Source organism: Protomyctophum bolini, assembly GCF_963924005.1.
Source record: "Protomyctophum bolini genome assembly, chromosome: 11".
Taxonomy (NCBI): domain Eukaryota; kingdom Metazoa; phylum Chordata; class Actinopteri; order Myctophiformes; family Myctophidae; genus Protomyctophum; species Protomyctophum bolini.
The window spans coordinates 25,561,270-25,705,448 of NC_137872.1; the positions used below are offsets into that span (position 1 = coordinate 25,561,270).

At 42.2% G+C, this 144,179-nt stretch overlaps 11 protein-coding genes across 15 annotated transcripts; 6 read left to right on the forward strand and 5 right to left on the reverse strand.

Moving 5' to 3' along the window:
* Positions 1–1,632: 1,632 nt before the first annotated feature.
* Positions 1,633–16,428, forward strand: LOC308323235 (dual specificity mitogen-activated protein kinase kinase 6). 2 transcript variants are annotated; one of them, XM_080774927.1, is made up of 12 exons: positions 1,633–1,988; positions 5,035–5,104; positions 6,215–6,263; positions 6,564–6,677; positions 9,747–9,866; positions 10,340–10,456; positions 10,689–10,740; positions 10,867–10,994; positions 11,110–11,187; positions 11,830–11,969; positions 12,314–12,359; positions 12,826–16,428. In XM_080774927.1, the coding sequence occupies exons 1-12, from the start codon at positions 1,970–1,972 to the stop codon at positions 12,901–12,903; spliced, it is 1,011 nt and encodes a 336-aa protein (XP_080631053.1). In that variant the 5' UTR covers positions 1,633–1,969; the 3' UTR covers positions 12,904–16,428. The 2 variants fall into 2 exon arrangements, with proteins under 2 accessions (XP_080631053.1, XP_080631052.1); XM_080774926.1 differs by having other exon boundaries at positions 10,689–10,994.
* Positions 16,429–40,084: 23,656 nt separating this feature from the next.
* On the reverse strand, positions 40,085–46,998 carry LOC308323653 (inward rectifier potassium channel 2-like). Its single transcript, XM_080775412.1, has 2 exons — positions 46,802–46,998; positions 40,085–44,130 (listed from the first exon to the last, which is right to left on the reverse strand). Exon 2 carries the CDS (start codon positions 43,882–43,884, stop codon positions 42,550–42,552), a length of 1,335 nt encoding a protein of 444 aa, XP_080631538.1. The 5' UTR covers positions 43,885–44,130; positions 46,802–46,998; the 3' UTR covers positions 40,085–42,549.
* A 5,888-nt stretch (positions 46,999–52,886) lies between these two features.
* On the reverse strand, positions 52,887–54,041 carry LOC308323379 (inward rectifier potassium channel 16-like; the record flags this gene model as incomplete). Its single annotated transcript, XM_080775107.1, has 1 exon — positions 52,887–54,041. The coding sequence occupies one exon, from the start codon at positions 54,039–54,041 to the stop codon at positions 52,887–52,889; it is 1,155 nt and encodes a 384-aa protein (XP_080631233.1).
* An 11,757-nt stretch (positions 54,042–65,798) lies between these two features.
* LOC308323847 (5-hydroxytryptamine receptor 3A) lies at positions 65,799–69,834 on the forward strand. The gene is made up of 9 exons (XM_080775703.1): positions 65,799–65,823; positions 66,001–66,152; positions 66,297–66,341; positions 66,427–66,533; positions 66,714–66,883; positions 67,148–67,275; positions 68,090–68,300; positions 68,822–68,980; positions 69,239–69,834. Exons 2-9 carry the CDS (start codon positions 66,063–66,065, stop codon positions 69,547–69,549), a joined length of 1,221 nt encoding a protein of 406 aa, XP_080631829.1. The 5' UTR covers positions 65,799–65,823; positions 66,001–66,062; the 3' UTR covers positions 69,550–69,834.
* Positions 69,835–70,922: 1,088 nt separating this feature from the next.
* Positions 70,923–74,879, reverse strand: otop2 (otopetrin 2). Its single transcript, XM_080775711.1, has 7 exons — positions 74,806–74,879; positions 73,753–74,120; positions 73,483–73,619; positions 73,311–73,369; positions 72,860–72,999; positions 71,892–72,754; positions 70,923–71,781 (listed from the first exon to the last, which is right to left on the reverse strand). Exons 2-7 carry the CDS (start codon positions 74,114–74,116, stop codon positions 71,611–71,613), a joined length of 1,734 nt encoding a protein of 577 aa, XP_080631837.1. The 5' UTR covers positions 74,117–74,120; positions 74,806–74,879; the 3' UTR covers positions 70,923–71,610.
* Positions 74,880–78,182: 3,303 nt separating this feature from the next.
* Positions 78,183–86,815, forward strand: ush1ga (Usher syndrome 1Ga (autosomal recessive)). The gene is made up of 4 exons (XM_080775753.1): positions 78,183–78,463; positions 83,095–83,539; positions 84,362–85,173; positions 86,052–86,815. The coding sequence occupies exons 1-4, from the start codon at positions 78,300–78,302 to the stop codon at positions 86,053–86,055; spliced, it is 1,425 nt and encodes a 474-aa protein (XP_080631879.1). The 5' UTR covers positions 78,183–78,299; the 3' UTR covers positions 86,056–86,815.
* Positions 86,816–87,887: 1,072 nt separating this feature from the next.
* LOC308324005 (tripartite motif-containing protein 16-like protein) lies at positions 87,888–92,488 on the forward strand. Of its 3 annotated transcripts, none has more exons than XM_080775901.1 (6): positions 87,888–88,489; positions 88,902–88,997; positions 89,166–89,399; positions 90,238–90,406; positions 91,075–91,161; positions 91,422–92,488. In XM_080775901.1, exons 1-6 carry the CDS (start codon positions 88,043–88,045, stop codon positions 91,976–91,978), a joined length of 1,590 nt encoding a protein of 529 aa, XP_080632027.1. In that variant the 5' UTR covers positions 87,888–88,042; the 3' UTR covers positions 91,979–92,488. The 3 variants fall into 3 exon arrangements, with proteins under 3 accessions (XP_080632027.1, XP_080632028.1, XP_080632029.1); XM_080775902.1 differs by having other exon boundaries at positions 91,440–92,488; XM_080775903.1 differs by having other exon boundaries at positions 91,467–92,488.
* A 266-nt stretch (positions 92,489–92,754) lies between these two features.
* Positions 92,755–94,206, reverse strand: amn (amnion associated transmembrane protein; the record flags this gene model as incomplete). Its single annotated transcript, XM_080775311.1, has 1 exon — positions 92,755–94,206. The coding sequence occupies one exon, from the start codon at positions 94,204–94,206 to the stop codon at positions 92,755–92,757; it is 1,452 nt and encodes a 483-aa protein (XP_080631437.1).
* Positions 94,207–96,968: 2,762 nt separating this feature from the next.
* LOC308323380 (proton channel OTOP2-like) lies at positions 96,969–101,740 on the forward strand (the record flags this gene model as incomplete). The annotated part of the gene is made up of 6 exons (XM_080775108.1): positions 96,969–97,278; positions 98,930–99,066; positions 99,185–99,243; positions 100,404–100,525; positions 100,637–101,439; positions 101,570–101,740. 6 exons carry the CDS (start codon positions 96,969–96,971, stop codon positions 101,738–101,740), a joined length of 1,602 nt encoding a protein of 533 aa, XP_080631234.1.
* Positions 101,741–103,053: 1,313 nt separating this feature from the next.
* Positions 103,054–115,322, reverse strand: hid1a (HID1 domain containing a). Of its 2 annotated transcripts, XM_080774852.1 has the most exons (19): positions 115,200–115,322; positions 112,432–112,581; positions 111,658–111,828; positions 110,298–110,414; positions 109,596–109,702; positions 109,384–109,500; positions 109,087–109,297; positions 108,903–108,959; positions 108,258–108,398; positions 108,033–108,123; positions 107,754–107,905; positions 107,565–107,643; positions 107,276–107,440; positions 105,717–105,944; positions 105,348–105,499; positions 104,997–105,083; positions 104,814–104,905; positions 104,312–104,470; positions 103,054–104,036 (listed from the first exon to the last, which is right to left on the reverse strand). In XM_080774852.1, exons 1-19 carry the CDS (start codon positions 115,263–115,265, stop codon positions 103,973–103,975), a joined length of 2,406 nt encoding a protein of 801 aa, XP_080630978.1. In that variant the 5' UTR covers positions 115,266–115,322; the 3' UTR covers positions 103,054–103,972. The 2 variants fall into 2 exon arrangements, with proteins under 2 accessions (XP_080630978.1, XP_080630979.1); XM_080774853.1 differs by lacking the exons at positions 111,658–111,828; positions 112,432–112,581; positions 115,200–115,322 and adding an exon at positions 110,546–110,598.
* A 904-nt stretch (positions 115,323–116,226) lies between these two features.
* On the forward strand, positions 116,227–119,163 carry LOC308324229 (uncharacterized protein). Its single transcript, XM_080776225.1, has 3 exons — positions 116,227–116,803; positions 117,060–117,174; positions 117,833–119,163. The coding sequence occupies exons 1-3, from the start codon at positions 116,787–116,789 to the stop codon at positions 118,073–118,075; spliced, it is 375 nt and encodes a 124-aa protein (XP_080632351.1). The 5' UTR covers positions 116,227–116,786; the 3' UTR covers positions 118,076–119,163.
* Positions 119,164–144,179: the final 25,016 nt, after the last annotated feature.

The window sequence follows — 144,179 nt, forward strand, 5'->3', positions numbered from 1 at the left end:
ATGCTACTTTTTTCAGCTGAGTATGTTCATTTTGGTGGAATAATATTTGTGTTCTATATAGACCTGTATTATTTAATGGGGTTAAAGTTCAAAACATTGAACATTGAACAAATACTAAACTTTAATGGCATTTAATGTTTATGTTAGTGACTAAACAAACATTAAATTCTCTTTATTGTCAATGGCGTTTTTAAAACAAACATTGACCTAAAAACAAACTAATTAAACCTGTATAGGCCTATAGGCCTAAAAAATGCCCAAGGGATATCACAGGGCACCTTCTTGAATTCTTAAGAGGTGAGCGGTGACCCCAAGCTACAAGAATCAGTTGAGAAAAAACCTTTTATTTATATACTCTGTTAGGTCTACTTTAGTACTTCTTCAACTGATGTTTTGTTCAGGCATAGGTAAGCTGGGCGGAAATACCACTACCCGTCATGCACTGGTAGGTGCGCGAAAAGTGGGCGGGTATATCGTATCGACTTGACGACTTCGACTTAACCTAACTTCGACTACTATCGAGTCTCCGTGACACGTGTGTTGTTTATATGTTGTTGTTGGTGATAAAAAAAGATAAATATTTAGCTCAGTTTGCTACTCTGCTTGCTGCTTTTCGTGGCTCGGGAACTTAGAGGGGGTACATGAGACGGTAGTTATTGCAGCAGGCCCCTGTACTAAAATACTTAACCGTAGTTGTGTGTATAGGAGAGAGAAGGACATAGATATTTAATTTAATTCCAACGCAACAGCCATGGCGGATTTTGCGTCCAGTGTGTGCGTCTCAAAGAACATCACCGTAAAAAGTAAGTTTTGTTCTAGTTTTTAAACTACAATATTTGAATAATCTATTTTAACAACGTAAACCTACCTATTATGCTTTGCTGTAGGGCTATGTCAAACAGTTAAAATAGCCGATCTACAGTGCAAACTTCTTGATGTATGTTTTGCAGAATGTTTAGTGACGAATTATATGTGGAACTGCATGGTTATACGTGCAGCATCATGCACTAAATATCTTGCCAGATTGCAATTGCAACTGTAGATTTGCTATTTTCGACGTGGGTTCCAGGGGGTCCCCAGCTCAGTTCAAACACTTTTCCTTTTAACCTTCAGCTAAGATATTCGAAACAATTGTTAACACAATTCTTGTAACTTAAGGGCAGTAGCATATACTTTACTATTTAAGGTACGCCTCTTTATACTTTACTGGAGTATTTCCAATACTTTTGTATCTCACTCAGAGGCTAAAATTGTACTTTTACTCTTTTAGTTAGGCTACTAGGCTGTTTGGAAAGGTAACCACGGTTGTTGTGCTATTTTCAAACATTTTGGTACTTTTGGTAGTTTAAGTATATACTCAAGTAACATTTAGAACACATGTGTTTTACTTGTCACTGAGTATTTTTATATTGTGCTACATTTACTTAAGTACTAAAATACCTGAGTTACTACTTCCACCACTGATTATAACGCTGGCGCAAAAAAAAAGAAAGGGAAAAAAGCTGTGTTCTCACTCAGCACACAATACTATGGAAAAACTACAAAGCCCACAACTGTTCCATGTGGGGCAGGAAACACGTCATTGCGTACCACTCCGTCGTTGTAGGATCCTCCTTCAGCTGTCAGACTTTGGCCACCCTAAAGTGCAGCTTTTTTTGTTAGCAAACTACCTTTAGAGCTGCATAATATCCAAGCGCTCGCCTTTTATTCAAAGTCGTGCATCGATCAGGTAATCGATCCGTAGCCCTGGTGGATTCGTGGGAAAAAGTGCGACGATTGCACGGGAGATAAAAAAGACAATCTTTTTTTGATCGTTGCTAGCTTCTTCTTTTTCTCTCTCTCTTTTTTGCACGAAAGCAAGCAAGCGCAGATCCTGAGCGGGGTGTAGAGGGTAGATGCAGGGAGGGAGGGAGTGAAAAAGGCAAAAGTCTTTGTGCTTCCCTTCCCCCTTCATCAAAGCAAAGGGGAAATGTCTCTCTCTAAAGGAGGTAAGGATTTGCTACGTTCGCCTGCTTTTATTGTATTTTAATTCTTTCCCCGTCTTATCATTATATGCATTTGGAACGCGATTGTGTGTGTGAGGTGGGAGTTAGCTATCTGTCGCTGTAACCTTATACTACCAGGTGGAAATAAACTGCACGTTGTCGCTGCTGCCTGTGGAGAGAGCGAATAGAAACCAGAAGGTCTTTTAGTTTTGTTGTATTCCTGCTTCTGTCATCACCACGACACGAAACATCCCGGCAGTGAAACATCCACCTCGGAGCATGAGGATTATTATTGTAACACTGTTAAATGTACTACAGCCATTCACGCTGAGAGTGTGCAAAATGTTACATGTATTAACTCAGGGTGTTGTTGCTGTGTTTTACGTGTAATTCAACACGTGTGTGGATCGTATTTTTCCGTATTCAAGTCATTTTCTTTTCTTGTATGGATATAAATAAGTGTATTGTTCAGCCGATAGCGCTGTACCTGGCTGCACAGCTCATTTAGGTCTGTACTAATGGTTATAATGGAGTAGGCTGCACAGTGTTACCACAGGTGTTTTTCGGCCTTATGGTTGTCATGACTCATTGACTGGGTGTTGGGTCCTTGTGATTGGTCAAGTTAGTCAACAATTTATTTTTAGAGTCGCATCATCTTGAAAAATTGTCCACACCTGTTAATTGAAATATCTCAAAATATGTCTGCTGGCATTGGCAGCAATTCAATCTATAACACACCTATATCACACACTGTTGTGCTGGTTTAAATGTGGAGAGAGAGGAAAAAATTGCATTGTTTTAGAAAATCCACACCTTGGAAAATCAAGGTCCTTCCCCTGCGTCAGACATAGAGGGCATGATGATGATGTCAATTTACATTTCAAGTTCACCGCGTGCTATTACACAATCATACTAGCGTTACCATGGTCGGGAGTACACACTGTTTTGAGAGGGCTGTGCAGATTGGCTGTGTGCTGTGCTCAGGCAATCATAGCCTTTGGCCTACCATGGCATGTTTTGACTTGCATTCCCAATGACTGCTGCAGACGTTCACTGTTGACACTTAACTGGCTGCAAGCAGTCTGGCATAGCTGCTACGCAGCTTCTATACTGCTATTGTTGTGTAGATGAGACCAACGCAAACCACATTTTTGACCACTTACAGTTAAGTTGGGGCTTTGGTTCATAATGGGCGGAGAACGCCTAAGTGCAACGCAATGCAATTTGCAGCATTGCTTTGGCATGTTCAGAGTTTTGATTCCCCTAACGCTGGTGATAGAGTTGTGTGGAAGATTATCTGTGCGTGACTCATCATTGTCCATATACGGACTTGCTCCGGGGCCCCAAAGCTTCCTGATGGTGACTCGCCACACAGCTATTGACACTTTGATCCCATGCACAATCCAGAAATACTTTGTATAGTTCTCTGCATTCACAAGTGTCTTCTGAACACCAGCGTAGGCCCCAAGTCAATCGGCACGTGCCCGCTCTAACTAAGGCCGTTTAGTTTCATAGTTGCTCCGGTTCAGAAACTAGGCAGGTCTTGCCACAGAATGCTTACAGGAAAGCCTCAGCCCATTGAGGACAGCAAGCAGCCTGTCCAAGTGAAGTGACATCATATTTCCCAAAGGGTCCTGACAGCTGTTGTGTTCTGAGAGGATGTGTCCAGTGTGACAGACTGAGTCATCTCCCACTTTGCAGCCCCAGACCACAAACGGACTCAACACACGTGCCCCCGTCTGACCACGTATGACTGGCACCCTGACCCCACCTGCTGCCTGCTACCTGAGAGAGCAACATGCTGTGGGGTGTCCAAGTCAATTGTGGCTGTAAACATGCACAGCTTGCCTGTGTCCTGTAATCGTTACTTGGATGCATGCCGGTGTCTCTTTCAAAGCGAGATTGAGTTGAAAATGTGTTAATTACAGACAAATTATGGATGTAACTGAACGTTACATTGCTCTCCTGCGGTGCCAGAACATAGCTTGAGCTCTTGAAGAGCTTTGACATGCCATGCTGTGCTAGATTAGATGTCTGTCTTGTATTTAAAGTATGCAAACTTTTTTTCTTCATTGCACCCCTTGACCGAATACATAGCCTAGCAGTATCGGATTCAGCTTGTTATCTGATATAGTGGATTGAACAAAAGGCTGCTGTATTCGTCACATCATACTAGGGATGTTATTATGAATGCTCCATATTTAGCTATTACAGGGGAAATGCTAATCTATTTTTAGTGACCATGTGTGATAAGTGATTAAAGCACACGTGAATCTTTGTTGCGCAGAGAGATGCAATGGAAGTGCTCTGTGTTGCCTATTAACCCAATGAAGGGAACAAACACCAATATCCTTGTCAAAAATAATTTGTTGAGCTGTTGGGTTTTCTTTGTCTTCCTGGTAGTTTTAGTTTCCCGCTAGCTGGGTCATTCTGGCACGGACCCATGGCCCCTTGTGGGAAGTCCCAAGGCTAGGCCCTGCTGGTAAAACATGTTTATGAATGGCCTGCCACTACTTTCACTGAGCAAGGTCCCAGAGCTCCAGGGCTTACATTTACAGCAACATGTGTAGTCTTCCAGAGATTGAGATTTGTAATATTGAAAGGTTGAGATTCTGAAAACATTAGGTAGACTTGTTTGCAGTGATGGCAAATAAAATGTAAGACAGGAAGCGATTCAAGGAAGCTTCTTTATTTCCTTGGGGTCCCCCCTCCTCCATTTCTCTCCCTCTGAGTCATCATACCAATGAAGATTAGTCATTTTTACTTTACAGTACGTTGGCTTCGCTGTCGGCTGTCTCTATTGTGTTGGGACTTAACTTTGAGTACACCTAATCTGAATAGATAGCAAAGCAATGTAAATAGTGTTTAGCCTAAATTCAACACATCAAAACCTCCTAATTCTTTGAATGAAACAAAACAATTATCCACATGCCCATAATCCCATTTGGTTATTTTGAGGTCAACCACAATCGTTATAAAGCCAATTTGCAGATGATCTTAACTTTAGATCTTAAACTTAAGATTCACAAGCCTTTCACCTCTCTTGCAGGGAAGAAGAAGAGCCCTGGACTGAAGTTGTCCAAAGAAGTGTTTGAACAGCCCCCACCAGCAGTAGCAGCGTAAGACCCTTCTCTGTTATCAGGGTGGAAGCAGAACTATACCATCTGCACACTTCATACCATAAGTGTTGTAATCGCAAAATAAAACGTATCGCTTTTCTTGTGGAACACCTCTATAGGAGAATTTGTGATTTATAATTGTACACTGGAAGAAAGAGAGGAAATGTGCCTTAAGCACTTAATCCCCAGCATCGATATCATGGGGATCCTTTGCAGAAAATTGCAGATCTACAAGCTCACAATGCGATGCATTGTGCCCTTGTACACTGAGCTCAACAACGTATGGGACTTTGTTAATTTTGTTGACGAAGACTAGTAAGGTAGTTTACATATCTCGATCTGGATGGCATAAATATTAACTGGTGTAGACTGGTGTATATATAAATAAATATCGAGGTAGCGTGGCATATGACAGTGACACAACAGTCTGTTGTTGTTTCATTTTGGTCAAGATGCTGCGTTTGTTTCCGGCTGGGCACCGAACCGCAGACTTGGTATGGCCATCTCCTGGTATGGAGAGTTATTGCACGGGATTTCCTCTGAGCATGCGCACAACATTTCCGTGTGTCATCGGCCGGCTGATTAAGTGCCCAGTCTGTTGCAATCTGTGACAGTTTTAACAAGTCTTTGACTAGTCTGAACAAGACTGTTTGGTGGAGAGGGACCTTAAGACTTAAAGACTAAGGTTTTTGATATTTAGTCGATTAAAACTAGACTAAGACTAAACAATTTTAGAAGACTAAATGGACTAAAATTAAATGGTGTTATTTAAAGACTAAAACGAAATATTTTCTGTCAAAATTAACATTGCATTAACTCTAAAAGACTAAGATTTTGATATTTAGTCGACTATGACTAAACAATTTCAGAAGACTAAATATGATTAAGACTAAATGGTGTTATTCATAAGACTAAATCAAAATCTGCTGAAAAAAATTAACACTGGTCTGGTATGGGGGTTAAATGACTATTGACCTCATATGTATTGTCTTGTGGCAATATTTACTTATAGTTAATATAAATTATTACAATAAGCTTACAGAATGTATTTGACAAATCACCATATGCAAATATCCTGTTTGTGCTCAATTTAAACTTCCTCTCCTACAGGCCCCCTCGAGATCTTGACTCTAAAGCCTGCGTCACTATTGGAGACAAGGTAACGAATGGCCTGAAAAAAGTGAAAATGTATTCTTTCCTTAGCTTAAAACTTGCATCATGGAGATGACGTCACTCCGAATGGTAATTTGTTTAATTGAACAAATGAATTAAACTCTGAAGGTGTCCTATGCCTAAAATAGCCCATCTTACAATGCGTTGCATCACGACTCGTTGTGAGCTTTTAGATCAGCTATTTCTTGCACAGGACACTGTCTTACGATAGTAAGTATAAATCAGGCTTACACTCACAATTGCACTGTTCTCTCTCTTTCTCTCTCTCTCTCTCTCTCGTATGCAGAATTTTGTTGTGAAGGCAGATGACTTGGAGCAGATTTCCGAGCTGGGGCGAGGGGCATATGGGGTGGTGGACAAGATGAGACATGTGCCCAGTGGCGTTATCATGGCTGTCAAGGTAGGCACACTGCTCAGGTTACCTTGACTTGGCTGCACAGTAGATTTGTTTTTAAAATAGTGCTGTGAGTCATCGATGTACTCAACATATGCTCTCAACTTGGAACACTTCCGGATCGATTCTGTGACAGAACGGCTTGGAGTATCTTTAGAAAAGTGTATATGAAAAAATGACTTTCAAGGCTCTTCCCACGGTCCTGTCTGTTGTTTAGCATCAGGCTCATTTTAATAGTGCCTGAGTCTCTTGAGAATGCATCAGTGATATTGAAATGTAAGCACGAAAACAAAGTTGGTTGTTAAATGCTTGTGTTTCTTTTGCTCACTGAACGCCGGAAACTACTAGCAGTATTTGCAAGATCCCACATGCGAAATTGCAACCTCAATCAATTTTATCTATGCCTGACAAAGCGGAAGAGAACTGGCAAAATGGGGGAGTCTCTAATAAAACATGTTGCCTACAATATGTTGAAGGCCAGGAATACAAACTGTTTTACCCTGCACAGTGTACGGTTTTCATGTCTCTAAAGTCTTGCTTTTAAACCAGAAATTCTTCCATTCCAGTAGCATCAATGCAGCTTCAGTTCAAATTGGACTTCCTATAGATTGTAGTCTGGCTTCAAAATATGACTTGTGGTGATAATACAATGTGAAACTTATGATTTGTCAACACAGATTATTTTGAAGTATGCATATTCTAAGAAGTTCACAAACTCTTACTTAATGGCGATTAGGTGCATGGGCATTGTTGTGTCTGTGCCTGTTAATATTAACATAGTACCATTAACATATTACATTAACATTTAGCACTTTAAGACACCTTGAGGCATAGGGCTCAATGGGTTTCAAAGGGTTGTTTATCTTTTGTTTTGTTAAGTAGGGCGGGTAGCCAATGAGAGATGACAGTGTCAGATCGGACTTGGGGTGTTACCTCTTCTACATATAGAGGTAAACAATCAATGTATGTAAAAAAAATCCTTAACGAAATCAATCGTTGGTATACATTTTACTTGTCATAAATGTAATCAAACCAGTCTGAATTATCTGAATGGCATCTTGCCAGTAGCAGCAAGTTGCTGGGCAGGCATGGGTGCTCGCACTTGCACGATCAGTTTTCTATTGCTCATACTATGAGCATATTATGCACAGCACGTCAATGATATCATGTCACCATGTGGGTCAATTAACCATGGCTGAGTGGGCACTTTGATTCTAGTTTGTGAGCTAGTCAGGCCTCGAAAGGTCTCCCACACAGAAGTACGTGATGGGGGTTGGGTGGGTTTGACCCACTGGAAGCCAGAGTTAGGGGGAGGGGGGGGGGGGGTATGACTGACTTGTGTAACGGGTTGTGTCTGTCTGTGTATTTGGTGGAGATGTCTATGGTGTAGAAGTGATGACAGGGCCACACAGAGGACTTGCTCTCAATCAGGTTGTCTTTACTTTGGAGCTCCTGGTATGACACTGGTTATCAACATTAACAGTGCAGCAGCAGCATACAGTACACAAATCTGCAGCACGAAAATCATTTCTTCTGCTGAGGCCAAGTACACTCATGATGTGATCGTATAGTGGTAATTAATTCATTTCTTTCTTTCTATTTTCATAGACCACCTAACCCAGTGAGAGCTATTTTTCTATTTAAGGCTTGCAGAACCTTTCAAAATTCCACAGATGGAGCATAAACGACAGACAATAAAAACCCTCATCCCTTACAAAACACCCAAATTCAGCTGGAATTACAATGTGACATTCAACAAGGCAGTCAGACAGATATTTTGTGAAGCCACTAAGGAAATGAAAGTTCATATAATGGCCTGTTGTGGCGCTATCACTGGACCCAGAAAAACCCATAGCCCCATAGAAGTCCATGTATTTGGGCCCAACTTCACCTAGACTGTATTACCTTAATAAACATGGTCATGAATACTTTTTGCTTCCAGTCACTAGTTTAAAGTCTCATTTCTAATGTCATAATATTCTTTTTGGAAAATTATGGTCCCATGTATAAAAAAAATGACCATAAAGTCGCGCATGTTCTGAGGGGCGTGGCTACCGTTACAGTCTATGAACGGGATCCCCCACCCACTCGAGTCAAAATAAAAACCAACGAAGAAGAAGGGGGGAAGTCCCGCCTCGTTGTCTGGGCCAGCCAATGGGCCAGCTGGGCCTGGGCCCGGATCTAGAAAGATGGCTGCCTCCATGGCAAGGACTGACGCATAGAGACAGGCTTCATTTTACGTTCATGTTAGACCCGCGGAACGCTTTGTCCATATTTTTTACAGTCTATGGTTTGAACACATTTAAGTATGACACTGGTCATCAACAGCACAGCTGCAGCATACAGTACACAAATCTGTGTAACAAAGTGATAATTGCAGCAGGGAAATAATTTCCTCTGCCGAGGCAAAACTATGGCGTGCAAAAAGGGACACTACACACGCAGCTGCACTGGTCATCCACCAGGTGGCTTTAGTACTCTATGCAATATATTGAAAGGCAGGCGCATTGAATTTGTAGAAATTAATACAAGGATATTTCTAACTGTTGGACTTATTTTTGTATATAAATGACTATGAAAGGGGAGTTTGCCCAGGGCACCATGCAAGCTAGAACTGCTACTATAGGGATGCTGCGATCAAAAGTTTTGAGGGGCACCAGCCCCTCCTAGCCACAGCTTTCTGGGTTTGTGGTAAACGCAAACATTGAAGACAAATGTGAGGGCAGAAAAGTGAAGACGGAAAAGTGAGAACGCAAATTGTGATTGTTTTTCACATCCGATACTGATATGGCAGAATCTATACCGATCCGATGCAGATAACCGATCCAATACAGCACATATTTAAGTCTCTCTGTCTGTCTATTCCTGCTGCGTGCTGACTAGCTGCCTGTGACTAGCAAACACTTTTTTGATCGCGTGGCCTCTGCATGGACTTGGAGCGTTTGATCGGTCATCTTTGCTGCAATCCAATAAAAACATTTTTTGGCTGATATCGGGCCGATATCCGATCGCAGAATCCCTAACCGCCACTGGAACCTGGCAGCCCAGATCAATGACATAACTTTGTCTCTGCAGAGGATCCGGGCCACAGTCAACACCCTGGAGCAGAAGAGGCTACTAATGGACCTGGATATTTCCATGAGGACAGTCGACTGCTTCTTCACTGTCACGTTCTACGGTGCCCTCTTCAGAGAGGTCAGTAATACCCTATATACTTTGTTAACTCGAATCCTGCATGGTTCTATCCATGGCCCCCTGCGAAATATTAGACAGAAATATAAACAGCACGAGGTACAGTCAGACATTTAAGCTAAGGTTACCACAAAAAGCTCACAACACGCCATGCGCTTGTAGATCTGCTATTTTCACCAAATGTTTGTTCGCCAATTATTTTGACATGCCTTGCCCAGAATAGTGGTTTAATAAATAATAATAATATATATATATTTCGAATCCTGCACCGGTTGAAATATTTGTATGTGCGTGCACCTCTTGACCATTAAAAAAAATGACATATATATATATATAACAATATATAACAATGTGCAGGATAGGGGGCACGGTGGCACAGTCAGTAGTGCTGAAGGTCCTGGGTCCCCTAGGGTCTTGTGGCGGTCATGCCGATTATCACCATCATACTTAACACTTGTTCAACGCTGTGTTCTCAGGGGGATGTGTGGATCTGTATGGAGCTAATGGACACCTCTCTGGATAAGTTCTATAAGAAGGTCATTGAGAAAGGCATGACCATCCCAGAAGACATCTTGGGAAAGATCACTGTAGCAGTACGTCTATGACTTCTATATCAAACTGTTTATTTTCTCCCACATTTATTATTTAATAAAGTTTGATCGTGCTGGATATAATCGAGCACACAGAGATATTTAATAACTTAAACCCTGTATGCTTCGTTGACTTAAACAACCCTATATAAAACCCTATATACTTTGCTTAGTCCACTTTTCATGCCAATCCCTGGTTCATGATCTACTATTCTTCATCCTTGTGACTTTGCAGATAGTTAAGGCATTAGAGCACCTGCACAGCAACCTGTCTGTAATACACAGAGGTAAGGAGAGTGCTGTTTTTATTTATTCTTTTAGGGACAATTTATCCTCACTTACAAAACATTGCATTGTCATACATTGCCTGTTTCTGATCTTATCCGTTCTCTCATATCAATATCCCTTTCCAGATGTGAAGCCCTCCAATGTTCTCATCAACACTCAGGGACAAGTGAAGATGTGTGATTTTGGCATTAGTGGCCACCTGGTGGACTCGGTAGCCAAAACAATGGATGCTGGCTGTAAGCCCTACATGGCGGTAAGCAGGGCGAGGGAGAATAGTTGGGAATCTATTGTCCATAGCAGCGTCAATTATTACTTATTGTCAAAAGGAATATTGCTGTCACTTATTGTTTATTACTGTCCTGTTGTAGCCTGAACGGATCAACCCTGACCTCAACCAGAAAGGCTACAGTGTCAAGTCAGACATATGGAGTCTAGGAATTACTATGGTGAGTAGAACTGTAATTCAACACTCTACCAGCTTTCAATGTTTTTGTTTTCAAAGAATTTGCCACAAGTCCTATATACTTCTCTTACGTCAGATATTGAAGATAGCCGATCTACAAGCTCACAATGTGTTAATAATGTGATAATATGGATGCTACTTAAAAAGTACGAAGAATTAAACACTGGATAGGTACAGGAAAGAGCAAAAATAAAATTTGATTTGTAGTGCTTTGTAGTACGAATTTCATATTCATTTGCAAAATGAATATCCTATTTTATTCATTGTTTAATTTTCATTCCTTCCAGTCCCTGATATATGTATTCCACTCATGCATACATCAGGGTTTCTGCCAGGGGGTCCACAGCAAAATGATTGATAGTTAGGAACCAAATGGACCCTTACAGGTGTGTACAAATCGAACCCATTGGACAGTTACGGCTCCAATGGGTTCCATTTGTACACTCACCACTCCAGAGTTACTGCATACCAAACTGGGGGTCCTTGTAATGAAAAGGTTTGAGAACCTCTGGCATACATCATGGAGCCATGAACGAAACCTTCAAATCCAGCTCAGAAATGAAGATGTGGTACAGTTTACTAAATGGAATCCTTTTGTATCTGATTCCCCATTTCTTCTTCCTAGATTGAGCTGGCCATTCTGAAGTTCCCCTATGACTCGTGGGGCACGCCATTCCAGCAGCTCAAGCAGGTGGTCGATGAGCCATCTCCACAGCTGCCTGCCGACCGCTTCTCCCCAGAGTTCGTAGATTTCAGCTCCCAATGGTGAGTGAGCAAGCCTCTGACTCACTCAACTGTACATAACATTGTTTTGCTTCCCGCTGTGGTGTAAAGGCAGTGGTATCCAGTGTCCACCAGGGGACAGTGTTCTGCTCTCTCTTTGCTTAAACATGAGGCATGTCGGGAACATTTTTATATAATAGCTGTTAGTGTTACTACCTTTTTATATGCAAACATTGATGATTGATTATTATTTGGTGAAAAAAACCCGCAATATAACATACCCAGGATAGACACATTGTAATGAAACACTTATTTCAGTTGTGGTCCTGTAACAAATGCTGGTGAATAATTATTATTATTTTTAAATTCCCTCCCCATCTTAACAGCTTAAGAAAGAAGCCAATCGAGAGACCAGCCTACACAGAATTAATGGTACGTTTGAATCTGAATTATTATAGGATTGGGTTTGAACTTTTTAGCCTTTTTATGGCTCTCGCTTTTGTCCACAAGAGGCCAGTCTTACACAATTAACGCATTTGGTGTAAAGCCATTACATTTAGTGTTCTAAACATTACTCCCTTGTGCCGTGGACATTGGTGGAAAGTAACTTTGATTTAATCAAGTTATATATTTGACTACAATTTTGAGGAATTCTTGTCCATGTCCATCTTTCAATACATCTTGGAGGCAAATATTGTACTTTTGACTTCACTACAATTATTTGAAAACCTTTGTTACTAGTTTCTTTGTAGATTTAGACTACTGTTAACCACCCATAAAGCTATGTTTTATGATTTGTTCAATTCGAAAAGTGAAATACTGAATTCAGAACATTTACTTGTAACATATTTGTGGTATTGTTCAGTAAAAGTGTTTTTCCTCACGTTTTCTTTCACAGCAACATCCCTTTCTCATCCTGCACGACTCCAAAGACACAGACGTGGCCAGTTTTGTCAAGGTGGTGCTGTCCGACTGACCGGGGCTTCCCTCTCAACTGCACCAGTTCACCGTTCAGGGTAGGCGGACGGGGAGGCCTCTCCATCAGCGGCCCCTACTGCCTTACCTTTTCAACTCACTGGAATGACATTACGCAGACTTTCAATTCGCCCCCCCGCACGCACGCGCGCAAGCACACACACACACACACACACACAACCACACACGGATGGGGGGTGGGGTGAACCCAAAGACTGAAGCCAGCTCTTGCAGCACTGGAGCGGGAGTGTGGTGGGTAATATGAACTCAAGTGGTCCAACCGACTGGAGAGGTTTAAATTTGCACCCCCCACACTTCCCTGTGTGTGTGTGTGTGTGTGTGTGTGTGTGTGTGTGTGTGTGTGCGCGTGCTCAATTATCCAATTTGACAGATATTTACTGAATTCTGACTCTCTCTCTCTCTCTCTCTCTCTCTCTCTCTCACCTGAACAGACAGAGCCAGCCATTATTTCTTTGTCACATATTATGCTACATATGAATTTCATCTGGAGAAAAAAAAGTTTTGTTTCTGTGTAATGAAAATATTTACATTATGCATTGGTATGTTTTCTCATTATACAGTTTTTTTATTTTTAAATACTGTATTGCAACATTGAGCATGAATTGCAATGACCCTTATTCTATGTAGCGGGTGAAGAGTCTGACCTCACTCTGCAGAATGGATGGCTCAGTGCAAGGCAGCAGTTGTCATATATCGGTGGTTCTCGACAAAATGGTTTTTCCTTTTTCTTTTCCCTCAAGGAACCCCTGTGTTGAGATTTCACGCTGGGTCAAACGAAAGCATTTCTTTCAGAATGCAGTTTTTACCCCGATCCGTGGTTCTCTGTTTTTAAGGGCCCCCCAGTTTGATGTATAATTAGTTTTCACCTCTGGGACCCCCCAATCTCGGTGTTAATTTAACTCTGAGGGGGTACCAAATGGATCCAAATGACCTTAAGGCTCCTTTTGGTATGAGTTACAGACCTGTAAGTGTCCGTTTGGATGGGATGTTGAGAACCACTGTCTTATCTTAGATGTCTTGGACAGCTCTTAACCACATGAACCCTATTCTGGGCAGATCATTCTGCGAAAATAGCAGCTCTGCAAGCTTGCCACGCATTGTGAGCTTACAGAATGGGAGGGGTCCCCATATACAGCCCTGGGGCACGCCGGTCAACTACGTCTATAGGGTTTAAGACGGTGGTTAATGCAAGGCGGCAATGCAAGGAATCCATGTCATCCGACCTGATTTCGCTCCAGGAAGAGACACCTGTGGAAGCTGCATGCCTCTCCTCTACCCCCTGGCTGCAGTATCTAGTTAGTAGCGTTAGCCAGTGTTGTTACCTGCAGTTGTTAAGGGGTTGTCTATTCACGCTCATGGCTTCATCTTCTTCACTGTGAAATACCTAGCGTTAATTTAACTCTTGAGAGTGTACAAATGTAACCAAATCCATTTGGAACTTAATATCTACCATTAGTATACATATAATGTACTTATATTATTAATACGTAATAGACTAGGCAACAAGGAAGGCGTCCAGACAAAAGTTAGCTTTAGCCCAGCGAGACGTCCTCTACAACTTGCATAGTGCAACTTGTTCAGAATGTACAATATGTACATCATACAAGGACGTTGATATTGCACATACTTGCAAATACTTGCTAAAACGTAATGTACATTATGTGGTCAATTTGTATTGTATTTAGGTGAGAATGTGAAGACAAGAACTTAATACTATTTGGAGTGCCAAAACTAGTATGAACTGGAAAGACGAGGCTACTCCATTCAACATTTATGTGGGGCAATATTGGTATGCAGAGTATACATTTAGGGCTGCAACTATCCGATTATTTTATCGATTACCCTTTTTGATTAATCAAATAATCAAGTGTGTTTTGTTTTTAAATATTTTGTATTTTTTTATATTTCCACCAAGATGAACCACTTAAGCATTATTGTATGCTTTATTGCACAATGGTGTTGTGCCAGAATAGTGAAAATGGCAGATCTACAAGCTCACAATGCGTCACAATGTGTTGTGAGCTTGCACATTGTCTATTTGAACTATTCTTGAATTTTTTTTGTAATGAATAGTGATAAATTGTTTTATTATTTCTTTTATAATTGATTATTTGATTAATTGTTAAGCATTACCTGGGGTGGGGTGATAGGATTGGCTTGGGGAGGGAAACATTGTCATTGTCACAACCCAAATATGGTTACATTTGAACACTCAGTTACTTACCCAAGGTTCTGTTTGGTCCTATTGATACACTCTCATAGTTGAATTAACACAGGTGATTTTACTGTGTTACTGTGCCATTTTGAAGATTGTTCTCATGAATTTATTGCATTAGTTGTTTAGTTTTTTTCCTTCTTTTGGACTTGGTTTGGGCTACGTTTTGACTCGACTGGCAGCATTTCAATGTGTTTTGCTTACCTTTTCTGAATGAATGCTGGAGTCTTTTCTTTCTTTTTCATCAGAGGCACCTATTATACATTTGTTTTATTTCAGAGACATTTATTATTGCCTTACACATACAGTATATTATTAGGGAAATAATTTATGTGTTGAAGATGTAAATACTATCTCTTTGTTTTTCTCCACGTAACTTGGCACTGTTGTCACCTGGCAGTGAAGAAGCTCCTAGAGTGAGTATTGGTTAGTTAGTTTTAAACTTTTAATACTGTGTGACACACACACACACACAGGGCCAGCTGACTCTTATACTCCTATTTTGGATTGATGTGCTGTCAAGTTCCACCGCTCAGGTGTCTGTGCCCTGCTTTATATGGACAGTGACGGCCCCATTTTCCCTCGGGCTGTTCTCCTGAGTGCTGGACTGAGAGCCTCTATCTGGGCCATAGAGGGCAGCCATTATCTCTTCTGTCTGACTGTACTATGCAGTGACCCTTATTGCCTGATTCATGCTTTGGCGGCAAAGTGTCTCGCGACGCAGAGCTCTGTAAAACCTTTTCCCTTCTTTTTTGGAACATGTTGCATGGTACTTCATCGCCGGAGCATAAAACTGGGCTTCAAACTGGGGTCCACATCAAGAGACCCTTTGCTAGGGGGCACTTTCCCCACTTCAAGTGTTCAAAGACTGTGACGGTGATGGTGACGATAGTGACGATGGCGACTGCAGCGTGTCCCTTTTTTACGCGGCAATCGTTCACTCCCTCTCCAGTTTACACTGTAGTGTGATCTTTATCAAAAGTCAATCAGAGCGAGGAGTATTTATAATTGTGAATAATATAAGGGAAAGCTAGCAACGCCACAGAGAAGCTGCTGTAATGATATTGTTTTCCCAGTAGGTAGGCCTTTGAATGGCCATTCCCATAGTGTGTTTAGGGTTGTTTTCTTTCTTTTTTGTTTAGTTTTTTGCTCATCACAATGAGAATGGAACACTTGCTCTACCTCTTAACTCCTTCACTCTATTTTCCACCTTGTCATTGGGTGGGACTGACAAACTTGAACTATGGGAAGATAAGAAAAAATAAATAAAAATAAAGGCTTTATTCTTCAGTTAGGTTGTATTGCGTTTTCTTTTCTTTTTTTTAACACCATACTACCAAGAACTACTGTATTCCACACTGCAGGCTGTCCGCTTGTTGCATGAATGGTTGCCCTCTTTGTTAAACATTTATTTGGGGAAAAGTGGAGGGAACCTTACTTCCGTAATTGCCTCCCCTTAAAAACTCTAACCGGGTGCCCACTTCGACTAAACTCTTTTTACAGCCGTCTGGGTGTAATTTCCTTAACCGTGTCTTATCCTTAACTCCATTGTGTGCCACTGTGGGTAGGGGAAAGATGAGTTTGTTTGTTCAAAAGCATTTGGAATGTTCTGCACTGATCTCAGATCCTCATGAGAATGTATTCAAGTCTATAAGAGCAAGTTTAAATAATCGAATTTAATAAGTTAATGATTAAATCAATAGTTTGATCAAAAAAGAAAATTCATCATTATACAAAGACGTTTCTGAGGCTCATCAACCACCCCAATTTCTTCCCCTCGGTCCAAGTGACTATTTTGTCAGAACGTTTTCATGTGCGACTTTTCCACAAATAGTCTTTGGATGTCACCCCAGTCCCACCGGATCAAAAATCATCAATCAAGATAATTTATTTTTTTACAAATTGATATATTAACACACAGGATTAGATTTACTTTCAAGGCTTTCAATGCAGCCCATGAAATTAGTTACTGAGACTCTTGTCTTACAACCTAACCTAAATTTTGAGTTAGGTGTTCACCTAACTAAAAAATGTTTTGATTAAAAAAAGAAAAGAAAAAAACCTGTAGCCATTCAACAGGTCCTAAATCAAGCTGTAGTAGCCTATTCCACTTAAAGGGGAATACCACTCATATTCAACATTTTACTATGTCATTAATATACCTTTGAGATGTGATGCACATGGTGAATCACGTCTTGATGTCATCAAGATGTACTTCACCATGTTAATGATTTTTTTCAATGAGTGGTATTCCCCTTTAAGATGTTCCAATTGAGACGGAGAGACACTGGATCTTGTTGATCGAGGCAATAGCCAATCTACAAGCTCACAACACGTTGTAAAGTGTGTACTTCGTAATTTGAACTTTTGATCACTTCAGGATTTACTTGAATAGATATGCTTTGTCCTTTTTTCTACCAGCAGTAATCGTCTCTGCAGACATCTGCACAGTCCTGTTTCCTATGTCCACTGGTGTGATGCCACACCATAATGAAAGTGTAACTGAAACAAGAGAAAGATCTGCTGCACCTGGCCCAGCACGTGCAAACACACGCATGTATTATAACGTTCTGTACACGTGGATACCGTGGCATGTATATCAGTGCTCTCAAACTCGCCGCTTACAAGCTGTCAGACAATGAATATCTTTCTTTCTTTCTTCTTTCTTTTTTTCATAATTACAAATTCCAAGCAGTGGTGTGTGTGGGGGGCGGGGGGGGGGGGGGGGGGTGCGGGTGCGTGCATAGAGGACAAAGAAAACAAGGCACTTCAAAGCTTACAGTTTGTACATAGTAAAGGCTTAATTGGAAGTTCTTTGATTTGGAAGATTTCAAAGAGGGCATCAAGTATGAATGAGGTTTTAATTGTGTGGAAAAGGAAGAGAATAAGCTATTAACAAGTGTATATTGCAGAATTGTGTGTATGTGTGAGAGAGAGATTATGTTCATTCACAGTTATGCATGTGAATGTATCTGCACTGGATTTGAAGAGTCTGCATCAAAACAGATTGAAATATCACACACTCCGTGTTCTTAAAAAATCTTAAAAATCTTAAAAGCTTACCACATTTTCTTAACAGAAAAAAGTTTGTACGTTTCGTTATACTTTTTATAGTCTGAGCATAAACCATATCTGAATGGTTCTCTCATCTAACCTGTCATAATAATAATACATTAATAATTCAACCTGTCATAATTCAACACTAGCTAAATAAAGATTGGAATTTCAGAAGCCTGATATTTAGTAACATTTAAGTAACAAATGATAAATGTGATGTTGATGAAATTTGCCTCCCTCCACCCACCAGTTTTTAAAATTTTAAACTGGAAGAATGCATGACCAATATTTTGAACCACAGAGTGTAATGGTTGTCCCTTCACTGTACGCAGTACATTTCTCACTGTTAATTTATCCATTTGTAACTCAAATATAAGCAAATTAACACATCGATTTGCTATTTTGTCCAAAATGTAAAATAATGAATTGTCAAACAATCTTATATGTAAAGTATACATTTAGAGCCTACAGGGTTTGTAGCAATTGTAGAACTAAATAGTGAAATGTTCTAATCATGTATACTTTACATTACTTAAGACCGTTTTCCAAATATTGTATTTTTTTACATTTTGGACCAAATAGACAATTTTACATTGAGGTGCCCACTCTTTTAGTGCCCACTCTTCCTGTTACCCTGTATCCCTCAGGATTCTGCTGTGTAGCGTTGTCATCTTTAACACCTGCTTCTTTGCGGAAATGCTGCGGCGACGTGTCTATTTGAGTAAACATCTTTATGTAAGGTGAGACAGAAGTGAATGTGCTCTTGGCAAACCACTGATTCTAAAGGCTCTGTATTGAATAGCAACACTAGTCCATCTCCGTGGCTCTTTCCGAGTGCTTTTTAACGTTAACATAGAAGGTTAACAAAAGCTGCGCATGGACCACTCTGTCTGTCAAAGCCTTTATGCTAGGATGAGGAAACTCAATGACTTGTATGGAAGAGTTGACCATTCGCCAAACCAAAGATAGACTTTTGAAGGAAAAAAAGGCCTCTCATGAGAACTTACATAACACCTCTAAAAAGGATTGCTATAGGCTACATGAGGAAAATGGCCATCAAAGTCAATATGAATTGATGTCCCTCCCAACACAACACAACTTTGAGGGAAACAAGAATCCACAACCCATTTGTGCTACAAAGAGAGATTTGCCCTTACATGCTGCAAATGTTGTTCCCGGTCATACACTGATGGCTTCTCTGTAACATCCTACACAGTAGTAATTCTCAAGTTACAGAGGAAGGAATAGTAATCGTGACCTTTGCTCAAATAATCAATGATCTTAATTAAGAATTGAAAGTGATCACTAGTTGAGAAGCCTGGAATGTCATCATTGATTGAACATTATTACTATTTTGATGTAACTTGTGTGCAACGGGGGGAAAAGCCTAATGGTGGCCCTAGGGCAAAGGTCATTACATCGCTAAAATCAGCAGGGGTCATTCTAGGTCTAGGAGCATTTATACAATCCGTTTCATGGCAATCCTGCTTTTGATCTGGTGTGCAAGTGGAATTTTTGGCCTAATGGTGGCGCTAGAGGAAAGGTCACTCATAATCTAACTAATCATTTTAGAGACCTCAAAATATGAGGAGGAAATTTAGATGGACTAGTAGTTATCATAGTCTATGTGCAATTTGTCTGAAATGAATCCCATTGTAAACATCAGTGGTTGTTTTTGTCGTGGTTACAGTCTGAAACAGGTGTCAGAGAGGTCATACCATATCTTAGCAGCCCAATGATTTATGCATTACTAGGCTTCTCCCGTACATTCTAGTGGTCAGTCTGCTTAGGAACCTGCTTACAGAACAGATTTGAATAACAGTAGTACTCACTATTCAGTCATCCCATGACTGATCACTTGAGCAAGCGTAGCAGAATTCTTGCACTCTTGTATATGACTGTGTGAATTCAAAACATCAGGATAATATTTCTATTGACCTTTTTCACAAATGCGGGTGACATACTTATACTTTATAGCATATATTTTTAGCCCCGCTGGCGGAAGATGGCGATATTGGTCAGTCAGTCGGTCCATCCATTCACCACTTTGAACCCAAACAAGTGCAACAACATCTCCTGGCTGTAACACTGTGGAATTTGTTGTTCACCTTCATGATCCTGTGACGATGACCCCTTATTCTGTCAGCAATGTTAAGTAGCCCACTTTCTGTCACCTGGAGTATTGTCTGTAATAACATATTTTGTGTTGCAATAAGTGTATAATATGATTCAGGTGTTATCATTGACACAATATCCCAAAGGAATTACTGTTACCATGAGACACAGACCTTTAGATGGACAAAGCCGTGTCAGACAAACTATAGTGCTATAACTCCCTAAACTTATTTGCCATTTTTACTAGTTTGAAAAACATTTTAAAATACCCGGTAGTTAGCCGATAGCCGATCTACAAGCTCACAACGTGTCGATGTAGATCAGCTAGTTGATCTATTTAAAAATGTTTCTCAAGATAGAAATATGGCAAAGAAGTTTATGGATAAAGGGTAAGGCGTGCCTAATATAAGGCCAATATAGACTACAGAGGAGTGTACACGAAGCCTGTGACCACTGCCTAGTGACTGTTTAGTGACCACAGTCACCATTCCCCATTTAGGAACACAGCAACTCATTAGCGAGACAACCAAGAGAGGATTCGATTCCACTGTTGGTGATAATTATTCAATGTAGATTTTGTATGGACAATATGAGGTTTGTGAGAGAAGGGAGGCCAACTAATTGGAGAAAAGTATTACCGGTAACTGTAAACAGGGAGGGTCATCCCAGCCAGACGGCTGAGCCACCCCCACTAGTAGCCAAGCCCTCTGTCGTTTGCCAAGGAATGCTGAGCCATCCTAGTCACAGTGTCCTTGCAGGCCCCTCTCGGATAACTTGGCGTAGCCCCATCTCTTCTACCTAGCACCTCGATGGGATAAACAGCCAAACAAAACAGGATGTCCCCTGGTGGGGGATGTCAGCACTTCTGTGTTTGTTTGTTGAAGGTAAAAAAAAGAAAAAGAAAAACTCAGATGATGGAACCAGATCTGAGGCTTGGTTGTCGGTGTGCAAGCTTACGCAACTCTTTGATGGCTCCCATTGCATGTTAACCACTTAAACCCTATATAGTGAACTTGATCTAGGTCCCCCTAGGGCTCTGTATCAGGCTGCTATAGGTCCACTAGTATTTCCCTCTCCTATACCGAATATCGTCCCCAAAAATAGCCGCTCTACAGGATCACAGCGTGTCGTGTTGAAACGCGCTGTGAGCTTGTAGATCTGCAATTTTGCCAAATGTTAGCCCCAGAGTAGGGCTTCAACTGGTTTTCATACTGGTGGTCTGGCAGGCTTAGCCCATTAATTACAACTTGACAATAATAATGAACTTTTGTTTAGTTTGATTTGTGAAGAATTCAGGCATGGATTGTGTTAATTTCAGTACAGATGAAGGTCAACTTGCTTCAGATACTGTAGGTAGTCCAACATGCTAAATATCACTGTGCAGTTATATTTGATCAAAGTTGCATTATTTTAGTTCCTTTTTAAGTGTGAATTGATTTCAAAAGTCAAGCTGAAAATAGCCCCTTGGAGATTATTTATTAAATGCAATGCAAAGGTCCTTGATTTATTAGCCGTGCAATGATGTTTAGACAACATTGACTTAATTATTCAGGCAGGTTCAAGTACCATGTTAAAGACTGGTGAAAACACATGCAAAGTCTAAATATAAAGCCATTAACGAAAATGGTCCATGATTATGTATGACATAATGGGCAAAGCTGTGAATAGATAATGACATGTATTGACAGCATGGTCCATTTAGGTTGGTTAAGGTTTCAGAGGGGATGTGATGGAAGGGGTAATGTGTGTTGTCACAGACATCAGCCACACCAGAGTATAGTGTTATTAGGAGGAAGAGATGAGGTCACAACGCACATCATCCAGCGCTGCACATACTGTACAATTTGCTATTTAAAATAGTGTTATTTAAAATACATGAATATACATTAAACGTATATTGCATGTTTTTTCATCAGTACAATTAAGTGAAGCTGAAGAACTATATGGAACGTATTCTGATGAGTAGCTCATAAGCACGTGAGAAATGGTCCTTGTAGTTGTTTGCCTGTCTTGTCTCACCCTTTTTAATTGCAATTGGAGTTCACCTGTGTCCTATTCAGTTCCAGCCAATCCCTGTGTTGATTGTTCTTTAGTTCACCTGTGTCTAGTTAGATTGTCTGTTTTCTGTAGCCTGGTCTTTGGATGCGCCTGTTGCTTGTTTGTTCAATCTCCCATGTCAAGTGTTGGCTTTCTTTGCCTTTGGGTCCTACTTTGAAAATCCCTGACAAACTGTAGAATACAGCACTAGTATAGACTATAGAGTGTTGCAGTCCCGCCCCCTTTCAGAACGACAAGGGGACCAGGAAATAATTCCCCATTCATTTTTCCCATAGACGTTTCTCAAAGTATTTATTTCAAGGCATTTAAGCCTCGGACAAAGCCAACAGCCAAATCATGAGAATAAACTAAAAAAATTGGGCCGAACAAATAATTAGAAAGAAGAAAAACACTAACAAAAAGTGTTTTACCCTGCCCTTCAACCTCCCTAAATGTTCATGCCTTTCCCCATCAGGGGTCGGGACTCGGTAGAGAGCCGGATGGCTGGGAACTGCGAGGTTGCCGGTTCGATCCCAGGCTCCCCCAGAGTTAGTGTCGAAGTGTCCTTGAGCAAGACTATGAATCCCTAATTGCTCCCGATGTGCCTTGCAAGGTCTCCTCCGCCATCAGTGTAGGAATGGGTGAATCTAATGCGCAATCTACGTAAAGCACTTTGTAAAATACAACTAACAACTGCAGCTAAAACTAGCTCAAGTAAAAGTACATAAGTATTGGCATCAAATATTCTTAAGTACCAAAAAAGCTTTAAAGAATTTGTGAAACGTATAAAAAAAATGCTATATAAAACTGTCTGCTAAATGCGTAAATTGTAAGTGCATTTTTATGATCCTCATCATCTTCTTCCTTTATATGAAAAGCATAGGAAGGAAAGTTCCTCTCAGGAATGTTTCATTCACAAAACCATGAGGTAATTACTAGATGATTTGATGAAACTCCGAAGACCTTAGAACTGTACCACAGTTTTTCAAGTCTGTTACATTTAACCCACTTGGCAACTGAAATTACACATCTTACACAGGGCATTAAACAAAAACAAGGAACTAGTGTTTATCAAATGAAAGGCCCAGGCTGTGTTAAATAGAGCAGAATGAATGAATTATTCATTCATTCATTCTTTATTTCTTCCTTTAGCCAATAATTATAGCCAATAATTATTTCCACCCCTTTTCTCCACAATTTAGTTGTTAAGCCAATTGATTCCTCCCCACACACATTTCTTTGTTGTCACTGCTGTTGTATCCTACTGGCTATAGACATATAAAGGTAGACCGTTGGAGACAGGTCGCTGCAAGGAACTGCAGCGGCCAATGAGACATCTATATTTTTTAATATCTATGGGCTCACCGGACAGTTAGGTGACCCCACCAGGAGGACGTAGAGCCTTCGTCCTAATCCTCCCGCCCAACACTCCCCGCTGAGGTGTTGCCCCAGCCCGTAGGAGTAGTTGCAATGACAATTATCACCCTCCCCACACAGCTTCCCTCCTCCCAACACGGGCCAATAGGGCATAGCAGTGGGCGTGGTTTTCTGGCACCACTGAAAAATCTGCCATTCATTTTTCCCATAGAGATTTACAAAAAATCGATTATTTTACGCCTACAATCAAGCCATCCAGGATCCTGGTGAATCATGACCATAAAAACTTTGATATTGTGAGGAAAAATAAAATCTAAACAAAGCATAATTGTTAAATGTACTATGTAGTATATCATATAATTAAATATTCAAAATCATTAAATTAAATAAATCACAGAATCAAAGGTTTTATGATCATGAATCACCAGGATCCTGGGAGAAATGAATGGCAGATTTTTCAGTGGTGCCCTTTTTGTCAGTTTTCAGTTGCACTTTTCAACCACTCATGAGTTGTTGTTTTTTTGTCTTTTTTGTTCTGCTTTCAGACGAAATAGGCCAGGTGAAAACATGACGCACCCAGTTAGGGCAACTTTTTTAGTTTTTAATATAGACCCACAGGGGTCTATGCTATGCCCCCTACCTTTTCCCTATACATATCTTTTCAGAAAATAGCCAATCTACAAGCACACAATGCATTGCATTGCATTGTGAGCTTGTAGAACAAGCTTGTAGAACACCCCATAGTAGGGACGCAATAGGGTTCATGTGGTTAACGGATTTCTTTTTTCTTCTGTTCTAGGAAAGTATCCCTGAGTATCCATAACAGTAGTAGGCTACTTTACCTCAAAATACCCATAACAAGTTGAGAAACACTGGCAGAGAATAGAAGCCAAAATGGGAATCGTGAGTAGCCTGCTTCAGGCACATTCCACACGTGAACCTTTGTCGTTTTGGAGGACTTGGGTGTTTCAAATTGATTATCCAGCTTATGAGTCTCTTTTCAAATGAAGTTGGAAGGTGGTACTCTGCTCAAACCATTGGAAATAGGCCTACTCCTATAGCATTCTAGGCTCATAATCCAGTACAGCATAGCTCAGCTTCTCTCGGTGGCGTTGAAACAATCGCTGCCTTGAACATCGTGGATGTTGAAGGTGATAGCCTGGGTAGATTAGTGGATTTGATAGCCGAGCCTGGACCAAAGTACATCGTAATTACACCCCGAGACGCCAGTGTCAAACACCATCCATCACAAATCACCATGCCAAGGCAAATCTGCCCCTATGGTGTTTCACGGAAATCCACTGTGTGTGTGTGTGTGTGTGTGTGTGTGTGTGTGTGTGTGTGCGTGTGTGTGTGTGTGTGCGTGTGTGTGTGTGTGTGTGTGTGTGTGTGTGTGTGTGTGTGTGTGTGTGTGTGTGTGTGTGTGTGTGTGTGTGTGTGTGTGTGTGTGTGTGTGTGTGTGTGTGTGTGTGTGTGTGTGTGTGTGTGTGTGTGTGTGTGTCCGCGTGCGCGCATGTCTGTTTCCGTAGGTGTCTTTGACCATGATGAACCGTGTGTGTGTGTGTGTGTGTGTGTGTGTGCGCGCGCCACCAGAAAGCAAATATTTGTGATTGAAACAACAGATCGTCGTAAAAACCCAATGATGACAGTGTGTTTCATCACATCACTGAGGGTCATGTTGCTTCCTGACACTGTATAGCAGCGCTGTTGGAAACACAGCACGACAATGTAAATACAGGCTCTCCTTTTGAACATGGCCTCATAAACATTATAGGATATCTTGTGGGGGGTTTCCCCCCACTGGTTTTGATGCTCTTTATCGTGCCCTGGTTTAAATAAACAGGTCACTTTGAGATCCGGGGCCACGCAGAGGGGAATGGGTGACACCGTTCTGCACTGGTTGGCATTTGTAACTCAGCACTTCAATGGAAGAACTTGAAACCCTGCAGAAAAGTTAGGTGTGTCTCGGTCATGCGATGGCTGTTTGTGGATATACTGTACCACGGACGGAGGATGGCGTGAGCCAAGAGCAAAATGTAATAGCTCCCATTAAGCCTTGCAGACTTTGTCGTTTGCACATCACCGTTATCAGTTGGAAATCTGTTATTTTTCTGAAACCGACACTGCTGTAAGTATGCTATTATAGGCTTCATAGGGCTCAGTCATGGCCTATAATGGTCATAAACATTTGACTGGAAAGGCAATATTATGTGACACCAGCAAGAGTGAATAAGTGCACATGTTCTTTTTTTTAACTGAATGTTTTGGGACATTCAGGCTATTTTAAAACCCAGGACAGCCGAAGAAAGTGAAATGTAATCTCTCTATTCATTGCCTGAGGAGAACTCATGGCATGGCAGAACAGCTGCAAATTCATATTGGCATTAGGGCCTATATTTAAACCCACCACAGCTTTGAATTTCTGCCAGATGTCCAGTGCGATATGCATAAAGGGCATAAAGAGGTAGAAAATGATTTTTGGAGACCACGCATCTTCCATTCGCCTGATTACATAAATGTGTTTCCATCGATGACCTCCAGCATGACTGACCCGTGTCTATTGATCTGCCAGCGATGTTGTGGTGGGCAAAGTGTAAATAGACCACTCACACAGAAGCCACAGGAATGTTCTGGAAACGTATGAATGAATGAACGAGGGTTTGGGTTGATGGTTGACGCATGACCTGCCATGCCTCAATCACACCTCACCCCCCCCCCCCCCCCCTGCACTGTCCATATATGGAGCGTGTCTTGAGTGTACAGGGTTTGATGAGGTCAGATCAACATATGGAAACAGGTCAGTTCCATATATGGAGATCTAGGGGTGGCAGCGGGGGCAGTGTCTTGAGTCTACAGGGTTTGATGAGGGCCCAGGTAGGGCCGGGCCTTCATTTTCGGGCCTGTTGAGAATTCTAGTTTTCGCCGGCAAGAAATAACTTTGGGGCAGGCCCGTCTAGAGTTTAAATGGACAGCCTGGACAGGTATCAGTCAATACCTGTTCTGACATTCCATATGTTGATATGACTTCATCAAACCATGTACACACAAGACACGCTCCATATATAGCCACTACAGAATTCATTCCATATGTTGATCTGCCCTCCCATGTCAAAGCGCCAGCGCTCACCCAGCAGCCTGCCGTCACCCAGGTGGATGCGTGCACGCGACCTCAGGGCGTCTTACTGGTTATAGGCTGAAATGTATATATATATATATATATATTGTTTTTAGGGGCCCTACTATGTCCAGCTTTTAGCCCAAATTTGTCACACAAACATTCATTGACAATGAATGGACAATTTTGAGTGTTTGTGTACACAAACAATGCGTAATACAAACATTGATGACGAAGGTGAGGACGCAAATTGTGATTGGCCGGAATGAGATTATGTAATGATGATGTACGATGATAAGATTGCCCCTCACTTTACACGGGTGTGATCTTTAAGGGGAGCTAGCCCTTTCTATAAACAGCTTTTGTCCCCACACGTCTCAATATTTGCCATTGACAATGAACGGAGAAATTACGTCAGAATTCCGCTAAATATGATCAAAACATTAAACGCTATTGACATTGAAGGGAAAATGTACGTCATATGTAAACGAGAAAATCAGCTAACAGGCATTCTGATTGACCAGTATGAAATGATGCATGATGTACGATGATAAGAGCGCCCCTCACTTCACACAGGCGTGATGTTTTAAACCGCAGATTGACAAGCACACAATGCATTGAGGTGTGTGACTGTGTGTGACTTAATACGTCGGAAGTCGGACTTATGGGCAGTCCCCGATATTGCAGTGAGGTCAGAAGGTGAACTACAGTGTTATCCTCAGTGGGGCGCAAAAGCAACAAATAGTGCCTCGATCTTTAGGCTATAGTTGTGTAGCAGAGTGGCTCAGCGCCTCAGCCTCAAAAGTCTAATATCTCCCCCGGTCCATAGGGATATCCCTTTGGTCTAGTGGTTAAGATGTTGGACTTTCAGACGGGAGACCCGAGTTCGAAAAAAAAGTTCAGTACAGTAGTGGAGTATAAATTAGCCTTTAACTCAAGCTGGTATTTCCTGCAGGCAGTACATTTAGAGCCCAGCTGTTCCATTATGGAAACATCCGCTGGTCCCCAGCGATGGAGAGTGTAGAGAGACACTAAACTCTCATCAAGGCCACTCTGCAAGTCTGTGCCTGCTGATGCCAAACAACAAGGGCTAAAATTGTACTGGCTCCACAGAGACAAAATGTTGGGATATGAACCTCTGCTAGTCTTCTGAATCAGTGAATCCACTAAACTGTCACATAGGCAGTCACAGGCCATTGAGTACTTTCTTGCAACAAAATGCAGAATAAGAACATTTGTTTAAATTGATAGTAGTAGTTTCCTCTATAAATGCTCAGTGCCAAGTGAAGCCATGTAGTGACATTGATTAAAGAGAGAGAGAGAGAGAGAGAGAGAGAGAGAGAGAGAGAGAAACAAAAAGGACAGATAAAGCGTGACAGCCTGACAAATTGACAGGCCGTGAATGATGAAGACAAGGACACCGATGGAAACAGAGGAGACAGATTGAGTGAATGAAAGCGACGTGTAAATGTTTCACGGCAGGGCTATAAAGTGTCATTGAAGGAGGCAGGATACATGTACAGTATGTTTAGGGATTAGGTTCCCCGCTGGAACAGAAGAATGTCTTTCTTTATTAACCTGAAGGACTAGAGCCATTCAACCGTCTAGTCTCACACCTTGGATGGTGAACCAGGAAGCTATTAGTGTCCCCAGTCCCCAATGCGTTCAACTCATCCATGGTTTATTAGGAATGGAAAGTCAATTGCCCCTGTTGAATGAGATAATGTATATTGTCCCTGAAATAGACCAGGAAAAAGGTTGGATCTTTGACCAGATTATTTCCAAATCTGCTACAATTTGAATGATGAAATAATCCAGGCTTCTGGGAAATGCGATGTTTCCTTATGTGCAGTGCTTCCCCCTTTCAAATGAATTGTGCAGGACAGGTTGGCACATCACAGTGTGTGCATTACACACACGTGTCCTGCTCATATTCAGAGTCTTAAATGACAGGATCCTGAAAAAAACAAAAAAACAAACAAACATTAAACCGCCAACCAAAAAAAAAAAGATGACTTATAGCTGTCATATAACTATCTGTGTAATCTATCGCCCCACTCTAGTCTCGGAATCAACAGCTTGACTTTTGGCTGACTGCACCGTCTACTGCAAGAGTAGGGAAGCCAACGCAACGGTCCGCAACAGAACGTTGATTACCTGAGCCCTGGTGTAATACTAAGACCTCTCACTGCTGTGAGGGCTTCCTGTTACGTGCATGCTCTACTCACTGCACATGGACATGGAAATCTTGCCCTGTTTTCTTGCTACTAGAGAGACATTGGGCTCCATTACACTTAGTCTGCATGCACAGCTTTCATTAGATGTTAATGAAATTCCCTCCAGTGTCCCTGAGATGTTTGAGAATGTACAACAGACTTGAGGTCACAGTGACCAAAATCTTCACTTGCACCATCATATCCTGTTAGATATTTGTGTTAAAGGTTGTCATTAGCACATGAATTCTTCAGAAACATGTTTTTAGAGGTCTCAGAGGAACTTTCACATTTGACTACCAAAATCGAATCAATTCATTGAGTTCACATGAAATTATTTGTACCAAATCTGAAGAAAGTCAGGCGAAAGTCAGGCGTTTACGGTTTCCTTATATATCCCGGACAGACATACGACAGCAGCACCTGGTGATTCCCTATATATACCCCCTGCAGTTTGCAGAGGCTACCTGGTATAACCTTGGTGTGGATGATGCCATCACCTTACCTGCCCTACAAAGACTGGAGAGGTTCTTTGATTTCTCCAGCGCCCTCAACACCATCTAGCCGGCCAGCTAAACTCTTAGTGATGCAGGTGAACCACAGCCTGGTTGCTTGGATTACAAACTTTCCAGACCACAGCACGCCAGCCTGTCAAACGTGCTGGTGACTGGTGAGCAACACCAGTGGTCCCAACTAAGGAACAATGTTTCCTGTTCACCCTCTTCAATTTCAACATCCAATCCAACTCTTGTAAGGTCCACTTACAGAAGTGTGTGCAGGCATGTGTGAATCTGTGAATCTGTGTGTGTGTGTGTGTGTGTGTGTGTGTGTGTGTGTGTGTGTGTGTGTGTGTGTGTGTGTGTGTGTGTGTGTGTGTGTGTGTGTGTGTGTGTGTGTGTGTGTGTGTGTGTGTGTGTGTGTGTGTGTGTGCGTGTGATCATGTGCGTGTGATCATGTGCATGTGTGTGTGTGTGTGTGTGTGTACCGCACGTGTTCAGCAGGTGTGTATACTGCAAAGTCATCAAATTGTTTGATTTGGGAGGGGAATTACCCATTATATCATTATGTCTTTGAGTCTCTCTGAGTCTCTGACCTACCCTGCTTAATCCCAGCATAAATCACCTCTGTAATCTCATGCAGAACAATGGAGAAAATTGCACGGTGACGTCAGGATGTAATCTTCTTGTTGAGAGGAACACAATTCTGAGTGGAAGGATATGGGGTCACTCCATCCAGGTAGGATTGACAAGCTGCTGCACACCTACACACTTATAACAAGCTCACGACAATCACATCTTCGCTCAATCGTCACAGGAAATTGCCCAATGGTTAAGGATGCATTATACTGTACCACATGCAATGCTCTGATGGCCAGTTCTAGAGGGGGGCAGGGTTGGGCAGAGCATGTGGTATCAACAAAGGTAAAAAAAAGAAATTGTCCCAAAATGTGTATTTTGCACACAGCAACTTATGTCTCTGTGATTTTGGCACTTTGTCTGTCAGGTATATTAATTTGCTTAGACAGCAGCGATGGTTACATCAAATATGAATAAACCCTTATGGGTCTCAGATTTAAACGGACACTCCAGACTTTACTGCGTGAAGGTAAACCCTATTCCAGCAGCCAGCTAGGCCTCGTCGTGTCGCCTGGCCCTGTGGGACATCTAGCATCATCAGCAGCACCCTGCAGGCCTGCTGGGGGAAAGGCCACTGGCACAGTATAATCAGTCACTGGGGAGGTCTGAAGTCAGGGAGATAATCCCATCTAGAAAATGGAGAAGGTGGGTGTCAACCATCTGCTTCGGCTGACGGGGACTCTGCTCTGATGCTGGCATGCCACGGCTGAGCAGAGGTGACGATTAGGCAGTCCGGTGTCCCGTTCCGCCGCTGGCGAGGCTCAATGTCACCAACTGATTGGATCTCTTAATCTTGTTCCATATCTAAAGTGGAGCGGGTGATCACCTTCACTATGGCTAATATCCCCCCATCTCTGTTTCTGTGTGCGTTCGCGTGTGCCCACGCAAGTGTGTGTGTGTGAGTTTGTGCATGCACGTTGCTCCTTGCGTCATCTTTGTTGGAACCAAGAGCAACAACAAGGATAAGGCCATGCAGAAGAAGACTGACCTCATGATGGGGACATTGTTCTGGTCCCCATGAGGAAACGGGTCGTTTTTGGGTGAAGAGGTAGTAGAATTATGAAACGATTCAGGTTGGAGTTAGATTGGGTTATGGTTAGTTAGGGTGAAATGTTTTGAGCTAGGGGTTACGGTTAGGTTGGGTTATTACTAGGATCAGGTTATGCATAGAAAAATGTGGTTGCTGTGTGTGTGTGTGTGTGTGTGTGTGTGTGTGTGTGTGTGTGTGTGTGTGTGTGTGTGTGTGTGTGTGTGTGTGTGTGTGTGTGTGTGCGCGTGTGCTGCTGTCACTGCTCTTCGCACTCAATGCGGTGTGAGGGTACGACCTTAGCCCCAGACAGGGATCTGTAACTTGCATCACATTCCAGAGTAGCTTTGGAAGTGAGCTCTCCACATCTCTCTCCATGTCAAGATCCAGACTGATTGGAGAGTGCTTTGTATGCAGGCCTGTTCTTTTGGTGTTATTTAAGTGTCCTCAGTTGAGATCTTTACACAAACTGGACTACTGGATCCTTATATGAACTGGACACTTCCAAAACATATCCTGTACAATTGTCTTACTAATCCTAGAGTAGACCACACTAGGCCTCATAATACCCATGCAAAATCTGACCAGCTCAAATCCAGGAGAGAACCGATCGGCATGATATTCTACCAGAGACAGCTCAAAGTCAAAAAGTATGCACAGCATCGCTCTCTCGATATTTCTCTTTCTCTCCATTGCTCTGTCATCCACTTCCCATCTTCTCTCCATTTATGCCCCAGAGAATTCTAAACTGGAGCTGACATTGCTGGTTGCCATGTATGCAGATATCACTGTGGTAACCGTGGCTGGCCCAGCAGCCCAGTGGGCCTGTCTTAGCACTCCTTCCAGGTGTAAAGACTACTTTGTCCCAAGGGGAAGGGAGGGGGGGGGGGGGCGTGACGTGACACACATTCAGTGGAAAGATGTCGGTCGTCTTCATCACAGCGGAAAGGTGCAAAACAGAGAGGGAGGGACATTTCCATGAACAATGAGAATGGGTCGAGTGGCATTGATTGTCTGCCTTGTTAATTCATAGACTTTACGTTGGCATTTTGCCTTTTTTTTTTGGCTATAATGCAATTCACTGAATAATGATTTTGTTGATGTAGGCTGCTGGTCAAATAGTTTGAAAACCCCATTTTTATTCGGCCTCATGTGTGCAGAAGAATTAATGTCTAGTGGACCCTGTGGGATGAAATAGGTCTATTTTTGAGTGGTGCAACCACTCCAAGGAACAGCAATGTCCCAGTATGTCCCTATGTCCATCCCTATGTTTAGAGTACCCACAGGGGGCGCTGTTGCACCACTCACTTCAGACTTGTCTGATTTTTTTTATTGAACACTAGTGTCCCTATTTTGGACTCATAACAGCCACACATATGGTAAAAACAAATACTGGGGAGCTTGTAGATTTGATATTTTTGCAGAATGTTTGCCCAAGAATCGGGCGCTAGGGATAAAAAATAAATAAACCTGAATATCTGCGTTGGATTACCTATCTCAAGCAAGTTTCTAATCTCTGCAAATTAACTTCAACACGTTAATGGCTTCCTTGAACACATCATGATTGCCTTAAAGTGCTAAATATGCCAGTGATGCCAAGTATACCAGGAATTGTAGTCACAGGAATAAACAGGCAGACATAATTGTGAAAATAGCCGATCTACAAGCTCACAACGCCAATTGCATTTGTAGATCTGCTATTTTCACAATATTTATCTGTAGAACAAATGTAAGAAACATTAATACCTCAACTCATGATAGGGGGGTCCCCAGTTTGAAATATTATTATTTTGAGGGGGGTCACTCACAGCCTTAAAAGGTTGAGGACCACTGCACTAGCAGACACGCCTCCAAGACCATTATAGGCAATGGAGTCTCTCACCCACGGCGCCAAGGGCTGTCAGTACAAGGTGCCACTGGTCAAGAGCCAACCACATGCATAACGTTTCCTTTCCTGGCTCTGTGTCCATCCATGTGTCGTCATTCAAGGTCAGACAGAGAGCATAACGGGGAGGAGCTTGGATAGGTCACACATGACTGATGGCGATATATCAACGTGATAGAAATATTGTATTGTGTGAAAGGTCCGCACGCACGCACACACATACACTCACTCACACACGCACTCACTCACTCACTCACTCACTCACGCACGCACGCACACACACACACACACACACACACACACACACACACACACACACACACACACACACACACACACACACACACACACACACACACACACACGTATTGTGTATTACCAGAATCCCCTGTATACGTCCATATTTTGTTCCCTTCTTTTTTATGACGTTCTAACTCATTTTTTATTGTATTCGTATTTTGTATTGAACTTTCTACGTGGCAAAACAGCCGTGGCAAAACAGACGGTATGAACAATACCGTCTGTACCGTTTATAATGACAAATTACAGCAATATAGCACAATGGCATAAGTAAGCCAACGCTGCATAAAATCAACAGCTGGAGGGGACATTAACCCATTAAAACCGTGAGGCATCTGTGTCATTTTAACCGCTTTAACCCTTATTATACCTTGTTTATTCAAACATAGCAGATACAAGCACGTATGCATTGTTGTGAGCTTGTAGATCTGCTATTTTAAAAATGAGTTTTATTCATTTGAAAACTTGGTGTGTACATTCCTTTTACTTTTGGTACTTTAAGTACATTTTGATGCCAATACTTTTGTACTATTACTAAAGTACATTTTGAACTTACTTATAACAGAGTGTTTCTATATTGCAATATTGATAGTAAAACATTTGAGTAGGCTACTTTTTCCATCTCTGGTCCTGGACACACCCACACTGTGAGGAAATAATACATATTGCCTTTCATCCCGGTTCCGGGGATGGAAAGAGATTTGTACCGTGTCCAAGATAGTGTAGATTTGTACCGTGTCCAAGATAGTGTACCTGTTGTTCAATTCCCCCATTCCTCCTCTGGCCTCCATGGCTCTGAGTATCATGAGACACTCAGCTGTCAAAGATGGAGCCAAAATTTGTGTTGGCGGGCCATGCGTGTGCGTGCGTGTGTGCGTACGTGTGTGTTTCTGACTTTCTGTGTGTGTATGTGTTTTTTAGTGCTTGACTGTATGTGTGTGTGTTGGGAGAGAAACAGAGATCACAGTATGCATGGGGATCTTTTTTTGGCACACACACACACACACACACACACACACACACACACACACACACACACACACACACACACACACACACACACACACACACACACACACACACACAAATAAGGAATCAGTGGTCCCAAACCTTGATGTCTGCCCAGAGACTGCCCTTGATTATAATCCTCACCGAGTGCATTCTACTTACTGAGACTCGAATTAGGCAACATCTCAACATCTTATGCAACAAGTCTTTAGAAATAGTTGTTCAGACTCAGAGTTTAGAATGACAGATTGTTGCATGAAAGAAAGAATTGGAGCATTTGAAAAGTTTCAATTTCTGACTTTGGTTGGATAAAAATATATAATAATGGGGGGGGCACGGTGGCACAGTCGGCAGTGCTGTCGCCTCACAGCTAGAAGGTCCTGCAGTTCGATTCCCGCTGGGGACGCCGTGGGCGCGCTCCCTCCTCCACATCAGGTCGATCCAAGATGGCACCACGTACAGCAGCCTCGTCTTGTGCTTTAATTTGGCATGTTGAAAACACATATTCTTACTGACTACAGCATTGAATTACAAAACAAAGCTCAATAATGTGAGTGTGCTTGTGCACATACTGCACACAGTGCACAGTATACTATATGTGAGGTATGCACTGCATACCTCACATGTGTGTGTGCTTCTGCACCGCTTGCAACATGGTAGCAAACAGCTGCTGAATGAAGAGCATCTCTTAAATATACTACGTGGTTTAGCGTTTCTGCGGTGGCACGTTGTCTCTAAGGAAAAACAGCAACCTGATCGGCCATGAATATGTGCCTTCTGACGATGACAGCTGAGAGGTCTGTCGACGCCGGGGTGGGCCCTCATCAGTCAAACCAGTGGAGGTTTGATGTTGGCTGGCCAGGCCTGCAGCATGACACATAGTGCTAGTCTATCATGCCGCTTCGTTTCAATTCAAATTCGGTTCATAAGGTCATTGTGCCAGTATAACCACTTGCAAATATGTTGGGCATGTCAATTTTTGTCACAAATCCTTGAAAATAGCAAACATAAAAATATATAAATTTTGTTTATTTTAACCATAAGCCATTTCGCAAGAGGCTATAGCTATTAGCTATTTGGGGGTCTTTTCATGGAAAGGTTTGGGGTTAGGGTTACGGGGTGAACCAGAGTCAGACTGACCAGGCACCAGCTGTGCAACTGCCAGGTCAGCAGAATTACATAAGAACTAGTAGTAGTACAGTAAGTACTAGTAGTAGTCTGCACGACTGCACTCGTGTTAACTTAGAGAGTATGCTATTGTATAAATCCCTGATTCTCAACCTGTGGGCCCCCAGTCCCCACATGATTTAAGAACTTTTAATACCTAATACCTCTATTAAAAAAAAGAAGAAAAAATAAAACTAATGAACAAACTACTACTATAAGTACTGGTCAAAGAACTGGTCAAACTACGGCCAAATTGTCAAACAACGCCCGGCATTTTGAGCTTGTAGATTTTCCCATTTGTTCTCCATGGAACCGAGTCAAACAAAATGTAATGCCGTAACTCCTGTTTGTCGGGGTGGGGGGTTCCCCAGTTCAAATATGATTATTATGTGGTCTGAAAAGGTTGAGAAGCACTCTATATGACCAACCAACCTCAAACACTTTCACTTTACTTTCACTGTGCATCCAACTACATGATTTACTACAGTATAAGTTTGTTGTCAGAAGAAAGGTCAGAGTTGTACTGGCAAATTGGCATAAGGAAATAGCTGTCCCAGATACAGACCTGTTGTTGTCGTAATTCATTTTGAGAGAACTGTTACATTTCATGTAGGCCTACCTCAGTCAGCACTACTGCTATAAATGGTTGACATTGGTTGATATTCCAACAATGACCTTCTATTTATTCCACTGAACTGTTATTGTTTTCTGTTTGATAGTTTGTTAGTTGATTTATCCATTAGTACCTATTGTCTTTCACCATTGTGTATTATTTTTTATTTATTTGTAGAGTTGAGCAGAATAGTACGGAGCATTAGATGTCAAACGTTTTAATATCAAGGACACCCAAATTAATATTAAGATTTTGTGCCCCATACAAGATTTGTGTTGTTAAAATGTTCCAAACATATTCCAAGCTCATAATGCATTGCGGTAAATTTTGAGCTTGTAGATCAGCCAGTTTCAATTTGCCAAATAGGGTTAAAGGTATATTCAGTGATTTCACTCAAATATCACTTCTTTTTTTATTTTGTTGTGATAATCCTCCCTACTATAGAGTGTGCTGACCATATAAGGAGTTCCTCCCTGTCCCCAGTTAACCCCTGGGGGTAAAAAAAACCTTAGGTTTCATTTTTGGCTAGGTGGCCCAACCTTCAACCAATCATGATCGAGCGGGGTAGGGCCTTGGTGTGTGTGCTGTTGGCCTGTTGCGTGTCCCCCCACTGTAGTGCATGCATGTGCACATTTTTGTATTTTTCCAGTTTTTCATGTGTCTATGAGGTGACAGTACTTCATTAGTCACCCTGGAGTAGTTTTTTAGAGTTTCTTCCTGGAGGCTGAACCCTTGACAGTAAAACGGGCCAATGAAATAATAGTGACATCACATTATCAGCCCCTCCCCTAACCCCTCCCCCTTTAGCATACAGCTGTGAGTGCGGCTTCAGTTCAGGTGGATCACCACCCATCACCACCCACCAGGCAAACCAGGCATACTTAATGAACTGGTGGGTGTGCCCACATAAAAACAACATTTTAACAAATACTGTACACTTTTTTGAAAAAATTATACCTCCTTATATAACAATAACACCTGATGATCCTGTTTTAGGGGGGAGGGGAAATCACGGCACTCCATCTTTAAAGTGGTTAATAAGCTTCAATTCAAACACACTATCTTCATGAAATGTTGGCCACGCATGGCAGCGTGGCCAACATTTCTTACATTTCTAAACACCTTAATTAACTGCAGGTTCTAATTATGTCACAGATACTGTAATGATGCTATTACAGCCTCATTTACATATTAATGTATATCATTAGAAGAGGGATCTCTAAGACGGGCCAATTATTTGTCAACCACAACTACTCGCACACACAGAACACAGGCCAAAGTCAAAGCTGTTTATAAGACAGCAAACTGTGACTATGGCCTAAATCATTTTTAGGTCAGATTCTGGGAATTGTCCCACACTGTATCCAAATTATGTCAAAGAATGACTTTGTCCAGACTACATATGGCACTTTCTGAGCTGTAAAAGTGGCTATGATTTTAACACTAGCGAGATAAATCAAGTGTATCTGAGCTTGAATAAGTGGTATACAGTCAAATCCGGTGAGTATAATACCTGTCTCAACAGAATATATTCTTTTAGTCTTTGTTGAGTCATGCTGAGGTCTTGCCTGAGGTCTGTCGATTTAGACACAAATTGAGCATTAGAGATGGACTTTGTCTACCGGTCTACATGTTTCCTGGGCTCACATGTGAAAACATGCACTCCACCTAAAACCGAGTCAAAATCTGACACATTTACCACTTTGGTAATGCACTGATGGGACATCATGGTTATGTGCAGCCATATTGATTACATTCCCTCTTCCGCTGTGTTTGGGGTGAGAAGGACAAGCTGTGTGACACTGATGTCTGTTAATGATCGGTATGCATTGGATTGCCCGGAGTTACAAGCTCTTTGCATGTACATACTTTACCATACTTTTCCAGTCTGATTTCATCGTCATATGATGGCATCCCATGCCGGAAATAGCACATCTACAAGCACACCACGCTTGCTTGCTATGTGTTGTGAGCTTGTAGATCGTCTGTTTTTGTGTTGCGACACCATCATACAACAGGTCAAATTAAGTATTCCATCTGTCAGCCATGGATCATAGCCATTACGCAGCTCAATATGAGATTTATTATCCCTCAGAAAAGTGATAGGTGAGATCAGTTCCCTTGAGAGAACTAAACATGTCCCCACATTCCTACAGTACGTTGGTGAACAAGCCAACATCTCACAAAAATCATATGCACTATGCTTATGCTTACATTAAACCACACTGCAAAGTCTTCGCTGGTGTACAAATGGACCTGATTTTGCAGTGCAAGTTAGACTTTAAAGGGAATTCACCAGAGAGACATCACATCAATCATCATTATCGATGCAGGATTTGCTGGCCTGTGCTATCAGACTCAACATGAGCTGTCAATATATGTATCATAATGAGTCCAGTGTACAGAGAATACACACCAGCTATTCAGTTAATGGACTTGGATTTTGGCAGTGACATTGCATAATGCAAGATCTGGTTATCTGGTATTGAATGATACTTAGCTTGTATAATAACATTCACTGAAGTATGTGAAATCAAAGACATTCCAAACATCAGAAAGGAATGTGAACTAATTTAATCGATACTTGTCTTGATGGCAATTAAAGGAAATGTTTATGAATAATTTAGAATGTGAAAGGGGGAAGTAATCTATTTAATTCCAGACAGAGCTTTAATTGTGGTGTTTTCATAGGCAAATGTGGAAAAAGCCCTCAGGCTGTACCCTCTCCGTATGCATACAACCAAATGGCATCGGCTCACTGCCTCCCTACTGGCTGGTCTGATCAATAGAGCACCCCAGTTCCTATCTCCCACTGGCAGATCCCAGCCAGTGATGGAAACTGTCTTCATTCACTGACAGTGTGTCATAGTGCAAAGACACTTGCTTTCTGAGCGTAGGCCTGCCTGCTGATATGACTTTGCACTGAATCTAGTCTACCCACGCTCACATTACTGGTGGTCGATTCTTTCCTCTGTAGGCTATGCATTTTTATCTCTGATGCTGCGCACATATCACTGGCTACATATGCCCATTTGGTCGTATTACAGTTTGTGCTTCCCTGTTGTTCAGCAGACGATCAACCGTCAACCCATGTGAGGATTGACCCAAATGTAACCACCTGGATACGAATTCGGGTCTGCTGCATGGAAAACCATGCAATCTAGTGCTTAGCCAAAAGCGAATCCCCCATCAACACGGGAGATATTAGGCTTGGACTTCAGGCACAGCTTCTCTACAACACAAACACGTTGTGTGGATTGCATGGCACTTCACACAACTAATTAAAACGTATTTACCTGGTGTAACTATACGTTGTTATACCTTTCATGCTGGGCGGTACCTCTGTGTCTCATATATCAGCATCCTTTTGTATCACTTTTTCTAATTTGAAGGTTTTAGAAGACGTTTTTAGAATCAACCTCAGGTCTAAATGGGTTAGAACAAAATGCTAACTATAGATTATTCTGATTTCCCAATTATTTGGCAATGCTAATGCATTATAGGCAAACATTTTCAGAAATAACGACAATAGCCCTGCTATAAAGCTCATATGTTCCATGGCAGTGTGTTATGAGCTTGTAAATTGGCCATTTTGCCATGCGACACCATCATATGATATAGTATAAAATATCTTCAAAATGCCGGGGTTACTGTGGTTAACGGTCACTGACAATAACAGATTTGCCCTGATTTTACTTTCGGGCCACAGACCCAAAAGTCCTGCACATATTATGACTGTAGCAAAAACACTAATTTGGGTATATGCATCCAACGCAAATGTAATTTAGGCCAAAACACAACATCCAAAAACATGAAGGGGGGGGGGGGGGGGGGGTTTGGATGCATATAAATGTGGTGTTCATAGCGACTCATTCAACTTTGTGAAGTTTCTGAGATTTTGTTTTATTGAAAAAACAACAGAAAATGACATAAAACTGTCTTCAACAACTGCAATATCCATATAAGGTATCTGCATTATAATTTACAAAAGATTTAAAAAACAATCTGTACAACCTTTTTTTTGTGTAGGAAGGTTGGAAGACCCTGGTAGAAAAATAAAGACATATAGACCGGAGTAGCATTACTATGAGAACAAGTGAACAGATGTGACCGATTCATTTTCATCTTTATAAACCAATAAACCATCACCATAATAATCACCATATGAATCATCTGACATCACCAAGCAACATTTCCTCACCAAGAGAAGCAATATAGTGTTCTGGCTTCCACTGAAATGATCATGTAAGCAAGAATTAAGGTTAAGGTGAAACATGGGGCAACGTAGTAATGGAATTCAGTTAAAAAAATATCCTGTTCAGGATTTTTGCCTGGCAGTGGCACTGAACAAATATTCATTGGATCTAATTTTATGACAGCCTGGGCCCATTCAGAAATGACAAACTGCAATTTGAATCATAAAAAAAAGAAATGACAAACTGCCATCATCACAAGACCTTCATGGAGAAACAAGCCTAAAACACTGCGTAGACAGTAGGCTATTACTGTAAGTCAAATACAGAAGTTGAATGTTTCGCCTACTGTTGGACGAGGAATAGATGAGGAACTATTCTGAGTTATGGTTGTCTCATTTATATACATTTGGCTTTAACTAATAACACAGCTTCCATTTGTATGGGAGAAAATTATTTTTTTGAGGAAGAAAGTGCACCATAGCTTTGGATCACACACAAACAAATCATGCTCATCTACTGTTGGAAATAAATAATAACATAAGTTGTATGTACCATCATATTTAAACTGGATACTTTAAAAGACAAATACTAATACATTTTGGCTCCTAGATTTCATTCTAACCATACAATATGTAACTTAGCAGCACTTGTCATCCTCATTCATGTCCAGATCAAGGCTTCTCTTCCTGAGACACTGACTGCTGCCACATTATGCCAGTGAACCATATTATTGCACTATTGAACCTGGACACATGAAGTGCATTCTGTAAATCAAATCATTGCTTACCCTCTCCTCATATATTGCACTGTGTGCCGGGTCGATGCCAAACCTCAAGTTTGCCTCCATTGGGGCTGAGAATTGTGTTAAGGCTCATGTTTCAAAAGCTACACTCCAACAAGGAAAAGATTGTTTAAACAGCATAGTCTTCTACAGTATATGTGCTAATAATATTTGCAACAAGTCCATTGCTCACACACATATGCGCACACACGTACGTCATTACAATACACCTACGCTTTGCTATAGGAGACCAGCTCATCAATATAACGTTCGTCTGCCTGCAGTTACTTTTGTTTAGTTTTAATGTGTCAAACAGAGATTACTTTTGGATGTGGAGCAGGTGTGCTTCCTCTGGCTGCCTGCAAGAAACAGCACTAAGTTGGAAAGAAAACCCACACACAAATGGTGAGAATATTGGCACTCCAAAAATGTAAATGCAAGGCTTGACTCAGATGCACTCCCTTTTATTATGCCATATCAGGCCGATGCGCTTTGGCTGGAGCCTTCATCAAAGCATGCTCTAAACATGCTCTGATGAAGGCTCTGGCTGAGATATATGCCAGAGCTGTGTGTGTATGTGCATCTGAGTCAAGTCTTGCATTGTAATCATCAATTTCTTCCTGTCTTATTTTTACTAAAGAGATTGTTTACTCTTTGTACAGTTATGATTAGAATAAAGAATAGATTCTACTTGCATTTGAAAAACAAAACTCAAAATTTGAGATATGTAACTTTTAATGCAAGTTGAATTTGGTATTCTTTCCTCTTTTAATGCTCTGCTATGACTTCTCTTTTTGACAAACCAAAGCTACTATTTCCTTTCACCAGACACAGCCATGTGGTAAATGTAACCCACAGTAGGTTAAACTAGATTAGCAATATCCAATACCTTCTATTAACACAGCAGCCTTTAATTACTCCAGGTAATCACTGAACTATTCCAAAATGATGCTGCAAACATGACGTTTAAATGTTCTAAGTCTATTTGATTTGTGCTAGTACATTCAAACTGATATCTTATCTTTCTTTTTACAGACATTAATGTATTTGAATGCATGCACTGTAGCTACTGACGGAGAACATATGCACATACTGAGTAAGAGCCATGCTACTTAATCTATCTTTTTCTCACAGCCCCATTGGACAGAGGAGATATGACCTCCCATCGGCTTATTCTTCACCACATCTTTATCACCGTAAATAATAGATCATATTGTGATTTCCATGTAGCTTTTGTTCCTGAGCTTCTGCATAGAGAACTTCACACTCTAATCACAGTCATAGAAACTGTCATGCGGTAATAACAACAGCAATCAGGATAAACGTTCACGGTAACAGTAACATACCCTGTGGTAGTATTTAACCGCTTCTAGAGACCCCACAGTCAAATTTCTGATTCTATTCTCAAGGGCCTTGTCTCTGAGCTCACTGAGTCCGGCCGGTCAGAGTCAGAGTCCAAGTCAAATGTGTTTGTGTCCTCGGGCATGGCTCTCTCAATTACGCAGTTCTCCATGTCCCGTGCCTCCCTTATTTCCTCTTCCTCAAACTCTTCGTCCAACTCCACTTTCTCCAGAGCCACCTCATTCTCATAACAGAAAGAGTTCCTCACACTGGAGGCGTTGGACTTTTTCTCAGCTAATTCCCTGGCACTGCAGTGGGGAGTGCTGGGCACTTCGTAGGTGTTGTCAAAGCGAGAGTAGTCCACCTTGTAGTAGTTCTTTTCCTCGAAGAGCACAGGCTCAAAGCGGTAGCCCCAAAGGATCTCACTGGCCACGTATGAACTCCGACACTGGGTGGTCATGGCCGTAGCCTCGACCATGCCCTCCAGGATAACCACAATCTCAAAATCAGAATTTTCCAGCTCCTGTTTGTTCATCTCATAAAAGGGGCTATCCTCATCAATCTCGTGGACGATAGTAATGGGGGACACCAAGAAGATTCTGTCAACGCCGGTGTCAAAACCCACATCGATGTCCGATTGATCCAGGGGGATGAATTCCCCTTCAGGCGTGGTGCGTGACTTCATCAGCTGGGCCCGGACGTGGGCCTCAACCAGGTGGCTCTTCCTCAGGTTCCCCACACGCCACATCAAACACAGCTTGCCGTCCCTCATCGCCACTGTGGCATAGTGGCTAAACACCAGGGTCTCGTTTCTCTTCTTGGGTTTGGCCATCTTGGCCATCACGGCGCCGATGATAAAAGCATCAATGATGCAGCCCACGATGCTCTGTAACACCACCATGAAGACGGCAACGGGGCAGTCCTCTGTGACATAGCGGTAACCATAACCGATGGTCGTCTGGGTCTCCACCGAGAAGAGGAAGGCGGCTGTGAAACTGTTGACGTTGGACACACACATCTGCGTCTCATTGCCCAAGTCCCCGTAAGAGAGCGCCACGAGCCAGAAGGCGAAACCGAAGCACAGCCAGGACATCAGGAAGGAAAGGCAGAAGACGAGCAGCATCCAGCGCCAGCGGATGTCCACGCAGGTGGTGAAGATGTCTGCCAAGTACCGCTGGCCCTTCTCGCTCATGTTGATAAACTGCACGTTGCAGTGTCCGTCCTTCAGGACGAAGCGGTTCTGGGGCTGGTGCTGTGATGTGTGCACCTTATTGGCTTTGCCATTGCCGTAGCCATTCGGGACGGCAATGGTGGCCAGTCTTATTCTATCCTCGTCTGAGGATACAATGCTGTAACGGTGGCTTCGCACACTCCCCATTATCTCTGCCTGGGAGGGCTGGGCCGCTTCCGCTTTGGAAAACAGTCTGAGTTTTTGGTAGAAACGTTGGAGAAACAGTTTTGAACGATAGCAGGGACCAAACTCAAGCAGAAAATGTGCAGGACAGGATGCAGTCCTTCAGGGGACGGTGGACACTTGACCTGGGCTGCTCCAGGATTTTGCACTTTAGGCGAGGGCTGATCAGTCCTCTGTCATGGGTGCTTTGGACCTCATCAGTGAAGTGGGCTGTGGAAATTACAGACAGAAAGAAAGGCTGTGTTAAACTAATTGCCAGAAACCAGAGCAAAGATCAGTGCCATGTGGGTGTGTGGTTACCTGCTGTCTAAATAATGCATTGAACACTCAAGAGATGCCTGCATAATTCTTGCGATATGCAGTTGAAAATACTGTACACAGCACATGGAGAAAATATGCAAAATCTTTTGAAGGTGCATTTGGCTTTCATTATTGGATTCAAAATATCAAACCAAGCTCCTAGTCACTGACAATGTAGGAAATGATGTTTATCCTGCTTAATGTAAGTATTAATTAGAACAGGCTGTCCATGGGGAACTGAGTCAAATTACAGATCAAGTTCATGTTAATCCAGGCTGAGGCAGGAATAAGATATGTCTATGCAATTTCTTCTGTATATGAAAAGAGGATTGAAATTATTACAGTTGCTCTCTATGAAATTCCATGTATCCATTATTAGACCTTAAGCATTATCAAGTATTATGAAAGAGAAAAAAAAACACATTATTGCACAGTATCACCTGTACACATGAAGGCCAGATCTAAGTAGTAACAGTAACCTTCCATAGAGCAATTGTATGTAAGGGCACCAAGGACAGCTTTAATTATTAGAAAGGCTGTTGGCTCGTGTACAGGCCATTCAAATACACCACCACAGGCTACAATGGTCTTGACATAAGGCCAACATATTCTCCTACTGCCAAAACAACTGTCTCTATTTTGTCTCTCAACTGTCACAGAGAGAAGGTCAGGATTGGAATGGAGTTTGATAAGAGCACGAGTAAATTCTGTCATCATGTTAAGTAGGACGCACTTTGAGTGCAGATGGAGAGGGTAGGTAGGTAGACCCTGTCTTGTTGTCTTGGTGGGATGTTTAAGGTTTGGGGGTGGCCGTAGCTTAGTAGGCAGTCTGGTAAACAAAAGGTCACCAGTTGGCCTCCCAGCCAGTGTCACAGTGTCCCTGCCCTGAGCAAGACACTTAACCCCTAATTACTCCCCAATTGAGCTATCACCATAACCATCTGAGTAGCCATCAGCTGGGAGTGAAGCTGAAACAGAATTTCCCCTCCCGGATTATAAGGTACGGTATTCAAAATCCAACCCGCCACAAATTTTCAAAAAGCACATTTGTGGTGTGAATGTTCGACGTCGACCATGTTTTGTTATTTCATTAGTATCTGTTCTAAAATAAACCAAAAATCATTCAGTTCAAGATCTTAATCCCTCAGCATCATCTCTGTTTTTCTCAGCTAATGATGTCACAGCTGTAGGTCAACTAGGAATAGTAACTTGCTACACCACTGCTGGGACGGTGGGGCTTCATTCATGCACTTTGTTCATATGTACAGAGCCTATCTATTAATACATGTAGCCAGGCTTAACCGCTTTTCAATTGCATTCACAAAATGCTTTTATCAAGAACTACTGTACCAGGACGTAAAGATAGATCGGTCTATTTTCTAAATATGATATACGACGAAATATAAACCAGCTAGGCTTAAGTACATATTATGTTACACACATTTTCTCAAGAGTGAAGAATACTCGTTGACATTGTTGATGTTGAATTGTATCTCTCAGTGGAAATTGATCTAATTCTAAGACATACCCACCCACACTGTATTTTAGTTCAATGTTATTTGGCTTTATTCATGGAACTAGAATGATCAACATATGAAACATAACAGTGGCTGTACAAGACTTGCTACTGCATCCAGTCCAGTCAGACTAAACCATACAGGGTCACCACAACTGTACACAACACTGGCCCTCCAAACCTCAAAATGTGTAGACCCTCTTGTTCCCTATAGTATTATTTTCTTGTTCCGGAGGACTTACACCTTGTGTAATAATAATATAGCTTGACAAAATTATGTTACAAAGTTTACATAGGCTGCATGACCCGTGATTGTTTGTTTTGCTTGTGTGCTCATTTACAACTAACAGCTGAGGGAGATGGAAACTCGTTACATAAAGCTGCTCCATTTTTTATTACACAGATCAATAAGCAGCCTGTCATCAACATGACCCATAATAGCATATAATCCTGAGTGCTCTATTCTCTAACTAACCACATTTTGGTACAGAACATGTTTAGGTGACGGAATTGTTGCAAAACGTGACCATTATTTTAATTCTGCATGTATGAGGTGCAGGACAATATAGTTTCTAAACTCTATTGTAACAGGTGCGTGATAAAGATTTTCTGTTTTGCATTTGAATATGTGAATAATAATAATTGTAATAATAATAATAATATATTATATATGACAATGCTGTTGTTGTTGTTGTTGTTGTTGTTATTAGTATTATAGTACTAATATGAATATAATTATTATCACCAATCATTATTATCATAATTATTAGGCAATTATTGTCATCATCATCATCATCATCATCATCATCGTTGTTGTAAATTGAAATTGTAGCCTTTACTTCTGCAGAGACACAGCACTTCACAAATAAGATGTTATTAGGCCTATATTAGCCTACAATATTTAATGATAAATAATTTCGTACACCCGTGACAGAAATAGCTAACTTTGTTTTAGAATAGATTTTATATGGCTGAACATTGTGAACAATGATAAACCAATAAACCAATATCTAACGAACGGGACGACCATATCATTAGCCTACACATGTGTAAATTGCATCTTACCTGTAGGTCCTATAGCATTAATCTGCCGTGGCTTATTGCAATATTTCCCATACACCAGATAATATCCAAACGGAGTCCCCTTTCTCTCTCATGGTGTTTTGTTCGCACACAGATCAACAAGACTTTACAAATTGTGCAGTAACCATGTGCAGCTACTGTGTGTGAAACAGATCTAGGGACGCACTTTAAACACACATGTTCCCACCACCGCCCCTATCGCACTAACCGGCCAATTATAAGCCGCACGGACCTCTTGTTTAAAGGGTTTGAGCGGATGACGCGGAAAGCCAAGCCCCCACCACCCTGCTGCTGGAGGATGCAAAACAATAATAGCCTATAATAGACTGACAGCTCAGACAGCTAGTGTAATAATGATGTAACTAAAATCACTACCGCCATTAGACCAGAATTCTCGCCACAATGTTGTGGTATATGGAACAGGACCACCCATCACATTTTATTAACTATATAAGGCCATCATTATATATAATATATTCATTGTATCAGTCACAGCCTGGTTAGTGTGGCATAGCTGACGAAGACCACGTATGCTGCTGTGAACGATAAGTGAACACAAGGTGGCGATCTAGAGCTAGAGCCATAAGCTACAAAGTTACAATTCCAAATGTAGTACAGACAGTTAAGTGAACTGAAGTGGGGTCCTTGTTGGGGTAATTCTAGACTAGTCTCCAGTGCAGTGCCAAGTATAGGCTATCTTAATTTCACTCTAACTGAATTAACTTATTATTATAATAAAAAAGTTTAAGTTAAACACAACTATAGGCCTATCAGGGTCCCGAGGACAGAATCATTTGAAATGAGGTCCTTGACCTAATGAAAGTCAGTTTGGGATGCATAATAAAATATCCTATTGAGCCGACAAGACAATTAAGGCTTTGAGGCTCACATTAAAATAAGTTGAGCAGCGGTTGACTCTCCCGCCACCAGGAGATGTTATAGATCCCCAGCTGATGACCCTTCAGCAAAATCTATTTTTTTGTATGCAGACATGGTTTATGCCTGGCTCAGTGAAGAGGACACCCCTGCCATGCATATAGTCTACCATAGGAACCGTTGGAGGTGCGACAGTGACAGGCCAAAGGCCTGGCATGAAGACCATATCCCACTGTATGAAATACTGCACACAGTATTACCAGTAAGACACCTGAGGGCGAGAAGCGAGGTCGCTCGCAAGGTCACTATTATGTTATTATGCTATTATTTCATTATAATGCACCACAAACCTGGAATAATATTCCAGGTTACATTAGGAAATCCCCAACCATATGGCTGTTTTTAAGTCCAATTTAAAAACATATTTATTTAACATTGTCTATCCTAATGATGTCTAACAACAGCTAGGTCTTGCCTGGGCTTTAAATGAGCAGTTTTTGTTTAGATTTTTTAATCAAAGGTGGAGTATTTGTTCTAATTTAGATGCTCCTTTATCTTAGAGTATCTTACAGTATTTAATAAACTATGTGACAACCAAGTATAGTCTGGTGACCTGCACTGGAAAGACGGGTGACAGCCGGAATGTAGACAGCACCACCACTCCTGAATGAAGTGTCTGGTGCTGGGACTGGGAGTCTGGTGCAACGCACAGGTCCTGGCTGGCTGGCTGCACCTGGTGAGAGCAGGAGTGGACCTGGTGAGACGTATAGGAGGGGCCCGGACAGGAGTCAACCCGCACAGAGCCTAGTCCCTCCACATGCCAGATGTGTGCCTCCCAGTCCCGGCAGAGTACGTAGTTCCGGAGTGATTCCAACGGATTGTGTAGCCCTGGTCTTTCCCTATAGTGGGTCTGATCGAGGGTAGCTGGGACGTAAGTCGGAACTTGATCACCCCGGCTGGATCACCCGAGTGAGGGGTTCAGGGTTATGATGTTCGCGAGACCCGAAACCCTGATGACCCCATGGGATACATCACTGAGGATACGTCCCAGGTGCATCCATGCAATGTATTTCGTTCTTGTTGCGAACGCAGTGAGCACTTACTATGAGACCTAGCAGATCATGTCTGTGCGTGTGTCTGTGTCCCCCCCCCTTTGTGCCCATATATGGAGCTGAGTGATTTGTTTGTGATTGATGCAACACACTCCATATTTGGACGTATAGATGCTTTGGGGATTCCTTATATGGTTATGGCTAAGTTAAAAACGTAACTTAAAAATAACTTAACTTAAAAAAAAACAAATATGTACGAGCTGCGTTCGCTTCCCGCGTTTGCGCGTCTTACTGGTATCTAATCATAAATTTGCACTCTGTATTTATTATTTATTCTGTAAAGCACTTTGCCTTGTGTATGAAAGGTGCTATTGCCAAATGAAATACTGCACACAGTATTACCAGTAAGACACCTGAAGGCGAGAAGCGTTGAAGCGGTCACGTGCACTGGCCATATATGGAACGTGTCTTGAGTGTACAGGGTTTGATGAGGTCAGATCAACATATGGAATGTGAGAACAGGTTAGCTCCATATATGGAGATCTAAGGGTGGCAGCGGCCAGCGGTGGCAGTGTCTTGAGTGTACAGGGTTTGATGAGGGCCCAGGTAGGGCCGGGACTTAATTTTCGGGCCTGTTGAGAACTGTGCCCGGCTGCACAGCTGCACAAATAACTTTGGGGCAGGCCCGATAGAGGCCTGCCCCAAAGTAATTGGACAGGTATATCAGTCAAAAGGGAGACATCGAAGAGGAAGGATGGATGGGGGAGGATCAACATTTGGAATGTCAGAACAGGTTCTGGTTCTGACATATACATATACTAATATTGATGACATCAGGGATCTCCATATATGGGCTTGATTGCGACAACAAGTCGCATTTACTATGATATCCCTGATTTACTATCATCCATGTCATAGAGATGTCACGAGATCTTTCCTATTTGTATTATGAAAGGTAACGGGTCTGGTACTATATATAGGGTGATTGATAGGTGTCACCGTGTCAGTAACTGATTGATGCCACCACCCAAGTTTACTAAGGGAGGAAGTGACACACGGGAGGAAGCTCCCAAACAAACAGGGTGTAGGTAGGCCTATAAGAGGAGCTCCAGGCGCCAGATAGCGTTCGAACCGTTCTTAAAGTTTAAACGCAGTTATCTGCAGCCGTAACAATTGGAGAACAGTCGTGCCTTCGGGCAAAGCATCGCACTTGGTGTTGCCGTCGGGGATCGGCGTTGGAATCAGGATTATACCTGCCGGCGGTTGGAGGCTAACAGAGCTGCTGCGACCGGTGAGATCATTCCAAAGTGTTCTTGCAGGATTGTAAATACTAAGGGGTACCCCACGCGTTGCGTTCATTGCGTTGGACTGCTGACTCTGGGACTGGTTTTGGGGGGGTTGAATGTAATTACTGTTGGTTTGAGTTTGTTTTATTGTTTATTTATTTCATTTAGTAGGGAAAGAGACAGGGAGATACGTCATTGTGAAGTGTATACTGTTTACCTGTGATTTCGTTTTGAACATCCCTTCAGAGTTAGCCATGATTCATGACTCTCGTTTGTCATGATAATCATCATGGCAGTCTGCATGTTTCAGGGCTAGTTCAGAGTAAACCCCACGATCCTGCTGATTTATTCCTTAGTTAATAATTTGCCTTGCTGTGAAGAGGGCGATTGTTACAAGGCGTCCAAAGGCATCCATGGCACTATATAACAAACTATCCTTACACCTGGGAAAAACTGAATCCATTCTCTTCGGATCTATAATAGTAATCTCAGCAAGGCAGATGGCTTCTTGGTTAGAGTGGGTGACAACATTATCACACGAAAAGATGAAATTACCTACCTAGGTTCCATCCTGGAGGCCAATCTTTCCGGTGATAAAATGGCCACCAACGTAATCAATAAAGTCAATCAAAGAACAAGATTCCTTTACAGGATCTCCTCACTGGTCAACAAAAACACCTTGAAGACCTTAACAGGAGACCTCCAAGGTTTCTTTGACTATGCATCCACCTCTTGGTACCACAGCACCTCAAAGGCCCTTAAAAGGCTCCAGACCTCTGGTCAGGCTCCTACTTGGCCTCACCCCCCAAACCCACCTCACCCCTGCCCACTTTGACAGGCTGGGATGGCCTAGGGAGGGGTCGACGACAGAGTACAGCATCTTGCAATGGGTCTGGTCCACAAGATTCGATACACCACCAAGATACCCATGTACCTGTCTAAATACTTCCTTAATGTAAACGAAGTCCACACCCACAACACCAGAGGGAGTGTAACAAACCATGTACAACACAGATTCGGCACAAACAAGGGACTAAATTATTTTCGCTCCTATGCCACCAAAATGTGGAATGTGGAACCAACAGTCATTAAGACATGTGAATCCCTTGACTCCTTCAAAACTGCTCTCAAAGTACTGTACTACTCGTACTATAACCTAGGCCTACAATACTGTACTGTAGTAGTAAAGAACAGTACGTGCGGTACTGTAAGCTACTACTCATACTGTAGAGTACTGTATGTAGTAGTACTGTACTGTACTGTACTGTAGCACTGATACTGTACCGTACCATACCGTACTGTACTATTCATACTGTACCATGCTGTACAGTACTGTACTATTCGTACTGTACCGTACCCTACTGTACTATTTGTACTGTACTGTAACGTACTATTCGTACTGTACTGTGCAGTACTACTCGTACTGTACTGTACTATATACTGTACTCTGCGGTACTGTGCTGTACACTGTACAGGTACTGTACTCTGTACTGTACTCTACTTTACTGTGCTGTGCTAGCATTGCTGCTGCAGTGGTCAATGGGTGTACTGTAACATTGCTGCTGCAGTGGTCAATGGGTGTACTGTACTAACATTACTGCTGCAGTGAGCAGTGGGAGTGTGTGCCGCCCAACAGTGCCACATACAAGATACATACACGGGACGAACAGACATAGCTGTGTGTTGGAGCGGTTAGGCACCGCTCAAAAAGGCAGCACAATGGATACAACTAAAATGTATTTAGTAAAAGACATGTTGTGGAGTGACATCATAAACCTTTCAACTCCTGTAAAGAATGATAAATAAGCTATACAAATCATATCACAACAGTGATCTGCAAATTATGATTAGGCCTATATGCCCATCTCATAATAAAAATAAAATAATTATTTACTCGTATCAAAGGTAAGAAGTGCATTGTTCTTCATCTGACATGATTGATCTGTCATCCTGAAACATCACAAACGTTTGAAAAAATAAATATTATACTAAATAAAAAATACAATACAAAATACAAATACATGAGCTTGGGGACTGTGACTTTAAAAAGTACAAAAACCCTGCTCTAAAATATAAATAATATTTTGCTCTTGAGAATGGATGGAAACATACATCACGGCAGAGAAAAGGGACGTCAGTCACGTCAACATGAATAATGTTTTTAATTTAAGCACAGTCTCGCACCTACAATTGACATTAATTCAAGGAATGTTATTGACTGCAATACAACATTAAAACCATAGGCAAGATGACTATACAAAGCATTTGTTATAAAGTTATAAAAAAGCATAATATGTACAGTATTTATACAGTAGGAGTGCAATTGCACTCAGTAAAACTAAACTCAGTGGCTGGGGCGTTTCCAATCACACCCGTGTGAACTGAGTGGTGCAACTCCCCTCTTCCCCCCCCCCCCCCCTCCTCTCCTCTCTCTCTCTCTCTCTCTCTCATTAGCAGGCAACAGTGCAGCACTAATACTATCTCTCTCTCTCTCTCTCTCTGTTTCTGGCACAACAGCGCCCCTACTGGTAGTCATAGTCCTTCTGGTGCTCATGAACCAACACATACATAGGTGAACCAACTCATAGGTGAACACTGACATTGCTGTTCCTTGGAGTGGTTGCACCACTCCAAAACTCAGGCAAGCCTCTGATTGAATGGGCTGTGTTTGGTCCGGAAAAACCACAGACTCCGTGGTTGGTCAATTCCTATGTTTGTCACACATTTTTTATTTTGTCTTATGGGGAGGCGCCAGATGTTAAATATCTTTACTATTAGATACGTTGGATGCTTTGAGACACGTTTGTTAGAAACTTTACTCCACGTGTAATATATGGACTTGGATGACGTTCCCTATAGGCAGGCTTCTTGAATAATCGCCTCAGTGTTCGATTCGTTCATCTGTCTGCTGTCTGCTGTGGGTTTCTGGACCGGTGGGAACAACCGCTGTTGTGATGATGAGACCGGCGGTCTCCCTCTGTCGTACTCCACTGCGCTGAGCATGGGCACTTGCACCCAAGTGGTTTGGTTGAACAAAGCGTAGTCCACCTTATAGTGCCTTTTCCCCAGTTTCAGCATGTCCTCAAACCGCTGGCCCCAGAGTATGTCTGCAGGGCTGTAGGAGCAGCGAGTTTGATGCAGCGTCCCTGTAGAGTCTCCGGTGTAGGTGAACGACATCACCAGCTCAAAGTCCTCCTCCGGGAGGTCGTCAGGGCCCACACTGTAGAAGGGGCTCCCAGGCTCCAGCCTGTGGACTATGGTGGTTGGTGTTGCCAAGATGATGTCCCTGCTCCCGATGTCCAGATCCTGGTAGGACATTCGGAGGGACCCCGAGGGGTGTTTCACGTGGCGGATTAGCTGGGCCCTGGCGACGCCCTCCAGAATGTGATTGCCTCGGAAGTCCCCGAGGCGCCACGAGAGACAAAGGGTTCCGTTCCGCAAGTTGACCACGGCATACCTGCTGAAACCCACTGTCTGCGCTCTCTTCCGCGCAGACGCCATTTTAGCCACAGCAATGCCAATTATGATGGTGTCGATAAAGACGCTCAGCAAATCCTGAATGGTCACGACTATGATTGCAACCATGCAGGCTTCAGTCATGTAGCGACTGCCGTAGCCAATAGTCGCCTGGGTCTCCATTGAAAACAGGAATGCTGCGGTGAAGCTGCGCACATTCTGCACACAAGGCAAGTTGTCCAGATCTTCCGTGTCTTTGTTCACGTAAGCAATAAGCCAGTAAAGGAGGCCAAAGAAGAGCCAGGAAAGAATGTAAGAGAGGGTGAAAATGAGCAGCATGACCCTCCAGCGGATCTCCACAAGAGTGGTGAAGATGTCCATCAGGTATGGACTCCACTCCCCTGAAGCTTTCATGAACTTCACGGGAAACCTGCCATCCTTCTGCATGAAGCGCAGCCGACTTGGCTTCTCAACATTATCGCTGCTGCTCAGTGTGTGGACTGTGGTTTGGAATGTATTAATGACGATCTGCTCCTCTCTGTCAGGGCTCATTTTGACCAGGCCAAGGTTCACCGTCCTGTAGAAAAGACAAGGTGACAGGTCTCATAAGTTTCTACGACAAAAATACAAATAGAAAATATATCTTTTGCGGCTTACGCCTTTTATTGTTTTTTTTGTTTTTTTTAAGGGACAGACAGTAGGCTGACGGGAAACGGGAGAGAGATGGGGAAAGACATGCAGTAAAGGCAGTGTCGGGCGTCTTGAAAAACGTTTTTAAATAGTTCAACTATCTACATCGACATGTTATGAGCTTGTAGATCGGCTATTTGAACTATTTTAAAATGTTTTTCAAAATAGTAAAAAAATTCAAATACGTTTAGGGGGTAAGGGGTAAGGTGTGGCGCAAGATACAATGTTGAATAAACTATGTAAAAAGGTAATAGTACATGACAAAGTCTGCAGTTGGACTGGAGGGATACTAAGGAGCTTCAATTACAAGGGAGTATAGGATGTAAATGGTTCTTCTTGTGTCTGTTGAAGTGAAACCTTCATGTTAGGTAAACAGTCATTGTGCCTGAGGCAATAACCATCAGAGGGTTGAAGCAATACCTGGTTCAGGGTGTTAAAGCGCTCCTTCACAAGCAAAGATTGGCTGATTATTTACCAAACGCTGGAAGCCGTCCTGAACAGAAACTGCATTCTACATAGTAGCATACAACTCTCAGTATTCATTTAAATCCAGAGAGTGTACATAATACTCTCTGTAGTATTTTGGCTGCCTATTGCACAAATAAAACAATAATAGTGGAATGTTTTCCACCCCACCCAAGCTCACAAATATATTGATTCATCAATAGCTACTCTTTCATATCCATCCAATTGTATTGCAATTTTTTGGTGGTAACCTCCATGTATATCTAATATAATCTGTTCCCAGAAAACAACTTCTTCCTTAGTATTTTTCATTACTTCACAGAGTGGATGTTTATTAAAGAGCCCTGAATCACACACCTATTGATCTTCTTTACCCATCATGCTCTTTGTTTGGACATCGTACATAATACGTTCTAAAATATCAACCAATGGACTGGGAAATCTAGTTCACCCCTGAAAAGAGACTTATTTCAATATTGATGGTTTACTGTATGTCACAGCTTCAAGTGTGGGTCAAGGCTGTACCAGATACAATGTTGTAGAACAATGAGCAAACAAGGAAAAGGGTCAGATTTACCAGAGTAAAAGAAGACTTTAGAATCCATCATATTGTGAAATGTGACAGGGATAAACAAACATAGGTAAAATAAATAAATAACAACAACATATGGGATGTCAATGGAGGGTATTGCAACTCTAGATTCATCCCATTATAAAAACAATCTAGTGTTGCAAATTGTGGCTACAGTAGCCTGCCTATATGGTTAATGCTATGGTTAATGTGTTTGTACAATCCATCACTCCTATTTGTGAGGGTGGCGTAGTCATTTCATAATATAGCCCTGCTACATAAAGGAAAAACATGCCTGCTTAAGTTAGTACATATCCTGGCTGGCATGGCTCTGTTCACCTCTGCCTCTCTTATTATGAATATATTTGTCGCCTAATTAAGCACAACCCTGACCTCACTGTGGTGTATTAAGCTCTTTCTCTTTATGAGAGTAAATAATTATCTTGCTACCACCTTTCTCCTTTAAATGTTACCTCTAATGTCAATCTTTAACCTTGCCATGTTCCCTACAATAGTGAACAGTAGAGTTAAAAAATAAATCACACACACTTACTGTCACAAACGATAATCTTGAAAGTTTACTGCATTTCTCCCATGGATGTAGACTGCTTTTGGACTCAGTTTAGTTACTTACAGATTGATACACTATATATATACCGAAAGGAAGCCGTGCTTTCATCTTGCGTCTTTATTGCTTAATTGAGTCACCTGAGAACACGTAGACAATGCTTATCTAATCTTAATTACGTCTGAAAATAGTTGATTTTACACCTGTGTTACAACTGTTTATCCCTGTACATTAAAACCACTGGATATTTTTAGGTTGATTGCATCATGTTGCGCAATATTGCACTTAAATCTGTTTCTGCCTCATATTATTATGCATGCCCAAAAGATTGCAACCTCTCTGCACAGTGCACAGAATTCTCATTTCATGGCACAGTGCACTTTGAAGTCTGATTCTTTGATTACTGAAATTATAGTTAAGTCCGTGTTCATTTAACTGTAGGTTTTGTACATTAACACATTGGTCCATTTTTACACTCGACCTATACATTAACTCTGAGGACTTTATTATGTAGATGTCATAATGATGATGAAGGAATGCGAGTTTCTTTTACTCATAAAAATCTCAATGAATGATTATTTATTCTAGGATTTTATAAAACATTACAATATTCAACATAAAATGTCTGCAATTTAACTTCTGTATATATTTATTCAACTTACTTCCAGCAGTGGTACAGATGATCTTGAAAGTTGGACACCACACACAGAGTCTGCCAAGCCTTTGCCTATATGTGGCATAGCGAGTCACTAACTTAAATCCTAACTCCATTCCAACGTCTGACCCTGCTGGGGGCAGGCCTGGCCTGGAAGGCAAAGTCCCATGTCATTATGATATTACGGCAATCATTCCCCTCTAAAATCCAATGCCATATCAAGAAGAATTTATGGCTTGTTTATACGTCAAAGGTTCCTTCTGCCAGACGTATACAATGTCCCCTCTTCTGTTTGCTTTGGGGACAATGAATTTAAAAAAAACATGTAACTTCAGTTAAGTTCTACTACAGCATGCCAGAGATAAAATAGGTACTTTGAGGAATGTGCAGCAAATATTTATGTCTTGTCGCTTAATATGTAGTTTTTGTGAGCCCTTTTTATCCCATGAGACTTCTGAGACAGCAAGTTAACCGTTCAAGTGAAGAGGATGCCATTGACATTGGAATGGTTTATTTGTTTTCTTTGTCTCAAGTGTCCTCGATTTCACCTGATGCTTCATCAGATAAGAGACAGGGAAGAGACATCTCAATCACAATCTAACAGCGTCCAAAAGCAAATTACACCAAAACAACCATAACTCTGCCATCCAGATCCCTGGTTTATGTAGTACAACCATTCCTCTACTTTTCTTTTTCACTATTGTATAAGTGGAGAAGGGGGACAGAGATAAGGGACATTCTTCTAACAGATAACCTAGAAGGAGTGGGTCATTCCTCTGTCATTAACAGGAAACAGCGGCTGAGTGACAAAGCAAAAACAAAGACAATAGCTTTACTACAGTACATCCAGTGCCTGATACTCTGCACCAGGAAGCAGTGGAGAACAGAAGCAAACATATTGGCCAAGGGTTCCCAAACTTTTCCATGCTACTGACTCACCTGCGGATGTACTTTTGGCCCAAGACCCACTAAAAATGATGTGCAGCACAATAAGCTATTAATTTTTATGACCATGTCAACAAAGTATGATAATTAACATTTTTCAATGTATATTTTAATCAAAATGGCATGCCCCCTTTCAATCTTCAATTGTACTTTAAAATGTTTGTTTATTTTTGTGTAAGTGTGTTTATGTATATGCATATTACTATTATGCCCCCTTTTTGGCCTTATGGGAGGTAGGTGGATAGGAGGGTGGAGGGTAGTTATGATGTTGGAAAATGTAAATGTGTACATTTATATTCTTTTAATTAGACCGCATGCACACGCATTACATGCACACACGCGCACACACGCACGCACGCGCATGCAGGCATGTCAAGATCACGAATGTTGCATATACTGTAGGTAACCCTATGTATGCCAATTATATCATATGAAATTAAGTGCCGTGAATAGGCCTCATGTTAAAATATGGAAGTATATTTGAAATATCATATAATTAGCCATTGTCCATAACACTTCTTGTACCTGTATGTTAAGTGACAAATAAACATCCTTGATTCTTGATAACACAAGACTGTCAGTCTAGTACAGTAGAAAGATGTTCTGGTAAGCATAAGGCTTTGAGCACAGTAAAACCCTCAGGGTTAAAGAGTAAGAGACATTCTTACACTTCCAGAGATGGATTAACACTCATTTTGCTCTGTGTCCTTCAAAGGTCCCCCAAAGTTACACATAATAGTAATGTGAAATGTCATGTGTTTCATGGTAAGGGCATGTTCACGGTACGTTTAACCTGTTTCTCAATGGGTCAACAACAGGTGAAACTGTTCTCATTCACCAGCAATTATTGTTTTAAAGGTTTTATGACATTCATTTTCATTTATTTTTGTTTTTCTTTTAGGTTTTATGACCTCAATTACACCCAAAAAACCTGGACTTTGAACATTCAGTGGATTTTCTGTGGTCTGAAGTTTTCTTTGGGGTTTGGCAGCCTTTTGAGCTACAATGAAAACAGGCAACACAGTGAAAACAGTGACATCTGCTGGCAAATCCCATTGACATATATGGGATTTGCAGGCTCTTAAATCACAAACTGCCGGCAAATCAGAGCACCTGTTTGAGCCAGAAAACCCCAGATCACAGAAAATCTACTGAATGTTTAAAAATTCATGTTTTTTGGGTGCAACTGAGATTAGAAAACATGAAGGTTACTTTAGTAACCATGGTTCTTTAAGTAAGTGAGCGAAATACTTCGCTTATGGGAGGTTTCGATCTGAGAAAGCGAGGTGCAGATATTCATTTATGAACTCACACAGGCATTTTATATGCACTGTGGGTTTAAGGCTCGTGACGCAGGCACCCAGCGCCTTAGGCGTATATAAGGCCTAGCTGCTGCGTCACAGGCCACTCGAACAATTTCCTTCTGCCACAGAGCATGACAGAAGGGTGTTCAGCGAAGTATTTCGCTCACTTACTTAAAGAACCATGGTTACTAAAGTAACCTTCATGTTCTTTTAAGTTGTGTTCGCGAAATACTTCGCTTATGGGACCTTATGAACTCCCGTATCCAGAACTAGCCAGTGAGTCCTAGGACTTTGGGATAATTTAAGGGCTGGGGACAAACCTCAGGTTTGTGGCCCGGTCCCACTTAGTGGCTAATTGGGGTAGGGCGGAGACTACCCCAGGTAGCCTGGGTTTATAGAGGGAGGAGGGGACTTTGTCCCCTTCCCTTCGGGGCTCTGTAAGGTGGACTTTATTATAGTCCACCTATGGTGCGGCTGCTCCCAAGACCGCGTGCGCTATAGAAGGCACCGCCACATCTAGGTTATAGTATGTGGCGAAGGTCGAGGAGGAGGACCAGCTCGCTGCTGTGCAGACGTCCTGGATCGAGATGCCCCTGTGGAGCGCCCAGGATGCTGCCATGCCTCTCGTGGAATGAGCCCTTAGCGTAAGCGGAGGCTCTATTCCTTGAGTGGTATAGGCCAGATGAATGGCCTGCACTATCCAGTTGGAGATAGTGACCTTGGTGACAGGTTTTCCCCTGGTTCTTTCACCCCAGGATACGAACAATTGATGGCCTATCCTGTAGGGGCCTGTCCTGTCCATGTAGGCGCGGAGCGCTCTTACTGGACAAAGGCGGTTCAGCCTCCTGTCCTCTTCCGTGGCGAAGGGGGGGGAGGGTGGAAAGCCTGTAGGTCCACCGGTACGCAGACCGAGAAAGCATTCTTTGGTAAGAAGGCTGGGTTTGCTTTGATGGTGACCTTGGTTGACCTGTCGTCAAATCTCATGCACTCTGGAGTGGTCGAAAGTGCATGTAGATCGCTGACCCTCTTAGCGGTCGTCAGAGCGACTAGGAGGGCTGTCTTAAGAGTAAGAAACTTTAAGTCAGCCGTCTGCAGTGGCTCGAAGGGCTCATTGGTTAGAGCCCTGAGTACTAGTGACAGATCCCAGGAGGGGGCCAGGGGCCTGTTGACCTTACAGTCCCTGCGTACGCCCTTCACAAACTGTTTTACCAGCAGATGTTTCCATACCGTCTGGTTGTCAATGCCCACGTGGCAAGCCGAGATGGCTGCCAGGTGGGTTTTCACTGAAGAGAGGCCTAGACCTCTATCCAGGAACTCCTGCAAGAATGTCAGGATGTCGACTATTGAAGCTTGGAAGGGGATAACCTGGTTAGGTCGTTCGAAGCACCACCGCCCGAACACGCTCCAGGCTGTTTCGCAGCGTATTGCTGTTGACTGGGCTCTGGCTCTCTGAATTGTTGCAATAACATTCGGAGGGAGGCCGGTTTCTGTCAGCATCACCCTCTCACGGGCCAGACCCATAGGTCTAGGTCCCTGGGGCAAGGGTGGAAGATCTCTCCTTTCGCCTGCGTGAGGAGATCCGCTCGTAGAGGGAGCTTCCATGGTCGGCTGTAGAGGAGGGGAGCTATCTCCGTCCTCCACACGCCCCAGGCTGGTGCTACTAGAAGTAGCGTCAGACCCTGAGTCCTCACTCTGTTCAGAGTATGGAGAATGAGACTCAGTGAAGGGAAGGCGTAGAGAAGGGACCTGGGCCATTGGTGAGCTAGAGCGTCTAGTCCCAATGTCGATGGTCCTCTTATGGCGAAGAAGAGAGGACATTCCGTGTCCTGCTCTGAGGCGAACAAGTCTACCTCGGGCGCTCCGAACCTGCCCCAGATCTGGTTTGCTACCTCGGGGTGTAGTGACCAGTCTGCGTATCGGAGGTCTCCCCTGGACAGCAGGTCCGCTCCTGTGTTTAGAACACCCGGGACGTGGCACGCTGTAATGGACAAGAGACGAGCGTTGCACCGCAACGTGAGTTTCTGAGCCAGTTGGTGCAAGCGGGGGGACCTGAGTCCCCCTTGCTTGTTGATGTAGCACATCGTTGTCGTGTTGTCTGTCCTGACCAGGACGTGGCAACCTTGGATGCGCGGTTCGAAGCACCTCAGTGCGAGGAACACCGCCATCAACTCCAGATAATTGATGTGGCAGGACTCAACTCAACTTTATTTATAAAGCACAGTAGTTGTCCTGTCCACAGTCCTCTGGCTGTAGTGCCCTCCAATGTGGCTCCCCAGCCAGACATGCTGGCGTCTGTGGTGACGACTTTCCTGGTCAGAGGTCTGCCCATAGGGACGCCTTCTGAGAGGGCTCGTCTGTCCGCCCACCATTTCAGTGCTAGCACGCATTGTGACGTCACTGTTACCTTCTGGCGGCGACGGTGCATGGGTATGCGTAACGCATTCATCCACTGTTGAAAAGGTCTCATATTTTAGCCTGGCTAGGCGTATTATGTAAACCACCGAGGCCATAAGCCCCGCCATCCGCAGGCATGCATGAAAAGGAATCGAGCGATCCCTTTTGAATGATGCCGTGGACTGTATTATCGCCTCTATTCTTTCTTGGCTCGGACGAGCCGTGAAAGAAATCGAGTCCAGCGTTATACCGATGAAGTCTATAGACTGTGTCGGCGTTAACACGCTCTTCTCCTGGTTCACTCGGAACCCTAGAGAGTGGAGGTGGTTGAGCACTCGTTGAGTGTGCAACAGCGCCTCCTGTGGCGAGTCTGTTGACAGGAGCCAGTCGTCTATGCACGCTGCTAGACGAATGTCCTGTTGTCATAGTGGAGCTTATAGCCGTGGCTGTAACCTTCACAGAGACTCTCGGACTCAGGGACAGTCCGAACGGGAGGACGTTGTATTCGTACTCTCCCTTTGAACCCGAAGCGCAGAATTTTTTCCTGTGCGGGGGGGTAGTTTGGACCTTGAAAGTATGTGTTCTGTAGGTCCATTTAACGTGCGCCAGTCCCCTTCGCGGAGTAAGCTTAGTAGGACTGGCGGTGTCAGCATTTTGAAGCCAAAGTCATCAAAATCGAGTCGGGGCTCTGAGGTTTGAATGGGCGAAGCCCGCCCCCTGTCTTTTCACCAGAAAATAGCGGGGAACCCGTTAAGAGACTGGTTGACAGGGACCTCTGAGATGGCGTCTTTCTGCAGGACGGAATCGATTTCCTCCTTTAGAATGTGCCCCTATCCTCTCCGTCTGCTCTCGAGAAGATGATTCCTTCGAGAGTGTGCGGTTTTATTTAACCTTTAGCCCTCTGCTATAGTGCGCATGATCATGGGGAGTTCCCAGTATCCAGCACTGAGCTTGATGACCTAACAGGGAGCCCCTTCTGTTTCAGGGGATTCTGTCCGTGAGGCTTTGGTGCCCTCTAGCGATTTGAGCGCATGGGGACAAATGTTTCTCTTCTTTTAGATGAGAGAATGAGAGCTGCTTTAAACAGTACTGTCTGTGGCGATTATCTCATTAACACATGCTGAATGTGAAGCACATGATCGTGCTCTTTTGAGGGGCCTGTGCTGAGGCATTTCTGCGTGCACGTCCCCTCTGTATTGTCCCGCACCCGCGGTGTGTGTGGCAAATGGGGTCTTGCACACCTGTTTTAACGGGTGATAGGGAGCCTTCCGTCCTCCTGGGAAGGTTCTGTCTGTGAGGTTCTGGTGCACTCTAGTGGCCTAGGCGCGTAGAGGCATTACCATTAAACGCCGTTATTCTTTCATTGAGGTGAGAAAATAATTGGGCGTAGTTTACCCGGCCTGTGACAGTATAATACTGTCACAGAGCGTGGTTATTCCCCACGTATGGGCCTATGGCCTACAGGTCGTATTCGTGTTTTTGTTTCATGTATATTTTTATTTTATAAAAAAAATACAGAGAATACACATTAACAACAAATGCAGAAAATGGTACAGAGGCTAGTAGCATGCACAATTTTCGGCTTTGAAATGTCTTTAGAGTCTGCGGTTTTGAGGGTGAGGTCCGTGACCACTACCCTCTAACTCGGACCCCTGAAGGGAGGAGAGATTCAGGGGTACGTCCTGACCCCTGCTCTCGTATATTTCCCACGTATGGGCCGTGAGAGGAGAAGCCCCCGTTCTAGGGGAAGGTTCTGTCTGTGAGGCTCTGGTGCACTCTAGTGGCCTAGGCGTGTAGAGGCATGGCATCAGTAGACAGGCCGTTAATTTCTCAATTAATTGAAAAAATAATTGGGCGTGACCTCCCGGGCCTGGGACAGTTTTAAAACTGTCCCAGAGGCGGGTTATAATCCCCACGTATGGGCTTATGCCCTTGTGTCAGGTTTCAAGTTGTTCTTGTGTTTTTCGTTTTTGTGTTACTCTTTGAAGTAAAAAACATACACATTGTGACATAATTATGCACATTTTAACAACATTTGAGGGGTTCTGTACAGTGGCAGCAGCTGCATGTACATTCCCTCTGAAACGTTTGTAGGGCGGAGGAGAGCAGCGGCCAGCGGTCCCGGGGCGTCCTCTGTGTCCGTCGTCCACCCTGAAAGCAGCCTGACTAGTAATGCTAAGCATGCTAGGATGGCAGCGACCATCCAACGAGGTTGTTAAACCCGACCTCTTTTAAATGTTAGCTAAACAGCTAAACAAACCTAGCTTCACAATGTACATACCTTGTAATGTTGAGGGAAGCAGTGGGTCTGGGGAACGGCGTTGAGTGAGATGTTTGTGTTACTTTTTTATTGAATTAAAAAACATACACATTTGTGACATAATCATGCACATTCACCATGTTTGAGGGGTTTGCACAGGGGCAGAACTGCGTGTACATTCCCACTGAAACGTTTGGTTTGTGGTTCGAGACCACTATACTCTCTGCTGGATGTAGTAGTGGGAAGAGGGAAGGCCGCAAAGCCTGGGGCTCGCGTAGCGCGGCCGTCGGGCTGGTGCTGTGATGACACAGTGATGCGGGGCACGGTCTCCATGTTGTCGCACGGGATATAGCAGGGCTTCCCTGGTCGAACAATGCGAGCATGCGCGAGCCCGGGACAATAGAAAAATATTTTCTGCGGTCAGCCATCCTCCTAGGCACGACAGTGTGTGCTGCGCGCTTCGGGGGAGGCTCCACGGCAGCCTTGACTAGCAGCTGGCGCGGTCTAGTCAATGGAGCGGGGGGAAACTCTTCTACGGTAATATGCCGTATAGCGTGTAACTTCCCCCGCTCAGTTGGCTGCTTTGGCTGGGTCGTCATTTTCTGCTTCGCTCCCCAGGCCCCGTAGTCATGGGTTTCGGCCCTGGCTATCGGGACCCAGGAGGATGCAGTGTTGTCTTTGTTAGCCGCGCTAGCACGCGGCACTGGTGTGCTACGTGCTAACGGTGGCCAGTCGACCCGCTGTCTAGGCATGGAGCGCGGAGGCCCTTCGCAGACCTGCTTCTCCCTTTGAGGAGGCAGGTCTGGGTCGGGTCTGTCGCCCTCGAACTTCTCGTAGAAGCAAACTTAGACATTTGTTTTCTTTTTCGCTATCGTCACAGTTTAGTGAACGGCTAGCTTAAAAGAGCGGGTTCACCCGTTCCTCTGTTCGCTATCGTCACAGTTAGTGAACGGCTATCTTAAAAAGAGCGGGTTCACCCGTTCCTTTGTTCTCAAGTTAGCTATAAGCTAGCGGAGCCGCGGGTAATAGGCCCGTGATTCCGCGCAGCTAAGGCTAACTAGCTTCCCAACGGGAAGATAGCTTGTTGGAATTAGCTAGTTTTCCTGAATTAAAAACCAGTTTAACGTCGAGAAAAAAGCTGTGTGTTTAAGCTAGCTGGGACGGGTGTTAGGCCCGTGAGAGTAGCTATGCTAGGTAGCTTCGCTCGCGCGAATTAGCTTGTAGTAAAATTAGCAGTTTCCTGAGTTTTAAACTAATTTAAACGTCGAGGAAAAGCTTTAGAGTTCTCTCTGCTTTTAAAAAATAGATATGAATCTAACCAGTACACTACTAGGGAACCTCACGGAGCTTGAGTCCTGTCTCTCGCCCGGTTTATGAAGTGTTGAATCGCCCAAAGTATAACTGGCTAGCGTTATCATGCAACCTCTGTGGCAGAAGGAAAACGAGTGGCCTGTGACGCAGCAGCTAGGCCTTATATACGCCTAAGGCGCTGGGTGCCTGCGTCACGAGCCTTAAACCCACAGTGCATATAAAATGCCTGTGTGAGTTCATAAATGAATATCTGCACCTCGCTTTCTCAGATCGAAACCTCCCATAAGCGAAGTATTTCGCGAACACAACTTAAAAGAACCTAAAAAAATAAGAACAATTCCAAAACTTTTTTTTTATGTCACAATCCCTTTAATCTCTCACATTATCAAAGTGTATATAGAGATATCTGGAATGATTATTTTAATCTATCATGTTATCAAAGTGTATAGAGATCTGTCAAACAATTTAATTGAGCAACATTACATAATCTGGAACTAGAACCTTTAACTTTGTGCCATGAGAAGTCAAAGGACAATAAGGCCACAACCAGCTGTCACAACAGAGGCTTTGAACAGAAGGCAGTGCCCATTCTGAGCCCAGAGAGAAACCTCAGGCATATAGGGCTTTGTCACGCAAGTGGTCTGCCTCAGTTAAATAAACTCATAGCTCTATTGTTGCTTCCAGTGTGCTCTCCTGCATGTGGTCTACTGTCCTTTTGTTACGCAGTGTAGCGTACCCACCTCTAATGACAAATAAACTCATTCAAGAACATTACACATGCACTTGAAGTAATTTGGACTGTTTACACAAGCTTATGGTCGGGTACATGTTCAAAATTAATGAAAGACCTTCTCTTTATAAACCATATTACAGCCAACCCCATTGTCTTAATCCCCTATTATCCTGCAGGGCACAACTCTTAATCCATGCATGCATGTTGTGAATGTAAACAGGTGTGCACTATTGCCACTATGATGAGCATGTACGTCACTACGAGCCTTTTTAAGAGCGGACAGGGATGCTGTAAAGCACATCAGCCACACATCTGCAGCCTTTACATGTGCAGTTGAGTCACTGGATGGATTCAGAACTTACTTTGCAACAGGAAAACTTACAAGAATGCTGAGATGTATGGTGAAAGGTGTATTCTTGCTGATTATAGCAATAGCAGGTAAGTGTAACTTGAATCTAAATGAGTGGAATCTTGTCTTGTCTATTACAATGACACAATGGCTAAACCATGCTTAAAAGCTGCTGTTGCTCAATGCAGTGAAAAATGTGGGGGGGGGGGGGGGGGAGAAGAATTTCAGAACTCATGAGTCTATTGAATGAAACTTAATTTTTACAGTCATTTCAGCATTAGGACATGTCTCTTCAAATTGCACACGCCGTTGTCTGGCTGAAAAGTTGATGGCCAAAAGCTACATGTCTCAGCCACAGGCAGACAAATGCAAGCAAATAATACGTGTGCCACGGATAAATTACAAAACTTTATCTGTTGTAAGTATTGCTTCATACTGATGATTTGTTTTACTGCTATAACCCTCGACAAATAATTATTTTACATGAAGATCCCACAAACTATGTACTGTATGTTTAGGCCTTAATTTTGCCTAATGTTTTTTTCATTCTTTTATTCAACAGAATACTGTAACACGGCGCTTATATAGTCGCCTGGAAGCCACAATGGTACAGTAATGTACTTTACAATAATGCTAAAGAGTAAAGTAAAATGTCACAATCAGAATAATCGTGATTCTACTGTATACCACAGCTATGGACCGACGCTCAACTGGGATGGGATGAAAGTAAATACCCATATGATGCTGTGGTCCTGCCAGTGAATAAAATCTGGACTCCAGAACTCCGTGTAACTAATGCGTAAGTCTTTAAAAATCAGTTTTCTTTCTACTTCGCCGTCCTCTTCTTTTTTTGTTCTATTCTTTGTTTTGATTTTAGTCCACTTTCTTGTTTAAAAAATATATATCAATCAATTCCCACTTATCATCATGCACTTTGTGAAGTGTAGCTGAAACAGCTGGATTTATTGTCTATCTATAGAGTGAGAACGACTATAGTACATGCTTCGCGGGATCTGCTGGTACTCAGTAATGGCTCTGTGAAGCACCAAGTTATCATCAACACAGAGGTGGCATGCGATATAAACATGTTCAAGTACCCGTTTGCTGAAGATCAGTGCCCTGTTGCAATCGAAGCATGGGAGGAAAATGGTATGTTCACCTATATTAACCCATTAAATGTTGATCTTTTTCCTACGTATACCGTACCTGTCCTTGCAAGTAGGTGTGCAAAATCACTCATGCTATTAAATCTATGGTACCCCAATCGCTGTCAAAAAGGTATTGGAGGTCATTTACCCCAAAGGGTCCCCAGAGCCCAGACCCAATGTTGAGAAACGGTACATTAGATCAAACCATTTTCAGCATTATTGTGACTTCTAAACACCTGATTAAAACAAGCCTACGTTTTATTAGGTTGTGGCACGTCACTGAATTTGGAACATACCAGACCAACGGCGGAAGAAGATAATGGAGAGTGGCTGACTACAGATACAGACCTGTTATATCATGGCAATCAAGCCAATGGGAAAAGTTATATCATGGTAAGTTGATATGACTTGTTATGTACAGTATTTTGCTGTATGGCCAAAGATCAATCATATCTTGTGTGAAACCTAGGACCTGCCACAGCAATATACTTTTTATTTCTGCCTATAGCATTAAGGAAATGTTTGGTGATTTTCATTATTGAAATATGGCTTAAGCCGCAGGGGTGTCCAAGGTTTTTTCAAAGGGGGCCATATTTGAAAATGCCGACTGCTCCTCCTGTCATACTGCACCTTTTGGACCATAACAAAGTCATGTACAAATGCAATTCATCACATAATAATATCAATAGTATTTGGTTTGCAGGGTAGCCATTAGCCAAATGTATAAGCCAAATGTAACATTTTTGCTGTGAACATAATAATTATTATGAGTAAATATTAATAAAGAAATCGTTGTAACATTTTGCAAAAAATACTTATTTAGCCCCATGTTCGAATGCCCCCGCCCCCTGTCAAAAATAGCTAAAATCGTTAAAATGAAAGCGCAGCAAATGAAAAACATTTAACACTCATCTTTTACTTTCTCTAATAACCTAAAACATGAACCTTGGTTGAAAAAAAATCTAGTTTCAAAATTGTCCTTTTAAGAGGTAATTTCAACTCAAGTCATGTACTTGGTGTGGAGTCAAAGGTAGGCTACAATATACAGTATGACGTTGAAATGTAGTGAAATGAATAGTAGGCTAAGTAGGCTATCCAAAAATACAAACTATACTCAAATGAAGTAGGCCTACAGATACTCTAAACGAACTTTGTATGTTCTTTGTCCACCACTGAAAACCTTACCTCTGTCGACCTTCTCTTCCAGGTGTCCTTGAAAACCAAGTCTGTAAATCCCTTCATAACACTAATCCTGCCCAGCATTCTGATCATCCTTGCTGACATCGTGAGCTTCGCTCTGCCACTGGGAGGAGGCGAGCGCAACTCCTTCAAGGTCACTCTGGTGCTCAGCTTCGTCATGTTTCTCATCATCCTCAAGGACCTGCTACCTGGAGATGGCGAATGCAGTCCCGTCATCCGTCAGTAATGACATTCCACATACCGTGCATGAAGTGGTGGAAGAAGTGCTTTCTTTAAGTAGAATTATCATTGAATAGGTCTACTGCCATGTAGAAATACTAATAGAAGTCTGGAATTCAAAATGTGCTTGAGTAAAAGTACAAAAGTATTGGTAATAAAATGTACTTAAAGTACCAGAAGTAGAAAGTACTCAGTGTGCACAATTGTCTCACTTCAGTTTTTTAATAATTTAAATACATAGTAACTAAAGTTTTTAAATAATTGTAGAGGAGTAAAAGCTCAATATTTGCATCTGAGATGTAGTGGAGTAAAAGTAGTGAAAATGGGAAATACTCAAGTAAAATACAAAATTGTACTATTACTACTCTACTTGGGTACATGTAATGACTTGAGTTACTTTCCACCAATGCATATATGCCCACACAAAACCTCATGTATAAACATCTTGAATCAGTTTCCATCTAAATGATACCGTCAGTATCTCTGAAACCAGTACTAACCATTTGGCCTCAATCCATAGGAGTTCACTTCTGTACTTGCCTGATCTTCTTGGTGCTGAGCATGCTGGCATCCATACTGCTTACACGAGTGTCCAAGGATGGCTCACTCTTTACCCTCCCCGGGTCCAAAACATCTGTCCCAGAACACATGAATCAAAACCAGGTGGCAGTGGATGAGGGTAAGAAAGAATTTAATTGCAAAAGTGTGGATTTAAAATATTCTTTTGTGATAAATCATTTATTGGAATAGAAAGGAAAATTGCATAGCATATGGGAATTCAGCATAAAATGAATAGAGATTACATGATACAAGGGAAAACACACATTCACATTCACCAATAGTTTTACATTGCATTATGTCTTTCCTGACAGAAAACATATATTTTGTAAATTATTATATTCCAAATATTTGTGCCCTATTATTTCACTTCTAATAGAATCCAAACCTCAGATCATTGAAGTCACTGAATTGAACGCCCCTGGGGAGAGTGGAGTACTCGAGAAGGTGGTCATCTTCCTGGAAGCTCAGGCTACCCGAGATCGAGTGTCTGAGCAACACCAGAACATTGCCAATAAGATGGACAAGATCTGTTTGTGTGTGTATTTATGTTTAGTCGCTATCTACTCGAGTTGCATGCTTTATATGTTTACAGGATACACAGAATGTCAAACTAACCATTTTCAATTTTGGGATGATGACACTGCAGCATCACAGACATCACAGACATCACAGACGACAAGGCCCTAGAAACAAGGCTCCAGACATCCCAAAACAAGTACTATGACCTGGCCTAACTCCCAGAACCCACCTCACCCCCACTAATTTTGATAGGTTGGAATGGCTTAGGGTTTACGACAGAGTACAGCAACTTGCAATGGTCTACATTCGCTACAGAAGATACCCATGTACCTGTCAAAATACAACGAAGTCCACGATCACAACACTAGAGGGAGTTCAACCAACCATGTGCAATCCAGATTTGGCTCAAACAATTAAATTATTTTCGATCCTATGCCACTAAAATGTGGAACGCCCTACCAACAGCCATTAAGAAATGTGAATCCCTAGCCTCCTTAAAAACCACAGTTCAATGTTTTAAAAACGCCATTGACAATGAAGGGAACATTTTTCATCTTGTCCCTAACACAAACATTAAATTCCATTAACAATAAAGAGAATTTTAATTATCAACATGAGTTAGACTTTAATATACTGTATTAGCGCCCCTCACTTCACACGGGTGTGATTTTTCTATTCTGCTCACGTATTCCCTTCTTTTCTAACTGTGTATTTGATGATTTTTATTTCTATTTTGCATGTGTAGCCTATATATTTGTATTTCTTTAAATAAATTGAAAATGGAGGACCCTGATGTAAACAAGTATTCGTGCTTTTTCTGGTTTTATCTGAAGCATAAAGAATACAATTCAATGAAATGCATCAAAGAGGTAGCCTTTAATAATGATGCTTCAGTTCACCTTGTTGTATCCGTCTGAGGATTATAAAAGGCCATAGCTTGACTCCCTTATCCTCTGCAGTCCAATAAATCTTCATAAAACAAAAATCTACATCATAGCTGAAAAATATAGAAAAATAAACAAAAGGTATTTACGGTAATCATTTCCCACTGAATGAGATACTTTCAATTGAGCCCAGGATCCACAATGAAAAACCTCTGTGCACTTGAACTCGATGTAAGCGCTGACATGACCGCCATCAAGTGGTTCAACGGTGTCATAGAAATTAGAAAATGTAACCCAGAGAGGCCGGGGCAGTCATAAGAATTATTTCTGTTTCACTATAGTCTGCGAGTTACTTGCTTTTAACTTGCTTTTATTATGACTATCAGGTCCTTGTTTGGAAAGCACTTTGGAAGTTTGGAACAACTGCTATTGTTTTTAAATGTGATATTGCCTATAAAGAAACATGACTTGACTTGACCAGACCTGACAACTGACCAGCCAACAAGGGAGTTGTGCAAGGAATTTAGTATTTATTTAACTTACACTTGTGTCAAACTCCTCACACAAGTAGTAGCCTAATTTATTAGCTAATTCCCATACACCCTCAGAGTAAATTAGCCAACACCCTCAGAACATAGAGAGGGAGACCACTTGCTATTCAGGTATAAAGTAGTTTTATTTTTCCACATGATTTATAATGCATTATAATTACAATCAATTGACGAGTCACCAATAACAAAAATAAAACTTAATTGTAATACTATAGTAAATAATATGCTACTTACAAAAAAGTGGACTGTGAAGTTACATTCTTTTAGTGTTTACCTTTATTTTGAGCATATATTAAAGCGTAAACTGAGTGCAAAAAACAGGTTTATGATGCCTGGATGATTACAATTTTTTAAATATACGGTAGTTGTACTCTTCTTGCAAAGAATGGTCTGCATTTCTCCAAAGTGCTTGTGTGTTACATTCTTTATGATGCCTGTTATATATATATATATTCACCTATATTTACGATATTTACACACCGATGCAGCAACCATGCAAGGCACCAATCGGGAACAGGTGTGGATTCAGTGTCTCGCTCAAGGACACTTCAAAGCCAGGAAGAACTGGGGGTTGAACCGGGAGGAGCCTTCCCTGCCGGCCGCTCTCCCTCCTGAGCCAGTGAATGCCATGTGTAGCTTATACACAATGCCATAGATTAAACAATAGTAATATTTGTCAACCTGCTTATCAAGAAAAATAAAACAGATTATCTTCAAAATAAAAACTACTTTTTACAAAAAACAGCTTTGGACAATATCCAAACTGTTAAATCTATATATTGCTTACGCAGACTTCATGAGATTACATACACCTCAAAGAGACTGGCAACTGAGTGCATACGATAGAAGATTCCAAAGGGAAGTCCAATGTTGACAACCGCTGACCATAAGGTGAAATTGTAGAAATTGGTTTCAACGTCGTGGTCAAACTGGGGTCGAGCACCAAAAGAAGGTATGATCCAGAGCTGTTGATCAAAAAAAATGCATTTGCTTTATACAATATATTTGTTATGCTGTGAATCTTACGACAGTGAATTTATAGTTACAGAGGCAAGATGAGAGAGACGGTACTCACGATAATATTGGAAAGCAGCAGAAAGGCACAGACTTCCTTCAGTACTCTTCTCTTCCAGTTCAGCTTGTGTTTGTGTTCCGGGGCGTGTGCAGTATGCGAATGGCCATGCTGACTGTGAGCTGTGTGGGCTTGGCATGGCATGGTCTTTGTGTCCATGTCTGAACCTTCAATGTTGCTCAGCTCTTTGATGCCTTGCAGCACATAAGGATTTGAAAATACAGTGACTGGCTGTGGCTCATGGAAGGGCTCGCGGTGAAGGCCGTCGATAAGGAAGAAGTTCTGCAGGCCGAGCTCTATCACAGTCAGTATAGCCCAGGCCAGGTTGAGGCCATTCAAGTAGCCTTTGGCTCCTGTTCCCACCACAGCCACAATAGTGAAGTAACTGATAATGAACTGTCCCAGGGATGCTCCCACAAGCAGGCTCACGTCCAGACTGCGTGTGGGGTTCTTTTCTGACACGTGTTCCCTATGGTCCAGCCTGTAGACAGCGCAGCCAACCACAAGCGAGACAGACATCAGAATCATTATCACTATGTTATATACAAAGTGCATTATCAGTGCATTTTCTCTCCTGTCGGCGTCGTCCTGTTCCACTTCCACCTCATACACTACAAAGGTCGCCAAACCTGCTATTAGCATAAGAACCCCTGCGACGGGCCCAATGCATGTATCCTTCACGCGGAACTTGGCATGGTGAGAACTGTGCTCCTCTGTGACGCGACCGACGTTCTTCCACATGACGTAGGCCATGCAGGATGCAAAGAGACAGTACTCGATGTTGAAGGGGTACAGGTAGTAGTAGGCCGTCTTGAAGATCTTACATGCAGAGTAGCTGCACTTGCACTTGCCATCTCCGTAGTCCGCTGAAAAGATGCAACAGCATGAGGGACATGTCTTGTATTCAGTCACAGTTGACTACATTCAGTGGCAGTTTTGTTTGATGTTTGATGATGTTGTTTTGTTTTTACCTTTGTTCAAGTACACGCTTCGAGGAGAGAGTTTAGAGGTGTTTGAATATTCTGGATAGTCTGTCTGGTGTACAGACTCCTCTGTGACTGCTGTCATCCACAGGACTAAATTTGTCCCCAGCATCAGCATCAGCCCACAGCTAGAGAGAGAGAGAGAGTAATAATGTGAGGAACAAAAGACACACAATGTACCCTGGTAAATGTACTAATGAATGAATTGATTGATGAATTAATGCTAGTAACAGTAACGAATAACACACACACACACACACACACACACACACACACACACACACACACACACACACACACACACACACACACACACAAAGCGAATAAGAAATTGGTCATTCATGCCAAAAAATACATACTGTACACACAACCACAATTTCAGTTATCAGACCATAGGCATGTTGATGAGGACTGGGAATCATCCACTGGTTAGTTTTACCGTGTTAAGTTCCATTGCAGCTGCACACAGTCCTTGGCATGGATCCACAGGAAGTATGTCTGAAGAGTGATTTCAAAACAATATCAACTTTCAAATTCCATCAGACAAATTGATTTGTTTTCTATTCTGTCCTTATATTGTGCTGTTAACTGTCTGTGTATGACATATTTACCTGGACAATAATGAACACAACTTGCACTACAGGAAAGACCACTTTGACTGCAGAATCACAATGGAGGTAGCCAACATAATTGGCTATCTTAAAAATATCCATTAGGAGACCAAGGACACCAAATAGCACAAGTCCAGCTGGAAAGACAAGAATAGAAAGGGGGGAAGATAGACTTAGAAAATGTTGAATAAATGTGGATGGTCATGAAGCTCAGTTCAAAATAGACATCAACATATTGAGGCTTTCCTATTAATACTGTAGATTCCTTACCCCTGAGCCAGACAGGTCCAGCATGGCCATCCTTGAAAAGAATAGAATGACTTCTCCGAGACGTATAGAAGGTATAGAAAAGCATCCAGATGATGGTGAGGATCATGAGAATGATGAGGAAGATTTGCATGTCCACAGCGCTGACGCTGACGGACTTGTAGGCGGTCCCGCTGACCAAGGCACATCCCAGGATCAGAATGTTGAGAAAAATGATCCCAGACAGCAGCCAGCCCCAGTTGCGGCCCCGCTCGCTCACGACTCCGCTGTAGGAGAGAGCGAGGTTGGGTTCACTCGAACTCTCCACTCCACCCCCTTCATTGATGTCGTTGGACTCATCCTCTGGGTCCCTGTCGTCTTTCGTCATGGTCCTGCATGGTTCACAAGGATCACCGGTGGTCAGACATTCACATTCATTCAGATATCCTGGGTTGTCGGAACCCTGGATGGTCAAGCATGGTTCACAAAGATCACCGGTGGTCAGACATTCACATTCATTCAGATATTCAGGGTTGTCAGAACCCTGGATGGTTTTGCACGGTTCACAAGGATCACCCGTGGTCAGACATTCACATTCATTTAGAAATCTAGGGTTCTTCTTGTCGGAAGCATGGGGACACATGATGTCTCCCTCTGAGATCTTTTTTCAGAAAATGAGCTCTTTGCTGTTTCTAGCTGTATTTAAGAGATATACAGGTTAAGCAGCTACACCCACTTTTTAAGCTCCTTCTAAATTAACATACTGCCCTGGTGACACCTCACCATGAACCTAAGATTAGTCTTTCCCCTCATTAGTGCTTAAAACAGTGCTTGTGGGCCTAATCAGTGTGGAAAAAGTCACAGGTATTCAAAGCTCTATTGTTCTTCACAATGCATCAGACTCAGAGTTATTTCACCTGGGGACGTTCAGAAGGACAAGTCCACATTATCTGATGTAAAAAAACAGGCCAGGCAAGTTGGCTGTTGATTAGTATATATCCCAATGAAAATAGGTAAAGTAGGCTACATATACCGAAGTTTAATGAGGATTTGAGAACAGAATAATGTTAAGCCTACCTGATATGGTGCAATCCTGAGAGGTGGTCTAACTGAGCCTCCGTGGCTTTTATATCCACCCACTGCCTCTGCGGTTTACATGGGAGTTTGTGTACAAAGAGCAATAAATGTCAATAAATCTGTTATGAACAACACCATATTATTACCACACACAGAGTGTTTTGCACAAAATATCCATGGAAAGTTCAAAAGACTTTTTTCCAGGGAACACCTCTCTTTATGGGACATCCAAAATACCAGAAACCGGTTATTTTTCAAAGAGACAGCAACTTTTTGATATTATACAATACATTATTAATGTCATTCTGTCAAAATAGATTTTTTACCTGCCATGTACAAAATAATCATCATGAAAGTTTCTAACAGATTGACTGCCATGTGAGTTGTTAAAAAATATATTAGTTTCCATTTGTTTAAACACGTCAGGTCAGAACAGAACAGAACAGAACAGAATAGAACAATTTATTGGCAACAGTTTAATCACAGTATTAACACATTAAATGTAAAAAAAAAATCTTTTGCCATTATACATTTAGTAGATTTGCTGTTTTCCTACAGTATGTGATTGCAACAATGCATGGCTGTGGCTCAAATGTGAAAGTGTTTGAAATTCTCTAAACGGGTGGAACAAATTCAACTGGCTTATCTTTTTAACATAGGGCTTGAAGGGAATACTTGAACTAATACTGCCAATAAAAATGCAAAATGCCTAAGGTAGGGTAGGTTTGTGTATTTATTTTCAATATAGGGAAGCATCTTTTACCACTTTGACACTTTTGTTTTTTGTCCCATGCAGACACATAAAAGTGTCATGGACACTTATATGGGGCACATCATTGCAAACAAAGCAAATATTGCTTGAGAATAGTGAGAATAATTATAATTATACTAAGTGGTTTAAAGGTTAGAGGACTGTACCTTGTAAGATGTAATGTGCACACTAGTGGTCGCATAGACCCCCAGTTCAACCTCCTGGAACAACAGAAAAGTGTGTGTGTGTGTGTGTGTGTGTGTGTGTGTGTGTGTGTGTGTGTGTGTGTGTGTGTGGTGCGTGCCTGAGAGAGATGGGGGGGCCGTGAAAGAGCAAGACTCACTCCTCCCTGCACTTGAAAAATTCGGTGAACACCCTACTACTGCAGTGTAGGGTTGATTGATGTTTTAGCATACGACCATATATTTGCACATAATCTGTCAAAAGGATAAAACACAAAAAAGCTTTAGAACGTATTTCCATTGTGAATCTTGATCCTCAATGGAAATGGGTGTAGGTAAACTCAACGAGTGCCCTGTTTTTGGTTGAACCTACAACTCAACTGGTTGATGGTTGAGTAACTGCTATTCAGACAGCTCTTAATGGAGGACTTGAAGTTAACAATGCAGCTTTAAGGCTTACAGGTAACCCATTAATGACATTTATGTAACTGTGTGAGTGTGAAGCTGCGGTCATTAGACAAAATTGTCCCAGGGCCCATTGAAAAAGAGTTGTGACCCTGGTTAAATAAAGGCTTAAAAAAAGCACATGACATGGTGAGATAGTTTTGAAATATTGTTTTAAAGTAAACTATTCTGTTATCACGCCTCCATTATGGTTGTCAGCCACACCTCGTGACACGTCACACCACCATGTATGGTCGACACTCCATATATGGCCGTCTCCATATATGAAGATCACTACACTGACCTCATCAAACCCTGGATACATGGAGAAGACTCCATGTAGACTCCAACCTAGATCTGCATATATGGAGCCGGCCAGCAACCGTACATCTGACCTCAAACCCTTAGATCTCCATATATGGAGCTGTTGACCTGTTCTGACATTCCATATGTTGATCCTTCCCCATCAGTCCTTCCTCTTCGATGTCTCCCTTTTGACTGATACCTGTCCATTCAAACTCTAGACGGGCCCGCCCCAAAGTTATTAGTGCAGCTACGCCTGGCAGCCGGCAAAAGGCCCGGTCCTACCTCAAACCTGTACACTCAAGACACTGCCCCCGCTGCCACCCTTAGATCTCCATATGGAGCTGACCGGTTCTGACATTCCATATGTTGATCTGACCTCATCAAACCCTGTACACTCAAGACACGCTCCATATCTGGCTAGTACAGAATTCATTCCATATTATGTTGATCTGACACCCCATGCCAAAGCACCAGTGCTCGCCCAGGAGTCTGCAGTCACCCAGGCGGATGCATGCACGCGACCTGAGGTCGCTTCTCGCCCTCAGGGCGTCTTACTGGTTATAATAGCCTACTTATAATTCGACTATCTGAGAAAGGGTGAAATGTGTGTTTCTGAGATAGACCTACAGTATAGTGAGTGAATTTACAGTCAGAACATGTAGAACATAAACACGTTCATCATGATCTAGGTAGACAGCGAATAGTCTACTTTATATACAAAATAGAATTATGGATTCAGACTCATGAATATTCAGTAACTTATGCCAAAATAGCATACTAATATGTCCTAAACTTTCCTGGTTCTTCTGCTAGAAGAAATCAAAGTCATTCACTAATGACTGAGTCGAAAGAAGTCAAAATCGTAGTGGTCATTGTAGCTTAGGTTTTGTATAGGCGTATTAATTATGTCTACAAGCAGTCTACTATACTTACAGTATAGGATATGTAGGATATAACCATTAGGTCCTGGCCTACGGGGTATGAGGACCCTCAGGTGTTTAAACCCATTAAGATGAAGACCTGAGGCAGATTATACAAATGCCTGCTATTTAAAATGTGAGCTTGTACATCTGCTATTTTTGAATAGCCAAAGCAAAAAGCTACAATGACATAGATGCTTTCCTAGTTTTAACGGGTTACCTTATTTATTTATTTATTTATTTTCATGCCATGGACCCCCAATTGACTTAATTTCATTAGTCCATGAATGCAATAATGAACTCCCATATCAAATCATTATGAAAAGATGTTTTGGCTTATATTAAATTACTTCGAATATTTGTTTTGTAAAGAAAATCAGGTGCTGCAGACCCTCTCAAAGGGCCATTGGGCTAGCAAGCAAGGCAAACATTCTGTCTGTGGGTTATGAATCTGTCTGAGGGTGTTTGCATTCTCTCTCTTCCTCTAAAATTGCGTTTGTATTGTTCCAAAGGCTATTTGAACAGTAAAGTAGGCATATTGTTTTTCGTATAATAATACTACTACTAATAATGTTATTTTATGTTAACAGCCTTGCTAATGTAATGTCTGTGTGTATATTTACGCTTTTTTGTACTGTTCTTTGTTTAATCACCAGATAATTCACGGGTTGATTTGGCCAGGGGGAGCACCATTGTCTATCCAGTGCGCTGCGCGCATCTTCGGTGTCCCTGGATACTGACGACGCGCTCTGCAACTATCTGTTGACGCGCTTGTTGTGGTGTGGCAGTGGTGGAGGTTAGCATTTCAGACGGTCGGTGGCCGCCCGCTACATGGCTAGATGAAGATGATGACCGGACGGAATGGGGTCGAACGTCCTTTAAGTCAGTACCATGAATGACAGGTACCATAAAGCGGCCCGGGATGGCTACCTGGACCTGCTCAAAGAGGCGACTCGGAGAGATCTTAATGCGCCGGACGAAGATGGAATGACACCAACGTTATGGGCTGCCTATCACGGTAACCTGGAGGCTCTGCGGCTGATCGTTGGCAGGGGGTGCGTATTAACTTGAGGTCTACCGTCTATCGCTCACAAAATACATCATTATGCAATGAATGCATGGACGGGAAGTAGCAGGCTTACGCCGCTTACGTGGGTGTGCTGCATTATTTTTAGTGCAATCAGAAACGTCGCCTGTGCTGTGCTATTTGTAACAATACACCACAAACAATGTAGGTCACCCTTTCCCAAGGTGATGAGTCCACACCGCAGTCGGCATCAAATGTGTAGGACTCTGACGTGACAAGAACAGACTAAGAACACAGACAGACACAACAACCATGCACGCCACTACCACAACATTACTGACATTTCCGCAGAGATCATCAGGTTCAGCTAGGGGAGTGTCTCAAAATTGTGCCTTAATAGGGTATGGTGGTAGCTAGTATGGTGGTGGATTAGTAACCTGTTTTGCTCCTTTCTGTATAGCCCTTTTAAAAGTTACATAACGAATTCGTTTGTAATGAGTTTTACAACACTAAATTCTAGACCATTATGACCATGCTGCTTATACCATATGCCTATATGGACAGTTATGGGGACCACTCAAAAGTAATTTAATTTATTTTCTGGCTGACCTGGTTTGCCTGCCAACCAGAAAAATGGACCTCATTATGAACAGGCTTAATTGACCACAGCTATTGGAGTGACTCATTATAGGCTGTTGCCCAGTGTTTGCAATACAGTACTCTAATGGCATGGTTGCATGCACATTTGCAGTGCAATGTGCACGCAACCATGCCATTAGGCTACTGTAGGCTATGTTGTTATCTCACATAAAACATACCGGTATTCTTCCACAGTGCATGAATGCAAGTTATGCCACATATGGCCTACAACTAGTACAGTAGCCTACAATACAGTAAACTGAGTAAAGCCTACTCTGTATGGAGGAAGTAGCCTACTCACATTCCTTTTGCAAGTAAAAGGCCGGTATTCAAAATTTAACTTTAGTAAAAGTTCAAAGGTATTGGCATTACATTTACACTTAAAGTAGGCTACTGAATAAAAGTACAAACATTTGTCAAATTTAGACAATTCACTTTCCAAAATATCAGATGTATTGCGTCTAATGCTTCATGCATTGTGAGCTTGTTGAATGCTGCCAAATAATTGTAGTGGAGTAACAAGTACAATATTTGCCTCTGAGATATAGTGGAGTAGAGGTATAAGTCAAGTAGGCCTTAAAAAAATGGAAATACGGAAGGTATTGTAAGGTAATGTCAAATTATCTGAAAATTGTACTTAACTACACATAAAATATATTTTGTTGCTTTCCACCACTGCCTATAAGTAGGTTGTTGTGATGTCTGTAGTGCATCAGTGGCCTGTGTTTACCTCATTTCCCACGAAATAAAAGTTACCCTCATTTCCCACGAAATAAAAGTAAATAAAGCATCAAAGACATGTACTTCCCAAGAACACTATATTATTTTTGCGATAACGCAAATCCCTCCGCAAATAAAGCCTGACATGGCATGTATCGCAGTACTATATGTAAACATGGATAGATTGTGTCATATTCTTTCAGGAGCCAACCCCAGGGAAATAACGACAAGATAAGTTTAAGGCCAAATGACAACTTTATGGATTCAACATGATGCACTTGGCAGATATATTGCATTACATATAGAACAGAAACATAAGTCTGTCAAGGGAATTTCAAATGAAACAACAGAATGATATAGGAGAGGCATGTGTGCAAGGCTGTGTACTGTTCTCAGTGACATCTTTTATAGGAAAATAAAGAAGAAATTTTGGATGATTCGGAATTTACTATGCGATCAATACTTTGAAATTGAAAGGAAATTGAAACTAACTTTGTGTTAAGTGTGCTTCTGTTATATACATGCACACTAGCGTGCACCCTTACTAACATGACGCGTTGTGAGCTTCTCCAGCTGCTACTTTTGACAAAGCGATTTGGTGTAGATGGAAAAAAGAAGCGCATCAATTATAGAGCCCTAGGAGTCGGACCCATGTCAATTAAGTGTATAGAATTTAAAATTATTTTAAGTATTTTAACCTACATGTGATTTGATTTTGGTTTATTGTCCCCTTGGGGAAATCTGTCCTAGCATTTAACCCATCCTCAGCAGCCACAGAGCAGCACTTAGGGACCAACTACAGTTGTAACATCAATGGTGCTGGCAGGAGTACAGTATATACCTAGAAAGCATACACGTGTTTTGCACAAACACCGGGCGTGACAACATGCTCCCCCGCATACGACGGGATAACACTTTAAATAAGGCACAGTGGCACCACCGCGGCGCCACTGTGCCTTATTTATAGTGTTATCCCGTCGTTTCACAGCCATAAATGCTGATAATTGCTGATAATTGTTGTTTACAAAGTGCTCATATTTCAGACATTGAATTCACAGAATATATGATACATATAATCCATCACCATAGAAAACCCTCATAATATTTATCTGGACCACCAGGTCTTAAGCCTGGTTTATACTTTGAGCTTGTAAATTGTACAACAGAGCATATATTGGGTATTAGTGTTGTGGAAATTAAATATTGCCATTGGTAAGAGAATAAACCAAAGACTTACTTAACTTAATACTGCTGTTTAGTATATGTATTTTATATGTATTTTATACAACTGTAGGGGGTTGCACCACGTACCTCACACTAAATTCAAACTTAGCCTAGTTATAGCTTAAATGGCTTTAATGCATAAGCCTTGACTTTAAACTTAAAGCCATTTTATGTATAACTAAGCTAAGTCTGGACTTAGTGTGAGGTGGTGCAACTGGCTCCTTATGACAAGAATAAGAATATCCACCTCCTTCAAGGGGATTAGGAGACTGATGATAGTCTGAAAGTTGTTGAAGGCTAAATACAGAGTTCTGAGAGGCTACAATGGATGCAAATGTAACCAAATGTGCCCGATTCAGTGTTTTGGCTACCGGCCCAGTGCAGGCCAAAGGTCCCAACTTCCAAGGGGTGAAATCAGGGTCGGCAGGCAAGAGGGTGGTAATCGTTGCTCTGGTGGGGCTAGCATGGCACACGTTCCCTGTGAAAACCCGGCAGTGTTATTCATATCAATAATATATCACAGGCTTCTGTAATGGCTTCACCTGGAGCCCATAAAATATTGAATAGTCTCTACACGGTAATGGAGTGCTGAAGCTATGTAGGTAAACATGTATATAACACATTCATCTTCTGTTCATAAATTTAGAAGGAGAATACAGAGACCATTTTATGAAAGGTTAAAATGCATAGGTCTATAAACTTTGCTAACATTTGCTTTCCTAATGATAGGCTGCAATAATATTATCATATACATTGCATAATAGAAAATGGTGCATTTATATAGCGCCGCTTTACATAGACCCATTCACACACACATTTATACACCGATGGCGGAGGAAACCATGCAAGGCACCAACCTGCTCATCGGGAGAAATTAGGTGTTCAGAGTCTTGGTCAAGGACACTTTGACATGAACTCAGGGGGAGCCCGGGTTCAAATTGGGAACCTTCCCGTTCCCAACCGGCAACTCTACCCCTGACCCACTGTTATATAATACTTTATAACCTCTACATTTTAAACTGTTGCCTACAATTTACAGTGTCAGGAGACACTGTAAATCAGTGGAATAACATTGTGGAACAATGCTAATGCACAGTGGAACAGTAGGCTAATTACAACATGTGGAAGCAAGGAAACAACTGTCTGTAGGCTTGCATATAATCTTATATTCTGTCACAGAAATGTGAAAATGATCCACACACTTGACTTCCCTCCTCAATACCAGCTATGTACAGTGTGCCACAACATTGCTAGGAATTCATCATGACATCACCACTTATGTACGGTTCGGTTGTGCTTCTGAGTCATGCCTAATTTATGCTCTGTTGTACATCAGTGTTGCGCACTGGCAATAGTTGATCTACAAGCTCACAATGCGTCATGATGAGACGTGTTGTGAGCTGGTAGATGAGCAATCTTTTTGGCACGGGACACCGTCGTACGACAAAGTGCAACCACCACTGAAAATGGATACAGCTAGTGTAGTTGTCAGAGCTGACAATCCTGTGGTCATATTTCAGGCAAGCAGCGACACAAAAAGAGGTAACCCTTAGGTCATGGGCTGTTGGCCAACAGTGGATGTGAATAAATGTATGTGGGATCCAGATAACAACAGTTAACAATAATAGTAATACCGTTTGTAAGGTCAAACGGCCCTTCTGTCTATCAGCAGTTCTGTGCCATTTAGAGTAATTTATGAGTAACTTCTGACTTCTGTATTTTCCTGATGCATGAAAGCAAACTGATTGTTTATTATTAAAAAGCTGGAGATAAAACAGGTGTTTCATCAATGGGTTATGTGTGGACTGCTATATATAGGCTTATCTCTAGATATAGAGGACAAAAGAATGTCCCTATCCCTATACTGGCTCATGTTGCACCAAGCTAACAATTAGCCTTTGGAACAGGTATAACAGGCCTATATGGATCACTGATTTGTGATGGGTTTGCCTTTTGCACAGTCTGAAACAATATGAACATGAGCTTTATTGACATTTGTTGTATATTTGTTGTTTAACTTTATTAAATAAGTATGTAGACAATGTTGTTTGACCTCTGCTTCCTCATGTCACACAGAGGGAACCCTGACAAGTGTGACATATGGGGGAACACACCACTCCACCTGGCAGCTGCCAATGGACACCAGAACTGCCTGTCCTTCCTGGTGTCTTTCGGTGCCAACATATGGTGCCTGGACAACGACTACCACACGCCGTTGGACATGGCCGCCACCAAGAACCACATGGACTGCGTCCGCTACCTGGACAACATTGCGGCAAAGCAGAGCGCCCTGAACCCCAAGCTCATCAGCAAGCTGAAGGACCGGGCGTTCCGCGAAGGCGAGCGGCGAATCAAAGAGTGTGTCAAGCTGCAGAGGAAGCACCACAAGCGCATGGAGCGCGAGTACCACAAGGAGGCCTCCGTATCGGACGCCATGAGCTACTCCAGCTACACCAGCAGCTCTGTGAGCCGCAAGCTGCAGCATCTCAATGCCGCTACGATGAACGTGCCATATTCTCAGGTCAGTTTTGTTCCACCTCTCACCTCTCTTTAACCTCTAAAACATTGTTATGCCTCCGCCAGCTGTCAGCCGTGTCCAGAGGCATAATGTTTTTATGAGGCCCTCAGGAAAAAACTGTCCACTTAGCCGTAAGGATGAACTGATTAGCAATAGGTGGTCAAAGGTAATGGTCACTGTGACCTAACAAAACACGTTTAACTGCTTTAAAAAATGTGGGGCATGCCGTTATATATGACAATTTTCATGACATTTAGGACATTTCTCCTATTTTTTTTACATTTCAAATACTTTCAAACATTTAAAAAAATATCTTAAACTGCGAGCTCAAGTGTGTCATTGCGACACTTTGTGAGCTTGTAGATCGGCTATTTCCACTATTTGTCATACAACAAAGTATATAGGTTACGACTTAAGTGATTACATTACTTTGAAGTCTTCATTACATACTATTATGAGTCTGGACAGACACACATGTAAACGGCAACTGGATGCCAAAGGCATACAGCCACAGCGCAATATTTCTAGTTCCACATCTAGTCGTTTTACAATTTACAATTTAGGCATTTAGCAGATGCTCTTTATCCAGAGCGATTTACCTACATACATACATACATACATACATGCATACATAAAAAGTAGTTATCATGAATCATACATTATGTAAGCTAAGAACATAACACTGGAATATCTATATAATTATTAAATATTAATTAAACTACGTATGCATGTATACTTTATAGTTGTCAGCGGCATGTCAGCGGCATTGGGGTATTTAGTTGTTGCTGCTTGTGACTGATTGCTGTGTCGTTTCTCTCGTGTCAGACTCTTCATGCCACAAACAGGGGGAAGACCAAGATACAGAAGAAGCTGGAAAAGAGGAAACAAGGTGGCGACGGGACGTTTAAGATCTATGAAGATGGAAGGAAGAGTGTGCGCTCGCTCTCTGGCCTCCAGCTGGGCAACGACGTCATGTTCCTCAAGCAAGGCACTTATGTCAACCCGAAGGACGGCCGCGGCCGCCGCAACGTCCGCGACATGTTCTCCAGGGACAACGACGACGCCATATCCCGTGCCATGAGCGAGCCAGACCTTCACCACGCACCCGATGTGGAATACTCTGAGATCAGCACAGACTCAGGCCATGACTCTTTGTTCAACCGGCCGGGTCTGGGCACCATGGTTTTTCGGAGGAACTATGTGAGTGGAGGGTTGTTTGGAATTGGTTCCAAGAATGGATCCAGTGTGGTGGACACGGATCAGCCAGGCGGTAATGTGCGATTGCGCAGCAGGCTACAGCACCTCGCTAGCATGGATGAAGACAGCATTGGCAGCGCACACAGCCTGCAGGAGAGGAATGTGCAGGAGTTGCCCTGGGACGACGTGGACCTGGGGCTGGATGGGGATGACGAACCCGAGACAAGCCCCTTGGAGGTCTTCCTTGCCACCCAGAGCATGACGGAGTTCCTCTCCATCTTCAGAAGGGAGAAGATAGACCTCGAGTCTTTGCTGCTGTGCTCAGATGAGGATCTCAAGAGCATCCACATCCCCCTAGGACCCAGGAAGAAGATCCTGGATGCCTGTCAAAAACGTCTGGAGACTCTTGAGGACCCAGACTGTATAGAAGATACAGAACTGTGAGTTTTGATGATTTTCAGATTCAGATTCAGATTATTTGCCATTGTGTATACACATTACACACATAGGAATTTGCTTTGACATGAGTGCATTCAATTCTTTTTTCACAAATACCAACAGACACAAGACAACACTGTGCAATTTTTCATTATCATTTTCATAAAGAAAAACAAATGAAGATAAATGTCTAAATAGAAATGTTTCTAAATAAAGACACAGTTGGAGCTGATCCACACTGTTCCGTAGCCTACTCTATTGCCTAATTAATGCTTGTGTCGCGTGATGAATATAGGTGATCTATGAGCCGACAGTAGAGGTTATGCACGGGAAATCATCATCATACCCGAAATTATGCGGGAACGCTTACTGAGTGGCAAAAAAACTACTTCCTGGCCTTGACAGCCCATACATCCAAACAGAAAAGTTGTGATTGCATTAAACGACGTTATACTCACTTTGACACTCACTTTATGCATGCACATACATGTGTTGTCGGCTTGTCGATTGGCTATTTTGGTATAAATCAGGCTTATCTCTGCCATAAAACAAGGCATACGCAACATGGTACATTCACCCCTAAAGCAGTGGCATGTGTTTGGTCTGATGTACTAACAGTCCGACAGGCATTAGTCCGACACCCTACTCAAAACTCAAACCCTAAACCTAACCTCACAGGAAGTCATGGGTTAGAAATCATGGGTTAGTTTTAACCTGCCACGCATGTCGGGAGCCACGGGTTAGTTGTAACCGCCCCCCTAACCCCTTGACGGTGTTTTCGGACTGTTAGTACAGTATGTCTATATGCACCCCATGTAAAACATCATACTGTACGTACATTCATATGCTTGTATTCCCACAAACCACTTTTACTATACAGATGATGTTAGCTGATGGTCCTGCTGGGCGCTTATCACTGCCGTGCTGTGGAGCGAATATAATGGACACCTCCGTGCCTTACTGCACCATCCCTCAGTTCCCTGGTAATGCTGTGGTAAGCCAGGGAGAAAGGCTGTTCTTAATGGAAACCAGAGGAAGCCTGAGCTAAAGTCTAGACTAGGCTAGTTTGATTCAGGGGAAGCACTGAAGAATGAAGATGTATTGTATTGTCTCAATCGTAGCATCATAGAATGTATAGGGTTAGGGCTATAGGGCCTCCTGCACTGCATGAATGCATGCATGCACGAATGAATGAACTGAATGCATATTGTGAGAGTTCAATGTAGTGGTGCAGGGTCTTTGTATGCCATGTGGCATAATTAACATAGATTTGGGGGTCTGTGTCCCTTTAAACATTTGCCCCTGTGGGGTACCACCCCTTTGTGCCTGTGTTCCTTGTGCCAGTGCATTTGCTTAAATTTGTTTAGTTTTTTAAAATAATGTATTGATACATTGTTTAACAATGAGCTCAACAATTGCTTCTGTCAAACATTCTAGGAAATAGCTTTGGCCTGGCATTGTACCAATATCCATTTATTTTGATTTGTCTGTACATGTTTACATACAGTAAGCCAGGTCAAAGGAAGCTTGGCTCGCTGTCAAACTTGGCCAATTTTATGTAGAGACATGTCTTGAATTATCTTTGTGTAAATGTACAATAGCCTACTTACTATGTGAAATACATAATTTACAATACATAAAATATGGCATGTGAAGGTATTGTATTGTGCCTGTCCAGTTCATGCCCTATAGGGTTGTATATGATGATAATGTCTCAAGTTATATCAGAAAAAGTAAAAATCATATTTTCAAAGTGAAAGGTTTTGCTTAATACATTTTACTAATTCAAATGCTGTATTCTATTAGAATAATTAATAACCAAACCAACAACAACCAAATGTGCCTGTTTTTACTGTTTCCAGACTATTATTATTTGGATCAGTGAAAGTATTGTCTTGGTCACTACCTGTTCACATTAAGCCAGGATATCCATCTTTCTATTTACATGTCCTGCTTGTACCAAGTGAACGCTTGTTTTGGCATCCTCAACCAGCCTGTACCGGCTGCTCACACAGATTACACAATCTTTATTGATGCTCACTACGCATCGCAAGAGATGAAGTCAGGAAGCGCTACTGTCTGAAAATGCCATGGCTCTGATAATTCCATCGTAGCTAAGTTATCAACAGGAAACACTGTCAGCTTCCCCCTACAAGTTGTTTGGCACTTTCTCAGGTCATATCCCAATGTCAGCTTGGATATGTGTCAGGAACTCTGCAGCATAGCACATTCAACACTCATTTTCAAAACAAATTCATGGCCTTCTAAGACAAGACCTATTCTTATCATCCTTCCATAAATATAAATGTTATTATGAAATGTCAAGGTAAAGCAAATGACTATACAGAAACATATCAGTACTTAGTTTTCATTGAAATCAGAAAGTGTACAAATGGAACCAAATGGGTCCATTTAGTTGCATTTGTACACTCTCTGTGTTAAACTAACTCTGATGATTTTACAGTGTTGCTTACAGAGATCTCATTCATTCCTGTACCAGGCTGGGTCATGTGTTGTGCACTAGTCATTTCCTCCCCTGATCTTCTGTGAACTGGGTAAACTTTTATCTTCAGCTAAATGAGGTTGGATACAGAGGAGGAAAATGGGGGTGGAGTGAAATAAGAGAACATTTTAGGCTGGCTGTCACGTGGCTGAGTCAAATATAGTGCTCTTAGGCGTGGTTCGTAATTCTTCCCTTGTGTGCTCACAAGAGGCCTTTCTTGTGTCTACTCTGTACAGACAGAGACAGGAAGGAGTCCAGCAGATTATGTGTACAGTCTAGCTCTAACCCCATACTATACCACTTCATAGCTTCTGTGAGAAGAGAGTCACCTCGATCTGACGCGAAACTATAGCTGATCACCCTCAGACATGGAGACTCCTGGTACAGACGAAGCGAGCACGGAACGGAACACACCGCTCTCTGAAACCCAAGACAACTCCCAAGGAAATGAGGACACAGGAGATGTAAACAGCAGCACAGGCCCATCTGTGGCCTGTTCCTCGGACACGGCGAGCACAGATGTGCTGTGTGATTCCTGCATCGAGAGCCCCAGTAGAGCCCTGAAGTCCTGCCTAACCTGCCTGGTGTCGTACTGCGGAGCCCATCTCAGACCCCACCTGGAGAAAACCAAATTCCAGAATCACCGTCTGGTGGAGCCCCTTCCTGATATAGAGTGTCGTACGTGTGAAGTCCACCGGCTTCCCCTGGATCTCTTCTGTCTGCTGGACGAATGCTGCGTCTGCCAGGAGTGTGACGTCCAGGGGCACAAGGAGCACACGACTGCATCTGTAGGGGACACTCGAAGACAGTTTGAGGTTATAAACACACACACACACACACACACACACACACACGCACGCACATACATACACACACACACACACACACACACACACACACACACACAGGCACACACAGGCACACACGCATGCACGCACATACATACATACATACATACACACACACACACATAAAATAAACTATTCATTCATGTGTGTCTACACGTGTACAAATTACGTGTACAAATCACATGACATACAGTACACACAGGACTGAGTATTCAATTAGTAATGATTGACATTAATTAATGTTAATCAATTAATCAATTAATCTATTTAAGGGCTGATGATGTCTAGCACAAAGAACACAAACACTCCTTTAATGCGCACATTCTTGTTTGACAGACTGATCTAATATCTCTTTCTGTTTGTGCTCAATTGTGTGTAGATGGACCTGCAGGAGAAACAAGCTGAGGTTGTCAAGACCATCTCAGCAGCTGAGAAGGCAATTTGCAAACTTCAAAGTAATAATGTAGCAATAGAGGTACAGTATCTTAAACACTTGAACTAGAAAATCATTTTCTGAATATTTTGGAAGAAGAAATGGGACAATCTGTGCCTATGACATACCTAAAGAAATGACACATCATGTAGGACTTTGTCACCCTCACATGCTGCTTTCATATTGTCACTTGACTTTTTCAGTGTTCAGACTTCTGTTGCAGGGATTCTCAGTGTGGTGGAGCAGCAGTTCGCCACGCTGCAGACAGCTGTGGAAGAGGCCAGGAGGGGGGTAGTGGAGGAGCTGGAGTGTGAAAGGAGACGGGCTCTCAGGCAGGCGGAGGGCATACAGGCACATCTGGAACAGAAGAGAGCCGAGTTGAAGAAAACCGCGGCCCGTATGGAGAAGCTGGCGAGGAACAAGACCGACGTCGACTTCCTGGAGGTGAAAAGGGAACACGACAATATACACAGTACTGTATGTGCTTGGAAAAGCCCAAAACACTCTACTGTATATGATCTGATGTGTGGGAAAGAGTACACAACATTCTCTGGGTTTATTTTGGGTTTTATCGTGTTGAATGTGTATACAGCGCGTAGGCATGTCTGTGGAAAATCCTTCCGATCGCTTTGTGGAAAAAGTCAGTGGTGGATGACCTCAGTTTAGCCCTGGCCTATTCTAACAGTTTCAAAATATAAGATCTACAAGCTCACAACGTGCCACAATGTGAGCGATGTAAGAGTCACAGTATGATCTGGCGATGCATTGCCAGCTTGTGCATCTGCTATTTTAGAGCATTATTTGAAAATGTCTTTCTAAAATCTTGCCCTGATGACATGCCATAGGGATGCCAGGGTGAAATGTGATGTATTCCCATGCTTTTTTTGTTCTTGCTTAATGTAAATCGCTCTGGATTAAGAGCGTCTGCTAAATGCCTAAATTGTAAATTGTAAATTGAAAGTGGTTAATCACAAGATGTTTTCTATCACCAAATATCGGCTATTGTCTCTGTCGGGTGGAAAAACCCAAAACTGTTATTTTTCAGGATTCAAATTAAAAAATAACAAAAGTAGCAGATCTACAAGCTTGTAGATCAGCTACTTTTGTGTGACGCTGCTGTAGTAGGATCAAGTAGGGCATTTATTTACAAAAAAACACGAAAAGTTAGAATATGCAGAAAGGAGGCTTCTGCCCGATGGCAACGATAATAAGAAATCCGGATTCTTCACCAAGTTACTGTATACATTGCATCTACTGTATGTTGTTTTCACTGTTCTTGTAGAAGTACTCGCATTGGAGAAAAGGAATGGTGGATGTGTGTCTGCCTGGTTGGTACGTCAGCCTCACGGACCACCAGGCCTCCTTCTGCAGTGTGGTGGCAGACGCCACACAGGAGCTGTGTGACCACATCCGTTCCTGCTACATGGAAAAACTGAAGATCTGTAAAAATGGTGGGTTGTACACTATAGTCACTCACAGACCCTTTTTATGAGTCATGAGTAAAATAGATTTGTAAATGTATTGTATATTGTATCTTTTGGGTCTTGCGCTGAAATGTGTGGATTCCCCTGCACCAGTGTTTCCAGATGGGAAATGTTGAATTATTGTACCGGAGGCTTAAAATTATGGTATTTGAAAGAAAACATCATACACAAGACGTCTCAAGTCTGCAAGAGATGAAAACGCATCACGCATGCAGAGTGGAAGCAGGCAACTTCCTGGACCTTACACAAATAAAAGGCTGAAACTGGACTGGAAAGACGTGACGTCTTGTTTTTAATGCCTCTATAGGGTTAGGGACATACTAAGCGAAGTATTCCATGAAGTACTTTGAGAAACGTGTTGGATTCATACCATTTGACGTTTATGGGTAGGCCTTGCCACTATAATGCCTCTGGTTTCAGCGGAGAATAGTTTTTTAGAGCACAGACCATCTTGTAGGATCTGCTCATTCTACCAGATCAGAAAACTGCAAATGGAGTTGATCCCAATCTAGGTCATTGTGGATTACGGAACCATGATATGCCATTCTGTAAATTCTCCAGCTGGTTCCTGCAATCTTATTTCCAAAAGTGTTGGTTGTATATGAAGAGTAATCTGTCTTTTATGTGTACATTAGGTATTAAAACCATCATCAATGCCCCAACGACAGAATCTCAGCCTTCATCCCTGCCACACCCTGACATACGGGAGGACTTTTTGAAATGTAAGGGGAAGTCAAATAATTCATCACTTTTGAATATTCTTTGCCAAATAAGTCTACTTAATACTTTCATTGGTTAAATATTTTATAACATTTACAAACAGACTTAACCACTTACGCATCGCATGATCATCAGCTATTTTCACTGCGTTTTGCAACACTGTCATACGATTAAGTATAAAATAGGGCATTGATTTAAAATGTATTGTGGGAATAACAACGAATCATGAAATATGGAGATACAAGGTTTCTTTGCATGACAGACAGTTTTTCCACTGCAGATAAAAGCCGTTTGACCTTTGACCCAGACACCACCCATCACTTCCTGCGACTGACAGAGGACAACAGAAAGGTGACAAACACGAGCCCCTGGCAGCACAGCTATCCGGACAACCCTGCTCGTTTTGAGTACTGGCGGCAGGCCATGACCTCAGAGAGTGTCTACCTGGGGAGACGCTATATAGAAGTGGAGCTGGTCGGGGAAGGGGCGCACGTGGGCGTCACCTACAAGAGCATTGACCGAAAGCTAGAGCAAAGCAGCAGCTGCATCACTGGGAATGATTTTTCCTGGTGCCTGGGGAGAAACCGGCGAGGTTTCTCCGCTTGGCATGCTGGTGTCGAGACACCGTTGGAAGTCACTGAGATCACAAGGGTCGGGTTATACATTGACTTTGAAGCAGGCTCAGTTGCCTTCTATAATGTGACTGGGATAATGACTCTGCTTCATGAATACAAGGCTCATTTCATGGAGCCCCTGTATGCCACTGTCTGGCTCTCAAAGAAGGACAACATGGTTTCTCTAATCTCTACAACAACATAGTTAATGTTAATGATCCTCGTTGTCCTTAGCTGCATGTCATACAACCATAATATGCACCATGGAAGATTTGTAATGAAAAGTAGTGAAATAGTAAAATCATAAATACACGTTTTATATCCAGTAGAACAGTGGTTCCCAAACTGTGGTGCGTGCACCCCTTGTGGTGCGCGAGTGCCTTCTAGGGGGCGCGTGACATGAAATGGCTAATGGTGGTGCTATGGTTTTATTTTAAATATGTTAACATATTATGCCAATATATGGCAAGTATATGCAGAATATAGCCTATGCTGCACATATATTCCATATTCAGGCTCATATGTGCATTTATGTAGATATATAGGGAATATATGTCTTTATATAGCTTATGCAATTTTTATTTCCAATGTGTGAGTAGAAGATATTGACTCTGAGCATATGGATAGTTTTTTGTTACAACTTTTTAAGAGTTTTTTTATAACAGTAATATTTCCTTTTTTATAATGTTGATGAAGTAAAGGCAATTGCTATTTATTCCAATGTATTGTGCCTGTGTAAATTATCCAACAATTTAAGCAGTTGTAGACTAATTGAAAAGGTTACAGTTTCACTCATCTGGTTAAAGTATAGTATCAGAAATGCAACTACTGTATTTGTAGTACATCAAGCAATCATTTGTCATAAAATAAATCATAAAGTTATGGGTCATAAAGTCATAAAGAGATCAAGAAATGATTATCTCTTCAATAAAAAGTCAAGGTATTCCCGGAATCAGTGGCATCTGTGCACTGCAGCAAGTGTCAGGCATTGAAATCTGTTTCATTGTCATAAACTGGGTTTACAAAGTGCACACCTGACTGAGTCATGGAGATTGAATGATTAGCTTCAGTTGTGTAGAGAGTGGACTCAGCAGGCATCAGCGTGGGCTTGTCAAACATTGGATTTTCAAAGCCACGGTCGAGAGGTCCGCCAAGGTCCCCAACATCACTATTATTTTTAAACCTGCTCAGCGATGGTAGCGACGGCATTGAGGGCATGACAACCTTTGGCACGTGGACAACCCCTTTCCGAATCAGAATGGCCATGACGACAATGAGTGTCAATACAATTAGAACCCCAAACACAGCTCCAACCGCCACCCCAGCACTAGATCCTGGCCTATCGTCGCTGCTACTGCCAGAGGAGGCTTGGAATTCTGCCCCAGCAATGCCCAGGTGAGAGCCGTCGGAATGGACATCCTTCAGAATATCACGAGCCAGAGCTTCTGCAATCGAACCTGCCTGCTGACCGGTCTCCCCATCCAGAATCACAATCTGAATCTCAGCTGAGCTTCCGAAAGGAATGATGCCCATAAGTCGTTGTGACTTGAAGATCTTGGACATTCCCAGCTGGATAGATTTGTATGATGGTTTAACGAGAAATAGGTGCTGCAGCCGTTGTCTGTAAGCTTCCAGGTTGAAACCATCTGCATAATAGACAGTGACAATGGCACCACACACAGCATGGCAATGTCCTGCAGGCTGTAGAGGCTTCTTGCAGGTCACAGTTGGACTTGTCACACTGCTACAGATCATGTCATGTTTTGCAGAATTCCCACAGTCACAGCCAGACGAATCACTGCATCCTGGATTTCCTACACTGACAACTGATGATCCCTGGAACTGCAATCGACCAGAGTTTGAACCAAGGTATCGGGAGAACTCATCGTCACTACTAAATGTTTTGCCCAGAACAGACACCGTTTGGACAGGGATGGAAGCGTAGCTGGACGTAGTATCCACTCTGAATGACGATTTAGCTTTGAACACCACATCATCATACTGGCAGGGGACTGTCTCCTCATGGACAGCGAACAGGAAACGTCTCTTCTCCAAGTCATCCAGCGATGCGGCCACCTGCCACAGAGTTGGGTTGAACCACTTAACATTTTCGGAGACGTTGAACTTGATTAAGCCACCCGGTCCACAGCCAGGTTCCTCTTGACTGCCCCCGATGTAAAATCCAGCCTTCGAGTTAAAGATGAATTCACCATCAAGTGGCAACCTCAGTGCAAGTACAGAGTGAATAGTCTCCACATAGATAGAGACTTTTGTCTGGGCTAAGAAGTGAACTCCATTCTTGGCGCATGGAACAAACCCTGTATCCCAGTTGAACCTATTCTCATAGTTTGTATCGGGGATCCACTGCTTGTACAAGGCATCAGTTGCCCCAAAAAGGCAGAGGAGAAGGAGCATGTCTGGCATTTTCAGCATCTTGAGTGTTTCTGGCTGACTGAAGGAAAGTTAATGTGACCTTTGTTTCCATGCTTGTGACCATCACGAGTGCACACAGGTTTCTTTAGTGTAAAGTTGATGAGGTCTGTCAAACACTCAGCTTTATTAGCCAGGTCACCGGTAAAACATTTACCTTTTCCACAACAGTGCACAGCAAGCAAGGTTTTTTAAAGCTGCTGTTTGTAAATTTCATGTCCACCCGTGATTCAAAGTAGGTTGTGGGACCAGCTTCCCCTTCTGAACATTTGCACATTTGTCCTACGCACCTGTCACCAACCTTTGAGGTGTGCACCGGCCTTCTTCTAACGAAATGCTGTCTACGGGCACAGTCACACCACACTTTTATTCTACCTGAGGGCAGATTCTGCCTATGCATTTCAATGGGAATGGAGCGTTTTGCTGCAGATTTCTGCAGGAAAAACGCTCCTTTTCCATTGAAATGCATTGGCAGAATCCATCATAGGTAGAATAAAAGTGCAATGTGACCGTGCCCCTTATTCTTGGCCAACACAGAGCAACCAGAGCAGTGTGTTTGCATACATCTTGCTGGTTTGTCTTACATGATACAGTACATGGGTCATTCCTAGTATTCTGTGAAATTTGTGTCCCCAGGTCATAATACAGCTTGTGTAAAATAAGCAAAAACACTAATTCCAAAAAGCTTATAGGCCTACTATTAAAGAGAAAAAAAATCCACCATAGGAACAAATATATATATATTTGTACCTCAGAGTGAAATAAATATAAAAGAATCCCTTTGATTTGAGTAGAGGTATATGCTAAAATGCCATATTCCTCGCATGTTTTTTCAGCTTCAGTTACAAATATCAATGGATATTTGCATTGGATAATGCTGGACAAATATAACATCTGAACATGTCCTCTTTAAAAAAGAACCTGTAAAAAAAAAAATTGTTTTGAAAACGTTACTAGGCTGAAATGGCACCAAATATTAGGAATGAGTGACACACATACAGACTGTGTTGACTGAGCGCTGTTTTCCCTTTGTTTTGCAGATGGGTTCTAAAACTGATTAAAATCAAATATTAAATGTAAAATAAATAATAATATATAATATTTTGTATAAATTATGCCATAGCCACTTGCCCAAATGTGCTGACCTCATTACATTTGGGCAAGTGTCTTTGGCCTAATTTAGCCCAAGGAGTGTTTTTGCAAAATAATGCTTGGAATGGATTCAGAATCATGAAAAACCCCTAGTTTGACACATTACATTCTTAAATTAGATTATCTTTGCTTATATGTTTTTAATGTTAGGCCTACTCCAACTTCCAACCCTTGCATTTACCATGATCCACAATTTATATAATAGGCCTACTCTATTTTTAATATGAGCCTAAGGATGATAAAAAAAAAAAAACCTTGAATGATTAATTTTGCCATTTATTTTGGGTCAAATAGATCGATTGACTGGCCTAAAGGGGTCCACTGAATCCCGGTTGCGAACTGCCTGCCCACTAGCCTAATTAGTTGATTGGTCGCATCTGTTTTGCTGTGAACCATAGGTTGCGTCAAGTTTACGTGTGGGAACCGTATTACACTCGGATGGCATTTTAACATTTTAACTTCATCGTAAATAGGCTTACCTCAAATAAATAGGCCTACACTCGACGTCAAACCTATTTCTATATCTTACATCTTGGACGCTTTGTTTATTAATCCATACAATTTGCAGTCGTTTGAATGAAATCAATGAATCTAAAACGTAAAGCTCGAGAGGTGATGCAGAACTGCACTCTACTCTTCTACAAGTAAGATGTTGCTGTATATTTTGTTTTTAATGTCAGCCTGGTCTGTTTGCTCAAGGTTCAAGGTTTACTTTATTTTGTCTCCCGAGGGAGACATTTGTCTCTAAAGTTGTGTGTGTGCGCCCCCAAACATTTCTTTAGCCTAATGGCATAATTGTCTATATTTTTAAGCTTTTCATGCATTTGTAAATGTAAAATCACTAGCCCTACCTAAGTAGGCCTACTCATTCTAGATTTTTTAATTTTCTTTAGGCAAACTCACTTTGCCTAGAGTACTGTTTATCTGCCTTTATTTATTTTATATCTGCCTAAATGTTGTCAGAATGCTTGTTATACATTCAAAAACAATTTCTGCCTAAATATGACTTGCCTTAAAATGACTGTGTTGCCATGGATACATTATATCAGCATATCAGCTTTAGACAAAACATGGCCTAATTTATTTGATGGCATCAAATAGCTGCATCATCATACATGGCCAATTGTGATCATCTGCAGCTGACTTTATTCAATGTTCAAGCTTCAAGGTTGTACTTTGTTACATCTTGTGTACCGGTACTTAAGAGTAAAACATATTTTAGTTTGGCTTTAATTATTGTTATCAATGTATTTTGGACACTTTTGTTTTTCAGAAAGACACCTGAGAATGACAAGGAAGTTGAAGAGGCCCACTCATCCAACACTGGAACTGCAACTCCTATGGCCCACCTATCCAACATTGAAAATTCAGCCCATATGGCCCACCTATCCAACATTGAAAATGCAGCTCATCATATAGCCCACTCGTGCAACAACAGTGAAACTGGATCTCAAGATTCTCAACATTTATCCAACTTCCTGTCTTCAGGTCAAATGGTCCTATGCACATCCAACAACTCACTTTCATCTTCAGGACAAATGGTCCTATGCACATCCAACAACTCACTTTCATCTTACATGGCCCACCCATCCAACATTGAAACTGCGGCCGAAATGGACAACATTCAGCACTTGGAAGTACCGAAGTCAACCAGTCCGGAATGTGACATAGTGGAGAGGGCACACACCGGTGGTGGCTGGCTGCTGTCGGGCATCATCTGTGTCAACACCCTGATCCTGGGCTGTGCCCTGGTCACCGGCAGTGCTTTCAACAGCGTGGCCATCACAGCCGTCCACCGGCAGATCTTCCTCATCATTCTCCTACTGCTGACCATCCTCTGGATGCTGTTCTACATGGCCTTCACTCACCGAAAGAACGAAGCGACACACGATGACCCCCACGCCGGACCTGTGTGGCTCAGAGGTGAGGGGGTCTTTTTTTATTAAAGGACCACTTCACTCACCACTTTTCAAGTTATCTTCATATAATTGGTCCTCACTAATGTTCATGATAAAATAGCACAATTTCTTTCTACTCGATCCGTGTCTCATAGCAAGGCTATGGGCAGTTTAGAAACTCGTCCACCAAGTGACCTCATCGATGGGGAATCTAAGCTATTAGAAACTACAGGCCTTCTATTCCTGAAAAGTTGCAATACGAAAATGGAAGCCATCGTTCTCATGATAATAAAAATCAAAATATTTTTTGAAAGAATCTTGTTGGAAAAAAAACTGCTTAACGATGTCACTGGTGGATGGGTTTCAGAACTGTCCACAGCCCTCCTATGAGACAGACTTTTAGGGAAAAAACGGTGCTATTTTATCATGAACATTAGTGAGGACCAATTATCTGAAGATACGTTGAAAAGTGGTGAAGTGGTCCTTTCAAGGTTCAAGGTTGTCTTTATTTGTCTCCCTTGGGAGAAATTTGTCTTGGACAGTCACAGCTGCATACAAATAAGAGACACGTTCACATACGAAAAGGAAAAACACCATGAAACACCCACAAAACAGATATTGCGCACATTCCCTTGATAAAGTGCAACTAGTCAAAAAGTGCTTTTGGCAAACCCTGAATCTCTTGAGTCATTAAAGTGCATTCGGCAATCTCTGATTGAGCATTTAGAGTTGTTTACCGATACTGAGAGCCACTGCCAATGCTGCCTAAAATACTGGTATCTGAGTCTATGCCATTCCGATACCATGTAATTCATCACATGATGATATTTTGATTGCTTCAGTTGATGTTGCCGTTTTAGACTCTTACTATACCATTTACATGATCATTTTACTAACTTGGAGCTGCACATAAAAAATTATTAATGGTATTTTTATTTATTCCTAGATCTAGATCAGTGGTTCTCAAACTTTTTAATTTAAAGGACCCTCATAACTCAGACTGTACAAAATGGAACCAAATGGGTCGTATAGGCCGACACGCAAGTTGTGGGTATCGCAATCTGTATTGGGTAGGGAAAAACTATATCGGTACATCTCTACTTTTTATGGTTCTTTTTGACTACTGGATTTATTTCCAGAATATAATCTGGACCCTGCTCAGGAGGTGTTACCCTGAGTTCTCATATGAATTTATTTAACTTCACATTTCGTTCTAAAATGGCAAAATGACAGATCTACAAGCTCACAACTTTGCACGTTGTGATGTGCTGAGGTTGTAGATCAGCTACAAAAAACATTCACTGGTTCTGTAAAGTTTCAGGTTATGGAATGTTCTGGGTTACCCTTTGTAGTCTGAAAAGATTCATGAGATGTAGAGCAGTACTGGTAGTTTGGCTTCAAATGAGAACTGCACTGTCCAATACAGTTTAACTCTGAGGAAAATCATCACTTGCAGTAAAGTAACCATAGAGTGTTTACCACCTAAAATCTATACTTTGAACAGGCTTTTTAGCCCCTCTACACCAAATCTCTTAGCCAAAAATAGCTGACCATCAAGCTTGTAGCTTTCGCAGAAGAATTGCTATTGCTATGGACCCTTTTGTGTCCATTAAGACACACTCAGGCCTGCTGTGTATATTTATGGGAATTAATGGCTGTTTACCATTGTTTTGCAGTTGGACTCGTACTTTTTGGCCTTCTGAGTTTGATGATGGACATATTTAAGATTGCCTACTACGTGGGCTACCTCCATTGTGATTCTCCCGTGAAGGTTGCCTTCCCAGTAATACAAGTTGTGTTCTTATTTGTTCAGGTTGGTGCAGCTGAGGAAATTACATTCTGTAACAACATTGTAAGAACATGACTGTCATTCTGACTGCAGGATGTTGGTCTCAATTGGGGAAATTAACACAAACCTTTTTGCTTTTCAGACGTACTTCCTATGGGTTCATGCAAAGGACTGTGTACAGCTGCATACAAATTTTACTCGGTAATCTCATCTTTTGAAAGCATTTTTACCCCATCTTTAAGGAACCCTTTTAAACTTTATATTTCTAATATCACTAATGCTCACTATAAAACTACACTTCTCACTGTATGACGTGGGCAGCAGATATCAGCTGGGGCTTTAACTACCGGTACTTAAACCCTAGGGCCTAGAGGTCTGTACTTGGCAATTCATCTCTTTGACAGAAATAGCCAATCTACTTGCAGATTCGCTATTCTTGCTGAATGTTGTAAATCATAGTCTCGCGTAGCCAGATAACTATTCCACAATCTCCGAATGATAGCGTCTGGAACTACACCTCCCAAAGTCTGAGTAAGAAAGCTGCCATTTCCGTTCACAAATATATTTCAAAATATCTTTAATTTTTTTTCTATTTCTGCTATGGAGCAATCATAGCCTGGCTCCAGCCCCTGAATCGCTAGCCACATAAAAAAATTATGTTCAGGCGATTTGAGTGAAACGAAATGAAAATTCAGGCTGAGTTTCAGGCTAGAGCAATCATGCTTAGATGATTTATATTAGGATAAATTCGTGTCAAGTTGGTCATGATGGAGCTTCCATTTCTCCAGACTGTATGACGGAAGCATTTGAAAATTGCGAGAGGCAACAGTCTGGCAACGCGAGACTGGAAATCATGACGTGCAGCGCCCAGAATTGGACTCTAGGGTGCATGTGGTTTAAACTATTTTTCAGACACGTTCCCGGAAGCAAGTCTGTAATTATTAGCTTGAAATTCTGAGGGATTTACACAGGGTTCGATTTGTTGGAGAGTGGATCCGTGTCTCTGCTTTTGATATCCCCCTCTGGTAATTCATTTTAATGTTTTAGCCCTGCTTCTGGTCAGACTGAGTTAAATACAACCATTTCCTTTTGGGAAATGTAGACTGACATGCATTTGACAGTTTAAGAATGTAATTAAAAATGTATGTTAACCACATTAACCCTGGTGCCCCTATTTTGTGCAAATGTCCCACATTTTTTAAATTATTTCTAATTCAAAAATGGCAAATTGGCAATCTACAAGCTCAAAATGCACACTAGCGATGCTATACACATTGTGTACTGTACTATTTTACAAATCAAACCCTGGATATACAGTTGAAGTGTTCATAGCTGTGGACTCATGTTCCCCCTCTTGTAAGGTGTGGTCTTACTCTGACTATCTCTACTAACTTGGTGCTGTGGATGGCTGCAGTCACTGAAGAATTGATTCATCAAACTGATATTCCTGACATAGGAAATGGCACAGGCGACCATTTAAGAGGTAAGGAAACATTATTATTAATTTTGTGGCAGTTTCTTAACTGGTAGCACTGATTTAAAAAAAGATTACAGCTAAATCTCTCTCCCCCCCCCCCCCCTCCCCTTTTTTCAGCAAGTTATGGAGATTACAAGTGCACTTGTAGTCACTCTGCATGTAAAGTCTTCAAAGCGGCCTACTACTACCTGTATCCCTTCAACATTGAGTACAGTCTCTTTGCCTCCGCTATAGCCTATGTCATGTGGAAAAACGTTGGCCGCTATGTGGTTGCCCACGTCCCCGGCCACAAAGTCACATTTCGAGTCAAGAACGTCTATCTCCTTGGACCTATATCAGGGATTCTCATGGTAGTGGCAAGTCTGGCAGTCTTCATAGTGTATGAGGTTTATGTATTGAAAGACGACGAGGAGCAGATCAAACTTGCACTGTCGATTTACTTCACAATGAATATAGTGATAGTAAGCCTGATGTCTGTCTCGGTGGTGGTTGGCTGCACCATCTACAGGATCGACCATAGGGAACACATAGCGGCGAAGAACCCCTCACGCACCCTGGATGTGGGGCTGCTGATCGGAGCGTCTCTTGGACAGTTCATTATCAGTTACTTCACTATTGTGGCTGTGGTGGCAACCGGAGCTGACGGCTACTTGAATGGCCTCAACCTGGCCTGTGCTCTGCTGACCGTGGTCGAGCTTGGACTGCAGAACTATTTCATCATAGAGGGCCTTCATCGGGAGCCCTTCCACGTGATACAGGAGGCAGCACTGCACACGAATGCTCAAGCATGCCAATGTAACGGAGAGATGAGCGTTGTTCCCGAGTACGAAGAGGGCCCGGCTGCGACTCGACAGGGGCTCAGTTGGAAGAGACGGGTACTGAAGGAAGTCTGTACCTTTTTACTGCTTGGTAACATCATTGTAAGTTCCACTGCATTCAACTTTGACTTGACCACTCGAACGGTTCACTTATCTGGGTTTCACTTTGTTGGTGAGTCTTCGTTGCTCTGTTAATATCTTGATCATGTCTCTTTTGTCTTTGTACTGACAGCTCTGGATCATGCCTGCATTTGGTGCGCGTCCTCAGTTTGACCACTACCTTGAGACAAAATTCTACAAGTTCACCATGTGGGCTGCTATTGTGAATATTGGCCTGCCTTTTGGTATTTTCTACCGCATGCACTCAATTTCAAGTCTCTTTGAAGTTTATATTTGTGTCTAAATCATAATTTTATAAGCCTTTATTTAAAAATATATATTTTAACTATTTGTCAACAATAACCATTATTTTGCTCTGACAACTATAGCAATTTGTTTTTAACTTAAGTTTACAACTTTATTTAAAGGTTTTTAACTATGTCACCAATAGCCATTATTTTCTTGTAACTTGCTTTGACAACTATAGTAATTTGTTTTGCCTTAAGAGTAGTATGGGGGAAATTCACTTTAAAGTACGTCTGGTGACATTGTCACATTACCACACTATCCTCGCTTTTGTCTGCACCCCAGACAGTTTATAAGTTGCTTTATTCAATATTAAGAAATCTAGGTGTACATTAATTTGTTAATTGCCCTGCCGATCACATTAAACCCCATTTTTCTTAACTCCACGTTAGACTCATTAAAAAAAACATCTTGATAGATATAGGCCTAATGAAAGGGGAGACCTTGATATTTTTCACTGACTAAAGTCCTGTTTTGTTTTTTGTTCATCACAAATTTTCTCTAGTTCATTACAATGTTTATCTGTGTTTATGATGAATAATGTGGAGTTGGGCTTGGATCAGGCACTTGGGCACTTATGAAATTAATACTAAATAATTAATGAATCAAACAACTTAAGCAAACTTTTTGGGATGCACACAAATCAAACTGTCTAGAATCAAGCAAATGCAAAACTGGGTGTACACAAATCGAATTAATATATACTGTACATGTCTAAATATCAACATTGAATTGCACAACTTAAAACTGTCTGGGGTGCACAGAGTTCATGTGAAATAAAGTTTAAATGTTGAAGTGAAATTCTCCTTAAACTATAGCCATTTGTTTGAAATTACTGTAGTAATAAATGCATATATTAAGTAATCTTGTCAATCTGTAAAGCTAATTGGTGTATTCCCAAATACTATTGCATAAGTCTGTCATATACTGTGGTTTTTAACCAGTGGTCCAGGCACCACCAGTGGTCCTTGAGGGCGTTACAGGTGGTCCCCAACAAAATAATGGAGATTTGTCAACCAAATTGACCCTTATTCAAAAATAATTATTATTAAACATCTGCATTACTTAATTTACAAGACTACACAATTAGAGAATGTAGATAATGGTTATTTTGATCAACACCTGTTGTCTCACAGCATGGAATAGTGGACAAAATCTTATGTCTTGGGTCTTTTAATTATAATACTGGGAGCATTCATTAGTAGAAATCTGTTTTGGTATATTGTGCTGGTTACCGTTTTTGTAAAACACACAAAGTATGTATAAAGAATGAATAAATATTAGTACCAGAACTATAGTAGCTAGGCTAAAGTTTAAATTACATTACTGTGAATCAGAAATGATGCAGTAAGACAGGTGATCAAATGAGCTTTGTTAATGTGTTTCCAGTCTACTGTACTATGGTTGAACTATAGTGCCATCTACTGTTCTTGGAGGAAATTAACCGTTTTCAAAGAATCTTGTCCTGTCTTGACTGCTGGAGTATACATTTAAAAGGGTAAGGGGAACCAAAGCCAAAAGCGACCAGAAGGAATAGGAAATTAATACTTGTGTAATGGCAATCTTACACTTTAACATAAAAATCAGGGGTACTGTGGTCAAATAAATGAATGCTTTGGAATATATTATATTTTCATGACCAGATAAATTACAACTTTCAACATCAATATTATATACAACATAGTCAGAAGTACAATTTAAGACAAAACGTAGTGAAATACTGTACATAAAAGTAAATATACTCTGTATACTTCTCATTTCTCAGGCCTGCAGAGTTACACAAAAAATGCAACAAAAGTTGAAGTTCACTTTAAGCATGGCAAATGTGTAAGACAACACATCAAACGGCAGTCGTGTCATGCTTCCATTTGAAGCACCCAAAGTCCAATGAGCATTTCACAGCCACTTCGACACTGGCTGGAAAATAGGTTAAACTGTTGGCAAAACAAACTCAGTGCTTTGACATTCTGTGGTCTTGAGGTCTTCACGAACACCATTGTTTGCGTTTATTAATATTCCAAAATTCCTCATCCAACTCACGTCTTCTGTAGTCGTGTCTCTACCCCAGCCATCCACATGACACTTATCTAGGTCGGCTGTGCATGGAACTAGCATTGTATGATGGTACTAATGAGTCAAGTTGAACACAGTGGTCTTTACTGTGGAACCAGCAGATATGAATAAAATAAAAGTTGCCAAGTGTAGTCTTCAGTCAACAAGCGTCCTCTCTCTACATCCTCTGGATCTCAAACAAGCGCACGTCGGTGTCATACCAGATGGGAGGGTCCACGTTCCTATAAAACATAGAAACAGACCTCAGGATGATCAAGAGAATCAGTAGTGATTTCATTTGTCACTCGTAAAGGTACAAACTACAACCAGCATCGACTATACAAAAAAAGCATTACAACAAGATAATGATAAAAGAAGTAGTAATGCTGGATGTATTGAAGTAAAAAATGGCAATATGGCAATGGTATTTGGAAAACAAAATCTCCCCTCCAAGGGGTACCTGGGCCAAAAACATTTGAGAACCCCTGCAATGTATTTATAGGTGCAAATTACTCACCGCAAGTAGACGACACCCCACATGTAGGTACGGAACCACATGGCGGTGCCCGCGTTGGCCTGATACTTTCTGATGAGGATGGGATGAGGAACTGGTAGAAGACCGACAAGTGTGCCATGCTGGAGAAACTTGAGAATCTCCGACTCGTCTGTCAAACCCCTGGAAGAAATGTAATGAAATATTGGAATCACCACTGGTTCTCAAAGTGGTGTCCGGGGACCCCCAGGAATCCAATGGACCCTTATGGGTCTGTAACTCAGAATGTACACATTTATAGTTAAATTACTTAAATTAACACTTATGAGTAGATTGGGCATACAATACCAGAGATAGAAATCATATCATACCAATACCAGAGATACAAATCATATCAATTGCGTGGCCTAATGCATATCAAACTGGGAGTCCTTGAAATGAAAAACTAACAATTTTGAGGTACTTTTACTTTACTGGAGTATATTTCCAATACTTTTACTTCATCTCAAACAACCCATGTCCTTACTTGTCGATACAGATCTTCTCCACTTGGGGCACTAGGACTTGCAGCAAGCGCATTATTGTCTGCAGGGGAAGTTTGCACTTCCAGGAGAGAACCTAGATGGCACAGAGAAGGACCATTAGGCGATCAATAAAACATGCAGCAGAATGTCTGAACTGATGGACAAAAGATCAAAGTGATACTAACCCAGTCTTGTGTGGGAGCCCAATACGATACTGAAGATGCACTTGACAAACGTCTTCTGTCCATTTCAGCCTCGGTGTAGAAAACATCCTTGAATGGAAAAGGCCATTTGCTTATAAAGGAGCCATCTCTTACTCTCTTTCCCTCTCATTATCTCTCTCTGTCACACACACACACACACACACACACACACACACACACACACACACACACACACACACACACACACACACACACACACACACACACACACACACACACACACACACACACACACACACACACACACACACACACACACACACACACACACACACACACACACACACACACACACACAGTAAAGTCAATTACCTCATTCTCTCTTCCTGAATTTGATTCTGTGTCACTTGCCCCAGCATTGGCACTTTGGTCTGGGTGGGGTGTGTGCAGGGAGTCTATCTTTGAAATGGACACCATGGTCCCATCCTCCGACACCTGAGATTTCTCTGTCAGCTTATCAATGCCTGCAGGTGACCACAACAACCCACACATTCACCAGGGAAACCATGACAAAGGTCCCTTGAATGTGTTGTTAACAACACATGCTATACGTACGTGACATTCAAACAGAATATTTAATTCAGTCTCACCAAAATCAAGGATAAACATAAACCATATCTCCACCAGCTATATACTGTACACCAGAATGAGCAACCCTGTGTATAGGAGTCATGTGTGTACCTGGGATAGCAACCAGACTGGTCTTCAGTGTACCAGGCTCTGCAGCTACAGCGGGGCGGGAACCCTCCATGGAGACCGTCTCCTGGGAGCTGGTGCGTGAAATGATGTCCGGTGACTTCTTCTTTCTCTGTAAGGCCTTTTGGATGGAGGCAGGGTCCGACGGCAGGTTGGCCAGCTGATGGAACACGTTGCGTTTGCGGATGATGGCATACACTAAGCTGCAGTTTCCTGGTCACATGGATGAAGAAAAAATAATCCAATGAAATGCTGGAACACATTGCGTTTGCGGATGATGCATACACTAGGCTGCAGTTTCCTGGTTACATGGATGAAGTAAAGAAAATCCAATTAAATGCGTGCATATGCTCTATGCAGGAGCGGTCCGTCAGGGGAAGCTGTAGCCTGGCTTGGCCAGACATATAGCGTGGATTCACTGATGCCTCTTCTCTGGTATCATAACTGGGGAGGAAGCCAGGCTAGGGGAACTGGGGGTACGGCCGTTCCCCGGCCTCCAGGGAGTTCCAGCTGTCAGATGATCACGAATCATATGTTTACTTGGTCACACTTTGCAAGCTCTGCCGATTGGCACGAGCAGCAGGCAGGGGGCCCATTCAAAGCATTAATGCAGGGTGCTACAGTAAAAATGTCTATCTACGTCCTGTAAGGAGACTTAGAAATAAAACTAGTGTTGACTAATCATTACAAGTGGCTCTTATTTTGAAGAGGAAGAGGAAGTCAGTTTTGATTGTACCCAAGCTGCCATGACATCAGCAAGTGAACAAGTAGTAAACAAGAACCCACATGGATTAAACACAAGCTTTTAGCCAAAGTTCATATATTTACGATATGAAAAACAAGTATCTGTGACTTAAACAGGCTGCCCAAAAACAACATGAACAGGTAGGCTACAGTACTGTTACTTTCACTGTCTACAAGGATATGATGTTATTAAATTGAAGTTCACTTAGCCTGCTTAATTATATCATGCCCTTAAATAGTGCTTGTACATGGATCTGTTTGGCCGCCGTGCCAATTACTTTAGTTCATTAGTTGAAGTGGGTCCGCTGTGCACTGTGGTGCTGAATGGTTTGAATTTGTGTGAGAGAAAACTGCAGTAGCAGTGACTTTATCTATAAATGAATTTCACAACCTCAGGTACAGGAGTCAGCAATGAATGCTGTTTTTACACACTATTATAATGGTCTTATTTTGATCATAAGACCGACATTACTGAATATGTCAAGTTTCCAGGTTTTCTTCAGAATATGTATGACACTAATTTACTATGACAGTATGGCACATTAGGAGTCCACTTGGACAGTTCTCAATCAAATTAAAAAAAAAGCTTAGTACTGCATATTTGTATGTCATTAATGTTCTGATGACTTGAAAATGGAGGAACAACTCTTATTGCATGCATAAACAGGTAGGGCACGCATGCATTCTCGACTTGCGTAGTCCCCGAGCCAGGCACCGGTCTAGTTCTATGCAATTACACAACAGTACTCTTGATTGCAAAGACACTTTGTGCCACAGCATATATGCCAACTTCCTCTCACCATCAAACTGGTACTGAATAATGTTGTTGAAAGCCTCCAGTAGAAAGAACACCAAGTGGTGGTTCTGGGCTGCAGAGAATAGGAACCAGTTGGTAGAGAATGCCTCCAGCAGGTGGAGCAGTTTGTTAGCTGCCACCATAGATAGGCTCTTCAGATAGGGAGACACTGTGAAAGAGAGGCACAAATGTGTACTTTGGGAAATAACTACGGAAATCATGGTGACTCTTTATACCAAGCTGTAAAGATTTGATATTGAAAACAATACGTGGACAAAGCCAGTGTCACTCACCATTTACAATAATGGTGAGCAGGCAGTCAAACAGAGGCTGCAGACGTTGGTGCCCGCTGGTAATAATTTTATGGAACACCTAAGAGACAAAAATAAGCATAACTTACACTAAAATGTTTCTTTAGTACTGGGTAAACACTTGGAACATTCTTTATTGAAGATGGTTCCAAAGTCCCTCTTGGGTCTTACCACTATGAGGAGGTCAGCGTGGGTCCCAGTAAACACTGGGATGTCCATAGGTACATGGATGGAATAGGGCTTGTTCAGACGCACGCCGAAGTTCCTTTCGCCGCTCAGTAACAGCAAAATGAACACACCGATATGCATGAGTCCAACACGAGCTGCAGACAAGACAAATACGTGTCAGTAGGCTCGAGGAGAGGGCACGTATATTAATTTGAGGCTTTGTATAGTGTAGTCTTCTTGATAAAGAGGGCATCTGTTGATGACATTGATGACGATACTTACACTGGTCCGCCCTAGCATCATTCAGGTAGAAGAGTATAGGCACCAGGATGTCCAGTACATCACTGCTCTTCAGGACAAAGAACAGGAACTTCTGCCATGGGAGAACAGAGTATTGAATAGTAATGGATACAGTGACAGTCAATAGCTGTTTCTTTTTTCTTTTCTTTTTTAAATAATAATTATATATATCTGTCATCAAATCCCAGAAATGGCGAGTGACCCAACCTTATTGAAATCGCAGAGCTTCCAGAAAAGCACCAGTAGCTCTTGGTGAAACTGGATCTTCTTAGTTGAGTTGGGCAGGTATGTCTGAGTCAAGGGGTTTGTCAGCAGGCGAGCCAGTCCCTTCAAAACAAAGTCATAGTCCTGCCAAGCACAGGCATAACAGTTACTTTGGGTAAGAGGAGTGCAAACGGAAGGTGTGTGTGTGTGTGTGTGTGTGTGTGTGTGTGTGTGTGTGTGTGTGTGTGTGTGTGTGTGTGTGTGTGTGTGTGTGTGCGCGTGCACGCACGCGCATAAGAAACCTTTCTTCTCCATAATCCTTTAGTTTTGTTTTTTCACAAATTGCCCGATTTTATACTGCGTTGTAGTCGTAGATGCCCAAAAATAGTTGGGCATCTCCCATCTCACAACGTGTCACATTGTGTTGTGGAGCTTGATGACCCGTTATTATTATTATTTTTCACCTACAGTATAATGATATAATATCTGGTTGAAAACAGTTATAGTCTCTCTGTGGGTTTTATAAAGTATTAACCATGACCTGTATCTAAATAATAAACATTGGACCCCTCATTTCCTGAAAAGCAACCATTTTGGACATTTCCCCACGACTAACAGCTATACTGGGAGAGAATATGAAAAACTCACCTCCTCTCTGTGAATTCTTGATAAATAATTCACAAACAGGTTATCAGGGCCAGAAGACTGTGGAGAAATGAGATTTAAACTTTTATGAAAATAAACTGTTGTCGTTCGTCAACTGTTGATATTTTTTGAATAATAGGGTACCACATCTTGAATTTGTCCCTTTCTGGTGTCCCGGGTGACTTACTTCCTGTTCATCCATGCTGGAAGGGGAAGGGGGGCGGTGAGCTGCCCCTCCTCCCTCATGCTCTAATGTGACAATGAGGATCTGCACAGCTTGTTCCACCAGCTGCTCCCGGTAGTCAGAGAAGAGCAGGTGGTTGTATGGTATGCCGTAGCCCACTGGGTCATAGCCACACACCACGTTGAGCAACGACGTAAACAGCGGCAGGGCGTGCCTGGAAGTCGAGACAAACAAATAAAACACCCTCACCCCCTCATTACGTCTTGTGCGCCTGTGTGTGTTTGCATGTATGCCTCTCACCTATTTTCTGTGGAGCAGAAGAAAGTAACCCAGGGGTTTAGTATGTTGTTGTCCGATGAGGGTGGCAGGTACATAGCCTCAGAGAAGCATGTCAGTAACAATCTCAGCAACTCTGTCCTGGTAACGAGAAAAGACAAAATAAAAACACAATGAGATTTTGGTATTATTTTGAAGTCAAAATAAGAGAATACTGTCCACACTGTTTGACTCACCTATTGAGGTCGTGGATGTAATTGAGCGGAGGAGACTGTGCAAAACCCACCCCTGCCTCCCAGATGTACTCGCAGCTGTCTATAGACTGCATGTCTTCCACCGAATCCTGCAGAGGCACCATAACATTTGGATTGTTAGACAGAGACTTCATTCATATTCTTCAGCTATTTCACTTTCAATAACAAACACATGTGAACATTTTCTCAATGATATGGTAAATGATATATATTTTTAGAGCAAAGAATATGATATCTCATATAATATGATATGAGGCAAAATGATAAATCTTTTCTGAAGAGCAAACACTGCTTCATTCTGATATAAGAGTATACAAAAGTAGTGTCTTGTCAAGTCCTGTCAAGTCTTTCCATTTTTATTTCTGCAAAGTGTGTGACAAAGTGTTCCTCATTGGCCTGGCATTCGCTGAGATCACATTCTACAATCTCTCCTCAGACAAACTTGGATGACAGGTTAGGTGGGGACCTTTTACAGCAGGAAACAGTGAACAAATTCTCTCTTGTTCCCCATCAGAATAACCTTTTTGAAGTGGCGCAGAGCCACAACACCATACTAAACAATATCAAGAGTCACAATGTAATGTCTCGACGACTCAGAATGTATTATTTGCCGTGGATGTAGTGATGTACAAAACAAAACAGTAAACATGGTGGGCTGAATGAGAGGTCACCAGATGGACTCACAGGGCCTCTCTTGTGGCTGTGCACAGTGAAGTCGGGGCAGAAGAGCAGGTCAGCCACAGCCAGGAGCAGGGACTCTGCCAGCGGGCGAGCTCCCTCGTCATCATCCATCTCATCTGCCTGCGAGGGAGACAAAAAGGTGGCACACGATTAACATTCAAATTACCTCGTCATATCCACTAAGACATCTACAATAATACCCTTACTTTAAAATACGAAAAATCTTTCATGTGGTTGGACGGAGGTCTTACAGTATTCAAAGTAATTAAATCTCCTCGTAGAGGTTGATATCCTTCTCAGTTTAGTGTGCAGTGAAAGGGGGAAGATCCCACACTGCTGGAATGAGGAAACCAAGAACTGAAATCAGCAAAGGATCCGCATTCATTGAATGAGGAAACAGTTCACTGGTGGTTTGTCTCGCCATTGTCGCCAAACGACGCCAATTGACTACAATTCATTGTATACTTTTTCTAAAGCAATCCGTGGTTTTGTGTTTTCCAGGAAGCTATTGGATTCTATTCATTTGACTACAGTTACACAAAATGTCAAATGTCATTTTAATTAATTTGAAAAGTCTAGCCAGACAGAAATAGGCCCTTGAGAAATGAATGTTTTTGTCTCCACCAGCCGAAGGCATGGGGAGAGTACTGTATGTTTTGCACCCCGTCCGTGAAATCTGGTGTCCCTATTTTGGACATGGTTTTATGTGACATTATTACATTTTCTTACAAATATTTCAAAATATGTGGTTAACCAACACTGACACAATTATTCGGGTTATAAAACTAAAGCCTAAAATGAAAGCCTACACTAAAGTGGTATACCACTGTATGTTCATGTATGAGAAGTTGGGAATACACGATGGCATCAGTATGGTCCTTTGATGACATGAGTGCCCATTATACAGTAGATGCTTTCAACATTGTAAATTAAAAACATTTGGAGAGGTGAACAAATCATTGTCAACATCCTGACAGCTATTTACACGTCTAGCTAATTTAACCACGTATATACAGGTTAACCAGGGTCCCCAAGACCTCTATACTTGGTACGTTCCTTTTTTCCAAATCACTTTGCCGAAAACAGCTGATCTACAACACGTGGTGAGGTTGTAGATCTGCTGTTGTTATCGCCAGCTGTTTGGATGGATTCTAATTTTTATAAATCTTCACACCCACGACTATAGGAGAGTAGCATCTCTGAAGCCTTTTCTTTAACATGGAGCAAACACCTTCCCAGAGGGTGCAGTTGGCTGATCTGCAGTGAAAATACGTCCCTAGCCGCCGGCCTGTGATGATAGATTACATTACTTATAACTTATAACCACAGTGTTGTCCTTCATACCGTAACCGTGCACACTCACCCCAGCCCTCCCTGCACCGGGCACAGTAGACCAGAAGAAACCCCTCCAATCTTGGTCCTCAAAGATGTAGGGCAAGATGCGGGTCAGCATGCGGGTGCAATTCAGCACCACCTGCTTCTCCTTTTCTGAGGGGCATCCAGACTCTGCCCCCTGGACCAGCCTCTCCACCGCCTGGACAGACACACACACACACACACACACACACACACACACACACACACACACACACACACACACACACACACACACACACACACACACACACACACACACACACACACACACACACACACACACACACACACACACGTTTTGGTAAGTGGTTAAAGGTTTTACTATTGAATAATTATGCTGACAAAATCCACAGCAAACTGGAGACCAAAACTCATGAACCAGCTTCCAATCCTCCTCCATTTCTCATTAGAGAGACCCCAGCCCCCCCACCTCCCTATGTGTTTTGTTTCTGATAGGAAGCAGGGCGCTGGCGAGAGGAAGGGAAGGGAAGCGTGGCTGTTCTGCCTTTTTCCTATTTGTGAGAGCGGTAGCGGTACAGTAGGTAGGCACTGGATTTCCTGACAGAAATCTCTGCCAGGCTCTAACAGGATGGGGGGAGGTTTTACATAACAGTTATTCTGACTGTGACTACTGTATACTGAATGCCTAGCAACAAAGCTTTTCTTTACTTTTATGACATAATCACTTGAAATCAAAAAGGAACCAGAAGAAAGGTAAGCCATACCCCCCCCCCCCCCCCCAACAGATTGTGATGTATACCTTATAGCAAAGCGTTGCCAAGTTTGAGGGGGACTCCTCTCGGACGGCTCTTATCTCTGCCGCTGGTACCAGTGCAAAAACATCCTGCACAGTGGTGGCGGTGTCTGCCCAGAACTGGTCCCAGAAGGCATCGTCTGTGGCCTCCACTGGCTGGACGAAAACACTTTCGCTGTTATTTACCATCATGTTACATTTCAAGTGAATGGAATTTGACCTAAAACATCTTAACACATTTTCAAAGGGAGTAAAGGGAAGATTTTTTTAAATAGAATGTAGGCCTACAGATTTGGGCTGTCCTAAAATAAATGAGTCTACTAAGGCCTTGTTCAGACTGGCAGCCCAAATAAATCTGATTTCCTGTCCAGATTAGAGTGGCATTGGCTTTATGCTGTCTGAACATGAATAAGGAATGTGATTGAAAACTGATTTGCAACCAATCCGATTCCAATCTGGATTAGGCCAAACATTGGATTTGGGCTGCCAGCGTAAACCTAAATATGTTAGTCATAGAAATGTATCAACTCACTAAATTGATTTGTTGATTTAAGCCGCACATCTGTAAAATTGTGCCAAATAAAATCATGTATTCCTAACAAACAAGTCTTGGTTGTCTAAAACCAAACCGACCAAATAATTGATTATTTGACAACTCTAATACAAGGTCTATCTATAGGCCTAGCTACTTGAAAAGAACATCCAGGGAGTGAGACATGCACTGTAAAATACTGAGTGTTAATGTATCCACTTGTAACTCCGATTTGGTTCAAATGTGTACACTCTAGTTAGATTAACACAGAGGATTTTACTGTGTGCCACTGCCTAATGACAATGCAAACACCACTGTCGCAAAATTGCTTGCTCAGGGTGGGATCTCTGTCTGTTCTTTACTCTTGTCTACATGTAGTGTCTTGAGACAACTTGTTGGGATTTGACACTTTAATAAAATTGAATTTAATTGAAACACATCAAGCTATAGACGACTATCAGTAGTGTAATGTAACATACATGTGTACATACATACTCAAGTACTGTACTGTACAATATTGAGGTATTTATTATTATTATTTATTTATTTTACTTTTTTCCGTATTTTCAATTTTCAATATTTTTACTTCTACGTTTTGTACTTAAACTCCACTACATAATTATATGAATTGATCATTTTAGTTACTACTACTAGTTACTTTTTAGATTTGGATTATTGACACACTCTGCACATTCAAGACTAGGTTAAAAACCTTTCTCTACGACAAAGCCTATAGCTAGACTTGTCTTCAGTACTCGCCGGTCACCCGACAAAGTAAAAAGGGTGAGAACTGAGTAAGGGGTACACCAAACCCCGCACCTGTGTTGTGCGTCTTCTAAATGCCAAAATCGTACATTGTTTGTGTGGGTTTGTCTCCCAGCAGTGCTTGTAATAAACACTGTATAGGCTCCAGTAAGGCCTGCCACTAACTCAACATCCGGGGAGCCACTCCCCGGAGTCTCTTTTCGTCTTCCACTTTGCAGTTCCGTGGACCTCTAATATGAACCCCCAACTGACTGCCGAGTGTGACCGTGGACCCGGCCTCCTCACAGAGCACGACCCTTCACCAGACGTGGACCAGTCCCCTTCACGGAGCCCACCAAAGTGTGACCGTGGACCCGGCCCCCTCACAGTGCACGACCATGGACTGCTATCATATTATTACACCACTATACTATATCCTAATATACAAGATATATTATTATTATCCGACAACATTGTTATACCATATGATATTATATTATCTTACACTATTTCCTTATAATTATATTATCCTACACTATTTCATTCATTATTATTGTTATTGCTACTACTTGTATTTGCCTGTATCTCTTTCCTTGTCTATCGCTCTTCTTTTCTTTCTTCCTATTCCCCCTCCACCCCCCCCCCTCCCCCGACACGGTCGAGGCAGATGGCCACTCATCCTATAGAGTCGGGTTCTGCCTGAAGTTTCTTCCTAAAGGGGAGTTTTTCGTTGCTCTGGGTGGATCTTTGTTGGTTTGTAAAGTGTCTTGAGACAGCTTGTTGTAATTTGACACTTGAATTGAAAATTTAACTATTAACCATTCAGCCCTGTAAAACATGTGAGTTTCTTCCATCACTATAATGACAATGCAAACACACCATCAAGCTATAGACGACTATAGACGCTATATAGCAGACAATATGATGTGGCAGCACACACACACGCACACACACACACACACACACACACACACACACACACACACACACACCTGTCCCGCATCACCAGGCGTGCTGATCTCCTGATGTCTTTGTATACGTCATTTATTGAGCTACGCCAGTACGCCATCCTCCCCCGTATGTTTATTTTCCATTATGAAACCAAGGAAAGGACCATGAGGTTTGTAGGTCTATTAGCTCTCTCGCATCTGCATCATACTAGGCCTACAACACAATTCTTCCTTTTCCAAAATCCAATATTATCAAATGCGAAATAGATTTTGCAATGCAGTAGGCTACGATAGCAACATAAATGCGCCAACCAATAAACACGTTTTGTTCATGGATGACACTATCATTTTATAGATTTAGATTGTATATGAAAAGGCATATGTGCGGTTTTTGGTTGTTTTGTGTTTTGATTTTTTATGTTGAGCGTCTCCTCCTCTGTGATGGTCCTAGTCCGCATCGCAAGACAGCCTGATGCGCTCATCGGTGCGAATGCGATCTCTTATTCTCTACCTATTTTTATTTTATAATAACATCAACAAATAAATACCTGTGTTTTGGTTGTCAGTTGTATCACCGCTTTCCTGAAGTTCAGCTTGGAGTCGGTGTTGCCCATTCTGATTCCCCTTGATTGTTTTTTATTATGATCATTCAGTGCGGGGCCGCTGCCTGCCTGCCGTCAATCCCTGGTAATCTCCCCTCCTTCCTTCGTTTGCGGAGGCGTTTCTAGCTCGCCATTGGCTGGTTGCTCGGCAGCATCAGCAGCATCACAGGCTGCAAAACTTCCGGCTTCTAAAGATGTCAATCAAGCTGCACCTGTTTTCTGTTCATGTATCCTTTAGTTAGTTACCATTTGTAAAACATATACTTAAGGCCTCCTATGAATATAAGCTATTTATTATTTTTGAATAGTGCATGTTTTTTCAAGCACAGAATGAAATAGTTTTTGTTAAGATGTAAGCTACAGCGACATCTTGTGGAATAACACTTAAATAACTAGCGGTAGGCGAATGCTTTGATTATGCTTTTGTTGCAGAATACAATTTATTGCCTACCAAATACACAGGTAACTGTTCCTGGGACACATTGGTTCAGTATGTTAAACAACGTACGTGTTGCACCGTGTTGTGTTGTTTGTACACATTATCTGTACACGTCGGTTCTTTTTTTACAAGCTATAATGAGCCAGAGCCATATACTCTATGGCTCTGCAATGAGCTAATTCCTAATATAATAATATGTTCATGTACTAGTATGAACATAATTCAGAGGCATGCCTCCAACCCAGAGCCATAGAGTAAAACAGAGTTACGATATTGAGGGTGCAGAAAACAGTTCGGTCACGTGGTTCGCCACTATAAAGCCAATTAAATGCATCCCGTAAACTTCCAGTTCAGGCATTATTTGTCACAATTCGCCAATAGAAGTCTATGTAGAAGAGCTGCCATTTGACTGACCCCTTGAACGGAGTTGACTCGTAACTCTATGGCTCTGCTCTAACCTCGCGTCACTTTATACTCTAAAGTCACGTCGTACGACGAAGCGTATATTCTCACGCAGTCGCAGTAGCATGTAAACACACAGCAGCTGCGGACGGCTGAAGTCACTCCACCAGGATAAACCACTATCTTCATCCCTGTCACCCATCTCTCTGTCAAACTGTGTTCTTTACTTTTATCGCTGAACGGGTAAAATTCGGCCAGTCGTTACTGTGCTGTGCTATGTTTCGAAACGGATTGGTGATACTCAGCCTTATCTGACATATTATGTCTAATGTAACTCGGGCTAGCATTTAGCTAATAATAGCAGCTAACTACTGTGTGCTGTGGGGGGCTACAACACAACAACGCCCAGCCAGTGTCTATTGTGTTTCCATCGTCTATCCCACAGCTATAACGACGTCTAACGTCTGTTTTAGTAACTGTAGTCCGGTGACAATATAGTCAGAACGACCAAAATGACTGTTGACTGTTCCTAATCATATTTAGCCGGCTTGCTAGCTATATATCTCCACGGTAACTGACGGAGAAGGAGCTAACGTAGACAGGCCGGCGGGCCGGTACCGGGGGCTTCTAACCGCTTAGGATCCATCATAAATAAGCCTGTTCATGTACATTGATGCCTTTCACATCATCATATGTTGACTGAAAGCAGGTGAGGTTGTCTGCGTCTTTGTAGCATCTCTGATTTTCTATGACACTTGAAATATTGAAATATGGCTGCTCCTGTTAGTGTTATCGGGTTTCAGCACTATGCATTTATTACATTACATAAATAGTTATGATCATGATATACAATATATTTCTGCTGGTAGTTTGTTAAGATTCAAACGGTTTCAGTGTTTCTTGACATGGTTAAGTGGATGTTTCATCTCTATGTCTGAATTATGTATTATTTTCCTCCATGACAGAAAACGGCAGCGTGGTGCTGATGAGGAGGATGGCCAACTGGTGCCCCAAGCTAAGCGGCCGAGCGGAGCTCATCCTCTCTCCCTTGAGCCACGCCGCGATGCCTGGGACTCCGAGGTACAATTGACCACATGAACTCTAGCATGCATATTCTGGCCATGTCATAATTAGAGATGTACCGAAACTACGATACTTGGTATCGATAGATTAAAAAAAAAATTACACATAAAAAAAGAAAATCTAGAATAGTGGTTCTCAAAGGGGGTTCAGGTCACAGATCTACGAATATATATATATATATATATATATATATATATATATATATATATATATATATATATATATATATAAATAATAATGTAAATTGTGCAGTAAGAATATATATTGTGAAAAAAAAATGTAAATTGTGCATTAAGAAAAACGGTAGTGCAGCATCAATTAAAATTATTAACTGTAAATTAAATCTCAAAATGTGATAAAGTAATGGTATGGGAATGGCATACATCGGCATACTCGCCGATATGATACCAGCATTTTAACAACTCTAGTCATAATAGGAAGATAAATTAATTAGGCATTTTCTGAGCTGCTATTTTCACAATTAGTGTACAGCGGTTTGTGTGTAAGTGCTTGAGTTGTCATTATTGTCTTTTCACTATATGCTATAGTAATACCATTGAGTTTGTAGGTGAATTAGGCGTGATTTTTCTAATTCTAATCTATACAAAATGTATAAAGAAAACTGGGTGTACTCATTAGTACTCTTATATTCCAGTCATCTAACACTAGCGAGAGCAGTGGAATCCACAGTCCAGAGGATGTGGTTGGGAGCTGCAGCAGTCAGTGTGCTGTGGACGGTGTTGGAGGCCACAGTGCTCCTGGACCCTGCAGTCCGCTAGCCCACTCTTTGGAGTCGGCTGACCCCACAGACCTGGTGTCCTACCACCAGATCAACCGCATTCTAAGGGAGGCCCACTTCCAGAGCCTGCAGAGCCGATCCCAGCTCAGGGACACATGATTGCTCCTCACCTCACGGAGTGCCCCTCTGAAGGTCACCAGAGGACTTAAGCACCCAAAGCATGCCTGGACATCCAATGGCGGAGGATGTCTCTCAGCTCTGTTCTCCTCATCTGCAGTTCTTATCTCACAGCTGTTTTCTCTGCATTTTGTGAATGGAGAGACTAGTCCCTTGTCTAGTATCTGAAGTAAGTTCTTCATGAGTACAAAATAAATCAACGTGATAATCATATTAGCAATAATAATAATAACTGTGTGATCCGCATTTTTCTGACTTACTTGCTTTCTAACAGTCTGGTTTACATGCTGCTCATTGAGCCTCACATTATGATGAATCACATTTTCCTACAATTGGCTGTTTGAAAGCAAAACTGCAAGGGTTTCAGAAATGTACCCAAACAGGCAAACACTATTCTTAGGCCAGTTTATATGACTTGTTTAGTCTCCCCATAGGGTAAAAGGTGTTCACTTATGCTGAATCTGTACTGTATACGAGTTCATGTCAGTCTTGAGAAGGATTTGCACATTAGCTACTAATTCCCCAGATTTTATTGAAATGTAATCAAACCTTTTCATCTTTCAAATGAGCATGTATAAAAATTGACTTTTGCCTGACCTTTGAGCTATGACCCGCATGTAGACAGAAGAGGAGTTAAACAACCTTTTTTATGGAGAGAAAACCTTCCTGTGGCTTTGTTTGCAATATGACTGGAGCCAATGAAATGCTCTCTTTGCAAGCAAAGCCTTTTGATTCCTGCTGGTGCATTGCCATTTGATGGTTGCTGTATGATTGTCCCTCTGCACTGAACATCCAGGTATACAGACCAAGAGGCTGTGCAATGTGCGCATTCTGCCTCCGTTTCTTGAAGTGGGGTAGGATTGATTGCTGACTCCTTACCCCACAGACTCAGCTGTCACTCTTTTGAGGCCGTGTTTGGTGTCAGACAAAGCATATTTGAAAATGTGGTTTATTTTTATGATATATTTTTTGTATTTGGGGTTGTACATGACATTTACCTGCCATTGAAGTTTTTGATTATTTTTTGTTTCATTTTGTAAAGTCATACATTTGAAAAATAAACATTGATGTTTTCAAATTCAGTGTTTTCTGTGTGCTCTGTCACCACTTTACATACTGTTGTTCAACTGTCCTTAGCCTAGATGCACCATGGTATTGTTAGGATGAATGAGAACGAGAATAAAAGCCTGGGTACCGAGGCTATGGTTAGGATTGTATGCCTATTGTGTAACTGGCCCCTGAGACCTCTGGGCACCTTTTTAAATGTATTTACTTTTTAGAGTTTAGATATATTATGTGGGCCATATGGCTCTGACCACCAGACAGGCTCTGACTTTGAACCCTCAGGGAAAGAGAAACGGAGGCCGGCCCAAAAACAGCTGGCGGCGGGATCTCCAGGCAGACACCAAGAGGCTGGGATGCACCTGGTCGCAGATAGAGACGAATGCCAGTGACCGAGGACCCTTGTCGACGGCCTATACCCTATAGGGGTGTCAGGCGTAAGTAAGTATATATGGCTCTGGTTATTATTAGTTAACGCAGGTCTTACTTTGAAGGTCTACCGGAAGTAGCATTCTTAATAAACCTGATTTGATGCTGTGGCAACTGCAGATTTCTTTAAACAAGGGAAACTGCAGTTGTGTGGAATTTTTTTTTAGTGTTGGTATTGCTCTGCATTGTCTTCCTTGTGTGTGTGTGTGTATGTGTGTGTGTGAGAGAGAGATGTGTGTGAGTGGTTACCAGCTTGCATGAACAGACAGAGTGGTGTATGTGTGTGATTGGCTAACTTCTAGGAGGAACCAGGCTGATGATTGGCTCCTGTGATGGGCTCAACTATACAGCTGGTGAAAACCAGCATTCTTGGGTCTTCTTCCTAGCCAGCCTCCAAACACCAGCATTTTAGTCCTGCTTTTAGATTTGGGGGTATGATGTAGGGGTGGGTGACTTCTTTTGTGTTTAGTTTTTCCCTTTGTTTTTGTTAGAGTTGGTTAGGTTAGATATTTGTATTTTTTATTTCCTTTTGTTAGGTAAGAAACGGTTTATTTTTGTAATCAGGCTTTCTTTGATCCCACCCTGAGGTACGTGACTTTTATTGTAAATTATAAAAATTAATTAATAATTGGGATTGTGAACCTGTGTGGCCTTAAAATCAAACATTTATCCCCTAAGAAATTTCTATTTTTTGAAATATTTCACAGAACACATTTCAGAATCACAGAACTCACTGAACTCAAAGAACTCACAAAACGTACAGACCTTACAGACCTCACAGAACTCAGACTTTACAGACCATGCTGGGTTCACTCCCTCCTATCGTCTAACAGAGACCTCACTCAAAGTAACCCCTTCCTCCTATCGTCTCTACTGAGACCTCTTACGAATAGCTGAACCATTGCATGAAACACAGAATCACATGAGTTCACCATCTCCACAACTTCCTGGGCCATAACGCCACACTATGGCATTGGTCAGGCTCATAATAATATCTATTTGTGTCAGAAGAGGCAAATGGCGTAGTGTTTTACAAAGAGAACAAAAAAAAGATAATAAGCAGTCTGTCTGTGCCAAAATGGCCTGCGGTGGCCATCTTGGATATTCGGAAATGGGACCAAACTTTATCAATATAAAACATGAATTGACGGAATATTCTGTAAATGGCAGTGAATAATTGGATTTGAATTGACAATGGCAGTGAAATAAGTCAAAGAAGACAACTACAAGCCGGATATTTATAGCCTACTATAATTTCCTTAATTTGTTCTTATTGCTTGTTGGAAGGGGCAGGCTCTTCCAGAGCCTGGGAGCTGCTGCCGCAAAAGAGCGTGCGCTCTTGGTTATTCGGCCCTCTATCAGCAGATCGCAGAGCTCTAGCATTTTCATTGCATTATCATGGACAGAAACTTTCGATTTTTACTCTACCACTTAAAAATAATAATTATATACACTAGTGACTAGTCCATAACCGTTTGGGGATATGACATACCCAATCCCGACCATGTGATGCACAATTATTCATTTGTTTTCATAAATAATTTCACATGGCAATTTCAATTTCACAGGCTCAACGTACCCCAAACCAGTTGTTCATCTTAGGCTACCCCAAAGCCACAACCTGAACATATAAATGGTAGGCAGCACCGCAGGACATACCATGCAATTGCATCACATCAGCGATATCTAGCTCTGGTCCATAGCCTTCTACGATTCTGCCCTGCAGTGCAGAATCGTAGAAGCAGTAGAAGGCTATGGACCAGAGCTAAGCGATATCTATAACTTCCTGTACACTACCTGATGTGTGATACCACCTTACAATGATCTACTCTGACTCATTAGGATATAAATGAATGTATAAAATCACTTTGCATCGCAACAAACATCATTTTGACTCTAGTATGTATACTGTCCACTATGATCCACAGCCACCACAATACTAGAGGAAGCGAGATCTGACTGGCCACATGGTACCACTACAAACTGCCAACTAAATGTGGAAAACAGGCTATCAGGAGACCACAGGGGGAGGTAAATGCAATCTTCCCACAGCAGATATATATTTTTCCTTTGTACATAATAATGTTTTGTATTTGTTGATATGTATTTTTGTGTTATTTATTTTAATACGATGTTGATGAATTGAACATACTGTATAGGCCCACAATGGAAACAAGTCCCCAGGACGTTTTTGTGTTCTCCTTTTAGCCTTATTGTCTGACTGTACCTTTGATTGATTGATGGTCCACATTGTTCAATTCATCAAAACGTATAGAGACATACAAATAGACACTTCTATGTAGTTAAAGAACAGAACAGGAATTCATCATATATAAGCAAAAAGGGAAAATATACATATACAGTGAGGGGATTTTACAGAGGCCAGTTTCGAATTGTAGCCATCCGTAGGTGCCCTTTGAGAGCGGTTTTGAAGGAGTCAAGGGATTCACATGTCTTAATGACTGTTGGTAGGGCGTTCCACATTTTGGTGGCATAGGAGCGAAAATAATTTAGTCCCTTGTTTGTGCCGAATCTGGGTTGTACATGGTTTGTTGCACTACCTCTGGTGTTGTGGGTGTGGACTTCGTTTACATTAAGGAAATATTTAGACAGGGTATCTTAGTGGTGTATCGAATCTTGTGGACCAGACCCATTGCAAGATGCTGTACTCTGTCGTCGACCCTAAGCCATCCCAGCCTGTCAAAGTGGGCAGGGGTGAGGTGGGTTCGGGGGGTGAGGCCAAGTAGGAGCCTGACCAGTTTGTTTTGGGAGGTCTGGAACCCTTTTTTAAGGGCCTTTGAGGTGCTGTGGTACCAAGAGGTGGATGCATAGTCAAAGAAACCTTGTACGAGGGCTCCTGTTAAGGTCTTCAATGTGTTTTTGTTGACCACTGACCAGTGAGGAGATCCTGTAAAGGAATCTTGTTCTTTGATTTACTTTTTTGATTACGTTGGTGGCCATTTTATCACCGGAAAGATTGGCCTCCAGGATGGAACCTAGGTAGGTAATTTCATCTTTTCGTGTGATAATGTTGTCACCCACTCTAACCAAGAAGCCATCTGCCTTGCTGAGATTACTATTTGATCCGAAGAGAATGGATTCCGTTTTTCACAGGTGTAAGGATAGTTTGTTATCAGCGAGCCAGGTGCAGATTCTACCGAGTTCAGAGCTGAGGGTCTTTTCCTCACCTCATGCGGTTTACATTTCTGACAAATTAAGTATTCAATCAATCAATCCAAACCATCACATGGAGTAATGTTAACATCAACCTATAATTGGTACTACATACTTCATTTTGTCTCTAGAATCTTTGAAATATGGGGTTTCATCTTACTCTGGCTCGACTGACACTGTCTTCTCTTATAGAAGACATTGAGATGCATGGAACTCTACTTCCAAGAGATGGACAAGGTAAAACCAAATATATGTTAATATTATATTCTTCTTTCTTAAAAAGAAATGTCAAAAATATATTTGAATTAGGTTATTAGAGTAACTAACACTTAACATACAGTATATTGGACAAACACAATTTCACCTTTTGGTGAAAAACTAAAAAGATCCAGAAGATTCTGTCTGTGGCCCTACTGCACATGTCAACTTGATTTGTCTGCTAATATCCTACTGTCCATCGTTACATGATGATACAGGAATACTTCTGTCTCTGCACACTCTCCCCCTTTCTTTCAATTGGATGGTAATGAATGATTCCCCATGCACTGAGGCCATCATTAATGAGATATGACCTGTGTCTGAGGAAAGAGCAGTGAAAAGGTTCCTTTAATTAGCACACTACATGTCCTTGTCTTGTCACAGAGTGGTGTAACAGATTACGTACATTAATGCGCCACACGTAACAACCACTACTTTACCTTCTACTGCAAGCCCTCATTATCAGCCTCCTGCAATCCCCACACAAAATCTTGGAGTTCGAGATGAAGAATGGGCCAATGATAAACCATCATTAGTTATATTTTTCTTATCATGACAGCTAATTTCTTATGTTCGGGGTGGAAACCTCATTAGCGTAGGGAATTCAGCTACCATACTTAGAAACAACATTTAGAGGGTTAATTAGCGTTTTGGAAGGTCTGCCGTTTGGTAATATAATCTCATAAAGTAGGCACTTTTTAAATAGGCCATTGAATTTCAGAAGTAAACATTAAATTCCATTTAGTGTTAATTACTTTAGGCATGTGATAATGACTTGCATCTAGTATCGGCTTGAATAAATATTTCCAAGAAGCCACAGTAATAGAATTGCCAGCAGTAGACATGAAGAGCTTTATTCAATAAAGCAAGCAGTACTGCTTATGTAGCTAATGAACGAGATAAGGATTCTTAGGAAGGATGCATTTTTTAGGCTGAAAAGGGAAAAACCAGGCCTGGAAAACAGATGTTCATAGACTCTTCCGATGGCCAGGGACTGTGGACATGGCTAAGTTCATACTGTGGAATGTCTTGTCAATGTACTGTACCACAGTCATGAGGCGTTACATACCAAACTGCTGTTGAACAACAGATACAGTATACTGTATACACCATGGGATCAGCGGCAGGTAGGGCTGGAGGCGAGATGTCTTCTCGCCGGATGACATTATTTCTCGCCCGGCCAATATCGTGATTATTTCAAACTTACAATTAATGACTGAAAGTAGCACATCTACAAGCTCTATCTATCCATCTACAACGTGCCTTGTGAGCTTAAAAAATAAAGTAAAAAACTAAAACATCACTTAGTTAGCAGACGTTGCACACAATAGATGTTGCACGTCACCAATGTATGATACAGAAGGGTTAAGTGGTTATTCAGACGGATTGATTGATTGATTTATTTTTTCAATCAAGTGAATATCCAGCACGTAGAGCATAAGATAACCCTTCTCTCCATCACGGAACACAACAATTAACAATTTAGGCATTTAGTAGATGCCCTTATCCAGAGCGAGTGCCGAGATCGTTGTAAATGGCAGGAAACCTATAGTGAACACAAAGAGACATCATTCATAGTATTAGTAACGGTTGCACCTCAGTGTACATTTTGCAAGAGAAGCGAGCGGTCAGGTCTACGAAAACAAGACTAAAAGAGGCTAAGCCACATGAGCACACACACACACACACACGCAGCCATTTGAAAATATATCTACAAGATCACAACGTATCCCATCGCAACTCGTGTGCTTGTAGAGCTGCTATTTTCAAAGAAATCTTGAAAAATATGAAGAACTTTTGTTTCCTTTCAATGGAAGGAGAGATCAAGTTGTTGGAAATGAATGGATTTATTGCATAGCATTTGCATTATTGGCATTGCATAACATTTTGGCTTTTAGACTCCCAATTGCATTTATTGAATAAGGGTTTTAATAGGGAGAACCCCCCATTGGAACATTGGAGTCTAGACTGGTGGTGGCAGCGCATATGAACCTCCTTCCTTCTCAACACTATAGATGACAAGGTGGAGTTGGGGATGGAGGTGGGTTGCTTGTTGCAAACTGAAAAGATAATGGCAAGTGTCAGAGGCAGTGATATTTAAAGGCGGAGTCCAATCGCCTGATTGGCTGACTGCAGATTGGCTAGATGAGCTGGCCTCTCAAGCTGTAGATGACAACAGAGATCTTCCTCATTGAACCTTTGCTAAAAGCTACATATAAGTCTTGCACAAAACATTTTCAGATAGGACTCCATGGAAAAATACACAATGAATTTGTTGATATTGTTTGAGAACCACTGATTTAACCCGCAACTACCAATATTTAAAAGCGACTATACAGAAAAACAGTCCCAAAGTCGCTAATAATAAACGGACTTGGCAACACTGGTTGCTCTCAGGATTAACTGGTTATTGGTACAAGTGTGCTGTTAGATGTTCCTTGAAAATGCAATAGATGGCAGCACACTCTGAGAGTTGGCTCTGTGCATTCCATTATCACATACTGTAGTAGATCCCTGTCTGGTCTGGAAGTATCAAATGTAAAATGTATATGGAATTATTCCATATAGGCTCTGGAAGAGCAATGTTGATATTTATGTTTTTCTGTTCTCCATATTGTGTACATACACATGCATACACACATGTATATGCAATTATGCACACACACACACACACACACACACACACACACACACACACAGACACACACACACACACACACACACACACAGCACCATGCAGCACTTAGATATGGGGGTGGGTGGTGATGAATGGCTCATATCAGTTGAGCAGAGAGGCAGGAGAGAGTTAAATGAACTGTCCTTGTTCTGGGGTCTATGTATGCGCATATATTGTTATATTTTTACCGTGGCCAGCGGAAAATCTGGGTTAGTCTATGGTTCCTTTTCTTTGTGTCCTTTCTGCTAAGATTCTCATCTCTCTGCAATAGCAAGTGCTTACTACACAGGACAAAGTTGCTATCATGTGGCAGGCAAACCATGATTTTACATTTATCAGTGTCTGTTAAGAATCTATCCCTGCAAACATTAAGGCTCATCTGAGACAGTGTTTCCCAAACAATGGGTTGGGACTCATTTTTGGGTCGCAGACCTATTTTCATGGGTCGTTGGTAAATATCAATTTGTTTTCATTTCCTATAAAATAATGTATTGTCATTTCAAAACGACAATAAAATAAAACCCGCTATTCAAAAGAATTTCAGAAATGTTCTATAAATCAAAACAATTCCATAAAACACAAATAATTAAATAAATTAAGAAATGGCAAACAATGGCAGTCTACAAGTTCAGTTCACTACATACTGCATTGTGACACAATGTGAGCTAAGTAATTATAGTTATATTATGAAGTGTTAAAACGCTCTATATTGTGATAGTTCTCATTGCTAGAGAGTGTTTGTTCAGTAACCGGAGTCTCCATGCCTCTCCAGCTTTTTATTAAACAGATTAAAAAACTGAAATTGTAATTGATGACACAAAGAAATGAGCAGACAAAATTGGATCTGGAACACTATAATAATTAAGCTGAAGCTCTCTCCTGATTGGCTGAAAATGTGTCACCTACCTGAAAATGTATTTGATCAAAGAGCTGGAACAAACACTATGGCAAAGATCAGAATATAGTGATTTAACCTTTGCACAAAAAACCTTTTGTTTTAAAGGGGGGTGACACGCCTCATTATGCCTCTTTACTGTAGTAAAGTAAAAAATACATCAAAATTGTACTTGAAAACAGTACTTAAGTACATTACTTTCCACCGCTGTAAGTGTCCCCTTTCATCTTCAAAGGCAACCCGGTCGCAGATTAGATCCCGATCGACACCAGATATTTGTGTCCGATGCTGATCCCGAGTCCTAAACCTAAACCATTTCCAATGTTTTTCAAACCGGTTTTCAAACTGCAACCTTTTCTAAAATATTTAATAAAACGTACATTTGATTAAAGTTTGTTTTGAGAATATTTCACTTATTAGAGCAAAAAAGCAATAACTTTTCATGAAAAGAACATTTAACTTAGTTTAATTATAAAATGAAGTAAATATAAAATACCGGTACTTGTGTGAAATGTGAACTATACAACATTAGCCCTTCCCATCATGACGCATTGTGAGCTTGCAGATCTGCTATCTTCTACAACAGTAGAAGTCAAGTAATGTTGCTCTCAACAGATAACCTCACTCTTCAGAGCCATAAAGTTTGTATATTAAAATCAATTATTCAGGAATAATAGAGTAGAACGCAATAGCGGGTTAAAGTTTATCTTTTCACCCAACCTCTCTTTGCCAGACATAGGCTGAAATGTGTTTGGGCAGCTGTTGCCTGGCATGAGATGGTGATTGGGCTGACATACACTGTACTGGTTTCCCTTGCCAGCCAACACAAACATCTGCTCTATACCCCTCCTCTTTTCACCCACTGGCTAACAACAAAGCCTGCATGCTCTTATGCCCCATGCCCAGCCCAAGAATGAATGACCCACCAACCACATTAGCCGTGCCCTAATGCCCTGGCATGGCTGGAGTGGGAAATGGGGCTCTCCATGGCAAGCAAACAAGGAGAGGGCAGGGTGAGTGAGGGTCACAGTGATAAAGAATTCCACAGGTCAAGCTTCCAAATAAGAGATATCTCGGTAGGTGATATACTACTTTTCTGTAGTGCGAATGAAAAACTCCATCCATTCCCTCTCTCCCTATCGATGAAAATATCATATCATAATTGCACTGGGCGATATGACTTCAAATCAATATCACACTTTTGTTTTTAACTTTTGCCTCAATACCGATTAATGAACGATTATTGGTGAAAGCAATAGCAGATCTTCAAGCTCACAACACGTTGCATCATGACATGTTCATCTGCAATTTTCTTAATTATAATGTTTTTTTAGCACAAGCAAGCTGATCACACAGAAAACAGAAATGTGATGTCATCTAGATCTATAGAGGGTATGCGTGTGACATCATCATCAAACGCGGAAGTTATGCAGGAATGCCTACTGACTGGCAAAAAACTACTTTCTGGCCTTGACAACCCATGCATTCAAACAGAAAAGTCCTATCTGATTGCATTAAACAACGTTAAGTAATGTTAAACTCACTTTGCATGTTGCTTTGTCACTCGATGTGCCATTCACTTTAAGCATGCGCATACCCTCTATTCCCTGTTCGCTCCCCTACCAAAGGTTGAGCACACCGGGCCAGCACATTCTCTGAGTGAAGTGATACAATTATTTGTGATTGTGGCGATACTGCCAATCTTCACTGCATCCAGTGAGAGATTTTTGAAAGTTTTCAAGCGTGTCAAGGATTTACCTGAGGACCCCCATGAGTGATGTCAGGTCTGTTGAAGTTTTGAACGTGCGTTTCTTAAGTCCCTATATGTTCTTTAATTTATTATTTAATGCACACGTCTGTAAAAATCGTAAATTCATCAGGTTATGCCATATATGCAATGTGAATAGTACTGTAGCTTTTTCTTTCTTTTCAAAATCTTTTTATTTTCGTTTTATAACAGTATGCGTGTCAAGTCACAGATTCATAGAAAAATTAAAATTAAAACATTCAATTTTAGTATCAGTGACTGTGGGGTAAACAAACTTACTGTATAAATCACAGAGATCGTGGGCAGACATATTAAGAAGACTGTTATTGTGCAAAACATGGCCCTTCAAGACAAAAGAAAAACGAAAAACATTTTCTCCCCAATTTAGTAAAGCCAATTCCCAATTCCCCAGCCTCTCTACAAGTACTCCATCTCTGCTAACCCCCACAATCAGTCATTGGGAGGGTGAAGAAAGCCTCAGGTCTCCTCCGATACCCGGGCCTTCAAGCCAACATCAGTACTGTAGCTTTTTAAATATTATTATTGGGTATGTCTGTGCACCATTATTTTAAAGCTGGTGCTGATTGTGGTTGTGGTATTTGAGGCTTCCCTATATGTTTTACTGGAGTTGTCTGCATTTCATTTTCTCTGTATTTGCTCTCCAACTGGGAGTTTTGGCTTGGTGAGGTATTGGTTTTGAAACAGTCATATGCAGTCAGTAACGTATATAAGTATATAACGTATAATTTTGTGATTTAATCAACAAATCAGTACAATTGTGATTGCTAGTTGCAGAGATCAGCCTTTTCAGGTTGGTGAAGTTGAGAACTGAGCATTGTAACATTGATTTCACAATAGCTACTGGCAATGGGGTGGCAGTGGCTCAGGAGGTAGAGCAGCCACTTAGGAATCGTAAGGTCCCCAGTTAGATCCCCGGCTCCGCCCGGGTTAGTGTCCAAGTAATGTGTTCAGATTCAGAGCTCCGCAGCTGAATCTGTTAGTAGGAATGTAAAAAGAGTGAACGGGCCCACATGGGGAATTGGGCGGTGCCCCCCAAGGGGAAATTCAAAGGATCCCCCCCCCCCCCCTTTCTTGCTGATGGGTTCCCAGATTGATGTTGAAGAATCAGAATCAGTTGTATTGATTGATTGATTTAATACTTTATTTGCAAGTTAGTCTGTATACTGTGTACAGGCGACTCAAGGTAATTGCTAGAACGGCTGTGAGAATGGCTGCTATCAATCTATACACCTACTGCTTGCACCATTTACCATTTTACCATTTACGGTTCTACGACGGACCACCCTAAAGAATTTGGATTGGTTCTGCAATGCCATTTGTTTTCTAGTTTTAGCAACAAAGCTGGGACATTCTCCTCAGTCTCTATTTGACCGAAGTGTTTAGAGACTGACTTGTGAGTCTCTATTCTAGTGCACTGATAATTTGGGGTGACATTTGATGTCGTCACCTGACGTCAAAATTATCATCTGACCTTGCCATTCCTTGGCTTTTTGTGAAATGGCAAGCCATTGTAGTACAGTACAAATAAGTGCAACAATACTTTCACCCCTGCTGCCGCAGCCAAAGTGTTGAAACAAGGACTTGGTTATATCCCTTAGTGTATACAATTGTGCTTTTAAGCAGCTGAGAGACCGTCACCATTTTCCTAAGCGAAAGAAAGTAAACAGTCCAAGCACTCTCTATAGAGCTCAGTCCGTATTGTTAATGCTATGAACCGGCAAGCCAGTGTACTGAGATAGCCAACAGGCTCAGGGTTCCTGGGTCACTGACTGTCTCCAGTTCCACTTTATGGCCTATTCAGTTTCACACAGTGTGCTCCAGAGACAATGTACAGTAGACTGTTTTCTCAGCACAGCAATGCCACAGTCAAGGCCCCAATCAATCATAATACAGTAAGTTTACCACAGAGGGTTAAGAAGAAAGGTTGAAATCTGCACTGTTCCTCACAGGGAACCCGGAACTATCTCCTTGTACAGTAGTACCGTGTGTAACATGATTAACACGAGTAACATGATTCTGCAAAAACACCGTATTTATATTAATTGGCGGTGCTTACGTTAAGTTTCAACACTTTCAACTGTCAAGGCTTACAGCCTTTTCAGTGCATCGCTTAGGGAGCGAAACTGTTCTAGTTTAGAGTGAGTCGTGCTGAGTAGGCCTCTTTAAGCATGGCTGGAGAGAGCATGCACTCAGCATACCATCATATTGACCACTGTTTTCTAAATGGCCCCAATTAACTGAAGGGGAATAGAGCTGCACTTAGAACTCTGTTGTTAGCTCAATGAGAACAGGCTTACAGTACATGGCCCACACAGCCTGGTGTCGTCTCTACACGGCCGACCTGCCACACAGGCATGTTTCATCAGGAGAGTTCTCATATGGCGCCTCTCACAGCCACCGAGGTGCAATTTGTTGCATTTGGACCATAACTGTCAGGAAGAGATATACCCTCACTTAAATAGCCGCCCATAATCTGCCCCTCTCCCTGTATTATCCTAATTGAACCCATGGGCAGCCAGCACCATCAATAGCTGAGCTCATCTGCGAATTAATAAAACATTGCCCCCCCCCCCCCCCCCCCTCCACCAAACACATGCCTCTGTTGGAGCTTTATACTATCAGAGTGCTGGTGATTGTTGTTTGTGAACAAATGGAAGTATAAATCTGATCATGCATCCACCGCCCCTAACGGAATGACTCCCTCTTTCGCCCTCCTGTCTGTTTTGTCTCTTTGTGGGTATAATGGAGATGGTTATCATCAAAACCATCACATTCAGCATGCATTAAACATATTCATGTTGTGTTACTGTCAGATGTACGGGAATTGTTGAGATGGAAGTCTCCGATTCAACAGGTGATGCGGGGGCCACCCCCCCCCACGTCATATGTTCCATGGTCATGAGTAGTGAGACATGCTGGTTCCAACGATGTGCCACATCAGCAGAATGCGTGTGCGTGTGTGCGGGGGGCTTGCGTGTGCGTGTGTGCGCGGGGGGGTTGACATTGTGTTTATTTTGACTGTCTGGACCGAGGCCCAGCATGCCGTGGGAGACGATGAAAGGGGTGGTCATCATAATAAGACCTGGATCTTAATAACAACAAATCCCAGAGTATGCAAACTAAGCAGGCAAGAGTTATTAAAGACATTCATCAAGTCTGTTCACAGTCACTCTGTTGATCACTCCGTCCAGTGTCAAACGCTCTCTCTCTCTTTTGCACATGCACTGTTTTTTCCCCCAAAACCTCTACAAAAGTGAGGCTGGGCCCAAAGTGGCAGGGCTCCTCCAAGATCAACATAAGGTATATGATGAGGTCTTGTCTTGGGTTCACTTCAAAGTTTGCAATGACGAAGAAAATACGTTCAGAGACATAAAGAAAGGAATGCCATAACCACATGAAATATACTTTGTTGAGGGGTTCCCCAGGGGTACAGTTTATATTACTTGGCCCCCTTCTCTTTTCCCTCCACGCCAAATATCTTTGCCGAAAATAGTCGATCTACAAGCTCATAAGGTGCACGACAACACGACCTGCTGTGTGCTTGTAGATGGGGAATCAGGAGTGTCTGCCTGTTACGACTCTGTCATGCCCAGAATAGGCATGCTAGGGTTCATGTGGTTCAAATGTAAAAGCATGCAGGACCACGACAAGGCTCACCTTCTGTTGTCACCCAGAAACTGAGAGTAGAGAACAGAGACTACTTAGCTGGATTCAGACACTTCGTGGTTAATCTATGAAAATAGATTGACACTTAGTCTGTATAGAGAAAACAGTGAGTAATGCTTGGAGAAAGCATTGTTTGAGCATATCTATGACTATGACTACTGAAATGCCTAGACGCCCAGCTTATCATTGTACGCACTTGTCCAGCTCCAACCAGTTGGTTACTGAGTGATGTGAAAACATGACTAATCTCCAAAGCAGAGTGTGTGAATTAGTCTCCACAAACAATGTGCACAAGGGTGTGCCTTCTCATCCCAAGCCTTGATGGTCGGAATTGCACACTAAAATAATTTAGGAATGAATGATTAAAACATCTGAAGAGAGGGACTGCCTTGTTCAACATACTGTGCATAAAACCCAGCAGCAAAACAATATTAATGACAGAAATGAGTAATGAGAGGCAGGGTTTGTCGGTCCTCCTCAGATCAGATCATATATTTAACCACTGGAACCCTAGCAGCCCATGGCTGAACATTGGCTGGAAATCTACAAGCCCAGAGCTTATACATGCAACTTTTTCGGCAAAGAGATTTGGTGTAGAGTGGAAAAAGCCTAGTATAGACCCCCGAGGGACTCCAGTCAACGAGGTAGACAGGGTTTAATTGGTTAAATGCTGAGATGTAATCATCTGTTTCTGCAGCTCATTTCGGTATGTTAACAAAGAGGAGTCAGAGTTAAAGATTTTAGTGTGTCACTAAAGTGGTATATTTCGATTGGGCCTTTTGAGTCAAAGGCTTTCAGCTTTCAAGAATAAACCAAAAACACACATGGAAGACATATTTGAATATTATAACCACACCCGGGGGTCTATTAGAATAATGTTAACTCCACATACAAAACTATGATACTCCATCTTTAAGACAAACACACTGACACTACTGTACTTAATACAGCATGGCCTTTTGAACAATACTGTGTTATGCACTTGCCTCCTCCTTTGTGATGTCTGATTTCCCATTTCCAAATCCCAACTAACACCTTACATCTCCTTGAATGTCTCGGAATAGTGTTGCAGCGGGTAATGTCGACTTTCATTAGTGGAATGGGAGCGAGTGAGAGAGAGCGAGAGTGAAGCTTGGAGTCATTCCAGACATCCTCGCTAAAATTTTGCAGTGTTGATTAACATAGGCTTCTTTTTTTTCCAGGGGAAGTCACTCACTGTCATTGTCGCGACCCATAAAAAAAAGTGGAGCCCAACGAACATTAACTGGAGAATTTACAGCCACCATATATTTGAGTGGAGGGCTGCTAAACCTTATGAAGTCTCTCTTGGCACTGGGTGGGTTTTGCTTTCTCTGTCTCGCTCAGTTGGTTTGTTCCCCTGTTGCTACAGAGTGCCTACAATTTCCCTCTCTTTATTTTCATTGGCATTTAAAGAGCGCAGCACTCCCTTCAATGTACTCATTCAATAGCGAGCTTTTCAACACACACACACAGACACACACACACACACACACACACACACACACACACCGTGCATACACAAAGACAGAAGCCGTGAACATGGTGAGAGTGGACCCTGACTCCCTGGTGCTCAATGCCTCAGGAGCTCAGCATGTCTCAGACTTGCACCAGGTCTGAAAACATTTTCTTCCTGTCAATGCATGTCATTGGAGGAGGTGGGGGCATTAATTGATTGGCTTGGTTTCTATTCCCTTTGTTGGGTGGCATTAAGCCTGGGCTTTATGAAGGTAGCTGCGCAGAAAAATCCTGAGTGTTAATATAAATTGAGCTCTGTGAGTGAAGAAATGGACGCTTTTGTGGGTCAGTTGGGTTTTGACACTGAACTGAACACTCGGCATCACTGTGTTGTAGGGTCTATTCATAGCGTTTCTCCTTGCCCGTGTGGAGCACTGCACAGTGGCCATGCGGCCTCTGCCTGCACCTTTTTATTGGTCGAAAGATCACCCTTACACATTTTCATTCTGCGGCCTCCTGCTGCCTCTTTCCATGTCTCATCAGGTTTTATTTTCTATGACCAGACAAAAGATGGACTTCTTTTTTTCTTTACTACTTTGGTTTCTTTGTTGCCTCTTGGATCAAAATGACCTTTGCGCGCTCTTTATGGCACTGCATGTCGAGCTGAATGAAGGACTTTCCATGCCTGCTGAGCATTCTGAATCTGAATGGAAGGATAATGTATGTACCCTTACATTAAAAATGACAAGGCATGTTGTCAGCGTTCTAAATTCACCTAATGTGGATGCTATGGTGAATAGAGCCAGTCTTCTAGAAATACTCCCACGTAATTGGCAACACATGAGATCAAAGCGTATTTGTGCAGGAGCATTTTATGATCCACATTTTATGGCATAAATTTGGCATGAAGTTGAAATGAATGCACACCAAAGTGTGTTCCATTTGGGAGAAAAAACAGTCCTAATATCATCTTGTGTAAAAAAACAAAACGATTAAAAATAAATGAATAACTAAATAATTCTCACGCCTGGTTAGGAGGAAGCAGTCAATATTGTGAAAACTAACTCTACCTTCTGTGTCTAACTGTGTGTGGACTGGACGACAGCGTGTCTGCAATAAAACAGACTGCTATTGTACGAGACTATTATCTTTAAAAGAAAAATCTATCACGACACTGCTTTTGTGCACTGCCTATGATAATGGTATTAAGAATCAATGTGTTAGGAAAGGAGCAGAACAGGCTGCTTTCCTCTTTTCAAGGCCTTGTTAACAGCATTTGGTTCATAAGCCTATTGTTGTTCATTTATTACAAAACAAAAGGTTAAGGACGGTGTCTGTTATGTTGATAATGCTGCTACTCTTCATGAGACTTTTGCTTATCTTATCTTAGTATTATAATTGTTATGTTGATGTTGCACAACATAGTTGACCTAACACTTGCATTTCACTGCTTGTACCTCTATGAGTGTGACAAATATAGCGGCTTCTTGTTTCATCCCTTCAATAGATTGTATTTGTAGCAACGTGTTTGTAGCAACGTGTTTTGGAGGTATACAACCTTCCTCTGGGCTCAAAATGTACTTCATTACGTTTGAAAACACACACACACACACACACACACACACGTATGCACGTGCACACACACACGCACACACACACACACACACACACACACACACACACACACACACACACACACACACACACACACACACACACACACACAGAGAGAGAAACTGCTCCACACAGATGGTCCTTTATCCACATCTGGCACAGCTGGAATTGTGAGCACATCTGTTGTGTCCCAGGTGCAGACAGAGAGGGCTACCATTTCTTTAATATAAGCTTTTTCTTATTCATTTTCAGTGTTCTATTAAGTGTGTCCCAACAGCCATAAACCACGACAAGTCCCCCCAGTGCAGACAGCATGTGCCTAGATGGCATGCTTGCCCGGGGCGCCAGGCGGGCATAACCCAACCCCAAAATTACATCGTTTAAACAAACCCCATGAACCCTGGTGTCCTTTTTGAGCATGTCATTATAGAAAATCAAATTAATACATAAATATATTTTTTCTATTTGTGGTGCACGCTAAGCAAGTACGGTATATAGGGCCTAAATGGTTAGCACTTCCTATTAATCACTTTCACTCACTCTGTGTCCTCATAGTAACCTGACATTCTAAGCTGGCAACATTGCGGGGCAGCGGTGGCTCAGGAGGTTTGTGGGCACTGCAGCTGCCTGGGAAACGGAGGGTTCCCGGTTTGATTCCTGTCTGCCCCTGGGTTAGAGTCGAACTGTCCTTGAGCAAGACATTTTACCCTTAACTGCTTCTGCTGAGCAAGTTATAGTGGTACCTTGCATGGTTTCCATTGCTATCAGTGAGTGAAAGTGTGTGTGAATCGGTGAATGCAATGTCCGTACATTGCTGTATAAATGCACAAATTACCATTTGTTCATTGGGCGTTCCTCTCTCTCTCTCTCTCTCTCTCTTTCTCTCTCTCTCTCTCTCTCTCTTTTCATTTTCCCCTCTTACATCCCCTGTGTAGCTATGTCCATGCCGAAGCCCCCATAGAATCCTTTCTTTGGACCGTAAAGACAGTGGGAGTATAGCAGCAGTAGTAGTAGTCATGTCAAACCTAGCATCTGTCTTGTACCAAACCATCATCGCCGTATGATTGCTCTTGGGGGTCCATCTATATGCTCTCAGAGTTCACATTGACAGTGATTTTGCTGTGTATGTGATTGCTCCGCAGCATAGCAAAGATGTCTCAGTGGCCCTAGCAGGACGGCCTCACTTGGCTGCATGCCTACTGTACGTCCTGGTTTTTGGCTGGGTGTCCCAAGTATCTCTAAATTCTAAAACACTAAAATGTCCTGGTTTTCAACATTCACCACCAAATTGTCCTGTTTCCCACCACAATTAAAATAACACATGTTTGTTTTGATTGCTTACATAGATGTTCCCCAACTTGTATAAAAAACACGAGGTGAAAACAACAAAAAGTCAAACATACGGCAAAAATAGCAGATCTATCTAATAAGTGATTTTTGAAATCGGATTTAAGTGATCAAGGGCCCCGGTTTTGGTTATTATTGAGGGGCTAGCGCCCCTCAATAATACCTATTAACCTATACACAGGTTTAATGTTTGACTTTAGTTCAATGTTTATTTTGTAAACGCCATTGACAATTGAGGAAATATTTACGTCATAATGTGCCTCATTACGTCATATTGTCTCTTTATTGTTAATGGCGTTTAATGTTTGTGTTGGCACCGTTTCTTTTACATCACAATTACATCACCTAATCAACATGAGTTAGACTTTAATATATTTGCGCCCCTCACTTCACACGGGTGTGATTATTTTTAAATATGGTCACCCTAAGCATGTCACCACAAATGCAAAGGAATTGGTGATTGACTGCATTCACGCCACGGTCATCCCCCTTCTACATGTTCATTTAATTTCCCTGCCCTAGTCCTCTTCCTCGTGATCCATGAGGCCTATTTCCTTTCTCCTCTATCTCTTTCTACTTCTACATCTTACTCTAGTCTGTATGCCCCCCCCACCCACTTTTTTGCAATCAATCTGACGTTCGTCTTATCTAATGAGCTCATTACGGTGTCATAAGCCATGGAGATTGATAATAATGGCTCAGAACGATTCACTTCTATATCAGGATGGCTAAGACTGGTGTCCACATTAAAATACACCGGGTCAACATGATCTTCTCTCCTGACTCCTGACTATCCAGCATGATGTGGCAAGTCCTTTGTTTTCAACAAAACCGTGTCTGCCCCTCCCCCCCTCTTCAAAACGGCTGACACATGAGATGGGGATGGAGATTGTGGTTACCTATAGCTCAAATCTTACAGCTGCCTTGGCCATGCGTGCGTGCATGCACAGTAAAATCCTCAGTGTTAATTTAAAGGTCATATTGATTCACATTTTTACATAGTCAAATGAAGGCAGGTCCAAAATGACTGGTTTGTTTACCTCTGAAAGTCGTATCAATGTGTGTTAGGGAAATAAGAGTGAGAATGCGAAATCTAGTCGTGTAATAATATTACACGACTAGATTTCGCATCAGACAATATTATTGTCTGATGCACCTTTAACTCTGTGTATGTCTATTGGTTACAAATGGATTCTTTAACACTGAGGATTTTCAGTCAAGACCACTCTAGACCAGTGGTTCCCAAATTGGGGTCCGGGGGGTTCCAGGGGGTCCCCAGCTAAATGATAGTTTGTCTGGGGGGTTCCAGGGGGTCCCCAGCTAAATGATAGTTTGTCTGGGGGGTTCCAGGGGGTCCCCAGCTAAATGATAGTTTGTCGGGCTAGTTAGTGTCAATTTGGGGGTCCTTGACATGAAAAGGTTTGGGAACCACTGCTCTAGACTTGGTAAACTGGGCCTGAGTTGACTGTACTATAGCTTGGACGGCTTCAAATCGAATAAAAAAATTCAGAATCTACAAGCTGACATGGACGTGTCGCAATGCAACATGTTGTGAATGTGCAGCTTGTAGATTGGCTGTTATTGGCTAACATTCATCCCAGAATATGGACGCTAGGCTAAGTGGTTAAATGAATAACCTTTTTTGCATGCGTTTGTGTCTGCAGAGACCACAAATTGGGGGAAAAAAAGTACACAAAACAAATCATGGATTATTTCAGCCAGTCAAAACAAAGTAGAGTTGTTACACTTGGTCAGTTTCCTGGAAGTCTTTAATTTTTACGGCTGGGCCTTTTAACAGCCATAACTGATGGAGCCGTTTGACTCGCTACAACCACAAGAGCTCCTGTTTGTAATGCAGGCAAGCTCGCTATAGACCATTGGCACTATGTCTGAGGTAATAGTACAGCTTTTATATGGTGTGTGTGTGTGTGTGTGTGTGTGTGTGTGTGTGTGTGTGTGTGTGTGTGTGTGTGCGCGAACGCACATGTGTTGGTGGGACAGTGTGAAATGGAGAGATAGAAAGAGACAGAAAAAGATGGTGTAATAGCCGTGGTACGGCGCAGAAAACATGGGGGTGTGAGTGATATAATTTTGCACCCACATGAATAGCACACAGTCAGCAGCGTACACGCTCAAATCACTTAAATAGTTTCACATCAGCCAATTTAATGGCACAATCTTGGCTGGTGAAGTATTCTTTTTTTTTTACTCTTTTTTTTATTTATTCCAAATCCTGTCCATAATCTAATGGCCTTTGAAAGTCTGCCACTTCCCCCAGCCTGGCTTGACAGGTTGTGCATTTGGATCTAATTGAATCCATTTACATCCTGCGTACAAATGGAAAGCATGTGGAGACCTCCCCACCTGGTTCTGATCAGCTACCGAGTTGGGAGACCAACACGCTTACAGCACACCCAGTGCCAGCAGGGTATGCACGAGAGAGAGAAGAGAGAGAGACATTGGGAAGGAGGGGGGGGGTATTGCTTTTGGCTTTGGCGTGTTCGATTTAAGCATAACTGCCAAAAATACACGTTCATACACTGTCGCCGTTGGGTGGAAACCTTGTATGTCCAAAACTGTTAATGCAAATGGAAAAAAATAACCTCTGTTCCAATGGCTCCAATGTAGTTTTTATTTAGTCACAAGCTCTTGATAATACTTTTCATCGCTTCAATATAAAACCCACTGTCACTCCTAAACTCTTACACTTTAAAGATTTTCTGATTTACAAGCTCACAATGAAATGCGTTGTGAGCTTGTAGACCGGCTATTTTCACTACTTTTGCAGTGACTCTTGCACCGCGAATTAGCCCACTAGTTTACGGGGAAAAAAAGCTAAAACCGGTCAAATATGGAGATACAAGGTTCCTTCCCAACAGCAACGATATAAAGCCACACATATCTGTATCCAATAGCACCCTCTCAGATGTGCTCTAATGTTGTGCTGTAGTATGTTACCACAAGGGGGAGTGCAGCATTGTGTAATGTGTAGCTCCTTATCTGCAGAGAGAGAGAGAGACTTGCTGACCATACAGCTGTGACTCCAAACCAGAGTTGAGCTTTATAAAGCAAAAGGGGGCTGGCACTTGTCTCCCTCACCACCTCTAAAAGCACGTCTAGCGCTTTCCTAATTCAATATTAGATGAAAGAACATCCTCGCCACCACAGCCAAACCTTGCTGGAAACTTCCAAATCACTCATTTTAACAGACGTCATTGTCAGTAGGTGGTGTGTGAAGATTAATGCCTAAATTATGCTCTGTCGTACGACGGTGTTGCTTGCTGAAAATAGCACATATACAAACCAGCTCACAAGCTCGCATATCTGTTTTTTTTCGGCATGCGACACTGCCGTCCAATGGGGTATGAACTTGGCTTATGGCTTAACTGCTGAGGCGCCGTCGGGGTCAGTGCACGTGTCGATGGCGGCTGTCCCTGGATGACTTTGGATAAGGACATGTAGCCGTTTTCTCAGCATCTATGTGTATCTGTGTCTGCATGTGCATGCACAATACTGAAAATACTGCCGTGTGTGTGTGTGTGTGTGTGTGTGTGTGTGTGTGTGTGTGTGTGTGTGTGCGTGTGCGTGCGCACAGTATGTGCATGTTAGAGTGCCAGATGTGAGAAATAGACATTGTGAGGACTATTTTCCATGGTCCTCACAAGAGATTTTATGCATTTGGCGATGTCACACAACAGAGGTTTTTCGGCTATTTTAGTCTATTATCAAATCAATAATGGTGTCCTATATGTTGATGTCCTCACAAATATAATGATTCAAACGTGTGAGTGTGTGTGTGTGAAGGCGTTCATGTTAATGGGGGCAGAGGGCAGCATCATGACCTTCAGCTGGTCCCCCTACTGGACCGTCCCAGCCCCCACCTCTCCACACATCTGGTTTGACCATCTCCACCCCAAACCCCTGCTAGCCACCCCCGCCTGCACCTCATCAATCCTTAGTGTCATCGTTACCACAGCCCTGGCCACTGCCAAAGTAAGCCACGACGTGAAGACGTGAAAATGATGAATGGACTTTTCCGGACAGGAAGCGATGGTTGAAGAGACGCCCCACCCTCGCTCATCTTTCCCTTTCCCATTTTTCACTTTTCCATCTTCTGCCACCTCTCCGCCGCCGCCCCTCTCCGCTGCCTGTCCTCCTCGAATCCACGCCACAGCAGCCGAGCTATCGCATTCTGCAAATATAGCCCTCCAAAATGTATTTATTCACTTATTTAATCAGAAAATTGATAAATGGCACTAAAAGGTTGTTCTTTGGATCATTGTAATAGGGGAACCTCTGCTACGACACCTTTTGTAAAATGGTGGTACATATAAAGTAAGCTGAAGAACCAGTATTGAACTTCTAAAAAAAAACAGGTTCTTCTTTGTACCATAGCGGTGCGTGCGTGCGTGCGAGCGTAAAGTGACCATACCTTCTGTCCGCAGTCCCTTGAGACCGGTGGTTTAGCTGGAAAAAATGATATTATTATAATTTATGTGCCCAAAATATAGCGCTTGCAAAGCTACAATGATGATAGGTTAACCAAGTCAACTATATGAGTTCAACAATAGCCTTTCTGTTCACTGTATGATAAAGCTGTTATCCTCCATCAATCTGCAATGCATCCCATTGTTTCAAGGTTGACACCGGTGTGGTGGCCACCAAAAATACCACACCGTGAAATCCTCAGTGTTCATTTGACTCTGGGAGTGTAGAAATGGACCCTCACCCCATTTGAAACTCTGAGAGTGTACACAATGGAACCAAATGGACCCTTATGGGTCCAACTGTTTCCATTTTGAGTTAAATTGAGACTCAGGATTATATAGTGGACGGTTCCCCCCTTGTCACTGGAGAGAGATGTATCTAAATGGTTTATCATGAGACATGAGCCTCGGTCTTGTGTCCCTGTCGTATCTCCAGCCACAAGAGTGGCGGGGATCCATGGGACTTTTGTATACCATCTATTGTCTCGTCTGCCTACCCATTTCATTTTCCATTCTCCGTCGGACAATACTGTCCATTAAGCGTTATAAATCGCTGTAGTTTTATTGGCCGTCGTGGTGAATAGAGGTCTCACTGTGTTCCATGGGAAGGAGAATATCAATCTCGATCGCCATTAACGATCAGCCACGACTTGCTCGGTCAGTGTGGCTACTGTACAACACTGGGCTTTGTCTCGTGATGGGCCTCACGGAGGTTGTTGAAATGATGACGACTGAGAAATGAATCTTTAACTTTGGCCAGGCGTCGCCGTCTACCACTGTAGATTAAGGCAATTTCTGTGGCATGCGTCCATATGCTTTTTAACGTTTTGGCTAATAGTTTGTGTCAGGGTGTGTCAGCTGGGCTCCGACTGGGGCCATGTTTCTGAGTTGCGCCAGCTCTTAAAATCCCTCCATGGTCTCCACTTGCATTTCGCCCCCATGAGCTCTTGCTTCCATTATCGGACCAAAGAAATGCTCCCTTGTTTTGTATGTGGCCCCAGGGCAAAGTAGCACTGGTAGATATTTAAAAGATTTAAGCCTCCTTTGTCTGTGGCTGCAGCAGGGCATGGGCCTTAAAAGCGAGGCTACTCCTCCTTTCGCCCAATAGCACTGTAGACACACCAGCTCTGGGCTCAACTTGTCAATAGGATATCTTCATCATCTATAAAATTAATCTAAAGCTGTGTAATGATGGGGGAAACAGAGTTGTATCTGTCAAAGACGTGATGAATTAAACATCCGTGGACTGGTAGTACGTTTATATGAACCATAGCATCGCTATTCTGGACATGCCGTCATAATAGTGAACATTCTACAAAAATAGCCGATCTAGAAGCTAAAACACTTTATGTAGAGAGGGACAAAAAGGAGGGTGGACATATAGACCCCTGACAAGGGATATGGATATATATATATATATATATATATATATATATATATATATATATATATATATATATATAGGGTTTCATTGGTTAAGTTATTTTTACTGCAGATTTTGTTTTGGCCACATTTTAAATGCATTACATGCATTTTTTTTTACATGGTTCTGATATGAACTCCCCTCCAACAGTATGTGCATATTATGCGGAGCAGGACACGTAATTACAGTATGTTTTATCTCACTATATATGAACAGTCACAGAATCAGAAGAAACAGTTCTAGCAGCACATAGCGTTAGTTGAAGAGTTAACATTCTGCAGTATTCCCCTTTAATTTCAGTGTCTGGAATGGAGATATGGTAACATAGTTAGCGACAGTGGGAATGTGTTGAGTGATTTCCTTTCATGTAATTTGATTAGTGGGCCAGGATTACAGCCAGTCCTCCCCCATACACTATTATTCAGGGGAAGAAAAACAATTAAGCTATACATGTTAACTATCAAGGAGGCAACGCACACGCACATGCACAAAGACAGTTGCACAAAGATACACACACACACAGCAGCTTGTGCGCGCCCGCACACACGAGTCACATTTAATCCTTCATGATGCGCCTGGAATTTCTAATGATTTTAATTAGGGAAGGTGCAGTAGGAGTGTACTCCGTGGCGATGCCGACACTCCAGGGTGCCGGGAGCCAATTAAAAATATGTGCTGATCAAACAGCCTGCCCCAGCCGCGCACGCCTGTCCCCAGAGCCTCCCACCGCTGCACTGGGACAGCCAAGCTCAGGGCCTCCTGCTCCCACAGAACAGGCTGGAGACAAGGAGCTGTCTCACGGAGCTACACCACCAGACACTCCACTCCCCCCAGTAAGGAGCTGCCTCACAGAGCTACACCTACCAGACACTCCACTCCCCCCATAAGGAGCTTCCTCACGGAGCTACACCTACCAGACACTCCACTCCCCCCATAAGGAGCTGCCTCACAGAGCTACACCACCAGACACTCCACTCCCCCCATAAGGAGCTGCCTCACAGAGCTACACCTACCAGACACTCCACTCCCCCCATAAGGAGCTTCCTCACGGAGCTACACCAGACACTCCACTCCCCCCATAAGGAGCTTCCTCACGGAGCTACACCACCAGACACTCCACTCCCCCCATAAGGAGCTACCTCACAGAGCTACACCACCAGACACTCCACTCCCCCCATAAGGAGCTACCTCACAGAGCTACAACTACCAGACACTCCACTCCCCCCATAAGGAGCTACCTCACAGAGCTACACCACCAGACACTCCACTCCCCCCATAAGGAGCTACCTCACGGAGCTACACCACCAGACACTCCACTCCCCCCAGTAAGGAGCTTCCTCACGGAGCTACACCACCAGACACTCCACTCCCCCCAGTAAGGAGCTACCTCACAGAGCTACACCTACCAGACACTCCACTCCCCCGTGGTGAAAAAAGTACTACTAACAATACTGTAATATAGAAATACAAGTAAAACAATATACGGTATAAGTAAAAGTCCGGAATTCAAAATGTACTTGGGTAAAAGTACAAAAGTATTGGCATCAAGATTGATCCCATATACAGTACAGGATCAGATTGTCCCATATAAAGTTTTCGAATGTATCAAAGCTCAAGGTCAAAATGCTCGTGAGCTTGTAGATCGGCTATTTTCAAATGGCCGAAATGTATATTACTTTTACTTTATTTGTTTATTTGGTCAGGACAGTGTATATTGATGAACATAAATATACCAGATTTAGCAAAATGTGCTAATTTCCATCTGCAGTCCCCAGACATCAAACATCAA

Bases quoted from the DNA above. Each gene is read 5' to 3' on its own strand.
- LOC308323235 (XM_080774926.1), top strand. The intron at 9,867-10,339 runs GTCAGTAATACC...CTGTGTTCTCAG, and splicing joins ACGGTGCCCTCTTCAGAGAG to GGGGATGTGTGGATCTGTAT. The intron at 10,457-10,688 runs GTACGTCTATGA...GTGACTTTGCAG, and splicing joins TGGGAAAGATCACTGTAGCA to ATAGTTAAGGCATTAGAGCA.
- LOC308323653 (XM_080775412.1), bottom strand. From the start codon at position 43,884: ATGGGGAGTGTGCGAAGCCACCGTTACAGCATTGTATCCTCAGACGAG.
- LOC308323847 (XM_080775703.1), top strand. From the start codon at position 66,063: ATGGCCAAAAGCTACATGTCTCAGCCACAGGCAGACAAATGCAAGCAA. The intron at 66,884-67,147 runs GTATGTTCACCT...ACGTTTTATTAG, and splicing joins CGAAGCATGGGAGGAAAATG to GTTGTGGCACGTCACTGAAT. The intron at 68,981-69,238 runs GTAAGAAAGAAT...CACTTCTAATAG, and splicing joins CCAGGTGGCAGTGGATGAGG to AATCCAAACCTCAGATCATT.
- otop2 (XM_080775711.1), bottom strand. From the start codon at position 74,116: ATGACGAAAGACGACAGGGACCCAGAGGATGAGTCCAACGACATCAAT. The intron at 73,620-73,752 runs GTAAGGAATCTA...TTGTCTTTCCAG, and splicing joins TGGACCTGTCTGGCTCAGGG to CTGGACTTGTGCTATTTGGT. The intron at 73,370-73,482 runs GTAAATATGTCA...ATCACTCTTCAG, and splicing joins TTGTGTTCATTATTGTCCAG to ACATACTTCCTGTGGATCCA.
- ush1ga (XM_080775753.1), top strand. From the start codon at position 78,300: ATGAATGACAGGTACCATAAAGCGGCCCGGGATGGCTACCTGGACCTG. The intron at 78,464-83,094 runs GTGCGTATTAAC...CATGTCACACAG, and splicing joins CGGCTGATCGTTGGCAGGGG to AGGGAACCCTGACAAGTGTG. The intron at 83,540-84,361 runs GTCAGTTTTGTT...CTCTCGTGTCAG, and splicing joins TGAACGTGCCATATTCTCAG to ACTCTTCATGCCACAAACAG.
- LOC308324005 (XM_080775901.1), top strand. From the start codon at position 88,043: ATGGAGACTCCTGGTACAGACGAAGCGAGCACGGAACGGAACACACCG. The intron at 88,998-89,165 runs GTACAGTATCTT...TTCAGTGTTCAG, and splicing joins GTAATAATGTAGCAATAGAG to ACTTCTGTTGCAGGGATTCT. The intron at 91,162-91,421 runs GTAAGGGGAAGT...TTTGCATGACAG, and splicing joins ACGGGAGGACTTTTTGAAAT to ACAGTTTTTCCACTGCAGAT.
- hid1a (XM_080774852.1), bottom strand. From the start codon at position 115,265: ATGGGCAACACCGACTCCAAGCTGAACTTCAGGAAAGCGGTGATACAA. The intron at 105,945-107,275 runs GTGAGAGGAAGT...CCATGTGACCAG, and splicing joins TATTCAGTACCAGTTTGATG to GAAACTGCAGCTTAGTGTAT. The intron at 105,084-105,347 runs GTAATTGACTTT...TTTCCATTCAAG, and splicing joins ATTCAGGAAGAGAGAATGAG to GATGTTTTCTACACCGAGGC.
- LOC308324229 (XM_080776225.1), top strand. The intron at 117,175-117,832 runs GTACAATTGACC...CTTATATTCCAG, and splicing joins GCGATGCCTGGGACTCCGAG to TCATCTAACACTAGCGAGAG.